The sequence below is a fragment of the Vipera berus genome (genome assembly GCF_964194415.1).
Source record: "Vipera berus genome assembly, chromosome: 3".
Classification (NCBI taxonomy): Eukaryota; Metazoa; Chordata; class Lepidosauria; order Squamata; family Viperidae; genus Vipera; species Vipera berus.
Window position 1 is genome coordinate 217599994 of NC_138204.1, and position 113548 is coordinate 217713541.

The 113548-nt window shown below is 58.6% G+C and overlaps 4 protein-coding genes across 15 annotated transcripts; 1 reads left to right on the forward strand and 3 right to left on the reverse strand.

Annotated features, from left to right (window-relative positions):
- Window positions 1–833: 833 nt before the first annotated feature.
- On the reverse strand, window positions 834–28970 carry HSF1 (heat shock transcription factor 1). Of its 2 annotated transcripts, XM_081323332.1 has the most exons (14): window positions 28615–28968; window positions 22141–22249; window positions 20080–20216; window positions 19652–19776; window positions 9508–9583; window positions 9206–9267; window positions 8988–9084; window positions 7846–7976; window positions 6383–6574; window positions 3626–3712; window positions 2556–2661; window positions 2393–2458; window positions 1905–1974; window positions 834–1559 (listed from the first exon to the last, which is right to left on the reverse strand). In XM_081323332.1, the coding sequence occupies exons 1-14, from the start codon at window positions 28732–28734 to the stop codon at window positions 1354–1356; spliced, it is 1584 nt and encodes a 527-aa protein (XP_081179458.1). In that variant the 5' UTR covers window positions 28735–28968; the 3' UTR covers window positions 834–1353. The 2 variants fall into 2 exon arrangements, with proteins under 2 accessions (XP_081179458.1, XP_081179459.1); XM_081323333.1 differs by lacking the exon at window positions 3626–3712 and having other exon boundaries at window positions 28615–28970.
- A 143-nt stretch (window positions 28971–29113) lies between these two features.
- Window positions 29114–78839, forward strand: BOP1 (BOP1 ribosomal biogenesis factor). Of its 5 annotated transcripts, none has more exons than XM_081323327.1 (16): window positions 29114–29795; window positions 31488–31667; window positions 40106–40213; window positions 73446–73600; window positions 73815–73932; window positions 74035–74136; window positions 74663–74875; window positions 75033–75194; window positions 75400–75480; window positions 75704–75773; window positions 76322–76454; window positions 76969–77149; window positions 77244–77532; window positions 77711–77795; window positions 78209–78316; window positions 78398–78839. In XM_081323327.1, the coding sequence occupies exons 2-16, from the start codon at window positions 31506–31508 to the stop codon at window positions 78549–78551; spliced, it is 2121 nt and encodes a 706-aa protein (XP_081179453.1). In that variant the 5' UTR covers window positions 29114–29795; window positions 31488–31505; the 3' UTR covers window positions 78552–78839. The 5 variants fall into 5 exon arrangements, with proteins under 5 accessions (XP_081179453.1, XP_081179455.1, XP_081179456.1 ...); XM_081323329.1 differs by having other exon boundaries at window positions 29153–29382; window positions 78398–78838; XM_081323330.1 differs by lacking the exon at window positions 29114–29795 and adding an exon at window positions 30192–30326.
- SCX (scleraxis bHLH transcription factor) lies at window positions 60498–67830 on the reverse strand (the record flags this gene model as incomplete). Its single annotated transcript, XM_081323339.1, has 2 exons — window positions 60498–60996; window positions 67276–67830. 2 exons carry the CDS (start codon window positions 67828–67830, stop codon window positions 60958–60960), a joined length of 594 nt encoding a protein of 197 aa, XP_081179465.1. The 3' UTR covers window positions 60498–60957.
- Window positions 71413–111653, reverse strand: MROH1 (maestro heat like repeat family member 1). Of its 7 annotated transcripts, none has more exons than XM_081323321.1 (42): window positions 111369–111653; window positions 104285–104430; window positions 103936–104067; window positions 103486–103648; window positions 102605–102703; window positions 101400–101551; window positions 101083–101223; window positions 100003–100095; window positions 99687–99765; window positions 99490–99603; window positions 99112–99185; window positions 98440–98559; window positions 97875–97985; window positions 97504–97648; window positions 97040–97080; window positions 96599–96740; window positions 96247–96299; window positions 95516–95623; window positions 95172–95291; window positions 94660–94782; window positions 94436–94582; window positions 94323–94337; window positions 92978–93100; window positions 92632–92711; window positions 92287–92422; window positions 92047–92142; window positions 91844–91948; window positions 91385–91520; window positions 90951–91063; window positions 90479–90631; window positions 89749–89903; window positions 89175–89340; window positions 88262–88458; window positions 86179–86316; window positions 85656–85770; window positions 84284–84430; window positions 83709–83897; window positions 83057–83212; window positions 82838–82972; window positions 81847–81949; window positions 81680–81745; window positions 71413–73344 (listed from the first exon to the last, which is right to left on the reverse strand). In XM_081323321.1, the coding sequence occupies exons 1-42, from the start codon at window positions 111388–111390 to the stop codon at window positions 73244–73246; spliced, it is 4950 nt and encodes a 1649-aa protein (XP_081179447.1). In that variant the 5' UTR covers window positions 111391–111653; the 3' UTR covers window positions 71413–73243. The 7 variants fall into 7 exon arrangements, with proteins under 7 accessions (XP_081179447.1, XP_081179451.1, XP_081179446.1 ...); XM_081323325.1 differs by having other exon boundaries at window positions 81851–81949; window positions 94311–94337; XM_081323320.1 differs by having other exon boundaries at window positions 94311–94337.
- Between the last annotated feature and the right edge of the window lie 1895 nt (window positions 111654–113548).

A 113548-nucleotide genomic window follows, 5' to 3' on the forward strand; every position in this document is an offset into this window, starting at 1 on the left:
AAGGCTCTTCCTGGGATGGGAGCCCTGGAGCGACCCCCCTTCTCTTCGCCTCCAGAGAGAGGGCTGAAGGCAGGCTGGGCCCCTTTGCTGAAGGGGCCGCCGAGGGGCTCCAGGGCTGTGTGAAGGAGGGTCACAAGGGAGCCCCCCCTTGCCGCAGTGTCCCAGCACCCTGCTTCCCTGGCAGCTGCAAGGCCAGGCCTCCTCTAGAGCAAGGCCGGGCCGGCTGGCTGCCTACGGTCTCAGGATGGCGCTGGGTGTCCAGGATTAGGCAGACCCGAGGGCGGGAAAGGCGGCTGGGAACCCGGAACGGCCGAGGCTCCCTTCGGACAGGCTGCCCGACGATGCGCCCGCCTGCCGCCCTTTCTGCCGGGTGGGGGCACCTGCCAGCCTGGCCCACGGAAGAGGCAAGGAAGCGCCCGGCAGCCAGAGGCAGCAGGTGGGCAGTTAGTTTGGGAAAGCTGGGATTGCGCCGAGGGGAGAAGGCTGGCTTCCACTTCCATGACCCTGAGTGCCGGGGGGGGGGTCACCCCCTCGCCAGACTCCTTGAAGGAGGGGGCGGCAGAGGATTCTGCAAGAACTTCTCAGAGACGCAAAGGGGCTGGATGGAAGAGGGCGGTGGGCTCGGGATGCAGACTCAACCAAGGCCACCGGGGGGGGGGGGGGGAAGGTTATTCCCGAGGAGGCTGCTGGACCGGGACCAGGCTGGCCACTGCCGGCCCCCCCTCCTGGGCCGGCCTTCTCAGACGTTCCCCCAAAGAACCGGCTGCTTCCAAACCCCAAGTGCAGCAGAAGGGCGGCGTCCGAGGCAACAAAGCTGATACCGGGACGGGCCGTTCCGTAGAGATATAGATATATTTGAGCACGTATATATAGATATTTATATTGTGAGAGAAGAGAGAGGAAGGGGCAGGTAGCGTCTTCTCTTATGTAAAAATTCAAAATACAATTTTTCTAGTAACAATCAAAATGTAAATGTACAAACCCTTCACTGCTAAGCCAAGGGAAATAAAATAAACCCCCGTTGGGGAACCGTCTCGCGGGGGTCCCCGGGAGGCTGCAGCCGGACCCTGGAGCTCCCCCCTGCCCTTCGGCCGATGCTCGGAGGAGCCGCAGAGTCTCTCGGACAGGCAAGGAGGCTGACCGTCACGCAGGCGAGGCCTGGGGGCCAACGTCCTGTGGCCCCACGGCCCCCCCACGCCCCTCCGAGCCCAGGGCTGCTTCCCGAGAGCCGGGCCCACAGCACCGCCGTGGGAAGCGGGCACACAGCGGCCCTCTCGTCTGTCCCGAAGGAGCTGGCCCCGGCCGGGCAGGGCAGAGGGAGGCTGCGGCAGGCCTTCCCCGCTGAGCTCGGCCTTAGGAGACCGCTGGGTCCTGGGGATTGGCGTGCTCCGTCCCAGAGAGCAGGGAGAGGCCGGGTTCCTCCAGGCCGTCCTCTCCCTCGGGGAAGCCGGCTCCTTCCCCCAGCTCGAAGAAAATGGGCACGTCCGCACTGCCCACGTCCACCGTGTTGGAGTCCACCAGGAAGAGAGGCTGGGCTGTGTAATGCACCAACTGCTTGCCTGGCAAGGCGGAGAAAGGGGGGGGGAGACACAGATCAGAGGGGGGGAAGGCAGCCTCCGATGGCCTCAGGAGCCCTCACAGCAGGGGAACGTCTCTGCCCGTGGACCCCAACGGAGCCACGCTGGCTGGGGAATTCTGGGAGTTGAAGTCCACGGGTGGTAAAGGGGCAGGAAAGGCTGCCCAGCCCTGCCTCAGAGGGTCCTCCACGGGGTCAGGGGTGACAGGGGCATGCAGACCTTTCAGCCTGCCTGCCTGGGGCCGCCTGGGGTCTTCCCACCCCCTGCCCCAGCTGGCCCCTCCATGCCGGGCTGCGCACACACCAGCATTCAGAGCCCGGTGCCCACCTGTGTCTGCCGTGGCGTCTTCCCCCTCGGCTGGCTTCTGCGGCTCCTGCGAGGAGAGGAGCTCCTGGATCTGCAAAAGGCCGCCACAGGGATGAGAAGCCAGTGTGTGTGTGTGGGGGGAGCCCAAGGGCACACCCCTCCCTCACAGATTCCCCCCAGCAAGAGACCACCTCCCCGCCCTGATCCGGGGGAAACACAGCCCCCTTCCCCCACATCCTTTCCTTCCACCGTGGTTCTTGCCTCCCTCCCGCTTAGAGGAGGGCTGCCACTTCCTGGCGGGGGGGGGGGGCGATGAGTGTGTCCCCAGGGACCCCCAGGGAGAGGGAAGCCTCTGGCGACTGGCCTATGAGCCCAAAGCCGCTCACGTCTATCCAGAGGTCAGCCTTCTCCGAAGAGAAGGAAGCCCCCCCCCCGTGAGCGAGGGAGGACTGAGGGGACAGCTCAGCCTCAGGGGGGGGCGAAGGGGGTCTCTGCAAAGGCAGACTCACGCTGGCCAAGCTGCTGTCCAGATCCGGCAGGTTCATGTCCGTCACCCCCACGGAAGGGCTGAAGAGCTGCGGGGGGAGGGGGAGAGGAAGGGGAGGGTTAGGGAGGAGGGTCCCCTCGCCCAGAAGCCCACCCCCTGCCCAAGGCTCCGAGGGGAGGCCTTACGTCCAGCAAGGCGCTGGTGTCCACGCTGAAGCTGTGGCTGCTCAGCATGTTCTGGAGGTGGTCCAGGCTGGAATCGATGGTCTCCAGGTGCTCGCTCAGCTCGTTCCTGGGGAGGCCAAAGGGCACCGCGTGAGGCGGGGAGGGGCAGGGGCGAGGGCAGAGCATGCCACAGCCTCTCTGGGCACTCCTGCCAACGCCACCTGCCTGTCATTCCCCCTCCGGGATCTATTGGGGGCGTGTGGAGGATGAAAGCACCAAGAAGGGCCCTGCCTGGGCTCACCCCCGCTCCAAAGGGACCCCTCCCCGCCTGCCACCAGCTGCCCCTGTGTTATTTGTGCCTGTGCCAGCCAAGGGCGCGTTTCACGAGGGCTGCCTGGGGGTCCCTGGTCCCACGTGCAAGAGGGCACTCAGCAGAACCACCCTGCAGTGGCAGCCCCTCCCAAGAACCAGCAGAGACCCAGGGAGGTAATTGGGGGGGTGTCTGGGAGGAGGGGTCAACAGACTATGCCCGGGGCCGGGGGGGGGGGAAGAAAAGAGCCAGGCCAGGCCCCCTAGGGTGTGAAGAGGCCAGCTGGACCCATAACAGCTGCTTGAGCCGCCCAGAGCCCCCTTCTCAGCTAGTCAGCGAGACCACCAAGCAGGGTGGGCCTGGACACTCCCTGCCATCCGTCTCCCCGACAGCCAGCGGGAACAGCCCCCTCCGGAGAGCCATCAGGAGAGCTCCAGGCTTGGAAGACGTAAGCCCCCCGGCCTTGGGTTCAAGTCCGCCCACGCCAGCCAGTTTGCAACTCCCCAAGCCCCAGGAAAGGCTGCCCTGCGGCCGGCCCAACTCTGCTCCCAGCAGCAGCGGTCCTGCAGGTGGGGGTGGGGGGAGGCTGGGCAGATGCCCTGGCTGCAAATTCAGGGGCTGCTCTGTCCTTAGTGGGGCGAACAAGGCTGAGTCTCTGGTGCTGGGGGGGCTCCTAAGGCTCTCAGAGCTGAAGCAGCCCCCCCTCCGCTCCGCTTCCCCCTCCCGGCTCCCTCCCCACGTCTGCCGAGGGGGCAGCCGTGGGTGCCTGAGGAATGCTAACCCTTGCTGCGGTCTGCAGTGCAGGGAGGAAGAGGAAGGGCTGGGGAAAAGGCAGGTGACCTCGGACATCTGCGCAGCGCGACCCACACTGAAAGATACAAGAAGAAGCGTCGATGGAGAAGGCCCACAGGCCTGTCGCCCGGGGGAGGGGAGGGGGGGCACTTGACCGGCCAGAGAAGGGCTTCTCGAGGGGCAGCGAGAAGGCGGCCCTGGCAGGGCGCGGGGGGGGGGGCGGAGCAGAGACCGTAGGCCAGAACAGAGAGCCCACCCCCCGAGATCAAGGGCAGGGCGCCTCGCAGTTTGTCCCAGGCGGGGCTTCCTTGCCAGCTCCGAGCCCCCCGTTGCTCAGAGGGGAGAATGCGATGGGCAGGACCCGAAGCGCCCTCAAAGGTGCCCAGCTCTGCCCCTTGCAGGGCCTGAGCGATGGTCTCCCCCACAGGCGAGGCCCAGCCCCCTTCCTGCCAGGGAAGAACGGAGGCCGCCCCAGACTGACTCTGCTGTGTGTGTGTGTGTGTGTGTGTGTGTGTGTGTGTGTGTGTGTGTGTGTGTGTGTCTGGGGGTCAGGGGGCTGCCTCTACTTCCTGGCCCTTCAGGGGGCTTTATTTTATTTATTTATTTATTTATTTATTTATTTAATGGGACTTATATGCTGCCCTATCTCCCGAAGGACTCAGGGCGGCTAACAAAAATAAAATACAATAATACAAAAGTTAAAAAGAAATTAGATTAATAGCCCCAGTAGAATAAATTAAAATTAAAATTAAAATTAAGTTAAAAATTAAAAACATAATTAAAATCCTTGTCAGTCTAGGCCAGCCTGATGGAAAAGAAGTGTTTTGAGGCCGTGGCGAAAGGACCGGAGATCCGGGGCCATCCGAAGCTCAAGGGGGAGTTGGTTCCATAGGGCTGGCGCTCCCACAGAGCTTTGAACCGCACAGCCCAGAGAGGGCGCATAAGTGACCCCCTCTGTGCCAAAGGCAGCCCCATCCATCTTGCCCAGGCCGGGAGGCCAGGCAACACTGGGGCTCTCGGCACGTCTGCCCCCCCACCCTAACCCCCCCTCCCCCCCAGTGCAGAAGGGCCTCTGGGGCAGAGAAGAGAATCCCAGTCCTTCCTGGCCTTCTGTGTCTGCCCCATAAGGCCCCACTAGGTCAGGGCTCTCCAAACTTGGCAACGTCCAGACTTGTGGACTTCAATTCCCAGAATTCCTCAGCCAGCATAGCAGGCGCTACAGGCCCTGGGACGGGACCACATGGTCGAGGAAGGAAGCATAGCTGGCTGGGGATTTCTGGGAGTTGAAGTCCACAAGTCTGCCAAGGCTGGGCACCCTGTGTCCCCTTAGCCAAATCACCCTGTCCCAGGGCCAGCCAGCCTGAGGGGGCTTCGAGGCTGGTCAGCGGCCGAGAGGGGGGCAGCCCACCCTCCTGGAGGTAGTCAGGCCAGGGGCTCTGCTCCCCCAGGGCCCTGTGGAGCTGAAGCCCTTTGGGGCCTGTCCCCCTAGACAGCGTCGACCCCCAGTTCCCTCCAGGAAGACTGTCTCAAGCTGCAGCCCCAGACGGGCAGAGCAGCCGAGCGGCCTGGGGAGGAGCGAGTGGTGGTGCCCGGCTGGCCCGACTGCCAAGCGAGGCCCAGGAGCCCCCGGGGGTCTGAGGGACGGTCTGCCTCTGGCTACGTGGCAGGGAGGGAAGCTGCCCCAGCACCAGGGGAAGCTCTGCCCCTCAGGAAAGGGCCAGGCCACTCCTGGTATGGGGAGTCCTCACCTTACGACCGCAGCGGAGCCCAACATTTCTGTGGTTAAACGAGACGTTTGTTAAGTGGGTTTTGCCCCATTTTATGACTGTTCTTGCCCCAGTTGTTCAGCGAATCACTACAGCTGATAATTTAGTAACCCAGCTGTTAAGAGAATCCAGCTCCCCCACTGACCCGGGAGATTGCAACCGTCGTAAAGATGAGTCGGCTGCCAAGCGTCTGAATCTTGATCACCTGACCCTGGGGGAGCTGGAAAGGTTGTGCGTGTGAAAAATGGCCACGGGTCACTTTTTACAGTGCCGTCCTAACTCTGAAAGGTCACTAAACAAGCTGTGGTGAGCCGAGGGCTCCCTGTGCAGACCAGCTGATGGAGGGACGGCCGTCTCCAGGGCAGAAGCGGCCACTGAGGACAGGGCGGGGCGGAGCGTGGCCACACCTGGACCACCTGAGGCTGCTGCTTTGCTCCAGCCTTTGTCTGCCAGCCCCACGTCTGGCTGAACCAGCGGAGGCCACCTGGGCAGCTCAGCCCCTGTTGGGCTGCAGCCTGGCAGGCAAGATCTGGGTCTCTGCGGCCCTGGGAGGGCCTGCTGCGCCCAAGGCCGGAGTGCTTTCCAGCCCTGGGATACTGCCCATCGGTCCGTGGGGCAGAGGGCAGCCTTAGCGTAAGGGGCTGTGTCTGCCCCTGGCGGGAGGGCCACTGAGCGGGGGCAGAGGGCACAGAAAGGGCCCCGAAGGACAAACGCAGCCCCTTCCGCTAAGGCCGAGAAAGGAGCGCGAGAAAGTCTCTCAGACGAGCCCCTCCCTCGTTCGCCAGAAGAAGGAGGCGGGGGGGGGAGCACCTTCAGACCCCAGCAAACTCCAGTCCCCGAAGCTGTTGGCCCCTCGCAGACCTGGCTGGCTGGGGCATGCTGGGAGTCGTAGGTTGCCAAGGCCGGAGAGCCCTGGGCGGGGTGGTGGGCAAGAGAGGGGATGGGACCCCCTCTCCCCGGGCCTGATGCCCCACGCTCACTTGTCAAGGCAGGCCACGCTGAGGCACTTTTCCTGGGCGGGAGGGGCCGCGGCCGACGTGCTGGTGGGCTGCTCCTCCCGGAAGATGGAGTCGATGAACGTGGAGGGAGAGAGCGGGGGGCCGACGTCCTCTGCGGAGGGGCTGCACGAGGGGCTGGGGGGCTCTTCTTTGATGCGGACCAAGGGGCTGCTCCTGAGGAAAAAGGAGGGGAGGAGGGGCAATGAAGGCGAGAAAGGCCAGGGGCTTTGGGGGCGAGGCTTCTGGCTGCAGGCAAGAATGGGGAGGGTCCCACCAGCACCACAGAGCTGCCCCACCCCCAACTCCTCTCCTCTTCTTAAGAGCTGGCAAAGGTGTTGGCCCCTGGGGGGGTCTGAAGGGGGAGGGCAAACCCTGGGGGCAGATAACAGGATAACACAAATGGCTGTCCAGTCTCTTCTTGAAAACCTTCCAGTGTTGGAGCATTCACCACTTCTGGAGGCAGGTGGTTCCACTCGTTAACTGTCCTCCCTGTTAGGAAGTTTCTCCTTAGTTCCAGGTTGCTTCTCTCCTTGACTAGTTTACATCTGTCGTTCCTGGTCCTGCCTTCGGGTGCTTTGGAGAAGAGCTTGACTCCCTCTTCTTTGGGGCAGCCCCTGAGATCCTGGAAGACTGCTATCCTGTGGCCCCTGGTCCTTCTCTTCATTAAACTAGACAGACCCATTCCCTGCAGTTGTTCTTCGTTACTTCCATCCCCCTAATCATCTTTGTTGCTCTTCTTTGCACTCTTTCCAGAGCCCCAACATCTTTTTATACCGTGGCGACCATGGAGATGGGGAGCATGTCCAGTGTTCGCAGTCCGGAGGTTCCGGAGACGGAAAAAGAGAGCAGAACTGACCCATTTTGGCAAGCAGCTGCCTCCCCCTTTAAAAGCAGGAGCTCCTCTGGCCACGACGTCCGTGCTGGGGCTCCATCCTCTGGCAGGGCGAGGGGTGGGGGAGAGGAAGCAATGGGGGGCTGGGGTCCTGAGGACCCAGCGAACATGGGCAGGGGGCCAAGCAAGCCGTTGCCCTGTCAAGGGCCCGAGAGTGCAGAGAGCAGGATTCCTGGCCCCAGAGTCCTCTTGAGGCTGAGCAGCATGGGTGCAGGGCTCCTGGAAACTAGCATCAGAGCCACCGGTGAGTGACGGGAGCAGAGCTCACCCATCCAGCTGAGATCCCTGTCGCCAACGGGATCAGGAAGAGAAAGCCACCAAGCGACCGTGAACCGGCAATCGAGCCGCGCCAAACTTTTGAACCAGTTTCCCTTTTCTTGCTGGGAAGCGGAGAATTGCTCAGCTCACCCCTTTGGGTGCAGATGCAAACCTGAGCAGCGGCAGGCCGAAACTCCAGACACCTCCCCCCCCAGGAGTGACGGCGCCCCCCCCCGGAACCTCCTGGGGAAAGGAGGGGGCAGCCTGGCCCTCCCCGCCCAGAGAAGCCGCCTACCTCTCCTCCTCAAAGCTGCCGCTGCTGGGGCAGGGGGACGGGCTGGACTGGGCCAGTTCGGTCACATCGGAGATGATGGGGCCGGAGTCAGGAGAGTAGAGCTTGGGGCCGCCGTACGCTGGGGAGGACGCCTGCAATGAGAAGGGGGGGAGATGGGTCTTTCCCCCTGCCAGCCGTGGGCCAAGAGGCAGCCCGCCCCTCCCTCCCCAAGAGGTGAGTGAAGCACGGGGCCCCATTCACAGGGGTCTTTTCAGGAGGGGCCCCTTCCTTCCCCCCACTCCTCCCTCCAGCAGGAACCCTGAGAAACTGCCTCCCTCCCCCCCTGCCCCCCCCGGGAAACCCCTTGGCAATTCAGCCCGGCCAGAAGGGAGAAGGTGGGCTGGCAGGGAGGCCAGGAGGGGCCTTGGGGGAAGAGAGGCGGAAAGGCCGGGCTGGATTAAGGGGCCACAACTCCTGGGCTGGCACAACCTGGGAAGAGAGCTGCATCTACGGGGGCAAAAGACAGCAGGATCCCGGCACGATTGAGTTCGTTAAAAGGCAGAAGCAGCCTTGGTGAGCTGCAGCTCAGGAAAGCTCAGGCCGGGACCTAGGATGCTTTTAATGACATTCGTTTGTTGGGAAAGCTACACTCAGATTTCCCCCCCCCCCGACCTAAGGCCGTGTGGGGCCCCCTGTCCGAGGATGTAGGTCCCAGGGCCGGCCGGAGTCCGGAGGGCTGCAGCGGCCTGTCAGAGGCAGCCAAGCAGAGCCGGGCCTGCTTAGCACTGGGGGGGGGGGAAGACCACCGGGGGACTCCAGGAAGCATCAATTAGCACCAGGTAAGAAAACTCCCACCGGAGGACACAACCTTTGCAGCTGCCCAGACACCAGATGTGGCCAGAGCCGTGCCGCAAGGCTGGGAATCATCAGCTGTGCAGCCCCTTGTGTGTGTGTGTGTGGGGGAAGGTGGGCAGGGTCAGAGGAGGAGGCACGGCAGGCAGGCTGGTTGCGTGTGGGAGTGGGAGCCGGAAGGGAAGTTAGGGGAGAGACACCCTCTTGCAGAGTCTGCCCAGGGACACCTGGAGGAGGTGTGTGTGTGTGTGTGTGAAAACACAACAAGGGAAGGCAACCACCCAGCCTAAGCAACACCCCTCCCTGCTCACCGAGTAGGGGGACGGGCTGTGGAGGTGCTCCAAGGAGTACTGCCGGCCGTACTTGGGCATGCTGTGGGGTGAACCGCCGTCGTTCAGCATCAGGGGGCTGCAAGGGAGAGCCAGGGGGCGGTGAGGCCACCCTGCAGCCGGGCCCCCGGCCCACCCTGCCAGACCCAGAGCTTCCCCCCGGCTGCCAATCAACCGTGCACCCCTGGGGGCTCACTTACATCTTCCTCTTCACCCCGAGGATACGGTTGGACTGCACCAAGGAAATCAGGAACTGGATGAGCTGCAGAGAAGGAAGGAGGCCGGTGAGGCTGCTGCCCGCTACGCATCGGGGGGGGGGGCAGGAGCTGGGAGGACCGAGGCAGCCCAGGGAGAGAAGGCAGAGGGGCTGCTGGATCTCTGGACTCAGGGATGGAGGATCTGGCCTTAATCTGCTGTGATCTCCCTCCGCTCTTTGGGCAGACTGTGGATTCACAGCAGGGCCCTCCTTGCTCTTGAGCTGGGCGGGGGGGGGCAAACTCACCTTACTGACGACCTTCTGCTGCTGCGTGTGCTTCTGGCGCAAACTGGCCACCTCTCGCCACAGGGCCTCGTTCTCGCTGCAAGGAGAGGGGCGACCGGGCCGTTACAAGAGTCGGCCTTGTTAGCTGTCCCTGAAGACGGAGGCTGCAAAGGGCCTCCTGCAGACGGGCATCCCTTCCAAGCAGAGGGCAGCCCATGGGGGCGCCAGAGATGAGGGGGGGGGAGAGCTGGCACGCACCCTGCAGGTACCCGACTGAAGGGAGCCGGCAAAGCTTTAGTCTGGGTCTGGGTCTCTCCTAGAAAACCCCCACCCCCAAGGGAGACCACCGGCGGTCTGTCAGAGCTGCCCCGCTCGGATCCCTGGGAAAGAAAGACCCTCGGCTCCAACTGGTTGAAGTGACGGGTTCTTTTACTAAGGACTGTTGGTTGCAGTGAAGGCAGGCTAGAACTAAAGTTACCACTCAAAAGGCTACAAACTTTTCCCCTCCTCCTGTCCTCCCCCCGACCACTTTGTCTTCGGCCAATGGAGCGCCGCAGAGGTGTTTTCAGAACCAGTGGATCGTTTGGGGCACTCCCCATCCCATGCCCAGGCTTCGTGGCCTTGAAGACTGGCACAGGCTGCTTCCGTGCATCTCTCTGGTCCCCATCAAGATGGCAGCCCGCCCTCCCCATTTCCCATCTCTGCCCCACACATGCTCATTGCCCACTTGCTCTTCCTCCCCTCCCCCCTAACCATTGATGGCAGGCTGCTAGCCAGCTGCCACGCCGAAGATGGCAGAGCTGGCACAGTCCTTGTTTAGTGACAACTGGGACCTGCAACTTGGTCATTAGGCAAAGTGGGTCATTAAGTGAAACCATGGCTGTGCTTGTGATCTTATTTCAGTTTTCCGTTGCTTTACAGACCTGCAAAGGTGATAAACATGAGGACTGGTTGCAAAATTACTTTTCCTTCACCCTCATAATTACAGAGAGTCACTAAATGAGGGCGACCTAAAATGCTACGCAGCCACAGGGTGCTTTGCTTTCAGAGAGAGAAGCGGAAGAATTGTGCCCCCCCCAATCTGTTTTGTCTGCCAATGCAGACTTGAGGGCAGCAATAGTTTGGTCTCTGTCTCCAGGATCTCAGAATGACAAGAGCTGGAAGGGACCTTGGAGGTCTTCTAGTCCAACCCCACTATGCCATCTGGAGGTCTTCGAGTCCAATCCTACGCTATTTCAGACAAGTGGTTATCCAATCGCTTAAGAGCCTCTAGTCACGGTGGACCCATCCCACCCTGCAGTGCATTTTTAGCATCTACAAATGTCACTTATTACTTTTTTATTATTTTATTTAAAAAAATAAGTAAACACAGCCAAAGCTCTCTTTAGCAGTTTAGAATAAAATGTACTTGTGCCCGGCACTTGGGATGTGTGAAGGCTCCGTTACTTGGCTCTACTATTAGTTGATCATCACGGTTGCTGTCACATTTCACATTTATTGTTTTGATATTTTTAAATTGTTTTATGGTTTTAGAATTGTAAGCTGAGCCACTTTGTTGAGCCGGGCAGCTATAGAAATGGAATAAATAAATAAAATATTTTGAATGCTTGCCAGGCAGAAGGAACAAATTGCTCTAGCGGCGTATCTTGGGTTAAGTAAAAACGGTCGTCAAGAACCGGAGCGTAAGAGAAACCTTCGCTACTCTTCCCGAATTAGGTTCGCTCCTAGATTGCCGGGACACACGGCAGCTTTGTGTTGACTTGCAAGGCGGCCTCCGGATCAGAGCTCCCCGTGCGAGAAGGCTGGAGCTAAGGCTGGGCTCTGGCTACACGCCCGGCATGCTGCCCCACAGGTAGCGAAACCGACACCCCACCCCACCCTGGAAAAAACCCCTCCTTACACGATATACCTCATCCTCAGTCTATGCAATATGAATAGAGGGAAAAAATGGAACAAAAAGAGGAATGAAAAGTTAATATTAAAACAACAGAGAAAATACAGAATGGTTTCAAAGAATATCATGTTCTAAAACAAAACTGAACAAAATTCAAAGTGATGAAGTGAGCCGGAATGGGATGGAAGTGAGAAAATGGGGGAAGGAGGAGCGTCTACTGAAAAGAGGAAATCAAAATTACAAATCTATAAATTCTGACTGAAAGGGTAGTAAGGATAACAACTAATAAACTTGACAGTGGCTGCTGTTGTGATACGCTGGCCCCACCAATATTGCTCTTTGGTTGATGAATGCACAGCCGCCATCACGACTGTCTTCTTGATGGCTTTTGTTGATCCTGGTGGCTGACTGAGCTTATATGCATGCGTTTGTCTATCTATAGATGTGCGTGTGTGTGTGCGTGTGTGTGTACATGTGTTTTGTTTAATATGGTTTTTAACTGCTGCTAGGCAGTTTTGAATTGGAGATGAGTGGCAAACTAAATTAAGCTAATAAATAAACAACTGCTGTGCTCTCAGCAACTCCCACTGTCCCTCCCGAGAATGTTTCAGACAAGCTACGCCCCCCTCCCTCGCATTTGGCCTGACCCTGACCCTCAACTGAAAATTTAGAGACACCCCCCCCCTTCCTTATCCTTCCAGGGGGAGATAAGTCATTCTGGCTCAATCCAATAGGTTCAGGTTTGCATTTATTTTTAAAGAAACGGCGCACCCTGCGGTCAGTCACTCAAGGTGCTGCAGTGGCTAAAACAGAAAACTTCTGCATGGTGAAATTAAGGATTATTATTATTATTATTATTTTGGATACTCAGAATTCTCAGGAGAACGACAAGAGAATCTAAGAAGGAGCTTTCTCCAACTTGCCCATTAGCGAAGGTGGGGGAGAGAAGGGCTCCGGTGGAAAGTGATGCAGGTAAACAGCCACCCTGGGAGGCCCTGCTGGGCCCCCTCCTCCCTCCCAAATGAAAAGATCAAACAGCACAGAGAGACAGGTGGGGGGGGGACCGCTTCAGGGCACCTGCGGGAGGAGGCCACTGATCAAAAGCACGGAGGGAGCCAGCCAGCAGCTTAATCAGGAGGCTGCTGGCAGATTGGCAGGGGAGGGGGGGGAACAATAAGGTGGGCTGTGCTGAGAGAGGCCAGGCTGAGTGACACCTGCCTGCAGTGGCCCAGCCAGGTGGATGCACCTGTGCCTTTGGCCCTGTCCCTTCCGCGGCCTTCCCCAAGCCTGCCCTCTTCCCCAGGCATCTCCCCCTGAAGAGGCCTAGCCTGGCTTTGCAGAGCTCTGGGCCTCCCGCCCTGACCGGGCCTCCCTCTCTCTGCTGGGCCAGCCAGCCGGGCGATGGGCCCAGCCGCCTTCTCCTCCCCAGTCAAGGTGGGCAGGAGGGAACGGAGGAAGACAGAAACAGCTTACAGCTCTCCAGGAAAAAAAACATCTGGATTTGATTCGTTAAAGATTTTCTTTTCGTTTAAAAAGCGTACAGAGTGCTCTTTAGCAGAACTTTTAGAATAGTTCCCCCAAACCTATTAAGAAAGGCAACTGTCTTCCTTATGCCTGATGTTAAAAGAAGAAGAAAAACGGAAGGAGGCCCCCTGCAACCTGAGCATCTCCAAGAGGCTCCTTCCCTGGGAAGCTGCCCTGACCTTGGACGACCCCAGAAAACCCGCCAAGCCCCCCCTGTGAGGCAGGGAGGGGAGCAGGTCTGCCTTATGGGGAAGTGGGCACCAAAAGGTGAGATGGGCACCCGTGCCCAGCCCTGGCCGTGCTTGAGCCCTTCTGCAGCTCTGTTCAGATCGGTCCTAAATTTTATCGGACCCCGGCCCGCCTCTCTTTGGGGGATTTGAGGCACTTCCCGGAGACAGACTTCAGACTCCACTTTCAATGGCTTCCTGTAGCTCTAACCATTCCCAACCCCAGCCAGCCACGGAGTCAGGAAACAGCCCCAGCCAAGGGAGGTCGGGCGCCTCCATGCTCAAGCGAGGCACGTTGTAGTTGAAGCCTATTCTCTTCCTCCTAAACCCGCAACATGCCACGCATCCCCTTCCTCGCGTTTTCCAGGAGCTGATCGAAAGCAAACGCCAGCCTGCCAGGTAGGTCAGTGCCCAAATGACACCACTGCCGCACTTCCCCAAATGTACCATCCTCTCCTGCCCTGTCGAACCGCAGCCTGAGTGGGCTGCACTCATTCCTTTCGCCTCTTTGCTCTTCCTTTCCGTGTCCAATTTTTTGCTCTAAACTTCATTTCAGACACTGCCAAAAATACTATTTCTCACACTTGGAAGCTTCACTACTTCTTTCACAGTAAATGGAGCCCCCATCCTTTCCTACAAATTCCTTTTCTCTCCGGCAAACAGGAGCCAGACTGACCAAGCTAACTTCCGGTAGGGTAGGAGGGAAGCCGTCCTCCAAACGCAGCTCGGGGGACCAAACGAGAGGAGGTGAATGAAAGCAGAGCCCTGGGAATGAATTCCGTGGTCCTGCCCAGAGACCCCTCTGGGCCTCCCCCTTTCCGCCAGGTCGGACCCACCGTGTGAAACCTTGCACTGCCTCCAGGCACCAGAAAGGGCACACTCTCTCTTCAAGAGGCGGGTCTTCCACCTTGCGCTCTGCTGAAAACACACACACACACACACACACACACACACACAGAGAGAGAGAGGTGGGGGAAACCTGCTGGTCCAGGTTCCCAAGCCCACGACGACAACGAGGCTTCTTTCTCCTCCCAAGCGGGGCTGCTGCCCTTTTAGCCAAGACGGGATTTAGGATTTACGGGCCAAGGGCGCTGCTGCCCTCCCCACGGCTGCCCCCAGCTGAGGAAGCGCTGCCCGTGCCCAGGGGGCCACGCTGTCCACCCCGGCCTCCTCACCCGCAGCCCAGAGCTGGGGGAAGGAGGCCGGTCTCCAGCAAGCCAGCCCAGCTTCAGCCCAGCGGGCCACGTTTTGTGGCCAAGGGGCCGACCGAAGCCTTTAGAGGGAGAGATCAGATTCAAAACCGCAGAGGAAGGAACAGCCTCTGGCTCACGGATTCCGTCCCGAGGAGGCCGTCGGGGATCCAAGACAAACGGAAAGGCAGGAAGGGGAAAGAGAGGCCCGAGGAAACGGGAGCTCTTTGGAGGCCAAGAGGGAGAGCTTCCTAAGCGGAGAACGACGCCAACTCTCACAGCGCTGCTCCAAACGGGGAAAGGCAGCCCTTCCCCGCCCAGCGCGAGAGAGAGAGGCCTGGGCAGGACTTGGCAACCTCAAGCGGAGCCCTCAGCTACTTGCGAGCCGAGTCTACGAAGCACCGAGCGGCCCACGAGGCACCACCGCACCACCGCCTGCTTCCTCGGTAGAGTCTCTTTGAGGGGGAAAAAGCTTCGATGGCCGTCGGGACGGCTTAGGATCGCGTCTTCCTGGGCTGCAGATGGCCGGCTGCTCCCTCGGCTTCAGTGGAAATCTTTCTTCCCCTCACCCTGAAGCTTCGGTCGAACCATTTCGTCAGCAACTGAAAAGCCCGCAAAGTCTCTCGCCTCTTTCCCGCTTCAGCCTGGCCGCCTCTTCTGCTGCCCCAGAGCCTCTTGGGGAAGGGAACCACCCGTAAAGCCACTCAATGTTGCCCCCAAATGTGGCCACTTCGAGACTTGTGGGTCTCAACCTGGCTGGCTGGGGACTTCTGGGAGTTGGAAGTCCACCAGTCTCAAAGCCGCCGGTTTTGGAGACTTCCGCAAAAGGGCAACGTTGCTGCTTTTGCACCTTGTTCTGGAGCAACGAGGCAGGCGGCAGGAATAAGCGCGCCCAACTGAGTGGGTGAGCAGGCCCCCGACCCCCCTGGCTGGAGACAGGAGGAGCCGCCTGCCAGACCCAACTTGCTCGGGCAGGGAAAGGCACTCTCCGCACCACCACCAGAGCGAACGGAGAGGCATCACAGGAGCTCCAGTCCCAGAGATCCGAGTTAGAGAAAACCTGGCTGAGCAACGGGTGTCTGTGTGTGTGTGTGTGTGTGTGTGCAGGACGGATGGCCCCGGAAGAAGTCAGCATCTCCCGAGGAGGGGGAGGAGGGGGAGGGGAGGAAGGAAAGGGCCACAAAGGCTCCCAGGGACGCTGAGCCCCTGGCAGCCTCCTGAGAGCCCTGCAGGGGAGCTGGGCGGGATGGAGGCAGCCCCGAGTCTGGGCCAAATCTGCTTCTGCCTCTGCAGCTTCTGCCTTGCGTCGGATGCCGGGCCAGGAGCTGAGCTGTGCCTCCAACCCAGGCAGCCCTTGACACACATAGGAGCCCTATGTTGCGACAGACGTAAAACGCATCAGTCGTGTGACCCACCCAATTTTACAGTGTTTTTTACAGCAGCCGTAGAGCAAATCACCCCGGCTGTTAAGGGAATCCATGGTTGTCGAGCGACCACCGCAGTCATTAAGCGAACCAGTCACTCGCTACCGGGTGGTTTTGCCAAAACCCAGAAGTGTTTTGGTCGCCGCAAACAGGCGCAAAAATGCGGCCGTGTTGCTGACAGCCTAAAATGCATCTGCAGGACTAAGGAGGAGGCCCAACTGCCAGATCTCTGAATCCAGGTCGTAAGTCCCCCTTTTTTGGGTTGGTTGTAACTTCGAACGGGTTGCTAAGTCACTGGTCATAATTCGAGGACTATACCCGGATCAGCACGGGGGGGCTCTGAGAGAAGCGGCCGCCAAGAGCCAACACAGCCGTGACGGTTCCGGACTCTAGTGGGCATGCTGTGGGGTGAACCGCTTCTGCAGCCAGGTGCCGGCCACGCACCTTGGTGGGATCTGCAAAGGCAGCTTTGTGCTCTAGGTGACCCATGCTTTCGGCTCTCTTCCGTGCCTGCTGAAGGACCTTGGAATTTACACCTGACCCTTCCAGCAGAACCAGGCAGCTTAGACGGGGCCCCTTCCGAGGAACAGCTGTCTGCAACTGGCGGAGAAACTGCACGAAGACGGAGGGAGCCTTCCTAAGGAAAAGCGCCTCGCCCACCACGTAGATCGACCACCTTTATGCTCCCTGACTGACATTCCAGCACCAGGGAAAATGAGATTTTAAAAAGGAAACTCTGGCTGATTTTGCTTTCTTTTTACCAGCAGAGAGGAAGCACAGTTGGGCGCCGCACGAGAGACCGGATCGCCTCCCTCCCACGGCTCCGAGGACTGGGGCGCTTTGCCCTGTTTTCCCTTTGCTTTCTAAACGCTGGCAAGGGGGGAGGAGGTTTGGGGAAATTTATGATCTCACGGGAAAAGCCAGACCTGGAATCCGGCTCCCAGCTTTTTTCAGCCAGGGGAAACCAGAGGCCGGGCCCAGGGCCGCCTGTCCGCTAAGGTAGCCTCAAGCAAGCCAGCAAAGGGGTTGGCAAAAATCCAACGATTCTTGAAGGTGGCCACAGGAACGGCGGCTCGAGGAACTCGGCGGTGGCCATCCTCAGAAACCAGGAAGGCCCTCCTTGGGAGAAGCCGAAAAGCCTCCCGGGTGAGAGAAGGGCTGCAGGGGGGGAACTGCCAGAGCTGCCAGACGGGAGGCGGAGGCAGACCAACCTGGCCGGAATCTGCAAAGCCACCAGGGCTGCCCTGGCAGGAGCCCCTCCACCTGCAACGCCCTGGCGATCCCGCCAGGCTGGAGCTTCATCCTCTGAGCCCCACGCTGTCCCCCACGAGCCTTAGATCTGTGGCGGAGGGCGACATTAAAGAGGACGGGCAAACTCTGGACAAGAGGGAGCGGCACGGGAGGGCGATTCAGCCACCATGTTCTAGATCAGGAACCTGGCAACTTTACGTGGCTGGCTGAGGAATTCTGGGAGTTGAAGTCCACAAGTCGTAAAGCGGCCAAGTTTGGGGAGCCCGGACGTAGGTGGAACTGCCCTTTGCCTTCTAAACCGGGAGGGTGGGTGTTGCATCCCTCCAAGGCTACCCCCGTCATCCCTCACGATGGGCCAAGCCGACTATTCAGCATGCTCTTTTTGAGCACCAGTACACAAAAGAAATGACGTCAGCCTGGGCTCCGAGCCCCTGACAGGGGAGCAGCCTGCGGTGAGTCTGGGTCACCCTCCAGAGAGGAGAAGCAGAAGCTCCCTCCTGGCATTCCTCAGGACCAGCTGGGCAGGGTTAGCCGAGAAGGCCACTCCTGTGCCTAGAGGGGGAGGCTCAGGGAAGGGGGGGGGACTCTGCTGGCCGGCTGAGATGGGAGGAAGCGTTTGGGAAATGGCTCCTCCCTCCCTCCCTCCCCAACCCCTTCCGAGACCAGCGGAGTCATTCAAGGACCCTCTTTTTGGAACAGAAGATTCCCTTCAGTTGAGCTCGACTTCTGAGGTCTATGACAGCGCTCTTCAAACGTGGCCCTTGGATGACTTGTGGACTTCAACTCCCAGAATTCCTCAGCCAGGCATGCAAGTCATCTAAGGGCCAAGACTGAAGACCCCTGTCTCAGGAAGGCTTGTCACTGGTTTTGCTCTTCAGAGGGAATTGATGGCAAAGGGCAGAAACCTTCTGAGAAAGAACAAATCCTTCCACCTTCAAGAGGGGAGCAGTAGTTATGCTAAGAGAGAGTTAAAGCGCAGTACGAATTTGGTTGATTGTATATTGTGTAAATTTTTATTTAGAATATGATTGTTGTAACTATAATCCTGTATTTAGCTCTGGGAAGTGGGGGGGTTGGGGTGGGAGGGATTTGGGGATATATTGTAAAATATTGTAAAACTCTTTAATAATAAAAAAAAGAGGGGAGCAGAATTGTGGCCGAGGGCAAATTGCATTGAAAGCTTATTTCGTTGTGGTGGAACAGACCTAATGAAGACTACCACGGAGGGGGGGAAAAACCCCTCCAAGAACTCAACTTCCTTCCTGGCTGAGGAAATGAGGAAAAGCGCCGTGGATCTGCCACGAGAGGCAGAGAAATAAGGTGGGTGCTAGGGTGTGGGTGTCAAGGACTGGTAATTCACCAAGACGGAAAGGCAAATACGGAGGTTGTAAGATAATCAGATCACAGCTCTGGCAAGAGAAATGTCTGCAAACATGGTAAATGTTGCAGGGGGAGGAGGAGAAACAAACTTGTGGACCTGGAGAAGGTAGAAAAGGCGTGGAGTTGGGAGGAGGGAGGGCAGTGCTCCACCCCTGAAGGAGACCAAGGCAGCTGGGGAGAGGACCCAGGCCCGGAGAGCGAGGGGCACCCAGCTGTGACTGCTGGGGAGAAGACATGTGCCTAGGAGATCCAATCCGAGTAGCCGATCTGGATTGGGGCCAGGGAGGAGGGCGGAAACGGTCCCTGGGACTTTTGCAAGGCAACTGAGGATGCTGAGTTGGGGGGTGGGGTGGGGGGGTTCACTTATGATTTTAAAGGTGCCAGACTTCAAAGAGTCTGCCCCTCTGAAGGGAAGCAGGGGGAGACCGCATTCCCCTTAGGAAAGGGTGTGTGTATGTGGGGGGGCATTCATTCCCACTGAACTGTGTGGTTATTACTATTCATTATTACTCACGGGTCATGTTCATCTGACTGTAGATCTGCATGGATGTTCAATGCAGGTGTAACACTGGATTCTGAATGCAGGTTCTGAATCCAGGTAACATGATAAAGCCGTGCTGTCTATGGACATCTTGGTTTCTCTCTCTTCTCTCTCCCTTTCTCTCCACAGCATGCTGCTGATAAGGTTTTATAGCAGGTTTAATGAGAATGAATTCTGTAATTCTATACTGGGGTGGGGAGGGGGAGGAGAGGGGGGCAGCGGCTGTGTGTACAAGTTTATGAATCAGGGCCAGCTCCAGAGTTACAGCTGGGTGAGTTTACACAAGTCCTATTTACAATAAAAGTTTGATTCCTGCTCCTTCCGGTACGCCAGAACAGGCCGGGACTCTCACGCTTCTGGGCAGGAGAAAGAGCAACACTCTTGGCCTGGGTCTGTCTCCTTCCAGCCTTGCCACAATTAGTTCATCCCGTTTTGTTCCAGTTAAAAGTTACAAGAATGCAAGTTTTAGGAACGTATGGATTCCCACACCCGAATTCTCCTCAAACGTCATCTTGTGTCACGGAAAGAAGGACGGCAAGAAGACTCGGTCAGAGAGAGAAAACAGAACAACACAAAGCCAGGATGCAGCTAAGAGACTTTTCAGGAGTATTTCAGCTCCTTGGGTGCTGAAGGCTCTGCTGGCACTTGCCAGGAGAGGGCGCTAGAACACAGAGGAAGGGAGACTTCCCCAATCCAGAGCATGTGCGCCCCCCCCCCCCCCCGCATCTACGTACTGCTTCATGGCGATCAGCTTGGAGTCCATGCTCTCTTGCTTGCCCTTCATCAGCTGGACATCGGTCAGCAACTGGCTCATGCTGTCCTGGCGAACCTTGATGTCCTCGTTCTTTATGCCGGACACCTGGAGGGAGGGGGGGAGGGGGGCATCACTCAGCAGGAGGAGGAGGAGAAGAGCTGGCGGGCCTCGGGGGCAAGAAGCCAGGACAGAGTTCAGAAGTACTACAGGGAGTCCTCGGCTTACGACCGTGACTGAGCCCCAAATGAGCCTTAGGGCCTCAGCACCCTCCTCCGGCCATCTGCTTCCCCAGTATCGGTGAAGCAGGCGGTGGTGGCCGGCCCCCTTTCCGTCAGCACCCCAGAAAACGCGGCAGATGGGGAGCCCCCTTCTGGGGAGGCTCCTTTGAAGCTCAGCCGGCAGACTTACGTTGGTGACTTTCCTCTTGATGTTCTCCAGGAGATGCTCCTGGCCGCGGAGGAAGTAGGGGTGCTGGAATTCAGTGTCATCCTTCTCGGGCTTGACCAGCCCACCCTGCTCGATGTGAATCACCTTTCGGAAGCCGTCTGAAACACAAGAGGCAAAGCTTGTTGGCAGCCAGACCAGAGGAGATTGGGGAAGATGACCCGCCGGCCACGTACCGCAGTGGTCTCCAACCTTGCCAAACTGCACAACTTGTGGACTTCGACTCCCAGAATTCCAAGGGCCGAAGCCCACAAGTCGTAAAGCTGCCAAGGCTGGAGACCCCCCCCCCCCCCCGATGCACAGCATGGTGGGATGCTTCTGCTTCCGAGACACGCAGGCAGGCATTAATACGCTGTGCTTTTTATCAGCCAACCTTCCAAAGGTCAAGGAACTAAAAGGAAATCCGCCCGGAGACAGAAGGGGGGGGGGTCTTTCGGAGAAGCATGAAAAGGGTCATCGCGGAAGCCTCCGGTGGGCCCGATTTGAAGCGGGACCTACAGGTGACCCAATTTCCTGTTGCTGCTCGGTGCTGCTCTTAAGTCTGTGGAGATTCTCCGCCATCCGGCTCGTGGCTGTTCCAAAGCTGCTTTTTCCCAAAAGGCAGCTGGACTCTGTCGGTTTCCCCCCCCCCCTTGAAAACGTTTCACTCCTCAGCCAAGAACCGAAGAAGCTTCTGGGATGAGAAGTGAAATGTTTTCAAACAAAAAAAAAGAAGAAGCCTGGATGCCTTTGGGAAAAAGCACCTCTGGGATGGCTCACAGCTGTAGCCTTCCCCTCTGGGATCAGTTCAGCTCCAGAAAGCCCCTCCTCCTTCGAAAAGCGGAGATGAAGAGGACCCCTGCCCTTGAGGGGGGGGAGTCTGTGGGGCCACCTGCACAGGCTTTCAGCCCTTTCTTCTGCCAAGGGCCCGCTGCCCGGCAAAAGCCAACGTCACTCTTTATGCACGCACACGCACGCACACACACGCACACACAGGCCCCGAGGCAGGTGCCCTGACAAAAGCTGCGTGCCGAGCAAGCAGCAAATCTGGGGGCTCGTATCCTAAAAATAGGCAGGCTTTCTCCTTCCCTCAGTAACACGGAAGAATGGGAGAGTGGTTAGAGCGCTGCAATTGCTAGGGGCAATCTGATTACTGCTTCTGTGCTGCGGGCGTTGTCTGGCAGTGAGGCCTATGGGGGGAACCCCACAGACATCCCAGATTCTCACTCTTTTTAATCTTAAATAGAAAAAAATAGTAAGTATTATTTTAGGAACCCAGGACATTTGGGGCCCATTGCCACAAAATGATGCTCGGTCCTGTGACGGAGAAACTGAGGGTAGGGATTTTTTTTAAAAAACGTACCCCCAAACTGAGGACAATGAAACGATAGCCACAGCAACAGCCCTTAAGCTCCTATCCTGCTCCACAGTGCTTGACGGCCCCCTCCAAGAGGTTCACAGAGTCAGCATACATTGCCCCCCAAATCAGTCTGGCGCCTCATTTTACCGGCCTTGGAAGGACGGAAGGCTGAGTCAACCTTGTGCTGGTCAGGACTGAACTGCTGGCAGCGGGCAGTCAGCCTGCAATGCTGCCTTCTGACCACTGGGCCACCAGGGCTCTTTAAAGCAGGGGTCTTCCAACGTGGCCCTTTGTGGACTACAACAGCAACGCTGGCTGAGGAATTCTGGGAGTTGAAGTCCACAAGTCATAAAAGGGCCAAGTTTGAAGAGCCCTGCTTTAAACGATAAACCCCTTAAGTGTTTATTTCCCATTTCATGCTTCAAGGGCATTTTGTGAAGAGCAGAAAGACCAACTTTCTCTCGCCTGATGCACCCCACATCAGAAGGTGCCGCTGCGGTGCACCATGGTCCCGGCCTTAACTAAACTCAAAGAAAAGCCCAAGAAGCCTCCCCAGGGCAGCGCAGGCTACCAGGGCAGAGCGCCGTCTCCTCTGGGCATGACCCGCCCGCTTTGCTCCTTCCACCGCCTGCAAGTGCCACAAGCAGCCCCGAAAGAGGCCTTCCCCAGGCGGTGAGCATACTCACACATGTTCAGCTGCCGCACAAAGCTGGCCATGTTGTTGTGTTTGAAATATTTGGGGAGGACCTCCTTCGCAAACTGGCCTTGATCAAACACATGGAAGCTGTTCCCACTCTGCAACGACAGAGAAAGGATGAGTCCGTTGGCTGGCCGGGGGGAGCCGTGAAAAAGTAAAGCTTAGACGCATAGCGGTAGTCCTCGGCTTATGACCACAACTCAGCCCAGGGTTTCTGTCATTAAGTGAGACAGCTGAGTTTTGTCCCGTACCACAACTTGTCTCGACCCGGTTGTTAAGTGAATCACGGCAGCTGATGGGTTAGTCACACGGCCGTTAAGCGAATCCTGCTTCCCCTATTGACTTTGCTGGTCAGAAGGTCGCAAAAGGGGATCACGCAACCCCTCCGGGACACTGCAACCGTCATAAATATGAGTCAGTTGCCAAGCATCCGAATTTCAATCACATGACCGTGGGGATGCTGCAACGGCCATAAGTGCCACTGTAACTTTGAACGGTTGCTAAATGCACGGTTGTAACTTGAGGACTCCCTTACAGAGCAGCCTATTCAGCTCAGGAAGATGCAGCCCTGGGCAGGAGGCAGGTCCAGGCAACCAGGTGCCGCATGTGAAGTGAGCTGCACCTGGTTTTATGATCTTTTTTATCTCCGTACTTGTAAACTTTAATAAAATTATTGCAAAAATATCAGCATGTTGTTGGCTAGAGCCTAATCCCGAACCTTATTAAGATTCTTTTGAATCTCAGGTCTGTCTTGAGTGGCTAGGCAGAACCTAAGGCAGAACCTGGAGGACCCCCGCCCCAGCTACATCCCTCCCTCCCTGCAGACATAAACCCATTAAGGAACTCCCATGAGATATATTGTCCAGCCAACTGCAAATCCATCTGGTAGTGAGACTATTCATTCCATATTGCTCCATTTTATTGATAAGGGAATCCATGATCAAGATTGCCAATATTATCAAATGCTGTACTGAAGTCTAAGTACACTACGTCCCTGGGTCTACTAATCTAATAATTTAAACACAGTAAGATTTGTCCTGCAAACTCATCCTGGCTCCTAGTGATCGTCTTGTTCCTTTTCTAAGTGCTTGCAAACCAACTGCTTGTTTTTTTTTAAGTACTAAGCCAAATTCTTCGTTCTGTAATTTCCCAGGTGTACTTCTCTCTCTCTCTCTCTCTCTCTCTCTCTCTCTCTCTCTCTCTCTCTCTTTATTTTTTAAAAATGGCCATTTACCCACTTTTGGCACTCCCCCCCTACACTGCGAATTTTGTGAGAGAGAGACAGTGGCACTGAGTTCCACAAGTTCCACAAGAAGAACTGACACATTTCAACCGTCACCGACTTTGGGGCCACGTCTGCTCCGGGGCCAAAGCTTTAGCAGCCAAGGGATCTCTACTCATAGCGCTGAGGCCGAGCAACCCAACACAGCGCTATGAGTAGACAACAAAGACACAGTTTCTGAATTTTTCCCTCTCTTTGATCCATCCCCACGAGAGAGAAAGGCAAGCAAGGACACAAGAACCACCGTGGTGCAGCTGGTGTACAGGGAATAAAGGAGAGGGTCTTGAAGCACAGAAGAAGATCCAATATCAAGGCAACAATCGAGATAAACAAAACCTGAACCCAGGTCAAGAAAGAAATTTGCAAAAACACCTGGCAAGGGAGAAAAGGTAGCAACTCAGACAAGCAAAATTCTGTAACTACAGATCTGGCGCTAGAATAGCATTAGGACGTCTGCCTGGTGTCCGTCTCTGATGCAGGCCTGACAGGGCCCACCCGGAAAAGGGCTGCAGCTTTATTCACTCAGCTGGTTCTACATGACAAACTAACCAGCTTTGCTTTAATCTTGGTTTGCTGAACTAGCCATAAATTATTGGATTGACTAATTAGGCTATGGTATACAAGGCAACATTTGAAGGCCACAATGAATTAGTGCATTCAATCCTACATAAATATGAAAAAATAAAATCAAAACAATTTAAGCTAAAAAAACTCATATGCAGGTAGTCCTCAACTTATGACTGTTTGCTTAGTTATGTCACTGAAAAAAGTGACCAATGTCCGTTTTTCACACTTGGGACCATCGCAGCAGCATCCCCTGGGTCACGTGATCAAAATCCCAAGGCTCGCCAGCTGAATTCACATTTACGACGGCTGCAGCGTCACGTGATCCCCTTTTGCGACCATCTGACAAGCAAAGTTAACGGAGAAGCCGGATTCACCTAATAACCGTGTGACTAAGTTAACAACTGCGGTGATTCACTTAATCACTGTGACAAGAAAGGTCGCAAAATGGGGCAAAACTCATTTAACAAATGTTTCGCATTAGCAACGGAAAATGTTGGGCTCAATTGGGGTCCTGAGTTGAAAGTCCAGCCTGGGTCTTCTCTGTAATTCCAGGGTCTCTCTTGGCCCAGGACTGGCAATCGGACAAAATCCAAAAGGACAGCCCTTCCCGCCCCCCTCCCCCTTGGACCCCCTGTGTTGGGGGGCCCCACGGCCACTCCCAGGCCACGCCTGGAGCAACAGCCTTGTGGCCATCCAGCCACCTTGGCCTGGCTCCCGGCAAGGAGCGGCTGGATAGCAGCGATCAATGAAGGGTTTGCTCTGGATTTTGGTTCCCCCCCCCTAAAAAAAGGCATATGTTTTGTGAAGCAAAATGACATTATTTCTATAGCTCATAGAGCAGGAATTTTATAGCCAAAATATAACGATGTCTACAGAAGACAAAGAAATATTTTTCAATCTGGCAGAAGAACACAGGAGGCCGTTGTACAACTAGATTTTCTTTCATGTTGGGAAGAAAAACCGCCGCCGAGTCATCTTCCCACAATTCCACAGGGTCGGAGAAGAAGCACACCTGGGAGGAAGACCTGGGCTGTGCCACCTAGGCACAAACTCCAGCCTGCCAGTTCAGAGAAAGGGAGGTGCACCTTGGACTCCCCAAAGTACCCACTGATCCTGGAATCCTGCCACCACCACCCCCGTGCTGCAAAACCCTGCTTTTGGCGCAACTGTTGATGGCTTGTGGGTAATCTCACCATCGCCTTCCCAGGCCTTTTCCAACTGACTGCAAAGTCAGAGTGCTCTTATACAATGTTGTTGTTAGTTGCGAAGTCGTGTCCGTGTTATACAATAGAGGTATCTAACTCACATGGGGGCGGGGGGGGGGGTGGATAATACTATTCTTATGCAAGACTGGAACTGATAAGGCTAACTGATAGGCCTAATCACCAGCTTGCCACACATCTCTATTTTGTGTAAGCAGGGTAAAAATAGGCCCATTGCATCATATTTCCCCACCACCACCACCACGTTTCAGGCTTCTCAGGTGCCACTGTCTCTACTCTGCTGGGTCTTTCCTTCTTTCTGAAGACAGAAAGGTCTCCTCCGCTCATCGGCACTTCCTTCGTTGTCTGGGTTATCTCAAAGACAACACACAAGGCTTCAACCAATCACCACCTGGTTCCTTAAGAATACTAGGATGCAATTCACTAGGTTTGGGGGAATTTAAATTCATTTAAAGGGCTATTTCCTGATAAAACACACAAATGCTTTTGGGTACCTGTTAGTATTTTCATAATCATAATAGTAAAGTTGGAAGGGACCTTGGAGGTCCTCTAGTCCAAGCCCCTGCTCAGGCAGGAAACCCTATACCATTTCAGACAAATGGCTGTCCAGTCTCTTCTTAAAAACTTCCAGGACCCTTTAGTTAATACGGTTTGCTAGCCTCAGCCCATTCTGAGTTGTTGCTTCATGTGCTTTCCCGTCCTCTACAACCCAACCCTGTTCACTCTCAAACCCAAAAAGGTTCAGATGAGTCAGTCAGAAGTCAGCTGCCCATGTTTAGGATACATCTGTTGCCGAGTTACAGGACTGAGTCAGGACAGGCCACTGAAGCCTCACTCGCAGGCCAGGCGTCCACAGAGAAGTTTTCAGCCATCTATCAGGAAGGCCATAAGAACATCATGGAAGGGTTTGCCTTGGAGGTTGTGGGTGCTCCATGGTGGAGGTTTTTAAGAAGAGATTGGACAGCCACCCCTCCAGTGGCCCACCTGGTCTGACACACAGACCACCGGAGAGCAACTTTCCTGGAAAGGCTGCTTTGCTATCACCTCTTTGCTGGGCCTTTTAGGGAGCGTGGCTGGCTGAGGAATTCTGGCAGTTGAAGTCCACAAGCCATAAAAGGGCCAAGTTCGAAGACCTCCAGCTTAAGCAGTTGAAGGAAAAATCTACATGATACTCCGTATATAAAAACATTGTTCTTCCAAGAATTGGAACACTACACAATTACCCGACATGAAACTTCAAAAAACATGGAGAGAGCACACAAGTATTTTGAGTTGTTAAGTGAGTCAGGTGATTGTTAAGCAAATCTGGCTTTCCCCCATTGACTTTGCTTGTCAGAAACCAGCTGGAAAGTTACAAATGTTGATCACATGACCCTGGACAGAGCAACGGTGATAAATACACACCAGTTGCAAAGAAGCCAAATTTTGATCACGTGACCATGGGGATGCTGCAACGGCTGGGCAAACTGGTTTTAAGTCACCTTTTTCAGTGCAACGTAACTTCAGCCACTAAACAAATGGTTGTAAGATGGGGACCACCTGTATACACAACAATCACTAGTAATAACAGAGCACCACAGTTAACTATAGTGTTTTATTAGAACATTTTGACAACTCTACTGTTGTCTCTTATGGGATGCAGTATAACCACAATCCTTGAATTACAACCTGGAACATACTTTCCTGATAATAAGTTCCATTATGCTCAAGAGGCGTATTCCCGATTCAGTCCTATCTCTCCCTCAATCCATCCCATCAATCCTGAGCAGCTGTTATTCTTCAAAGTTGTATTTTTTTCAAATGTTGATTTAGCAGCACTGATTGTATTACAAAGTAATAGTTTCCCATTGAGATATTTTATAGCAGAAGCTAAATACCCATCTGTTTAGAGATACATTTACAAAAATAAAAAGTCCTCTGAACATGTGGGACTTACTTAGGGAGCAATTACTATATAAACAGCTCAGTTTAAGACACTAATTTTTAGGCACATTCCTCCTTAGTTGTAGGTTGGTTCTCTCCTTAATTAGTTTTTATCCATTGTTTCTTGTCTTGCCTTTTAGTGTTTTGGAAAACAGTTTGACCCTCTCGTCTTTGTAGAAGCTGCTCAAATATTGGGATATTGGCCCTTTCCCTATGCTTACCTAACTGCTAAGTACAAATCTAGTTAAGCATCAGGAGTTCTCCCAGACTGAAAACTTGCTCCTTGAGATAAACTGCAACTTCACCCATCTCCGTTTTTTATTTTTCCAATCGCATTTCCATCTGGCCTTAATTTCAAATTGTTTTCTCTCACCCACTCACCCAAAGATTGTCACAGACAGGCAATCTTCCAGAAGTACAGATTGAGCTTGAGCTCCTGTTGGGCTATATGGATGAGAGATACTCCAGTGGTCCCTACTAACAGCTTCTTGTAGACGTTGTGCGATGGAACTCCCTGGGACACCATAGCTCAGTGACCAAAATGCTGAACCATTGTCCCATAACACCTTCATTCTGAACGTGGTTAGAACCTAAACCATAATCTCCAACTATACAGGAGGGCTGAATAGTAAAGTAACTTTTCAAAGGATGCCAGGTATCAGCAGCAAGTACTATTTTGAGGATAAAAACTTTAAAAAGCCCATAGGGTCAACATTTTAAGTCAGAACGGTTCTCCTATAAAACCTATAAATGTGGAGGCGAAATACAAAATAGAGGCAGATTGCTGATGCTGGAGTCTCCTTAGGATAAAAGTATAAAGGAAAAAATATACCAAATGGCCCTTTCCCTATGCTTGAAAACAGTCTAAAAACACTCTTTGGTGGGAACCGGAGTAAAGAAAGACACATAAACACGTATTAACAAAACTCAAGAGAATTAGTTAAAAAGAGGCTCATAAAACACACCATTTGCTGCTTCACCCAAGAGCAAGAGGGGAAACAGAGAGGCCCTTTCTGCTTTTGCTGAATCGGGCTCCCCAAACTCGGCAACATTAAGACTCGGGGACTTCAACTCCCAGAATCCCCCAGCCAGCTTTGGGCTTCCGGGAGCTGAAGTCCCCAAGTCTTAACGTTGCCCAGTTTGGGAGAGCCCTGCTCGAAAGCAGCAGAGCCGAGTCTCCCCCAGTCGGGCAGACTGCAACTCCCAGAATCCCCTAGACAGACTGCTTGCTGGGAGTTGGAGTCCCTCCACCTTAAACCCCCCCCCCACCCCCGCCCCGAAACCGAGAGGCCCGGCTCCAAAGCAGCGGCCTCTCCGGCTCCGTCCCGCTTTCCCGGCCGGCTCCCCTTCCCCGAGCCCAAGAGCCTCGGCCAGGCCGGAGGGGGCCCCGCGAAGTCCGTCCAGGCGGCAGAGGGACCCCCGCTCCTGCCCCGGCGCGGCCCGCTTCCCGCGGGGGAGCCTTCCTCACCGGGCTCCAGCAGATGAGCGCGTCCGTGTCCGGGTCCTCCACCAGCGTCCAGAGCTTGGTGAGGAAGGCAGGCACGTTGCTGCCCGCTCCGGCTCCTGCCACGGCGCTGGGGGTCTCCATGCGAGCGGCGGGCGGGCGAGCGGGCGGCCCTGCCCGGGCCCGCTTCCCTGGGGCGGGCAGGCCCTGCGACGGGCCCCGCTGCTGCCGCGGGAGCGGACGGCGCGGAAACAACTAGCGGCCGCGGCTGCTCCGGCCTGGCCAAAGCCCGACGCCGCGCTGCGCACTCGGTCCCTCAGAAGGAACGGGCATGGCCGCCGCCATCTTGCGACGCGCAGGCGCAACGCCGCACGCCAGCACGCACGCTCGCAGCGCGCCGTCTAGGCAGTGTTGTGCCTCGCGCCGCGGGGGGTGGGGGGGGGGTGTGGCCGTTGTAGCGCGCATGCGCCCCACCTGTTCTCGGGCACAGATGTGCGCATGCGCGGAGCTTGTAGCTGTTTGCGCTGTCCACGGAGCTGGCCGCAGGGAGGTCTGCGGAAGGGCCCTTCCCGGGACGCTGCCGGCAGGGCAGTTGCAACCCTCCCGATGCTCCCGCGTTGGAGGCGCTCCTTTTGCTTTCGGCTGCGCTAAGAGCGAGCGAGGCAGCGTCTCGTGTCCGCGCTGCGAGTGGCAGGAAAATTGGGCGAGATGTCAGCATTGGGGGGAACCTGATCCGATTTACGTGGACCGTCCTCGTCCCAAGCTTCCTTCCCCCGTCGGTCACGCAAGCCGGTAACGGGTCCCTGCGGTTGGTGTTAAGTCGCGTCCGAGTCTTTGCGCCCCCCCGGAGCCTCCTAGCACGTGAGCCCGCGGCCCTCCGCTGTTTCCCGGGGTTGGCCCAGATTCACGTTCGATACGTCTGCCGTCCCCTTTTCCTTTGGCCTCCCATCGCCGGGGTCTTCTCCGAGGAGGAGTTCTCTCTTCCCATTAGGTGGCCAAAGAATTTCAGCTTCGGCGTCTGTCCTTCAAAAGGGCAGCCAGGGTCGGTTTCCTTTAGGACTGACGGATCGGATCGCCTTGCAGCCCGAGGGACCCTCGGAACTCTCCTCCGGCGCCACAGTTCGAAAGCATCACTTCTTCGGCACTCCGTCGTCCTTGCGGGAGGCCGTTGCAAAGTTTCACAAGCTTTAGCGGTCATTTCCGAAGTAATTACTTTTTGCCATCCCGATCTTCGCTCCTCCAACGGCTGTATTCACCGTCCCACGTTGCACAAATGACTTTATCAACTCCCAGAATTCCCCAGCCAGCAGTCCAAATCAAGGACTCAGCCGCTGCGTCGGGGGGAGTTCCCCCTTGTGCCCACTGCCTAAAGCGGTCTGTCTCGACGCGAGTCAAAGGCGGCCTCCTTGGTTTCCCCCTCCCCCACCCAGGCACTCGCATTCGTTTGGGATCGCGCGGCTCTTCCGGGCTTCAGCCCCGCCCGCCGGTTGCTTGACTCGGACGAGCGGCCGAGGGGCGGGGCTCGGGAGAGCCAGGCGCTTCCCGGTTGCATGGCGCATGCGCCGCGGCGGCCAGCTCGCCAACGAGAAGCGGCTCGGGGCGGAGCTGAGGGCTTTGCGGACCTAGCGCGCAGGCGCCGTGCGGCAAGGGCGCGCGAAGGGCTTTCGGCGCATGCGTCGTGGCCGCTGTCTGCTGAGGGGAGCGCACGCGGTGCCGGCGGCGGCGGAGGCGGCCGGGTGAGCGCGGGAAGCGGGGGAGGGGCGGCCCGGCGGGGCCTCAGGCGCTCGGCACGGCCGGCCCAGGCGGGGAAGAGTCCGGGTGAAGCGCGGCGCCGTTTCTCCTCGAGGAGGCTGGCGGGGCCTTAAGTCAGCGGCAGCTCCGAGGGACGGAGGGTTTCGGCCAGGCGTGGACGGAGGGATCCCAGAGGAGGGCGAATGGGGTCACCTCAGGGGTTGGGGGGGGCTCCAAGCCCGGAGGGAAGGCAGCGGGCCCGGCTTACGACACGACACCCGAGCTGGGAGGGACCTCGGAGGTCGTCTAGTCCAGCCCCCTGCTCAGGCAGGAGAGCCGAACATGGCAGACAGGACAGGCTCTGCAGTGATGGAGGCAACTTCCCTTCCTCTGGTTGGTTGATCTGGGATTATAGAGCTACAGAGCTGGGAGGGACCTCGGAGGTCGTCTAGTCCGGCCCCCTGCTCAGGCAGGAGACCCTCTAGGGCCAAGACCAGCCCAGTAAATGGCTGTCCGGTCTCTTCTTAAAAACGCCAGTGATGGAGCACCCACAACCTCTGGAGGCAAGCAGTTCCACTGGTTAATTGTTTCTCACTGTCAGGAAATTCCTCCTCAGTTCCAGCTTGCTTCTCTCCTTGCTTCTTCCTAGGAACCAGGAGGATCAACGGCCTGGCCTTAGAAGCTATCGGGGATTGCATATAGAAAATTGCAACACTGAATGTGATTTTATACATCGAAAGATACAAATTTGGGGTGAAAGAATAAAAGACAAAACAATTGGGGGAATGGGTTGCCTCCACAAATTTTGGGTGCTCCATCATTGGAGGTTTTCAAAAATAGACTGGACAACCATTTGTTATATGGTGTAGGGAAGGTGTCCAACATTGGAAACTTTAAGACTGACAGACTTCAATTCTCAGAATTCCTCAACTAGCATAGCTATGGGAATTCTAGGAATTAAAGTCCACAAGTCATAAAACCCTGGTATAGGGTCGCCTGCCTGAACAGGGGGTTGGACTAGAAGACCCTCAAGGTCCCTTCCAACTCTGTTCTGTAAGTCTGATACCTGGCAAGTGCTGACATGATGACGATCCCGACCTGATCTTTGGAGAGAGATTTATTATTGATGTCACAGTGCTTTGAATCTTGTGTTTTCCCTGCTACAGCCCATTCTCAGGACCAGGATGTTTGAAGAAGAAGAAGAAGGCGATCTTCTGACAGATAGCGAGGAAAGTATCTATTCTGGACTGGAAGATTCTGGAAGCGACAGCCTTACAGAAGAGGAAGAAGACCAGGATCATGGAGCTGAGAAGTCAAAAGAGGGGTTGTGCTCCAGAAATACTCAAGTAAGTTGATCATCTCAGGCTGGTAAAGATAAGGCTGTGTTTCTGTCTGAGAAAACCAGCCAGAAAGTTGGTTGGCACAGCCATGAAGAGATTTTGGGGGTGTCTGTGGGTGGTGTTAACCAGCTTTGACTGCTTGCCCCTCAGGATCACTCTGAGATCTCTGGTTTTTGTTTCCACTGTAAGCTAGAACTCACAAAACAATATGTGTTTTGTTATCGTCAAACCACAGTTGAGCCAAAATATTTGGGCAGAATGCAATGGCTTGGTTAGGGTCAGCATTTCTCATTTCATGCACATTCATAATAGAACCTAAAATATCTTTGTTCAGTGTGTTCTTTCTATGTTTGACAGTCTGTAAGCCTTAAAGTTAGGCTTACCTGCAAAGGGTGAGGTAGAAAATGGCTATTTTAGTGAAAGATGTACCGTATATACTTGAGTATAAGCCGAATTTTTCAGCCCACTTTTTGGGCTGAAAAACTCCACTTCGGCTTATACTCCAGTCAACAAAAAAAAAGAACTGTCCCTTCGTTCGGAACAGGCTGCTGAGAGAAGGGAGCGGCAGAGCCTTGCAGAGCTGGCGGCAGTCCAGCGTTGTTTCTCCCCCTCGTGCGTGCGTGTGTGTGTCAGACCCACGGGAATGGCTGGTAGGGAAGCGGCATTCCGGCATTCCCCCCCTTCCTGTGTGTCGAGCCCACGGGGCTTGACACACAGAGAAACGCAAATGCCGGACTGCCGCCACCTTTACTAGCCATTCCTGCGGGTCTGACACACACACACACACACACACACATGCCGCCGGGCTCGGCTCCTCGGCAGGAGGGGCAGCCCCCGCTGCGCCCCCTCCCCTCCCGGCCCGCAGCGCCGCGCCGCCGCCGCTTCCTCCGGGCAAGTCGGGGGGGCTTGCGGGGCGAAGGCCAGGGGGCAGGCAGGGCGGGAGGGCGGCCGCGCAGCTCAGCGCCGCCCCGAAGCCACAGCCAGCCGCCGCTTCCCCCCCATCGCTCGCTCGCCCGCGCAGCCCCGAACTCGCCCCAACTCACCGCCAGCCGCCGCTCGCCCCCATTGCTCGCTCGCCCGCGCAGCCCCGAACTCGCCCCAACTCACCGCCAGCCGCCGCTCGCCCCCATCGCTCGCTCGCCCGCGCAGCCCCGAACCCGCCCCAACTCACCGCCAGCCACCGCTCGCCCCCCATTGCTCGCTCGCCTGCGCAGCCCCGAACTCGCCCCAACTCACCGCCAGGCGCTGCTTCCCCCCCATCGCTCGCTCGCCCGCGCAGCCCCGAACTCGCCCCAACTCACCGCCAGGCGCCGCTTCCCCCCCATCGCTCGCTCGCCCGCGCAGCCCCGAACTCGCCCCAACTCACCGCCAGCCGCCGCTCGCCCCCCATTGCTCGCTCACCCGCGCAGCCCCGAACTCGCCCCAACTCACCGCCAGCCGCCGCTTGCCCCCCGCTCGCCCGCTGCCTCGCCCGCGCCGCCCCAACACCACAGCCAGCCGCCGCTCGCAGGCCTTTCCGCCTCCCTCCCCTTTGGGCAGCGCTCCGCCCGGCGCCTTCCCTCCCCCGCTCTCCGCCGCCTGGCGACGCGCACACTGGCGCAGCGGGGCTGAAAGGAAGCCGGTCCCTTCCCTTCGCTCCCCGCTTAGTGCCCGAGTCATGGCTGCTGACGGGGTGGATGAACGCTGCTGTCAGCGCCCAGTTCGGGCAATGTGACTCCGATGGCCCCGCCGTATTTCTCGGACAGCAGCCCGAGAGGTAAAAAAAACCCTCATCTCTCTCCCCAGCCTCGTCTCCCGGCACGTTGGCCCCAAACTCCCCATCGGCTTTCCCGGCGTCGCTGCCAAGTTCGAGGGGAGAAGAAGAAGAAGAGCGGGGCGCAGGGGTGGGGGCTGACGGAGCGGACGAGCTTGGGCGGCGGGGCAGAATTCCGCGGGTCGCTTTCGAGGCCGCGGGAGCGAACCGTCTCCAGTTCTTCCATTTACTCCCGGCTTTAGGCAGCTCCAGGCGCGCTGGGGAGTGAATTTGGGGGCGGAAGGGGTGCATCTCTTTGCGCCCCCCAGGCCTCCCTAGCTGCTTTGTTGATGGCAAGGGAGAATTGGGGATCGGAGTGGGGGGCATCGGCTTGGAAGGGGGCGGGGACGCGGCTGCTGCGGAGAGGACTCCGCTGTCCTTGAGGCAAGGCTGAAGCTCCTGAGCCTTCTTCCCATTTGCCTGGCTCTCTGCGCTTCCCTCCTTTCCCTCCCCCCCCCACAATTTTGCTGAATCAGGGGGCTTCTCTTGAGAAACGGGCACGAGGAGGGAAACAACGCTTGACTGCCCCCCCCACACACACACACAAAAGCGGCAAAAGCGGGGGGGGAGAGAAATGCCTTGTTCTCTCGTCTCAGCGGAGACTTGTTTCGGGGGATCCAGCCTCTGTCACACACACACACACACACACAAGCGGCAAAAGCGGGGGGGGGGAGAGAGAGAAACGCCTTGTTCTCTCGTCTCAGCGGAGACTTGTTTCGGGGGATCCAGCCTCTGTCACACACACACACACACACACAAGCGGCAAAAGCGGGGGGGGGGAGAGAGAGAAACGCCTTGTTCTCTCGTCTCAGCGGAGACTTGTTTCGGGGGATCCAGCCTCTGTCACACACACACACACACACACAAGCGGCAAAAGCGGGGGGGGGGAGAGAGAGAAACGCCTTGTTCTCTCGTCTCAGCGGAGACTTGTTTCGGGGGATCCAGCCTCTGTCACACACACACACACACACACAAGCGGCAAAAGCGGGGGGGGGGGAGAGAGAGAAACGCCTTGTTCTCTCGTCTCAGCGGAGACTTGTTTCGGGGGATCCAGCCTCTGTCACACACACACACACACACACACACACACACAAGCGGCAAAAGCGGGGGGGGGGGAAGAGAGAAACGCCTTGTTCTCTCGTCTCAGCGGAGACTTGTTTCGAGGGATCCAGCCTCTGTCACTGGGCAGCTGACAGAAAGGGGCGGCAGAAGCTGCATCCCCCGAAAGAAGTCTTCGCCGAGAAAATGGGCGCTGAGATTTTCTCGGCGAAGACTCACCTTCTCCCATTCACCTTCAGCAGCTCCGCCAGGCCCGTCCAGTGCCCTGCTAGCAGAGCTTGACAAATGCAAAAGCTGCTTTGGTTAAACACTGGAAGGTTTAGTGATTAACCCACCCCACCCCACCCGGTCTTCTTGCTGTTTCTCCCCATCCTCACTCCTACCCACAGGGGCTCTCTGCCTCTTCTACTACTTTTTCTTTCTTTCTTTTTTGCTGAGGTGTGCCTCTCTCTCTCTCTCTCTCTCTCTCTCTCTCTCTCTCTCTCTCTCTCTCTGTCTCCCTCCCTCCCTCCCTCCCTCCCTCTCTCTCTCTCTCTCTCTCTCTCTCTCTCTCTCTCTCTCTCACCACGATGTAAAAAAGACATTGAGACTCTGGAAAGAGTGCAGAGAAGAGCAACAAAGATGATTAGATGACTGGAGGCTAAAACATATAAGGAACGGTTGCTGGAATTGGGTCTGTCTAGTTTAATGAAGAGAAGGACAAGGTGGGACATGATAGCAGTGTTCCAATATCTCAGGGGCTGCCCCAAAGAAGAGGCAGTCAAGCTCTTCTCCAAAGCGCCCGAAGGCAGGACAAGAAGCAAAGGATGGAAACTCATCAAGGACAGAAGCAACCTAGAACTAAGGAGAAACTTCCTGACAGAACAATTAACCAGTGGAACAACCTGCCTCCAGAAGTGGTGAATGCTCCAACACTGGAAGTTTTTAAGAAGAGACTGGACAGCCCTTTGTCTGAAATGGTATAGGGTTTCCTGCCTGAGCAGGGGGTTGGACTAGATGACCTCCAAGATCCCTTCCAACTTTACTATTATGATTATAAGAAGCCCAACAAAAGCGATGGGAGGGAATTTTTCATATTGATAGAACTGTTTGAATAGCAGATACTTGAAAAATATTTCTGAAAATGGCTATCCAGATTGGACATCCTGATTGTAGGACTGAAGGCATTGCAGAGCTTCAGCCAGCCCTAACGTTTGCTTCAGACCAGTCTGGTTTCCGCCTTTCCCAGCATCGGGATGCGCCCTGGTGAATATCAGTGCTGGGGGAACTTCCAAGTGGGACACACACACACACACGCATCCCGCTGATTCTCAAGGCTGCTGCTCTGATGAAAGACAGGTCCTTCTTTTGTGAGGAAATTGGTGGACTGTGTCAAGTCAAGCACAGGATCGTTCAGCAGCTGAGCCACCTCGGGGCTGCTGGCCCCCTGCAGCCATTTGTGGTGGTGAAGGTAGATTTCAGCACCAGCCATTGTTCTGCTCTTTCCACCCCATGCCTGCAGCTCTGCTGAATCAGCAGTGTTGTGACCTGACGACCTCACCTCAGCGCCCCCCTGCCCGCCCCCCCAAATGACTACTTCCGATTGCTTTCCTGGCCGGGAGTTGCGTGCTGCCCTCTGGTGGTTTCCTGCCTGAATGTCTTAAGCGGTTGCTTGGTGCAAGCGCCGATCCTGCCTGGTGACTAGGAAGCAGCCCTTAACCAGAAAATCAACGCAGAGTGAAATTCAGGAGCCAGAAAAATGCATGATGCTCCAAGAGAAATATTACATAACTCTTGATTAAAAACTGCAAAGAAAAACCTATTTTTCTTCAGCTGGTACGCGAAGGCAGCCTTTGAGACCAGAAGACCAGCAGGCGTGGAGACATCATTGGCCAAGCCTGGAGGGAGACTTTGGGGAGACATTAGTAGAGAGACGGTTGCTGGTATGTGGAGCAGCCAGCAGCCTGGCACCGGGCGCCCTGATTCTCTTCCAAATAACTTAGGCCGGGCATCAGGGAAGCTTTTTGCTTCGAGGGCAGGGCTGGCACGTGCCTGCCTTCAGAGCTGCGTGTCCTCAGATGTACTGAGAAGCATTTCAAGTGGCGAAGAGCTAGAAAGATCTAGAGCCCTCGGAAGTGGCCAGAGGCGGAGGAGGCCTTGGGCCTCTGTCGCAAAGGCTTTGCTGGCTGAATGGCTTGCAGACCCCTTTCTGCCTCCTGGACCTCTACTCCAAGCCCACGGATGGGCTTGGAAGGGAGGAAGAGAAAGGGAGAGACAGACGAAACCTCTTTGATGCCAAAAGCCTGGGAAAAAAATTACTTCTGATCCGCCTTTTTCAAAGACTTTTCTCAAGCCTTTGTTTTTGCTGTAACCCCATCTTCTGGTTGGCCCTGTACTTTCCAGGCCCCCTGCCCCACTTTCTCCCCTCGGCCAGGCGGGTGGAAGTCGGAGGGGGCACCCGGGACTGCATTATAGGCTGCTTCTAGCAGAAGGTGATCACAGACTGTACGGATTTTACTGCTCCCAGGAGGAGCGTTCTGTATGGCTGCCTTCCTGATTGTTCCACCAAATCCTCTGGCAAAACTCTCTCCAGGCTGGGTCCCCTCTGAGCGGGGGAGGAGGGCAAATCTCTTTTCCAGCAAAGGATGTGCAGTTTTTCCTGCACCCGCCCGCCAGGCCAAAGAGTGGGTGCGGGTTGGGCTGCCAGGCCGTGGGCTGGAGTTTGGCAGGTTGGCCGTGGCTGGATCCCGTCCTGTCCCAAAATCTCAGCGTGGAGTACTTCACACGCTAAGCTCTGGGTGATTCTGGAGGAGGCCTTTCTTGGGTCTGGGGGGCTGCCTAGGGCTGGGAGCGGGCGGGAAGGTCCTCGTAGCTTTCCTGTTTTCCTTGTAGCAGAACCCATGAGGTTTCTTTGTCCAGTCGCAAGGAATGGCTGTTGATGGAGCAGGCCATCTCCAGCGAAAGCATCTGCAGCAGCTCAGTGCTATTTGCCACTTGATCTCCCGTCTCATGTTTTTTGGCTTCGGCACGGCGGCAGTATTTTATCCCTACTTCCAAATAATCAAGTGTCCGTCATCCGATCTTGTGGAAATCAGTTGCAGAATGAAGTATATTGTTGTCAGCGCCTCCTGTCAGTCGGTTTCCTTGCAAAACCTGGTAGCACTTTTTCAGACCAACAAATTTTAGTACAAGGCAAAAATTTTGGAAATTTGCAGCTCACTTACACCGGCTGTGGCTAGACGGATGGAAGACTTAAATTCGGATTGCAGGGAGGCGATTTTGCAGATTGCACGGGAGACATTTTGCCAGTGTTTTATTGATCAACCATTGTGATGTGGTGCTAAAAACCATTTGTGTTTGTTGAAGTCCTGAAAGCTTTTGATGTGTGTAAGTTCAGCATTCCCTCCCTCAGCGGTGGCGCTTTTCCGGTCCTGGAAACTCGTGGGAGGCTGAAACGTTCTGATATTAATTTCCCTTTGTTTAGAGCAAGGTGTCCGGCCTTGGCAACATTAAGACCTGGGGACTGCCAGAATTCTGGGCGTTGAAGTCCACAGGTCTGAAGTTGCCACACTTGGACGCTGCCGGTTTAGAGCCTTGATATCAAATGCGTGTGCGTCCGTTCTTGCATTTCCTTCTGATTCTCTTGCCCCCCACCACATATTAGACTAGCATTGCCTCTCCTTTTAAATTTACATTGTCTACAACGAGGAACATTCATATGCACCTGGGTGGCCGAGGTTTTAATATTGTGGGGAAAGGTCAGGGTCTGAGGGAGTGACCTTGAGGGAGGAGGGGAAGAGTCTGCCTGGGGGAAGATCAGATAAAAGGCAGAGGAGCCCACAGCTGCTCAAGGGACAAAGGAAGAAACTTGAAAAGGATCCACTCTCATGCATCAGACTCTTGACAGCGGGAGATCTGCGCTTTCAGACTTGCAAGGTTCTGTTAATGTAGCCTTAGAGTAAAGCAGAATTAGCTCATCTGGTTCTGTTTCCTGTCTGGCTTACCTGGGAGGGCTGACAGGAAAAGGGGAGCTGGACACTCTCTCTCTCTCTCTCTCTCTCTCTCTCTCTCTCTCTCTCTCTCTCTCTCTCTCTCTCTCTCTCTCTCTCTCTCTCTCTCCCTCTCTCTCCCCCCACGATGATGGAGAGAGAAGAGCCTCAGTCGGGGCTGCCGGCAGCGGGAAGCGGCTCTCCTCTGCTGCAGGGAACGCGGCACCCTTGTCTGCCTGCACACATTCGCCCGAGACACACACACGTGTGGCAGCGGCTTGTTTGTGGTGGAGGGACCCCTCGTCCGTTTTCATGAGCGACACTGTACTGTAAGCGATTAAAGGTAGTCCTTGACTTACGATGATTCATTTAGTGGCCGTTTAAAATTACAGCAGCACTGAAATAAGTGACTTATGACCGCTTTTCATACTTAGCGATCACTACAGCATGCCCCGTGGTCACGTGGTCAAAGTTCAGGTGCTTGGCAGCTGACTCACATTTATGACGGTCACAGCGTCCCGGAGTCACGTGATTCCCCTTTTGTGTCCTCCTGACAAGCAACGTCAATGGAGGAAGCCAGATTCACTGAACAGCCGTGTCAGTAGTTTAACAACTGGAAGGTTTCATTTAACAAATGTGCCAAGAAAAGTCGTAAAATGGGGCAAAATTCACTTAACAAATTTCTCACTTAGCAACAGAAATTTTGACCTCAATTGTGGTCGTAAATTGAGGACTATCTGTACTCGTCTCTGGGGATAAGAGTAGCAAAGAAGTTGTAAACGGCTAAAATTTTCTGGACAAAATGGGGGGGGACCCTTTGTCAACTACTCTTCCACAATATCACAGAAGTCAGATTGTCTGGTTGCTGCTTTTACCGCTTCTGGTTTATTGAGCTCGTCTGCCGCTTCGCTCCAGGTCTGGTCACTTCTGCATGCAGGTAGTTTGGTCCTCCCAAGTAGCCGCATGCATCTGATGGTTGGTGGAAGAAGGAAGCCCGGAGGCTATTCTTTCTTCAAGCGTGCGTCGTCCTGGTCCTCGTCCTGGTCCGCTCTGAAGAGCAGAAGGCAACTGTACGTGTGCCCGGATAACGTTGCAGTGTCCAGTCTCGGCTCAGTCACCAGGACCAGAGGTTTAGTCCAGAGCCCAGCCTTCAAAGAGCGGTTATGTCTTTTGGTCGATCTGTGGGTCAACCTTCAGAGTTTTCAGAGGCTGAGGGAAATCCAAGAACAAACTCTTGGGAAAAGAAATCTTAATAAGAAATCACCCCGGAATACTTTCAGCCTCGGAAAGATGCAACCCCAAATATCTGGCTGAATCCAAATAGTGGGGAAGGTTATCTTCCAGAGCGAAGAGACCGGGCAAAGGAGCAGATCCTGCGGCCCTTTTTCTTACTCCCGCTCTTCGGAACCCTCGCCTCTGTTCTGGGCCTCGGGGCCTCGTGAGGCGGTTAGGAGGTGTGCCGTGATGGGGGCTGAAGCCGCATTTGAGGTGTGTCATCCCTCGGGGATTCCTCCCTTGCGTGGCTTCTGGCTCTCCCGCAGACCCTGTGTGGGTCTCCAGGCTCGTCTGATGCAGCCCTCCCTGCCTTCGCAGGAGGTAACTGTTCCTCTTCTCCTCTTTTGCAGGCTGGAGAAGCGACAGAGTTGGGTCCTAAAATCGGGAGCACAATGGCAACACATCCACAAGAACCTCCCGCGCAGAATGAGTACGAGCAAGACAGCTCTGACGAGGAGGTAAGTTCGTCTAAGCTCCTGGTCGTTGTCGGGCAGCGGTGGCGTCTCTGGCTGCGTGGGCTGGAGGGAGCGCAGGCCCCTCGGCCAGCCAGGGCCGTCTGCGGCCTTCGGGTGAAAGGAGCAGTGGAGGGCATCGCCCGTCACGGGGCCCGGTGATGCTGGACGGCTGGCGCTGAGGCTGTAACCGTTACTGTTTGGGGAAGGTGGTTGGGAAGAGAGTCTCCGGGGGAGGCAGTGGGTTCCGTGGACCCATTTCAGGCTGTGACACGGGAGGGGCCGTCTTGGTGGTCCTGATGGATGACCTCTGCGGAGTCAGAAGGGCAGCTTGGGTCCTCCCTGATCTCCCAAGGGCTTTCAAACTGCCCGTTACGGTCTCCCGGATGAGTGGCGGTGGTTGAGAATGAAGGGCGCCGTGTTACGGTGGCTGGAGTGAGACCCCATACAGGTAGTCCTCGAGTTACAACAGTTCATTTAAGCGACCGTTCAAAGTTACAACGGCACTGGAAAAAGTGGCTTGTGACTGTTTTCGTGCTTACAACCGTTGCAGCCATCCCCGTGGTCACGTGATCAAAATTTGGACGTTAGACAGCTGACTCGTATTTATGACCGTCGCAGTGTCCCGGGGGGAGGTCACGTGATCCCCTTTTGCGACCTCCTGACAAGCAAAGTCGATGGGGAAGCCAGGCTCATTTAACAACCGCAGTGAGTTCCTTAACAGTTGTAGCCAGGGCCCTCTTAGACGGGCCACAGGGTCGTCGCTGGGAGAGCTGAAGGGCCAGGTGGGGGGCAGATGGTTGCTGAGAGTTAACCCTGGCTGGCTGGTCCAGAGTCAAATAAACGTTTCTCGCCCTTTTGACCCAGCAGAAACCGCACTGAACTGCACTGGCCTGAAAGATGTGGAAGTGATTAGTCTGGAATAGAGGTTGAGTGCGTAATGAAACATATGGGCCTACCAAAAGTGCACGCGTGCAAATGTCTCGAGCATGGCCCAAGTTTAAGCGCTTTCAAGTCGGGATCCAAGGTCTCTCCTTCGCAGCCGGTCCTCTTTCAGGGCCCCAGCGGTGGGGAGGAAGGGGACGGTTCAAAACCCGTTGACATCCGAGCGGCTTCCAGTGGCTCCGTTCCTGCTCGTTGGCCTGCCCGCTTTTCTGGAATTGCGCTTATCTGTCTCGGATGCTCCTGCTCCCGGGGTCCTGGGCGTGCTCTCAGTGTGTGCTTCTGGCTGCAGGTGTCCAGGTCCCCGCCGCTTGTCAAGGGGCCGCCCTGGCAATGCCTGCCTCACAAGGGGATGAACGTTGATCTCGGGGGGGGGGGGGCTGTCAGGTCGCAAGAGACCCTCCCGTGGTGCGCTGTCATCGCCAGAAGGGGCAGGACGGAGCTTTCTAATTGATTGAGAGGGGTGACTAGAAATGGGGCACGGAGAAAAGAGTTGGGGGTGTAGCGGAGAAGGCCGGAGCATTTTGCGATTTGGCGAGAAACGGTTCCGTGAAGCGAGGCCTTGCGGCCAAAGGAACAAACGGAGGGGGAGGGTCTCTAAGTGGAAAAGATGGCCGAGGGGTGAAGAGGTTTAAGTTAGGGGTTTTTTGTTTTTTTAATCCCATTTATATCCCGCCCTTCTCCGAAGACTCAGGACGGCTTACAATCTAAGAAGCACAACTCAATGTGCTTAGCAATAGCCTTCATTCTATGTATATGCCTGCTTATTAGGGCTTTCGGGGGGCCCCCAAGCGGCATTATTACAAAGTCAGCTTATTGCCCCCAACAATCTGGGTCCTCATTTTACCTACCTGGGAAGGATGGAAGGCTGAGTCAACCTTGAGCCTGGTGGGACTTGAACCTGCACTAATGGCAGGCAGCTGGTGTTACCTGAGGAGGCGTCAGCCCACTGCTCCACCAAGGGTTCACGCTGTGGCTGATAGGCAGCAGCAACCAGGGGCAAAAGGGGCTGAGCCTTTGCACTGGCCCTCTGCTACCTGTGGGGCACTTGGCACCGGCTGCTGCCGGGATGCTGGACGCTGGACGAGTGGCCGAATGGGCGAGGTGACCCAGCCCTCCGTGAGGGTCCCGGGGCCCTTTCTTCGCCAGCTGCAGGCTGGCCGGAGTTCGCTTTGGAGGGCAGGCCTGGAGTTCAAGTGTGCCGAGAGGTCGCCACCTTGGCCCTTTCCCAGCGTTCCTTCTGCTTTGGCCCCTCTGCTCCCCCCTCCCCCCACCACCAGCGCCCAGGCTTGCTGTGCCCGGCCAGCGTCCTCTGCCAGTGTCCAGAGGCAACGTCGGGCGGCAGCGCTTTGGGGCCAAGTCCTGGGTTTAGGAAGAGAAGCCCTTGCAGCCGGGCCTCCCTCCCAGGCGAGCCTCTCCAGCTGGGAGCAGCAAGGGGGCCTGGCAGGGGTCCCTGTGGCTGGCTGCTGCTGCTGTGGGGAGTGGGAGGGGGCAGGGCCCCCAGTGCCAGGCAACCGCCCCTGGGGACGTTGGGGCTGCCTGCCCAGGGGCATAAGCTGGGAGGTGATGCAAAAGCAGGTTTCGGTCTCGGGGTTCTGTGGACACCCGAGCGTGGAGAGGAGGGGGCCTCCAGTGTGGTTACAGGGTCTTCCTTTCCTCCAGGAAGCCAGCCGTATTCCTGTTTGGCGCACGAGGGATCTCCCCGATCCTTTGCTCTCCTGCCCTCTGGCAACACCTTAAAAAAGGGAGGCAGGTGGAGACAGGTGAAGAAGGGGCCTGCGTGGTAGCACAGCGGACTTTCTGAGCCTGGCTCGGGTGCGAGGTCGCCCGTCCCACTTCCTCCTTGCTGGGGCTCTCTTGCTCGGTTCCTTCCGCCCTCCCCTCCTCTCCCCTCCTCACCTGGGGGGCTTTGGAAGCGCTTGACAACACTCGGCCCTGCAGACTAAACTTCCTGCTCTGTGGGCAGCCCTGGCCCTCTGCCTGGCACCTGCCCACCTCGGCTCCTGCCGCTGGTTCTGGGGGGGGGGGAAGAGAGCAAGATGAAGGGGCTCCCTGGCTTGGCCCTTCTCCCTGCACCCCTGTCCCAGCTGGGCAAAGCCAAGGCCCCACCTGGGCAGACACATCAGGTGGAGGAGGGGGCGGGATCTTGGGGCCCAGCCTTTTCTTCCCCCCACCCTGAGTGGGCCGAGCAAGGCCTCCCTCCCCCGCCCCCCCCTCACTTTCGGCTGCTGGAGATGAATGGCCAGGAGCTGGAGAGGCTGTCAAGGCCACGCGGGGAGGAAGCAGTTTGGGGCTCTTGTTTGCTTCTGCTTCCTCCCACAATGACTATTCCATATGTCAGCGGATAAGAACCCCCCCCTCTCCCGTTGAGGGCTCCTCTGTGAGCCCCCGGCGGCTGTTCCAAGCCCCCTCCCTGCCCTTGCCTGGGATGCAGCTGAGGGGGGGGGGCTCTCCTTCCAGTAGCAGATAGCAGGCGCAGGGCTGGGGGGGATGGCCTTCTTGGCCGGCCAGCCAGCGCTGGCCAGTGTCCCCAAATGCATCACTCAGCCTGTGTGGCTCCAGCGCTCTGCCCTGCCAGCTTTTTCCCCTACGGGATTCTAGTGTGGGGCACAGAATTTTTTTCACTTAAGCGTAAATTACAACCAAAACCTTTAGAAGGGTTTAACTAGCAAACTGAACAAATAACCTAGAATCCTATAGGCCAGGGGTCCGCAACCTTGGCCACTTTAAGACTTGTGGACTTCGGCTCCCAGAATTCCTCAGCCAGCAAGGGAATTGAGGTCCACAAGTCTTAAAGTGGCCACGCTCGAGGACCCCTGGCCTGTAGGTGCTCTGCAGGTCCCCCTTCCTGTTCTCTGTGTGTCCTTGTGCCGGCTGTGTTTTTTATTGGCCTCGGCTTCAGGCACGTAGAGCTGTAGGAGTTCATCTTAGCTGCCAGCCTGTGGGAGGCTCCACGCGACCTGCTGGGTGTTATTGGGACTCTTCGGGCCTCGGCGGGACCAGAGGCTGCATCTGTGCCCGGAGGGCGAAACTGGCGGCGTGGGGCCTGCTACGGGTCAGTAGCTAATTCTGGGATCCATTTGAACTGCACCTAAAAATGCTGCGTGCAAAGATATTTTGGATCTCAGAAAAAGCGCAGGCCTGGGAGGCTCCTGCAGCACAGGCTGCCACCACCGAGAAGGCCCCCCTCGGAGAGCGCCTGCCCCTCTGCCCACCGAGGGGGGGGGGGATTGGTGAAAGGTTTGCCCGGAAGGCCTTTGTGCTGAGGAGCTGCACGTCCTCCCCTTGAACTGCGCCCAGCAGCGAGTGGATGAGCCCCAGCTGAGGGAGGGGCAGCCTGGACTGTACCAGGAATGCTTGGCTAAAAGCAGAGGCAGGGAGGGAGCCAGCTTCCCGATTAGGGAAACAAACCCCCCCCACTCCCACCCCCGGCACGATGCCTCAAATCTCTGGAGGAAAGAGGCGGCATCTGGGAACGGCTGGGAGGAAAGTCTTTGGTCCAAAGTGCCAGAGCAGGGCAGAGGCAGAACGCAAGGGGGGGGGGCTGCCTTTTTTTCCTTTCCTTTTGGTGTGTTTTATTTTTGCTCTTCCTCCCGCTTCGTGATTCCTGAACGTTGGCAGGGAAGTGCTGCTTCCTCTGTGGCTGGCTGCTGAGTTCCAGCTGGGTGACTTCAACGGGATGGAGAAGAGGGGCTGAAGATTGCAGGTCACCCTGTCAGCTGTGGGTTTCCTTACTCTTGTGAATGGGGAACCCGTCCAGGCCAAACACCCACACCACCCTTTTTAAAAAGGGGCTCCAGAAAGCCCGTCACCTGAATCCCTGCTTCAGGCCAAGGAAAAAGCTCGTCGTGGCTCCTCCGGAGGAACCGCAGCGGGAGTCCCACCAAGGGGGGAGCCTGGCTCACCTGCCCGTCAGAGCCCTGGGAGAATGTCCGCAGGCCCCGCTCAGGGCTCTCCAGCAATCTTTGGGGCCGTTCCTCCTTACCAAAGGTGGTTCTTTCTTGGATTGTTGCCTGGTTAAAAAACAGAATGAATAGGTGGTTTCTCAATGGTAGTTTTTGTTTTTTTGCCTAAAAAAGCAGATCTCCAGAAGGCTCTGTTTTGCCCTCCAGCTGTTGGAACTGCTGCAGTTAAGATTTTGAGCTGCTTTTCTGGCTAATGGCAAAGAAATTGTCCTGAAACATTTGATATATTCTTTGTTAGATTTGCTCAAGGCAGTTGCTTCCTTCGCCCGGTTCTTCCGACAGCGACCCTGCGGGGTTAGGATTGGGGTCGAGAACCGAAGGGCAGTTGGAAACTTTTGCTCAGCATCTCCAGCCCCGGCAGGTCCCCCGGAACAGTGCTGGGAATAATGAAAGCCTGTGCATCTGAGAGCAGCGTTTACAGGCCTTCCTGCAGCGGAATTCTTGCTCTCTCCCAAAGAGTAAATCCTTTCGGAACCTCCCTGGTTGCCGAGGGGAGACGCTGGCATCCTGGCACTCAAAGTAACCTGCAGGCTATCCCTCCCTCCCCGGTTGTGGAGCACTTGCGGCATCCAAGCTGCATCCGAACATAGAATCCTAGGCTGGGAGGGACCTTGGAGGTCTTCTAGTCCAACCCCCTGCCTAAGGCAGGAGACCTTGTACCATCCTGGACAAATGGTTGTTCAGTCTCTTCTGGAAAGTCTCCCGTGATGGAGCACCCGGTGGAGGCTAGCCATTCCACGGACTGATGGTTTTCACCGTGAGGAAATGTCTCCCTAGTTCTTGGATCTTTGGTGATCTCCTAGCCGTGACTTCTCGTCCTGTTGACAGGAGCCCCTCTTCTCTGGGGCAGCCCCACAAGGGCTGGAAGACAGCTGTCCCGGCGGCCCTAATGCTTCTGTTGGATAGGCCAGACATATCGAGTTCCCTCGACCGTTTGTCACCCTCTGAGGCTCTTGTTATCTCCTTGCCAGGCTTCCGTTGGGCCAGGCTGGACAGATGCCTTGGCGTGTTGCTGCCTTCCGATGGGACGGGGCACAGGCACCGCAGTTGGCAGCACTTTTTACCAGGCAAAACACATCCTGTGCCTGCTGCTGGAGGGAGAGGCTGGGTGGGTGGGGATGCTGCCCACCCTAGCAAGGTAGGCTGAGGACTGTTTGGGACTAGCCAAGCAGACGGCTGCCCTTTTCGTTTGCGACGGGCGCGGCGGGGGCACTGGGCAGTGCGAGAGATGCCCTCAAGAAAGAGGGGAGGGATCCCTCGGCCCCCCTCCCGTCCCAAGGCTGAACCTTGAAATCCTTGCGTAGAAGCCTGTTAATGTGGAAGAAAAAGGAGGGGGCTGGCAGGGAGGATTTCTTTTATCCTGGAAAAAATGACATCAGTGAATAGCTTAAAACGATCATCTTTCTCTGACCCAGAAAGGGAGAGAAACCCACAGCAGCTTTTGAGGTGAAGAGTGGAAAATTTTTTCCCATTTATTTTCCCCCCTCTGCGCGTTGGATCTGTCTCAGCTCATGGGCTGCCCTTTTGGAAAGACGGCTGCCTCCGTTTCAGAGGGGTCTGCAGGGACCCTCGCCTCATTGCTGCTGGAAGCACAGAGAGAGAGGAAGGAAGGAAGGAAGGAAGGAAGGAAGGAAGGAAGGAAGGAAGGAAGGAAGGAAGGAAGGAAGGAAGGAAATGAAACGCAATCACACCAGCTGCATCTGGCACTCTCGGCATCTCTTACCTAGCGGGGGTGTCCAGCCTTTAGCTACCATTTTGGGCTTGCCCTGCTTGAAATCCGTGACCCTGGGTCCTGGCGTCTGAGTGGCATAGGTTTCTGTGCCAAGTGCATTTCTTTTAACTCTGAGCAAGCCCTGGTGGCACGTAGCAGAGATGGCGGACGTTACGGAGAGAAGTGAGGTCACCGCCTGGCTAAGAGCAGAAACCTCCTCCTCCTCCGTGGTGTCCCCAACTGACAGGCCTTCCCTTTCCCCAGCCCCTCTGCTTCTCCGAGATCGGTGGGGAGTTTTCCCTTTCCCAGCTAGCCAGAGACGGAGGAAGGGACAGCAAGGCCGAGATGCTCTTGTTCTGAAAATAGCTGCGAGGGTTCACGATCCTAAAAATGCTTTTCCGGAGATGAACCAGCGGTCCAGATAAAGGCCACAAATGTAGCTGCTGTTCAAGTCGTGTCAGTAGCTAGTTTTCCTTCTGCTCTGGGCTTTAAGCATCTTGCAAATTAGGTGAATGGTTTTGATTTAACAGCGGGAAATTATTTTTCCAAAATAAGCCAGAAGATGTGTGTGCTTATTTGTTATTTTTTAAAAAGGTTTAGGCGTGCTAGTGCCACTTCTGTACCTGATAAGACCCAATTGGTTCACTAAAAATTGGATTAGATCTGGCTCAAATATCAGGCAAATTTCTCCTTCCTTGCTTGGCAAAATACCAAAACCCTGCGAGTGTTTTGTAGACTTTGTGGGCGTGAATAAAGACATTGCCTCAGTATAGATTGTAGACTTTTTACGAGCAATACGGTGTGCTGAGGCTGTTAGGTGACTTCATTTTTATGAAATGAAGCTACCTCCTCTCTGTTACCAACTGCTTTGTACGTGATGGATTAAAGACGGCTGGTGGAAACCCCACAGAAGTGGCATTTTTACCCTGACAATCCAGGAACATCCTGCTTCTTATGAAATAACTCCATGGACCCGGTGGAAAAGAATCTATCTATAATATATAAGGTCTCCAACCTTGGCAACTCTAAGACTGCCCGAATTCCCCGGCCGTTCTGTTCTTCACGGATGCGTTGCTTTTTCTACGGGGTTTATTTTTACGCTTTAATGCCTTGAGTGGCACCCTGCCCACGCTTGAGAGGGAGATGGGCGGTCTCTAAATTAGACAGACAGACGTGTCAGGTTTTGCTCCTTTACTCACTGAGCGTCAGGCTTCCTGGGGACGGCATTTTGGTATGGAAGGCTTCTCGGTCTAGGGCACTAGTCCTTAGGACAGGCTCACTTGGGGGGCCGGGATTAGTTTTAAAGGGGAGAAAAGGTAACCAGCATGCGCTGATGGAAGTACGGGTAGTTCTCGACTTACCACAGTTCATTTACTGACGGTTCAAAGTCATAATGGCACTGGAAAACGTGACTTGTAACCGTTTTTCACAGTTGCAGCCTTTGCAGCCTCCCTTTGATCATGTGATCGACATTCAGATGCTCGGCAACCGGTTCGTATACTTACGGCCATTGCTGGGTCACGTGGTCACCTTTTGCGACCTTCTGAGCAGCAAAGTCAATGGGGGAAGCCAGATTCACTTAACAACCAGGTCACTATCTTATCAGCTGGAGTGATTCACTTAACAACTGCGGCAAGAAACTTTGTAAAATCGGGCCAAACTGGCTTAACGAATGTTTCGCTTAACAGTAGAAATTTTGGGCTCCATTATGGTCATCAGTGGAGCACTGCCTGCAAGCGGGGCTCTCCTCGGGCCGAGACTGCAGAGAGACCGTCAGCCTGATTGGCGGCCAGAGCATCCTGAGCAACATTTGTACGTTAGAAAGGGAGAAATCTTTTATTTTTTTAAAAAAAATATTTTATGAAAAAAAGGCTGAGCGGAAGAGAGTTTTCTAAGACAGCCTAAGACTCAGCCGTGGTCTCTGCGGAGCCTGGGAGGAAGGGGGACTCGCCGGCCGTGAGGCTGGGCAGAATCGTTTCCATGCCAGTTGAAGTACACGGGGAACGTCTGGATGGGACTTTGCTGGAAGTCCTCGAGTTTGGCGAAGACGTTACAGGGAGAGGAAAAGGCAAGTGGTGTGGATAGCAGAACCCAGGGCAGAAAGCGGGAATAAGAGACAGACAAGTGGCCGCTGTCTTTCTGCCTTGGTCTCCGTTGGATAGGAGAGCAGATCTTCATCGAGGTCAGGCGGGGCCCTCTGAGCCCCAGTTGAGCATCACCGGCCCTTGGCACAGGGTAGCCGTGTGCCAAATGCCCAAGATTTTATCCACCGTCGGGAAGGTGAAACTCCAGCTCCACCACTCTTGGAATTCAGGGGTTCCTTGCCGCATGCATCACTGAGTAGCCTTTTTTGGTCAGGGGTCTTCTTGTGGTGTGCTGGGAGCGCCATGAATGGAGGAAGTGGCCTGGAGCCCCTCCTCTGCCAGCCAGTGAGGCGCCGCGATGCTTTCGGTCATTTGCTGTGTTTGGTGGTGGTGGTGGTGGTGATGATGATGTTACCCCTTCAGTGGAGAGTCCGTCCGACTTGTGGCGATTCTCTGGGCCAGGCGGTCTCTCCACCTCTTCCGATCTCAATCTGTGCTCTGTCTGGGGTCAGCTTTAACGACGGCGTCCAGCCACGCCCGTCTTCTTTGGCCGCCTGATGTCCTTTCGCTTCTGACTCTTCCAAGCATCGTCGCTTTCTCCAGGGAATTCCATCCCCACGACGGGGCCGGAGGAGGAGAGGCCGCAGTTTCAGGATTTTGCCTTCCAGTGAAGGGCCTGGTGTTACGTGCTCTAGGACAGACGACCGGTGCCCTAGAGAAAGGTTTTCCGTGGACCAGAGGGGCTGTGGTTTTGAATAGTGCCTGAATGGAGCTTTGCTTGTTTGTGCGGCCCGTCTGCTGGCACGTTGCAGGGGCCGGGGGTCGAGGACCCCTGCTCTGGTACTTGCTTTGCTGCCCAAGGAATATGCAGGAGCCTTTTCTCTAGCAGCTTTGGTAGAATCGGCTGCCAGACTGATAAACCCTGAAGGTCTGCTGCCCTAACCTCCCCCCCCCCCCCCCGGTGTGTGACTCTGCTTCTGGGCGATCTTTCTGGCAAGGAGGCTTCTTGCCCTGTTCCTACCTCTCTTTCGGGGTTCCCCCCGCCCTAAGCACCCCTGCTCTGGCCGGCTGTCTCCCTTCCCTCTTGCTCTCTGCCCTGGCCACCTTCCTCTCAAGCCTCCTGAAGCAAAGAAGCTCTTGGGTCACCATTTGAATTGGGTTTCCTAGTTTGCGGACAGTCGGGTCAGTTCTGCAGGTGAAAGCACCCTCTCTTTTATAGCTGTTTGGTTTTATACGTATAATTTGTAAATGTCTTCTTGAGTCGGACGTTAGTAGAGGCTTCCTGTTACTTTTTAACTTCCAGGCAGGGCAAGCGGAACGGGGTTGCCCACTAAAGGGGGTCGTCTAAACACCCCTCTGCAGGAGACCCCCTTGAGATGTACCTTCCCCGGAAGAGGCACTTCCAGTTTTGAAAACAATTGGGAGAGAGCTCGCTCTGGCTGCTACGAGGTGAGGAAAAGACTAAGAGGAAAACTTTGGCTTCAGCATGAATCTCATTGTGTATGTTTGCATGAAAGAAATTGTCTTGGGGAAAAAATGGAGAATTGAATTGAAAAGAGGAAGAACTTGGCAAACTTGTCAAACGCTCTGGGTCTAAAGAAGGAGAAGTCAAATCGTGGACTGGGAAGGGGCAACCGTTGTCTCGTCCGCTTCCACCCACCCGCTCAGAAGGAAGGCTTCTGGCAAAGGCCTCCTCCGTGCAGAGAGCAGAGGGTGTGTTCAGCTGCTCCGGTGCTTCGCTGCTCCACAGTTGCTCAAGCAAAGAAGCAACCTGCAGTGGTGGGAGGGGATCAGATCCTCCTAGCCCGGGGAGGGTCGCAAACGGTGCCCTTCTTGAATTCGACATTACCAAAATGTTTTCCTTAAGGCGGTTGTCCTCGTGAAGAGCCGGCCGCTTCTGAGGGAGCCTCCTGCGTTTGGGGTGCAGGTCGCTGCTGCCCCTCGGCTGTGAATCTGTCGGGTCTCTCTGGCTCTTCCTGGCACTCTTAACAAGAGGCAGGTGGCGGTAGGAATGTAAAATTCCGGAAACTGGAAATGGCCTGCCTGGGAAGTGGTTCAAAACAGTTGAACAAATAGTAGCAGAGGTGATTCTTTCTGACACAGCAGTTGCTGATCTGGGAATCTCTTGAAGATGCAGCATCTCAAGAGGCAGGGTGTTTGATTGTTAAAATAAGACGTGTCATAATCCTCCGCTTCTGTAAATCTAGGGATTAAGAAGTATTCAAGGGAATGTTTCTAAGGATAATGAGTTCCTGTTACCTGCTGAAAACCACAGAGACCAAGTGGGTTTTTTTGCTGCCTCTGCACATCTGCGTGCTCCGTCTTTTGGGCTGCGGGCCTCTTTCCAGCCTCCTCCGGCTGCAGAGCCGACGTACCTTGTTAGGCAGAACGTGGGGAGTCCCCCCCCCACCCCAGTTTGTACTGCTGCCTTTTCTTAGAGCAAACGCAGCGAAGTAAGGAACATCTGGCAACAGCAGGTGGGGGTCCTCCGCCCTGCGAAGGGTTGAAATTGGTTCCCCAAAGCGAGGGCAGGACAGCGCGCTGGGCAAACGCCTTTTCCTCTGCCTGCCTTTCTGCTTTGATGGGGATTTCCATGATGGCTGAAGTTCTGCTGTGGTGGAGTCTTGGCAGGAGCACCGTCTCTCCCCCATGCACACACACCTCCCCCCCCCAATGGGTTTGCTTGGCCTCCTGCAGGAAATCTGTCTTTAATGGTCTTTCGGAGGAGGAGGAGGAGAGCCTGTATTTGCCTAAGCAGGAGGAATATTGACACGGCAGGCTTGGCAGTTCCCTGGCTTCCCTTGCTGCGCTTCTGGAGAGGGTTGGGGTGGTGAGCCCCGGAGCAAATCGCCTTTTGTTCTTTGGCAATCCATTATCCTCCCGCCTGTTCAGGAGCAGCAGAACGTACAGAAGAAGGAGGCTGCTTGGCAGGGAGAAGGTGCAGAGCCTAATTGCTGAGGAATAGCCCGAGGAGCCATTGAGCCCAGGAGCGGAGGGGAAGGCAGGGGAAACGCTGGCGGTGAAGCGGAACCCGGGACGGAGGGAATCTTAGCTTAACTCTGCTTAGCCGTGGGTGATTTGGAAATTAGCATTTACTAATTATCGTTTACTAATAATTATCTCTCGACCTTGCCCCAAGACTCCTCCAGCTCAATGGACTGTGAAGCAGCAGGGTGGAAAAGTTGAAATTGGCCTACTGCTGCTTGAGAGAAGTTGTGGGGGTGCATCTCTGACCCCCTTGGCTGATCTGCAGCTGCCCGGTTTCCGCTGGCATAATTCCAACCCGAAACACGGTGGCGGCTGCTTCTTGCCCCGTTCCCACTCAGACCCGGCTCTTTGCCCCTCTGGGAGGGTGATGGGGATTGGCGGGGAAGCCCATCCGCCAGCTGCCCTTGAGGCAGGAGTGCCGGCCTCCCTCACGGCTCTCTCCGGCGGCCTTTTACCCGGCAGAATCCGGTGAGACTGAGGCAGAACTGAATTCAGCTTGGAAACCATTTTTGGATTATCCTCCGGGCTTGTTCTGCTCTGAAATGTGGGTTTCTCTTAACACAAAGCCTCCGAGTATCCAGACAGAAAGGACCGTAATTCTATTTATGCTCTGCAGACTTTGCCTGTTGATGGTCATGTGTTACTTGGATTTGAACACTGGCTGGTAGTGTTTAAAATGGTGTTGTGGGGGGCTTGTAAACTCGCTGCTTTTCTACGTAGTGCTTTCTTTTCCCCTTTCCCCTTTCCTTCCTTGTCTTTCTCTTAGCTTAAGAACACTTCTCCTCTGGCTCCCCTGGCAAGAAAGGCAGGGTGGCTCCTTTATGGGGGGGGGGGGCGGTCAGAGCAGATCCTGCCATTCCTCCAGAGCTCCAGGGAGGGCAAAGCACTGTGTCTTCTCTGCTTCCAAAACCTTCCCCTCCCTCCCAGCTCTCTCCGGTCCTCAGCAAGGGAGCAGCGATTGAAATGCAACCATCCCTGCAGCCCAGTAGTTGACGGGTTGGGGGTGTCCTGTGGCAGCCCCCCCCTCCCCCCCCGCTCAAGCAGGGTGTCCCGTCTGTCCAGCGCCGCGCAAAGGGCGGCACCCCCTTAGCTGTGGGCCCAGAGTTGGAGGTTTCCATCTTGCATCGGAGAAGTCCCAGAATGCGAGGGAGTAGCCAAGGCAGTGCCCCGGCTCCGTTGGGAGCGGCCGTTGGGATGCTTGGCATGGAGAAGCCCAGCTTGGAGCAGGCCGTGCCAGCATCCACAGCCAATGGCGACAGGGGCAGCTGAGGCCGGAACGCCAGGAATCTTGGAGGAGGAAGGGAAACGTAAGCCGGCCTGCGGAGGAGGGGAATTTGCAAGGCTTGGCACCGTGAAGAGCTCTGGCGGGAGGGGGGCTGGGTGCTCAGGCCGCGCAGATTGTCTCGGTGCCGAGCCCGGTCTGGGGGAGGCTGAAAACGCCCACGGGGAGCCTCTTCCTGGTGGCCCCCGGGGGTCTCGGGCCCCGGCCCTGGCGGCCTGGGCGCGATGCTGCAGCCAGATGACCTCGCAGGGTGACCAGAGCCCCTTCTCCAGCTCATCCTGGGCCTTTCATTCCTGTCTGCTCATTTTCCAGTGAAAATGGCCCCTTCCCCCCCCCCCCGCCCAATTCTGCCCTAACAGTACCAGTCCCTCCCCCCCACCCCCCCAAAAAAGACCGGTTTTAAATTTGCCTGCCTGATTTGCCCACGACTGTGGCCGGGTACAGCAGGAGTCACCACTGACAGCATCTCTGCAGTGGCCAAATTAGCTAAATTTGTTGGCTTTTTACACAGTGTGAGGAGATGTGTTTATTGCTTTATTTTCCTTAATTAAATACAGTGTTGCTCTTTAAAAGGAAACAGACCCAAGGGTCCTGTAAAAACGAATACTTTCATCTGGTGTAAGCTTTCGTGGCCTGCGGCCCCTTCTTCCCATGCATAGAATTTTATCCTGAAAGAGGAGTAGGACACACACACACACACACACACACACACACACACACACACACACGGGCTGGGGGCGAGGTCAAGGGGAAATTATCACCGTCTGCACCTCCTCATCGCGTTTCCTTCTGGCCTCTCCACTTTCTGTGGCCCCCTCTTCCGCCCCTTCCTTGCAAAGCTTTGGGGGGGGGGTGTCTGTGTGTCGCACACGTGTGTCCTGTGCTCTGAGCAATCCGTCCTGCCTCAAAGTTAAGTTCCCCACAGACTCTCGGGTAACGAATGTGCTCACCACACTCCTTTGTATATTGTTGGGAATGTCCCTGGCTGGTTCTCTTCTAGGCCGCTAAACTGTTTTGGATTTCGGCCTAGGGTTGTGAAGAAGGGGCACAGCCGGCCTGGACGGCCAAGGCCGGGGGGTACGTCCGCACGAGTAGAAAATGGGGCTCGGCAGTTTTCTTGGATTCCAGGCTCCCATCATCCCCAGCCACCGAGGAGGGCGGTTTGGTAACATCAGGAATGCTGATGGAGTCACGGCTGGCGTGACTCGCCTGCCTTTCAGAGGCTGCCATCCCGGTGCCTCCTGGCTGGAGAAGCCCTTGAAGCTGCAGCCGCTGCTCCTCCTAGCTGGGGGGCTCTGGGGCTCCCGGTGCCAAGGGGCCTCTGGGTCTGCAGAGGGTGGGGGTGCCCTTCTGCACACTCCCCTCGCCTGCGACAGGAGCTGCCGGCCGCTTTTGCTGGAGATAAAAAATAGCGGAGGAGGCGGAGGGGCAGAAGGCACAGGAAGGCGGCTGGGTCGTTAGAGACAGAAGAGCAGAATTAACGTGCGGAGGGGGATTTGGAGGGAACACTGCCTGCATTGTAATCGGAGAGGGGCGAGGGGAAAAGAGAGAGACCGAGCGAGCGAGACTGACCCCCAATCCCCGGGGGGACCCCGAGAGTAGCAATGAGGAGAGAGTGAAGGATTCCAGAGGTGGAATGGCTTCCTCTTTCACCAGACAGACACAAGGGAGGCGGGCAGCGCGCCAGCCCCGGTACCTGCACTTCCAATCTGGGCCGTTGACAGCTGGAGCTACTTTGTTGGGGGCGGGGGAGGGGGGGCAGGCGGGTATGCAGCAACGTACAACATTGCAAGGCAGCCGTGCTTGCCGCTGCCGCCGACCGGTGTTCCAGCATCGGTCCTGGAAGGCTTCGGGGGTCCCGTCTCCCTCTGGCCTCTCCCCGCCAGAGACCCCCCTTCAGGCAGCTGCAGACGTTGCACGGGCAGCCAGCCTCCCTGGGAGGGGGCAGCTCCCCTCCGGGCAATCCAGTGGAAGAAGGAAGGGCTGCCAAGGCCGGGCCGGCGCAGGGCCCCGGGTGTCTCTTAGCAGCCTCCCAGGTGCCCAGTGGGGACGCCAGCAGTCCCCTTGCTCTCCTGCCCTTCGTCTTGGAGCCATCTGGGTGGGTGGGTGGCTCAGGCCTTTTGCCCCATTTAGCTCCTCTCCCCCCAGCCATATGGGCCTCCCCGTCTCCCCTTTGCACCCCCTGAGCCTGCTCTGGGCCTGGGCCCGATCCCCCGGTAAGGGGGCTTGGCCAGTGGCCTGCAAGAAGGGAGCCAGCGAGAGGAGCCGGATGGGGTCTGCCCAGTCTCTCTCTCTCCTCTTTTGGGGGCCTGGCCTGCTTGAGCGGGCCAAGCGAGACGCTGGGTTTTGCAACACGCCAGCTCCCCTTTTATTCATATGTCTGTTTTGACAAACAACCTGCCAAAAGAAGGAGGGTGACAGAGTGGAGAGAGAGCTCATTCATTGCCCTAGAAGTGCTTTTTCCAAAAGGCAGTTGGACTTTCTTGGTTTTTTTTCCCCCTTGAAGACATTTCACTTCTCATCCCAGAAGCTTCTTCAGTTCTTGGGTGAGAAGCAAAAAAACAACAACAACCCCCCAGTAAAGTCCAGTTGCCTTTTGGAAAAGCCCCTTTGGGGCCACCGTGACCCGGAGGGTGGAGAATCTCCATAGTCACCTTTGGGTTGTTTCCCTCCAGTTTGGGCACCGGACGGTCTCCTCCCCCGGGGGGGTTCCCTGCCCTGTTCCCTCTGGCCTCTCGCACCAAGCCCCTTGCCGGCAGAGGGGCGTGAAGACCCCTTGCCTGGAGACCTGCACCCTTCGGTCTCACCTGGTCAGCTCTGCAAAGGGGTTAGGTAGCCACTACTACTACTACTCCCCCCCCAACCTTATCCGGAGGATGTCCAGACGGGGAATGCTGTGATATTTAATAGCGATCTGGTGGGATTCATTGTTCCAGCTAGTAGCAAGGAAGTACATTTCATCCAGAAACCGTCTGAATTACAAAATGGGAAAGTTGATCTGACTCCAGGCTGTATCCTTGCTGCTTTCGGTTACAGACGTTAGTAGTCCTGTCTTCAATTAGTCTGTCTGAAGGGGGGAAAACCCGAGGACCGGCCTCCTCCTCCGCCCATACTTGGTCTTCGCATCCGGCATTAGCCAGGGCTTATGTGGTGCTCGTAATACCCGGCAGTCCTCCCAGCGCTTTTGACTGCCAGAGATGGCTTTTGTTGGCCGGCCCCCCACCCCACCCAAGACCTTGCCCACAAGACCACCGAGCAGGGCTCTGGGTCTTCCCCACAGGCAGGCTGCCTTTCCCCGGAGGAGGCTCTTTCCTCCCTTTGCCTGCGGGTGGAGGGGGGCTGCCGATTCAAGAAAGCAGCGGTGGGGAGGAGGGAGGGGGAGGGTCCCGGGCGGTGGGCGGCTGCTGCTGCTGCTGGATGCCCTGGAGCTGAGAGGGGAAAGCCGGCAGCAGCATGGCCCAACTCCCTGCCTGCAGCCTCCGGCCCTGGAAAGGTGTGCAGAGAGAGGTTGGGTCCAAGGCAGCTGGAGGGCTGTCCTGCAACTTCCCCTCTTCCTCCTTTGGTCCTTGGCCAGGAGGGTCTCCTGCAGGGGGGACACCTGGCCAGACTCGCAGTGGGGAAGGGGCGCGCATGAAGGTCACCTGCTCTGAGTGGGCTCGGAGTTTTCCCCTGAGCGGGGGTGGGGTGGGGGCCTCAAGCTGAGCCATATTGTTTGGGGGGTTGTGCCTTCCAAATTGCATTCCAGGCACAGGAGCTCCACAGATGTGTAAAGCTTAGGTAATAATATTTTTTTAAAAAAAAACATCGATAACAACATAAATAAGATAGGATTTATATCGCTGTGTACGTAGTTATGTGTGAGCCCTCTACTCCACTGCCACAATTTTGTTTTTCCTATTGCTTTTTCACTTAATCAGTATAAATGAAAATTATTAGAAGCCTTCCGATGTTGGCAGGCAGTTGTATTTTTCTTGGAGGTCCTGAGACGTTTTTACAGCAACGGAGGAGGATGCATCCATTAACGGCCTCTTCAGGTGCCCCCCCCTCAGCCTTCATCGGCCTGGGGGGGGGGAGTTAATGGCTCTGCAACCCCCCACCCCCACCCCATGAGTGACGTTTGAGGGTCTGCTTCCTGAAGTCCTCCGAGTGGGGAGCTCCTTTGCACCTCCGGTGGAAATCCGTGTTTGTTTCTCCTGCTTGCATAATTTGCGTCCTCTCCCTGCTCAACCCTTCTCCCCGTTTGCTTGTGGCCCAGCAAACAAACTTGGTCAGCCCCAGGCAGTGGAGGCTGCCCTTTTTAATGCCTGCCTGGCGTCCACTGCCTGTGTCCACTCTTCCTGAACGGGGGGGGGGGGGGGAGGGGAAGAGGTCCCCGGAGGAATCCTTCCAGGGAACCAGTGTGGTCCGAATGCAACCCGTGAAGCGGAAGGAACATTTTGCTCACCTGTTCTGTTCTTCCGCTTTCACTTTTTGGGGTAGGAGGCCCTCTCACTTTCTCTTCCCAGATCTCTCACCTTTCTTTTCTGCCTAGGAAATATTCAGAAGTGCATCGCCTAGGCCTTCCGCCGTACCCTTCCCACGCACCACGTGGCAATGCTAACCCTTTGGCCCGGCTGCGGTGCAGAGACGGCGTTTTCAGCCTGATTACGGGAAGGATTTGCAGAGTGGCAAACGGTTGCAAATAATTTAAAATCAGAAATGGGTTGCTCAAGTTGACGGTCGTTGTTAACTGAACAAGGATTTCAACCACGGTTCTGTCTACGTGGGCCTGACTGGGATAGTCTTGTCATTTTCTAAAAGGATCTTCATCCGAGTGTCACCCTCCAGATGTTCTGAATACACAGCTTCTGGAATAGTGACCTAGAGCCCAAATTACCAAGCAGCATGGTCCTTGAGGAAAACTGCTCAGAAAGACCGTGGAGTCTCCTGTTTTTCTTTTTATATAATGTGAATTATTGCTTCCAGACCAAAACCTTTCCCCAGCTCTCTTCCCCAATATTGGCCTAGGAATGCTCAGACCCCACAGAGTTTCTGTCCCCCAAGCTTAACCGAATAACAGAGTTGGAAGGGACCTTGCTCAGGCAGGAGCCCTATGCCATTTCAGGCAAGTGGCTGTCCGGTCTCTTCTTAAAAGCCTCCAGTGTTGGAGCACCCATGACTTCTGGAGGCAAGGCGTTCCACTGGTTAATTGTCCTAACTGTCAGGAAGTTTCTCCTTAGTTCCCGGTTGCTTCTCTCTTTGATTAGTTTCCATCTCTTGCTTCTTGTTCTGCCCTCGGGGGGGCTTTGGAGAATAGCTTGACAACCCAACCCCCCCCCCACACACACACTTCTTTGTGGCAGCCCCTCAGATGTTGGAACACTGCTGTCAACCTCTGCTAGCCTTAGGGACAGAGGGCCACTGGCCACGAACAGAGGACAAGTGCTTCTGAGGAAATGAGGCTTATATTTCTGTTTGACCTTGAAAGCCAAAGCTTGTCATGCGTGCCAGATTTGGCCCTTCTGGTTGTTGTACATTCCTGCAAAGTAGTGTTCTAGGTTTTGATAGAACTACCTCAATTGACTTAAGAAATCTTTATCGGAAGTGGAACTATTTCAGAGTTTACAAGCGTAGGATTTGTTATCTGAGAAATAGCCGCAATTGTTCGGGTGCCACAACTCTCTCAGTGAGCGCATAGACGGATATAGTCGAATCCCTCCACCTCACTGCTGGAAGAACCATTTTTTCCCCTTTTGTACAGCATAGTGTGCCTCCCAAATGACAACGGTAGATAAAAAGATGCTGGTTTGGCAGGGTGGGGTGGGGGTGGGGGTTGCCCTAGAAAGGAATGTTCACTTTTTTGCAGAATAAACTCTTTTTCCTTAAAATGTCTCTAAGAACCACTTTGGGATCTGTTTCAAGGGACCAGGTTGGAAACCCCGAGTTCTAATCCCACTTTGGCTTAGGCAATCAGGCTGGAAAGTTGCCTGGGTTGCACCCAGCCACACAACTCTGCTCATGCGGAACCCGGGGCCCCTTGCCACTTCAGCGCCACTTCAGGCCATGCCATTGCAGGTTAAAGTCCTTGTGGGGCAAGAAAAGGAGAAGAAGAACAGAGCATTTAAATCAGGGGTGGGCAACTGTGGCCCCTTTGCCACCCCCACGGCTGGCTCAGGAGTTCTGGGAACTGAAGTCCACAGGTGGTCAAGGGCCCATAGTTACCCATCCCTGATTCATACGGTGCTGGGGTTGTTGCAGGTTAAATGAGCTATCCTGGGCTGAGGCGGCAGCTATACTGAGTGTTTTTGTTTTTAAAAAAGGGTATTTTTCCTCCCAAGCTGACGTTTCTGTGGCAGTGGTCTGAGAGCAAGAAGTAGGCAGGCTGGACTTGACCAGTTGGGGGATCAGGGCCTCCCCCTCCCCCCCCCCCCCCCGCTGTCTGGCCTTTGCTTGCTTCGCAACTGCAGTGATTCACTTTTAACAGCTGCGGCAGGAAAGGTTGTAAAACGGGGCAAAATTCAGTTTACTGTCTCACTTAGCAACAGAAATTTTGGGCTTAGTGGTGGTTATAAGTCAAGGACTTCCTGTAATTGTCTCTGGGCTTCCTGTAATAAGAAGCGTCAGTCCATTCTGATCTCTGATCCCACATCAGCACAAACACAAATGTACTTTGTCTAAATTGAATGAATAAATAAATAAACACACAGTACAAAGTGTCTGTGGAGATCCTCAGTCCCTCGGGTCACAGTTATCCCAAAGATGCTATTTTCACAAGGCAACTGGATTGTTTTGTTTTTCTTTGTAGAATATTTCGCTTCTCATCCCAGAAGCTTCTTCAGCTCTGGTGTGGAATGGAAGGGTTTATATTCCTTGGCAGTCATCTGGTCATTTGCATCCTTTTGGAGAGCTGCTGAGGCCACCTGGAGGCTTACCTGTGTCCTCAGGGTCACCCGAGTGGTGCCAATGGGTGTGGAGCCTTCTTGGAACCGCTGAAGGGACGGTGTCGTATCCCTCCCCCTCTAAACACAGACCTTTCAGCAGTTGCAAGAAGGCTCCACGCCCATTGGCACCACTCGGGTGACCCTGAGGACACAGGTAACCCTCCAGGTGGCATCCCAAAGATGCTTTTTCAGGAGGCAACTGGGCTGAAGAAGCTTCCGGGATGAGAAGCGAAACGTCTTCAAGGAAAAACAAGAAAGTCCCGTTGCCTTCTGAAAAAAAGGCACCTTTGGGTCACAGCTCAAAGGGAGAACGCACACGAGGCCGGGCATTTTAAATTCGACTGAAAGTAGCAGAACCACAATCAGAATCCATCAGCCAAAGTCTGAAAGGAGGTTTATGTTGCATATTTACAAAATATCACCATATAAACAACTTGGGTTTTATATTATTATCAAGGCAGGAAAGTCCAGCCAGTCCTGACGGGGGCCCCACCCAGAGTTCTGGCAACAGGGCGACCCATCACCGCCGAAGGAGCGCCTTTGGCCCTGGCGCCCTTTTCTTCTCGCCTCCTAGGATGCGGGTCAGTTAGGATGCCTCCGCCCGATGCTGGTCCCTTTGCCCTAAGGCTCTGCCTCCAGCACCTGCCACGGCCCCCCGCCACCTTTGCAGGCCTGAGCCTCCTTGCCTTGCCCGCAAATCCAGCCTCGGGGCTTTCAGTCTCTGGGGGGGGGGGGATAAGTCCGTCCTGCTCCAGAAGGCGGCCAAGGGCGGGCCAGGGGCCCCGGCTCTTCCTTTTCCCCTGACCGTTTCTGCCGCTGCCGCCAGCCTCGCCACCGCCGTCCTGCTTCCTGGAGGGGCTAACTCCGAATGGCTGTCCTTCTTTCTCGGTCTTTACTCTGCAAAGGGACAACGGGGGAGAAGGAAATTAAGCAAACTCATCCAGAACCGGCTCCAGGTCTACAAACACACAAGCAGACCCTGGTCCTCCGCAGTGCTGCCTCACCGCGTGGCCTCTTTCCTCTTGCGGGTGCCGGATTCCTAGCCTTGCCCCCCCCCCTGCGCCCGCCCCGTGCCCAGGTGCCAACAGCCGGAGGAGCCCTTCTGAGTGGGGCTTCCAGGGCCGCCAATTGCCCCTCCCCCCACCCGCTTCTTTATTAGGATCCCTCCCCATCCTTTGCTTTCCTGCAGTTAGGAAGCAACTGGGGGGTGGGGGGTGGGGGGTGGGTGGGTAGTGTTTAACTGGAAGTCTTTGGGCCGGGCAATGGCCAGAGTCTCCCTGGCTGGTCGTCATTTGGGGGGCTTCAGAGGTAGAAATGGGAACCTCCTGCGGCCGCTTCTTCAGGGCCTTTGGGGGGGCGGGGGCTTGGGGTCAGGAGGCCCCACGGTTCTTGATGGGCAAGCCCAGGAACGGCCACACTGAATTTCCCAGATGTTCAGCCCCCCCCCCCCCCCCGAGAGCGGAAATGCGGATTCGGAAAACGTCGCCCCGTGTTTTCCCCCTGACCCCTTTGCTTTCCTCCTGCCCCTGAAAGCAGGAACAGTAAATTAAGGGGGCTACACAGCTGGCTTCCAGGTGCCTCGCCCTGCTTGCTGAAGGGCCTGGGGACCCCCGGGACCTCTCGGTTCAGCTTGCGGCTTCCGAGTTGGTGCCTGAGAGGGAGGGGAAGGACTCCCCCCCCCTTGGGGGAACTTTGCCCAGGAAAAGGGTGCCCGGGTCAAGGGCGCCCATCAAAGCTCGCATGGCAACCTCAGGAGAGGGCTCCTGCTGGCTTCTGCCCGCGTTTCTGAACCAGGCAGAGGCTCTCCACTTCAGCCCCCTGCATGCCGGGGGACACGGCTCCTTTGGCACCCCAAAACACTGCAGTTGAAGAGGTGGAGGGCCTCCCGGGGCCCCTTGGTGGCTCCCAGCCGGCCCTGGCAGCTTACAGCTCGAAGGATCCAGATATCCCATCTGGCCTTGCTGTGTGTGGAGGTCTCTCCCCACCCCCCACCCCCGGTCCCCAACAGTGCTGTGGGTGCCTGACCCCTCTAGACCTGGGGGGGGCAGCTGCCTTGCTGGAGACAGAGCCCACTTGACTTCAAAGAGGGGGCAGAGTCCTACTGTTGAAGATTAACTGCTACTTCACGAGGGGTGTTAGGAGAAAGCAGGGAAGCTCCTTTCAGTTCTGGGGCCCATCGCGTTCCCTTCTTTTTATTTGGGTTTATGAGAGTGAAAGTGGGGGGGGGGCTGGGACCCTGGAGACGGAGTCCCAGCTGTGCTCCCAGTTTCCAGTCAACCACGCGGACGACTCCCCCACCTCCAGAGACATCTAGACCTTCCGTGAGGAGAGCGAAAGGCGGGAGCCTGCTCCAGGGGGGCCCCAGAGGCCTTTGCGTTCCCCCCCCCCCGAGTCCTGGTCCCCACTTCCGAGTCTTTCCAGCCCGGCGGGATGTGGAGACGGAAAGCCGCAAAAGTGCCTGGGTCCCTCTGTGAGTGGGAGGACAGAAGGGGCCCCCGCTTGGCAGAAGTGTGAGAAAGGAAGGCCAAGCGGGGGGGGGGGGAGAAGCCCTCCTTCCCAGTCCTGGGATCGAGAGCGGTGGGACAGAATTGTGTTACCTAGGCTTTTCCTGGCTTGTTGTGAATAAGGATTTGTACTCCTTGTAGGAGGGAGCGTTGTGGATGAAATAGTTGAAGGGCAGGTGATGCGGCCAATGGGAGAGAAGCTGGTTTGCTTATTTTCAGTGTGTTTTTGCTTCTGAAATGTAGCATCGCAACCTTGGCTTCGCACCTGTGTTGCAGTCTCCCCTCCAGGCACCCAAGGCCGCCTGAGCAGCCTGTTGGAAAGCCCTGGGAATATACTTGGCACCGATTGGAACAGCATTTGCTTAGTTAGAAAAAAATCAATAAATTGCTAGTTAATTTGGCTAGCTATGACGGGAAGTAGGGCATTGGATTAAAAGTATAATCCGGGTATTCTTGAAGTGCTGTCGGGACAGGAAGCAAGGTAGGAAATGGCGACGTAGAACCAAGTCCTCAACTCAGCCCCAGAAGTTGGCTGGTCGGCTTTGACCCACTCGCCCTCTCTCACCCCAAAGGAGAGGCTGGGGCAGCAGTGCTGTGTGTAGAGGCTTAAGCTGCTGCATGAAGGATGGAATACAGATCTAATAATAATAATAAAAAAAACCGAAATCCAAAGAAAAATTAACAAAACCGCTTTCATTTTTGGCCAGTGCTCTGAGCAGATAATGCAGCAAAAGTGTTGGTGGCTATTGCTACTGACTCTCCATCGGGGGGGTGTGGGGGGGGGGCAAGAGGGAATTCCACACCTGAAAAGATAGAATTGCCTGAATGTGGAGGGATTACGGGGGGGGGGGCCTTCAGGGCGGGAAGCGGCTCCCTGCCCTCGGCTCCATGGAAGGGAGCCCCCCCCCCCTTCTGAAGACCGTCTGGGCAGAGGTCTGACTCGGGAGCGCCTCTCCTGACAGCGGCCAGCCTCCCCTCCCGGGGGCAGAATGACCCGGGTTCAAGCCCAGCGTTGCTCCTGGAGTGTCCTGAAACGACCTGTGGCTGTCAGGGAGCCCCTGTCCGCGGAGGGCATCCGAGGGGTCCAGGGGAACCGCTGGCCTGCCCTGCCCTGGGGCGGCTTCCTGGCAGTCGCCTTTGGGCCTGCAGCTGTGGCCCCCTTGCCGACTTCGGCAGCAGCAGCAGGGGAACTCTGGACCCTGCCTGGCCCGGGTTTTTTTCCCCATAAGCACCTTTTCTTTCCTGTTAAAAAATGGTTGGGGGGGTGCTATTTTGGTGAGGTGAGCGGCTACATACATCTGATAAATAAAATAAAATAAATGCTCCCTTCGGGTCCAAAGATGCCCCCCCCCACCTTTGAAGGCAGCCAATAAACTCCAGCTAGGCTTTCGGGTCTGAGTGCGACTCCCCCACATTCTGCCGTGATGAGGCGGCAGCTGCTGATGGGGGGCCATTTTTAGTGAAACAAGGCTGCCCAGATGTGAATGGTTGGAGGGCCAGTACTCAACCTCTGTCTGAGTCACACTGACTGTGCACTGGGCGGGGGAGGGGGGAGCCTTCCTTATTCCTTTATATGGACCACAAACAAATCCCGCTAAGAAGGGCCGGAGAGTGGTTCCTTCCTGCAACTCTCCTGGACGTTTCATAGGAGATCATTTCAAAACCCTCATTTGCATCCTCTGGGTAAACCAGCCGGGAGGGGACTGACGTTGGCAAAGCTAAGGAGTGCCGCTGCAGAGAAGCAGAGAGAGGGCTACTTCACACTCAGCATCTCACAATTCATTCATTTTCCCAGTCGTAGACGTGGTTTGTGAAGCTGATTTACTTCTAAGCGGGTCAGGTGGCTGCAAAAGCAGACTTGCTTTCCACACGGGGATGTTTCATAAAACAGCACTGGGTTCCTGGGGGTGGTCGTCTCTCCCCAGCGTATAGTTTCTCCTCCCGGGTGAGGGATGTCGCCTTCCGTGCCGTGACCTTCAGAAGGTCTCCCGCTGGCAGAGAGGCTTGCAGGGGTGCCTGCCCAGCAGCAGAATCTCCCTTTTCATGCTGAAACTCGAGAAGGCGCGTTTCCCCGTGGCTGTCCCTGCAGCAGCCTCTGTTCCTGGACGCCACGAGGCGTATTTCCAAGGTGCCACTGTTGCTGCGCGGACGCTTCCCCCTCTGCGGTTCCCCTTGTGTGCCACCCCTTTGATGGGCAGAGGGGGCTCTGGCTGGCCGGGGCGGTTTTCCTCTCCCAACCAGACTGGAAGTGGCCAAGAGCTTTTCTGTCTTCCGGGGCTTTCGGAACGGGGGCCGCTCTGCTCTCGCCCTGAATTCTTGCTCAAACTCCTCAGGAGAGCAGCTGGCGGAGAAAAACGCGCATCCTCCCAGATGCAGGATCCCAACACTCACCAAACAGAGAGACAGAAATAATGCAAGTTTTGGGTCTGTGAGAAATGAGGCCTGAAACCGCAGCCTCCTCTAAACAATCGCGGCAGCTCACAAGGGTTTGGAATTTGCATTGCGAATACACACGCACGCTGTGCCATTTTTAAGAAGCAGCTTACTTTTTCTGCCGGTGCCAAGAGGGACTCACTTTGCAGAGGGGTCCTCCTGCTTTAGGGAAGATTGGAGGCATCTGCGTGCTGTTGAGGGCTGAAGGTGCCGCGGTTGAGGAGACGGGGTGTTTCTAGAGGACCAGGAAGCTTGTCCCTCCCACCCAGACACGTTTCCCCTTGGGTCTGTGGGATCCGGCATGCGGGCTGTGCCTCTTTCCTTGCTCTTTCCGCCTTTCAAAGGCTCAGCCTGGAAGGAAAGGCCGCCTGATTCGGCTTCCCCTGATGTTCAGGTGAAGCTGCTGGTGGAGGTGGTGGTGCACTCGCGTGGCCGGGCACGAGAGAGAGAAGGAAGCCCCATCAGACAAGGCCACGTGCTTTTCTTCCCCCAAGAAGCTTGCGTGTTTTGTTCGTGTGAAGTGTCTCATCCAGGATGAGTAAATGGAGAATTGAGGTCACCCACTCAAACCGGCCAAGATTGAATTCTGATCATTTTTCTTTTTTCCTCAGACGCCTCTCTGCGTCCTTTTATCTTGTCTGGTTCCACAGACTCTTTCGTCATATGTTAGCCAAAATGTGCCAATAATTAAGATTGATTTGAGGAAACGAGTTGGTTGCCCTGTAGACACAATTACATCCACAGATAGTAATCTGGGGACCCCTGGGAGTTGTGGTCCGAGAAACCTGGAGGCACCCCCATTTTTTGCTCCCGGACCACATCCGCTCCTCCTCTCTCTCTGCGAAGGGGGAACACACGGCGCCCTTTGGGTGGCCAGACGTTCCCCTTCTGCCTTCCGCTGCGATTGGACCAAGAGAGGCTTCTGGGAACTTCCCAGGGAAGCCAGATGTTCCCCTGCTCCTGGAGGCTTTGTCCTCAGCATGGCTGGCTTCTCCCAGAGGTTGCAGGCCTTTTGATCAGCCACCCCGCTTTCTGCCCTTGGGCACCCCAGCCTCCGTAGCTTCTTGCCGGGAGGACCCCCGCGAGGAAGGGGGCTGTCATTCTGCGGGTCCGGGACCTGCTGAGAGCTGGTTGCCTTAAGAGGGTGTCTGCACCTAGACTAAAACACAGCCCTTTCTTAAGCCCTTCCACGCGGAAGGGAAAACGTGGACACTGTGTTGCGTGGCACTTTCCATTAGGCTACAAGTGCTTGTGGCACATTGTTCATGAACTTAAAAAGAGTTTCCTCGTCAGTATCGCTGGCTACTATGGAACTAAAACATCCGAAACAGTCCACGGAAAAATGCATTTTTTCTTACTTTAAATATCTTTAAGTAGGCTTTTTTAAAATCGCAGCTAAAATCTTCAAGAAGGATAGTTACTACCGAAAGAGTGCCAGATGCGTCTGTTGCCGCTCCATGTTTTTTGCTTTAACCGTGATTAGCATTCCTTGCTAAAGTCTCTCAATGGGGGGGGGGGCTTGCCGTCAGATACTTGGAGCCGTGCGGAGGGTGGGCAGCAGCCCCCTCCTATGCCAGGCCGAAGACCCGGAGCCGGTGGACAGCTGTCTTAAGTAAGAGGGGACCTTTTCCTTGGCAGTCACGGTGCTCATAGGGCCCTGGTGGACACTCGCCACAGTGTGTGTCTGTGAAGTGAGGGGTCTGCAGATCCAAAATGTGCTCTTTGGGACCCTCCCGGCTGGCAGCGGATACGGCAGGGGTTCACCAGGCCTTGGCGTGCTGGTCTGCAGCGTTGGTCTTTCTTTGCCCGCCAGACTAGAGAGAGGGGGGCTCTGCTGGCGGGAGGCATCCTCCCCAAAGCCGCCCCAGTGGATCCTGGAGTCCCCCAGTGGAGCTCCTTGAGCACCTCTCTCTCTGTCCCCCTTCCTCCGCAGAGGCGCCTTCGCCTCTTTCCACTATTGGGGGTGGGGCGGGGGCTGCTGTGGGCAGGCAGGCTTATCAGACCCGTGGGGCGCTGAGGGCAGCTGCCCGGAAGGGCTTCCTTAGGGGGGTAACCGCTGTGTTTGGAACTGACTCCAGCCCCCCAGGGGAAGCCCTCTGCTCCCCGGAATTACTGGGGCTCCTCGGGTAATAAAGAGGGTGGCTCGGCGCGGGGAGCCCCGGGGGGAGCCAGCCCTGCCTCGCGCCGGCGACGGTCCCCGCTCGGCCCCCCTCCCGCCCCCCCCCCCCGCGGCACTCACCAGCTTCCTCTGGTTGCTGAGGCAGAAGGTGCAGATCTGCTTGGGCTGGGAGCCTTCGCTGTCCGGGGCGGCCGGGCTGCCCTTGCCCGCGGCGCGGTGGAAGAGGGCCGGGCCGGCGTGGCAGGGCTGCCCGTCCCCGCAGGCCTCCCCCGCCAGCAGCACGTTGCCCAGGTGCGCGATGTAGCTGGAGGCCAGGCGCAGCGTCTCGATCTTGGAGAGCTTGCGGTCGGCCGGCTCGGTGGGGATGAGCGTCCGCAGGGCGCCGAAGGCCGTGTTGACGCTGTTGGTGCGGTCCCGCTCGCGCGCGTTGGCCGTGTGCCGCTGCCGGGGCTCCCGCGCCCCGCCGCGCCCGCCGCCCTTCCTGCCCGGCCCGCGCCGGCCGCCCGGCAGCCCGTAGGCGCCCGCCTCCAGCGCGTAGGGCTTCTCGTCCGAGCCCGAGCTCTCGCCGCTGCCGTGCTCCTCCTCCTCCTCCTCCTCCTCCTCCGACGGCAGGCCGCCCACCTCCGGGTACAGGAAGCGGCTGGGCGCCGAGCGCAGCAGGGCGAAGGAGGACATGGCCGGGCGGGCGGCGGCGGAGGCGGCGGCGGCTCTCAGCTCCGGCCTGGCATCTTGCGGCGGGCGGGGGCGGCCCGGCGAGGGCTCCGCGTGGCTCCGGCCGCTCGCCCGCCTCCTCCGCCGGCACTGAGAGCGGGGCAGGCAGAGCCCACGGGCGGCTCCTGGGCGACGGCAGCGGCCGGAGCGGCGCGCGCGAGTTTTATATTGTCCGCGAGTGGCCGGCCCGAGAGCGCCTCCCTCCCTCGCTCCCTCCGGCGGCGGCGGCGGCGGCAGCTTCCCGCCTACCTGAGCGTCCTCCCGTTGGGGGGAGGGCCTGCCCGCCCCCGTCCCCCCCCCCCGGGCTGCAGTCGGGAGTGCTGGGAGGGGAGGCGGCGCGCTGACTTCACCTGTTGGACGCAGAGCTCGGGCTGGCTCGGAGCTTCCTGGGCGGGGGGGGGCGAAGAGGGAGGCGGCCGGAGGAACCCAACCCCTCTCGCTCGCGGTTAGGAGCGCCCAGCTGAGGTCAGCCCGGTCCAGGCCGGAGGTGGCTGGGGAAGGACAGAGGAGGGCCTGATCTTGGCCAGTGGGGAAGAATAGAACGGAACGGAACGGAACCGAATTATAGAATGGGATAAAAGAATAGAATAGAATTTGGAAAGAATAGAATAGAATTATAGAATAGGATAATAGAATAATAGAACGGAATGGAATGGAAGGGACCTTGGAGGTCTTCTAGTCCAGCCCCACTGCTCAAGCAGGAGAACCTGTACCATTTCAGACATGTGGCTGTCTAGCCTCTTCTTAAAAGCCTCCAGTGATGGAGCACCCACAACTTCTGGTGGCAACTTCCGTTCCACCGGTTAATTGTCCTCACTGTTAGGAAATTTCTCCTGTTACGTTGCTTCTCTCTTTGGTCAGTTTCCAACCGTTGTTTCTCGTCCTGCCCTCTGGTGCTTTGGAGAATAACGTGACCCCCTCCTCTTCTCTGTGGCAGCCCCTCAGATACTGGAAGGCTGCTATCGTGTCTCCCGTTTCTCCTTTTCTTTAGACTAGCCAAACCCAAGTCCCGCAGCCGTTCTTTTTGTGTTTTAGTCTCCAGGACTTTGATCATCTTAGTTGCTCTTCTCTGCATTTTTAACAAGGTCTCAACATCTTTTTTGTAGAATGGTGACTAAAATTGGTTGCAGTATTCCAGTTGTGGGCTCACTGGGGTTTTATAAAGTTTAACCCTTGCCAGGCTGCTGCTCTGGAGAAGCTGCCCGGCTCCTGAAGGCCTTAGCAGCACCAGGCCCTCCTGGTCTTTGCGTATGGATGCCATCTACAGCCCGTCGGACCCGCTGTGGACTCCGGTCGGGTGGCAGGAGCAGAAAACTTCCTCTGTCATCCAGATGCCTCCCCCCCTCACATTTTGGTTCCAGTTCCTCTTCACCCTCCTCCCCAGGGTCTTCAGAGGGGGCTAAGCCAGGGCACGCAGCAGCCTCGTGGAGCTCTTGGAGCTGTCGATCTTGAGGCAAGGCTGATTCCTCTCTTGATGCGGCAGGCAGGCTGCGCTTAGCACTGCAGGCTTCACCAAGTTGCTGGTTTAAACTCTTTCCTGGTTTCACAAAACAGAGTGAAGCATCAGCAGCAGAACTTGGACCGCTTCCCCGGCTGTAAAGAAGCAGCCAGCTCGGCTCCCCTGGCTGGGTTTTATCTCATTGGGTGCCAGGCAATGGGACTGATGGATGACTAAATAAATCTCTGTCTGGCCAGGTCCCACAGATTGCTGGTTAGAAGATGGGTGGTGATGTAAATGCTTTAAATCAGGGGTCTGCAACGGAATTCTGGGAGCTGAAGTCCACAAGTCTGAAAGTTGTCAAGGTTGCAGACCCCTGATTTAAAGCAATAAACAGAACCTTGGGGGAAACGCATTGCGTCCCAGACTTTGATTGTGACCTGTTGCGTGCTGGGAAGGCTTCCTTTAGGGACGGCCAGTCAGGCATACGATGGGACCGAGCGATTTCAGTTGAGTTTGGGCTCGGAGCCCTGAGACTGGGCTAGCACCCTGGGCAACCGTGCCCTTCCTTGGAGCTTGGGCCAGGAGTTTTCCTTCTTCGGCAAGGGCAGCTGCTGCTCCTCCCTGCCCCACTTCGGGCGCATTTGGGTCCTGAGGAGCCCTGGCCGGGGGCTGCCGGTGTCCGCTCCAGAAGGAAGGAAGGACCTCCCCCGAGGGCGCCTGCCTACGCTTGGAATCTCCTTGGGGGGCCGGGGATCTGCTGGCTTTGCCCCTGGTGCTCTGGAGGGAGAGGCCAGCCAGGAAAGGGAGGGGGCGGGGCAGAGACACCTGCACTGCCCGGCCTCACCTGGCCAGCGCAGGGCAGAAGGAGAGGTCAGGCGAGGGCCTCTGGGCAGGGGAAGGGAGCGCGGAGGAGGAGGAGGAGGAGGAGGAGGAGGAGGAGGAGGGGGGAAGCCGGTGGAAATAAGTGCCCCACCTGGCAGGACCCCTGCCCAAGTGGAGCTGCAGGGAGACCTTCCTCGGGCATAGGAAGCCCCCCCCCTCTCTCTCTCTCTCTCTCTCTCCCTCCCTCCCTCTCTCTCCCTCCCTCCCTCCCTCCCTCTCTCTCTCTCTCTCTCTCTCTCTCTCCCTCCCTCCCTCCCTCCCTCTCCCTCCCTCCCTCCCTCCCTCCCCCTCTCTCTCTCTCTCTCCCTCCCTCCCTCCCTCCCTCTCTCTCTCTCTCTCCCTCCCTCCCTCTCTCTCTCTCTCTCTCTCTCTCTCCCTCCCTCCCTCCCTCTCCCTCCCTCCCTCCCTCCCCCTCTCTCTCTCTCTCTCTCTCCCTCCCTCCCTCTCTCTCCCTCCCTCCCTCCCTCCCTCCCTCTCTCTCTCTCTCTCTCTCTCTCTCCCTCCCTCCCTCCCTCTCTCTCCCTCCCTCCCTCCCTCCCTCCCTCTCTCTCTCTCTCTCTCCCTCCCTCCCTCCCTCCCTCTCCCTCCCTCCCTCCCTCCCCCTCTCTCTCTCTCTCTCTCTCCCTCCCTCCCTCCCTCCCTCTCTCTCTCTCTCTCCCTCCCTCCCTCCCTCTCTCCCTCCCTCCCTCCCTCCCTCCCTCCCTCCCTCCCTCTCTCTCTCCCTCTCTCTCTCTCTCTCTCTCTCTCTCTCTCTCCCGCCTCAGCCTTTCTCCAGTGGGGGGTTGCCTTGCGAAGCTCTGGAGCAGAGCCAGCAGAGTCTGTCCAAGGAGGGGGGGTTTCTCTTCCCTTCCCCCACCCCAAAATCCGTCTGACCTGCCCCCCCCTTTCCCTCCGGCTGCTCCCCCTTCTCTTCTTTCTCCACGTGGACCAGCAATTTTCAAGGCAGGGCCGTGCCAGGAATGCACACCCAGGAATGCCTCTGCTCTTCCAAGAGCAACTTCCAGACGTGTGGCTGAGTGACGGCAGTGCCTTGGGGGGGGTGTTGGGGGGGGCTGATGTGTTAATTGTGGGAGGCAGCTGGGGGGGCGGGAAAGCTGCTACTGGCATCGGCTCCGCCTAGGAAAGGCTCTTGGCTGCTCTGCGCTCCTCTCCTCTTGGGTCCCCCTCCTTCCTCCTCCTCCTCCTCCGCCCCTCATTCAAAGCACACCTGGGGGGGGGGAGGAAGCAATGCTAGGTGGATGTCCCACCCCGGCTCTGGCAGCAGATTCAGGGCTTCCTGTTTGCGATATCCCTTTCCACCCTCCCAGCAGCTCCCCTTTACGCTCTGCTGCTGCTCCTGCCGCCGCCCTGTGAAGCTCCGCTGAGATGGCGGGGGGGGGGCATTTGCCCTGACCCAGAAGCTTGCGAAGGGCCCTTTCTGGATCTCTCCGATCTGCAGGAGGTGGAGGGACAGTCGGGCGTAAAGGCAGAGGATGCCGGGCGTGGCCGTCTCTCAGCCCTGGGGGGCACAGGAGCAGCGTGGCTGCACCCTCAGAATCCCCCGAATGGCTCCCGGGACCCCCGTCCCTCCCTCCCGCTTGGCTTCCTGCGGGGGAGGAGGGAGCCTTTGGCGATGAGTCACCTGGACGTGGCCAACCTCCTGGGTTAGGAAATGAATTCCCGGCCCCGGGAGGGTCCTTTCCTTCTGGAGAGGGCATTAAGCAGCCCGCCTCCCATTGGGACCCGGAGGGTGAGCCAGGTGAGAAAGGGGGGGGGGGTCCCAGGAGGCCTCCCAGACAGGGGAGCAGATTTCCCCTCAGTCCGCTGGCAGGGAACAGGTGGGGTGGCCAGCCAAAGGCAGCCAAGGCGCCCGGCTCCCTCCGGGAGGCCAGAAATGTGCTTTCCAGCAAAGAGGCTCAGTTTTCCAGTTGGTGGGAGAGCCACGGAGCCCGCAAGGGTGGAGGGTTAAGCGTGTCCGTGATGCTGAGCGCCTTCCGCCTCTTGGAGGAAAGGGGGTGCCTGGCTGGGTGGCTCTCTGGGGCCCCTGCAAAGAGGTGGCTCCTAGGCCCCGAAGCCTCCTGGCAGGGGAGCCTCCGGGAGCCCCCTGGCCGAGTCCGGCCTGTCGCTGGGGCTGTGGGTGGCCTCTGCGGCGGAGGTAAAGCTGGCCAGGTGCCCTCTTCCGCCCGGAGCGGCTGCCCCAGCCGGTGCCCCCCTTCTGAGACAGTGGGGCACAGAGACTTGCCAAGGAGGGCAGCTGGGCTGGGAGCGAGTCCTGGAAGAGAAGCAGCAGCTCCAGGCGGGAGTCCCTGTGGGCAGGGGAGCCCCCCCTCCAGGAGGGAGGGAATTATGGCCTGGCCGGCCTCTGGGGGTCACTGCTGTCTGCGGGAGCTGCCTTGAGTCCCGCCCCGCACTGCTGGGTCTGATGGCGTATTCCGGGAGGGGAGGGCTCACCCACGGAGGACCCTCTTCTGCTGAGCTCTGGCCTTTCCCCTGGCCCAGGTTGCCAGGGAGTGCCCCCCCCGGGCGATTCTGGAGTCCAGGAGACGCCAGCCAACCCTCCTTGGGGGTGTCGCCCTCGTTGCTCCCCAGTGTCTCTCTCGCTCCTCCTGTTGCTGGGAATCGGCAGCTGGAGTTGTGGGCTGCTGACTGAAGGGTTGCGGGCAAATGCAAGGATGGCCTGACGCCCTCTGCCCCGCCTGTCCCGTCCGACCCGGTGATGCCGAGGCGGGGTTTGGCCCCAGCGGTCATTGGGGCTGCTCAGCAGCGCCTCTCCCTCCGGGCCGCCTGGCGACCCCCGTTCGGAGCAGCGTCTCCTGAAGGCTGCGGAAGGGGAGCCTTAATGTTAAAAATCCAGGCACCCAAATGAACGTAAGCGATCGACACAATCTGGGAAAGGTGGATTTAATATGGCAATGCGCCGGAAAGGTTCTTCTTTCCCTCTCCCCCCCGGCCTTTGCCTGCAGCCCCCCAAAGGGTGTCCCAGTTTTGGGGGCCTCTCAGCCGCACTCCTGGGCTCTTGAACGCCTCGGCAGCGTTCGGGGGGGTTTGTGGCTCCTCCTGACGTTGGCCCTTTTGTCAGTCACGGATGGCTGCAGGTGAAAGCTGCACATTTCCTGCTGGATGCTGCTGGTGCTGGTCTCCACCTGTGGGCCCCCCAGCGGCCGCCACCGATTGCCCTGCAAGCAAAGGAAGAGGGGAAATCGGGATGCAGTGACCCTCCTCTTCCAAGCTGCTCCCCCCTCCCCTGAAGCCCCGCCGGCCTCTCTCCTTCCTCCAGGACATCCGCAACACGGTGGGCAACATCCCCATGGAGTGGTACCAGGACTTCCCCCACATCGGCTACAACCTGGAGGGCAGGCCCATTTACAAGCCCATCCGCTCCAAGGACGAGCTGGACAAGTTCCTGGAGAAGATGGAGAGCCCCGACTACTGGTGAGGCCGCCCCAGCCCCGACCAGGGGGGGCCGTCTCTGGAGGCCTCCTGGCTCTCTGTGGGCAGCCCCTCCCCCCACCCCGGTCCGGCTCAGGCAGAGACCCTCTCTGCAGGTGGGCCCTAGGGAGAGACAGGGAAGCAGGGAAGCACAGCTGCTCATGGCCCTCTCTGCCCCCCCCCCTTCGTGTTCCCTCTCTCCCCCCCCCCCCCCCAGGCGAACTGTCCAGGACAAGATGACGGGGGCGGATGTGAAGCTGACAGACGAGCAAGTGGAGCTGGTGAACCGTCTCCAGAGCGGCCAGTTTGGTGACGTGAATTTCAATCCTTACGAGGTAAGCAAAGGGTTGTTGCCCCCCCTGCTCCCGGGGAGCCACACTTGGGGGGAACAGCGGCTTTCCTGCAGCTGCATCCCCCCCCTCCTGACTCCTTTGCAGCCATCCGTGGATTTCTTCAGCAGCCAGCTCAGGATCCACCCAGTGACAAACCGGCCTGCGGACAAGCGGAGCTTCATACCTTCCTTGGTCGAGAAGGAGAAGGTGAGCTGCTGAGAAAGAGAGGAGCTCACCCAGGCAGGGGCCTGGCCCCCCTCTTACATTCGGGCCTCACCCCGAATATGCCCCATTTCCCAGGAGTTGCTGTCCCCACACAGAAGCCGGCAATCTGTCCTTGTAAACCCAAAGGTTCAGCAGGGCTGTGTGTGTGTGTGTGTGTGTGTGTGAGAGAGAGAGAGAGAGAGACTTGCTCAGGTGTGAGGGCGCTGGCGCTGGGAGGCAGCCGCCTTGTGTGATCCTCGGGTCTAGGCAGGAGCAGCCTGGGGACGGAGAGCCTGGAGCCCAGGGTCCCTTCCACTTTACGGTCCAGGTGGGCACCTCAGGGCTGCCGAGAGGGCCCTTTTCCCAACCACAGCCAGGCTGCTCAGAGACGGCTGCTCTGGCTGCCCCAGTCGGGAGGCTGTCCAGCTACTGGCTCTCTGCAAACAGAGGGAGGCAGAGAAAGGCTGCAGTGCTGCTCGGAGAAGGCCGGGTCTGGGGTGGGTTCACGGCGGCTCTTCCGCCCTTGCAGGTCTCCAGACTGGTCCACGCCATCAAGATGGGCTGGATCAAGCCGAGGCGGCCCCGGGAGGACACCGGGCTCTTCTACGACCTCTGGGCCCAGGAGGACCACAACTCCATCCTGGGACGGCACAAGATGCACGTGCCCGCCCCCAAACTTCCCCTGCCCGGGCACGAGGAGTCCTACAACCCTCCTCCGGAGTATCTCCCAACCGAGGAAGAGGTGAGAGGAGGCTCTTGGGCCAGGGGGAGTCAGCGCCTGCTCTAACCCTGACCCTGCAGCCGGGCTGGGGGGTGGCAGAGGAGCTGCCCTGCCTAACGTCTCTTGCCAGGGACGGGGTTTTGCCCCTTCCTCATCTCTTCCCTGCCACCGCCCGCAGAAACTCGCCTGGGAGCAGCAGGAGCCCGCCGAGCGCAAGCTGAGCTTCCTGCCCCAGCGCCACGACTGCCTGCGCCGAGTGCCGGCCTTCCCTCGCTTCATCCACCAGCGCTTTGAGCGCTGCCTCGACCTCTACTTGTGCCCTCGCCAGAGGAAGATGCGGGTAGGCTGGGCCCCTTCGGGTGGGGGTGGGGAGAGCGCACAGACCTGCGTGGCCACTGGCCACTCCTCCACGGGCCAGGCGGGGCCGTGCCCCCTTGATCCCGAGGGAGGGCGTGCCTGGGGGTCTCCCTGCATCAGCCTGGGCGGTTGCTCCCCGCTGGGGCTGAGGCCGGGCAGGACGGACGGCTTCTCTCCTCCCCTTCCAGGTCAGCGTGGACCCCGAGGACTTGATCCCCAGGCTGCCCAAGCCGCAGGACCTGAAGCCCTTCCCAACCGTGCAGGCCCTGGTGAGGCTTCGGAGGGTGGCCTTCCTCGCTCTGGGTCTTTGCCGGGCCACAGAACACTTTGGGCTGCCGAGCAGCTTCTGTGGCGGGGCTGTTTTTAGGGTTTTGGGAGGGTTTTGATAGGGTGGTGGTGGGGCCCCAGGGAGCAGGCTGTGGGGGGCTGGTCCAGGATGCCCCTTTTGCGCTTTCCGCATTGCTTCACTCACCTGCCCGCTCCTCTCTCCAGGTGTACCGTGGCCACAGCAGCCTCGTGCGCTGCATCAGCCTCTCTCCCTCCGGGCAGTGGCTGGCATCAGGTACGTGGCCCTCCATGCGCGGCCCCTGCTTCCCCTGCCTTGAATAAGTGCGGCTGCTTTGTTCCTGGCCACATCTGACTCTCCAAGGCGGCCGAGAGGAGGCAGCTGGACTCCTGGGCAAGGTCGGCCACGATAGGGGAGGGCAGGCTCGGGGGGTGTGTGTGTGGCTGTGAAGTGGGGATTCCCAGCCCTGCCAGCCACCCCCCTGCCTGGCCACCTTGCCCTGCTAAAGCAGCCGCCCTTTCCAGAGTCTCAGGTGCAGCTCAAAGACCACCCACCTTGCTGCAGGCGGGGTCTCTGGACTTCCTCCTCATGCAAATGAGGAGAGGCTCTGCCTTCCAGCCAGAGATCGGGACCCTTGCCGCGGGCGAGCCCCTCTCTCGGGGCTGAAGTGTGCAAGGCCGTGCAACAGTGGGGGTCCCCCCGGGGCTCAGAGGGAGAGGAGTTAGTCCTTCCGGAGAGCCACCAAAGGTCTCCGTTCTTGGAGGATGCCTGTTTGTTTCGGAGGGAGCAGGGAAGGTGGCACAGCTCCCGTGTCTCTCGCCCAGGTTCAGATGATGGCACGGTGAAGTTCTGGGAGGTGTGCACGGCCCGATGTGTGAAAACGCTCCCGGTGCCAGCGGCGGTGAAGAGCATCGCCTGGAACCCCAACCCCACCGTCTGTCTGGTGGCCGTGGCTGTGTGAGTACGGCTTCCAGCTGCCACCGGAGGGCCCCGGCCTCAGGGCCAGCAACCACCGGGCAGGCTGAAGGGGGTGGGCGGGGGGACCGATGAGAAAGGAAACGGGGGCCGTTTAAAATCATTGGGAAAGGAGGAGCAGGAGGAAAAACAAGCCCCTCCCTCCAAAGCCCACAAATGGATCCCCAGCCATCCAGGAAGTGATCGACCCCCGTTTGCTGTTCGGGTCCAGCAGAGAAAAAAAAATCTCTGGGTGCCCGTTTGGCACAGGGGGACAGTCTTGTTTTGGGGGGGCTTCTTTCCTGATGGGGAGAAAGGTGGCTGTGTCTCAGGTGCAGCATATAGGGGAGCCTGGGGGGGGGAGGCAGGGAGGACTGTGGCTTTTGTTTCTGTAAAAGCTTTTGAAGTAGACGCCCCTGGGGTGAATCTTGGCCTGGCTCGATGGTTGGGAGGCTGCCTTCTGTCCCGGAAGAGTGGGGTCCCCCTGACACCTCCTCTGCCCCCCCGTCCCTTCCAGGGAGCAGACGGTGCTGCTGGTGAACCCCAACATCGGGGACAAGCTGCTCTGTGGGGCCACCGACCAACTTCTGGAAGGCTACGTGGCCCCTGAGGAGGGCCGTCTGCAGCCCGTCACGTGGGAGGAAGCCACGGAGGAGCAGCACCGCCTGGGTGTGCGGCTCAGGCTGAGCTTTGGGAAGGTGCGGCCTGGGCACAGCAAGCAAGAAGTGGGGGGCAGGCGGGGGGGCTCTTTCTGCACCTGTGCCCGTTCCCCAACCTGGTCTCCTTCCTCAGCCCTTGAAACAGGTCACCTGGCACGGAAAGGGCGACTACTTTGCCACGGTGGTGTCGGACAACAGCCACCTGCAGGTGCTGATCCACCAGGCGAGCAAGCGCTGGAGCCAGGCGCCCTTCCGCCGGAGCAAGGGCCAGGTGCAGCGCGTCCTCTTCCACCCGCTGCGGCCCTTCTTCTTCGTGGCCACCCAGCGTTTCGTCCGCATCTACCACCTCCTCAAGCAGGAGCTGACCAAGAAGCTGCTCACCAACTGCAAGTGGGTCTCCAGCATGGCCGCCCACCCCGGAGGTGAGCCCAGGGCTGCCCGGGCCCACAGCCAGTCGCCCTCCCGGGCACGGGCAGGAAGACTTCGCTCTGGCCCCGTCAGCCCTGCCTGGGAGAGGGTGCCCTCCCGTCCCTGCCTTGGCACGGAGGGTGGCAGGCGCGGCCTTTCAGCACATGCCCCAACGGGTCCTTCTCTTCTCAGGCGACAACTTGATCTGCGGCAGCTACGACAGCAAGCTCGTCTGGTTTGACCTGGACCTCTCCACCAAGCCTTACCGGGTGCTCAGGTAGGGGGGAGCAGCCAGCCCGCCCTTTCCCCCCTCCCTGTCTTCTGGAATGGCTCTCCAAACTCCACCTCATCCAGCCTGTGAATGCAGGGGGGGGGGCTTCTTCCCCCTTGGATGCAGGACATGATGATCCTAAGCTGCAAGGTCTTCCCAGGGCAGGCCGGTCCCTCCAGTGTCCATGCCCAGCGTAATTTTGCCTTCAGCAGCCCCCCCCACCCCCCCACCCCCGTTAATCAGCCAGAACCGATGGCTCCCCCTTGGCTGTGAGCCAGTCCTAGAGCAAGAGCCCCCCTTCCCGGCAGCCATTGCTGCTTTTCCTTCCTTTTGCTATCGGACCAGAGCAGGCCTCCGTCTTGCCGGGAAGGGCGGAGGGCACCGCCAGTTGCCGGGTCAGCTTTTCCCTTCTCTGACAGGCACCACAAGGCGGCCCTGAGGTCGGTGGCTTTCCACCCTTCCTACCCGCTTTTTGCCTCCGGCTCAGACGACGGCAGCGTCATTGTGTGCCACGGCATGGTCTACAAGTGAGTGTCTGCACCGGGGGGGGGGCTCATGGTGGCGGGGGGGCAGAACTGGCACCGCTGACTGTTCTCCTCCCCCTCCAGCGACCTTCTTCAGAACCCGCTGCTTGTGCCGGTGAAGGTACTGAGGGGCCACGCGCCGGCCCACGACCTGGGCATCCTTGACGTCCTCTTCCACCCCACGCAGCCATGGCTTTTCTCTGCGGGCGCAGACGCCACCGTCCGGCTCTTCACGTAGCCCTGCGCCCGGCTCCAGACAGACTTGGCAGGAGAGCGGAAGCCACCCGTGCCGGACCCTCTGTGGGCTCCTTTGCCTGAGAGGCCGGAGCTTTCGGTCCCGGCAAGGAGGCGGAGGCGGCCGCTGGAGCAACGCCACACCTTGCAGGCCTCCAGCTGGGGGGGGGGGAGTGTCCTGGAGGACCGAACAGGCAGGGCACAGGGCGTTCTTTCGCGTTGCTTGTGGGTCCCACCTGCTCGCTTGGAAAATAATAAAAATGCCTGATTTGCAAGGAAGCCCCCCGACCAGAAACAGAACGGGGTAAACTGGATAGAACGAGGTGGTGGGGGGGGGAGGTGAGTGTTCTGGTATAGCTGCCTTTGATCCTGACCGCTCCCGAAACCTCTTGCATCCTCTTCCTCATTCTGAATGTGCCCAGGATTTGTCGTCCCCCCCCCCCGCATAAGGCCTCATGCTCAAACAGCACCTCATTCACTCCCTCGCCCCCCCCCCAGTCCTGGCAGTGGAAAAGAGGTGCTGAGTGCCACAACCGGGGCCACCTGAGCAGGGGACGCAGAGAGACCTCCACGGCCAGGAGGACGGCACTGAGGGTGGTTACTGCAGGGGACTCACCTGCCCTGCTTGAGGTATAGCCCTCCCTGCTTCCCACGCCCCCAAACCTGGCTGATTTCCACGGGGTGCAGCTTGGCACTTCCCTTCGAAGCTGCCAGAGTCGCCCTTCAGGAACGGTTCTGTCCGTTCCTCCAGAGAGGAGTTGGGTGAAAAGAGGCCGGATGGAGCTGTCCAACATCCGGGCAGCCAAGCAAGCGGGAGCTCAGACGGACTGGGGGGGGGTGGGGGGGCTTTGCAAGCAAGTCTGCCTGGATCTCTTGAGCCTGCTGCTCTCTCCTCTGCAGAAGGAACCCCTCAGCCCGCCTCCCCCCCCCCTACTTCTCGGCTGCAGGCCTGCCAGGCTCCCATTCAAAGAGCAAGGTGGTTCTGGGGGGGCAGGAGGGGGAGCTGGGATTTCCAAGGCTCGGGGGGGGGGGGCTGCCCCTGCAGTTGGCAGTACGGAGGAGGAGAGCTCCTCAATCCTGGGGCTGCAGCCGGGCTGGGCTGGGCCCCACCGTGACTTCAGAGGCTCCCCGCAAGAGCTCCACTGGTCAGAAGCCGAGGAGAGGATCCGGTCCCTCCTGTCCCTGGGGCCGTTTAGGCAGCTTCCTCCAGGCACAAGGGGTCCCTCCGTGGTGGGGCTGTGCTAGCAGCCGCTGAGGCCTCGCCTGGGAGTTGGGAGTTTTCCAGAAGCAGCTGGCCGCTCAGTTGGCACACTGACTTGGCAGGGCCGGCCGGACACCAGAAGCCGAGGGAGAAGCCACTCTGGGACCGAGCAATTGGGGGGGGCCGCTCCTCTCCGGGCCGAGGAGCTAAGAAAGAGCCCTCGTGGTTCTGAGAAGCAAATAGTTTATTAAAAATAAGTTGTCTGAGTCTATATACAAACTCTTGCTGAGAGGAATGCGCATAAACTTTGGCAGGTGCAGCAGAGCGCTCTTGCCCCCCCCCCGCCACCACCCCGTGCTGGGCCTGGAGGGACGGGTGCCAGCGTGGCACAGCCGTCTGGCCAAAAGCAGAGTCGGGAGGCACCCGGTCCTCCGTGGGGCAGGGAGGGAAGGGGCCAGGCTGGTCCTCGGCCCCCGTGCTACAGCCCCGAGACTACTCTGTGCCCCGCGTCTGGTCCAGCCTAGCCGAGGGGGGGTGGGGGGTCCCCTGCAGAAATTCGGAAAGATGGAAACACAAAAAGGCGCCGAGTTCAGGTTTCCTCTTTAAGGTGTCGGGGGAGGGGCAGGGAAGGGTCCAGGATGCGAAGGTCGCCTTGCTCTGGAAGACGCGCGACTGGCCTCTCGGGAGGGGGGGGCAACCCGGAGCCCCCCCGGCGGCGCCCGCGGCCGGCAGTCCTCAGAGGGCCCCGCCCAGGCGGCCCAGGGTCTCCGCCGCCTTCGCCCGCACCGCCGCCGCCGGGTCCTTCAGCAGCGCAGTCAGAGCTGGCGGAGAGAAGCGTTCGGCCGGCCGTCAGGCAGGAGAGCCCGGGCAGCCCTCCGCCGGCCCGCCCGAACGGCCCCGGCCAAGCGCCGACGGAAGCCCCGCTCTCCGGGAGCCGCGGACAGTCCCGGCCCGCGCGGCGGCGGCGGCGGCAGCAGCAGCTCCACCACCGGCCTGGCCCCGGCCCAGCTGCAGGGCGGGCGAGGGGCCAGCAGTCCCTCCCAAGCAGCGGAGATAGACTAATGTTTTTCCAGTAGCTGTTTACACTGCAAAGGCCAGACGCTCCGCTCCCGCCAGAGCAGCCAGCCAGGAGGAGACGGGCTGATTTATGCGCCGAGCCGCTTCCCCTCCGTCAGCCCCGAGCAGCTGCGGGAGCTCCGGGGAGGGAGGGGGGGCTGGCAGGCCGAGCCCTCGCACTCAAGACGGGAAGCTGCGGCGACCCCATCCGGAGCCCTGGCCGCCCCCCCCCCCGCACACAGACGGGCCTCTCCTCGGGACGGCTCCCTCAGCCAACGGAAAGATACTTTCCCCTTTTTTAGTGGTTTCTAAGCTCCCTTGGAAAGCTCAGAGATTTTCCAAGCCTTGCTCTGAGCGATGAGGTCACTGCTGACAAGGAAAACAGGAGCAAAGTCCAGGAAAGTTTATTACCTAACTGGATTTTCTGGATGGTCTCGGAGGGGCAACCCGGAGGGCGGGGGAGGGGGCTGGGCCGCAGGCAGGAACGTGGCCCCGATCCTCTCCCCCCAGCAGGCAGCCCCTTGTCCCTGGCTAGCCTGGGGCCAGGCTGCGGTGCAGAGAGGATCGGGGCCACCTTCCTGCCTGCAGCCCAGCCTCCTCCCCCCCTCAGGGCTGCCCCACCCCCTTCGCCCAGGAAGGTGTCCCCCGCAGGGGGGCTGCTGGGCAGGCACTTTCCCCCTTGGTCCTCCTCAGCTGCACTCTCTCTTCATGGGAGGGGCCCGGCCCTCTGATGCAGCCCAGAGAGAGGAGCACTTTGCTACCTAGTTTGGACAGAGGCCTTTCCCAGCACCGCCATCTGGATCCCTCCACGGTTCCCGCAGGGTGCCCAAGGCCGCAGCAGCAGAGCCTGGGGGGACGCCTCCCTGGTCACTCACCCGCCATCAGTTCGTCCAGGTCCAGCTGCTGGCTCTGCTCTCGCTCCGCGTGCAGGATGAGGAAGCCTTCCGGGAAGGGAGAGAGAGAGACGCGGCCCTTTCAGCCCCACGCAACCAGGGGGGTCCCGTCCGGCAAAGACCGGCCCTCCCGTGGGGGCCCTTCTCACCTACAAACATGGGGGCGGCAGCTCGGATGTCGGCCCAGTTGCTCTTGAAGTAGAAGAGGTTGATGCTGACCAACCGACTCAGCATTTCTGGGATGCTCTGCATCTGAAGCGGAGGGAAGGGAGAGCTGCAGAACCCGCTGCCACCAGGTGGAAGAGGAGAAATCGCTTCCCACGCGCAGCCGGGCCGTTGAAAACAAATCAAGGGGTCAACTCAACGGGCAACACAGCAGCTGTATCCTCCTAAACCAGGGGAAGGCAACCTTGGCTCTTTTATGACTGGTGGACTTCAACTTCCAGAATTCCTCAGCCAGCACGGCTCAGCTTGGAAACCTCTCCCTGTCCCCTCAGTGTGGCTGGCTCAGGAATTCTGGGAGTTGAAGTCCACCAGTCATAAAAGAGCCAAGGTTGAAGACCCTGAGTTAGAAGAACATATGAAAGCACAATTAATGCTAATTAAGGTAGACTATTAGTTTAGAGCAGGGGTCGGCAACCTTGGCTCTTTTATGACTTGTGGACTTCAACTCCCAGAATTCCTGAGCCAGCACGGCTCAGCTTGGAAACCTCTCCCTTTTCCGTCAGTGTGGCTGGCTCAGGAATTCTGGGAGTTGAAGTCCACCAGTCATAAAAGAGCCGAGGTTGACAATGTAGTGCTGTGTGGCCCACGGTCAGAGCAGCTGAGCCAGTGGGACTGAGGGCTCTGATAGCATCCAAATGTTGACCCTGAAAACTGCAGGGGGGCCAGGAGGGCTCGGCCACAGAGCAGGACATCTCCGCTCAGGAAGGCTCTCCCTCCCAGCCGAGCAGAAGGGGAGGCCTGTGGTGCTTCTGGACCTTCTCCTCATCCTTGCGACTGTACAGTGGACCTGCTTGTTTTGAAAACGGTTGCGCAGTGCTGCTCCGGCACCTTCCCTGGAGCGGAGACTGAGTGACGGGAAGCTTAGCGAGGTCTTCACCCGTGGAAGGACGGGGGAGCCAAAGGCCAGGCGCTCACCAGGTGTTTGCAGGCGTCATTCATGAACTCGCCGTAGTGGAGGCTCCACTCCTCGTGCAGGTGCTTCTGGAACATCTCGCAAAGCCCAGGGCAGCTCATGATGGGTCCGCACATGCGCAAGGCAAACTTGCAGGCCTGCGAGGAAGGACAGAGCGGGAGTTGTGGAACCTTCCCTGCAGGGGGGAAGAGAGCAGAGTCCGTCCCAGCCGCGGCACCGACCTTGATGACCTCTGGCTTTGGGTCTTGGAGATGCAGCAGAAGGGTCACCAGGCCGTGGAGGATCTGCTCAAAAAAGGCGTCTTCCCCGCTGCCTGAGATGAACCTGGCCAGGTTCCCAAAGAGGAAGATGGAGGTCTTGCGGAGGTCGGGCTCCTCCTGCAAGGAAAGCAGTTCTGTGGGGGCGGCTAGAGGGGGCCCCCGTTCCTCCCTCTCCCCACCACGTCCATCTTCTCCTTCCCAGGCTTCATCCTCCCTGTAAAACAGGGGTCCCCAACCTTTCCAGTTTTGCAAACCAGTGTGTGTGTGTGGGGATGGTTCCACGCAAGCGGAGGGTGAGGGCACACACGCTCCTCCCCAAGCACATCTCCACACATCCTCTGTTGCTGCAGCGCAACACCCGAAGACCCAGGTGGGAATGTGGTTCAGCCCTCAGGCCAATCTCCTTGTGGACAAGGCAGCTGCTCCTTTCACGCTCCGCTCTAATGCTTCACAACTTCAACTCTGGGAGCTGAAGTCCAGACATCTTAAAGTTCCCACGTTTGGAGATCCCTGCGCTAGACAAATTCACCTGAGGGCCTAGGGACCACCCTGCAGACCCTCCCAAAGTGCTGCCAGCTCCCCTTTCCCTCCCCTACCGGACTGCCCTGCTTACGCTGTCAAAGAAGGGCCGGATTCGGATGGTGACATGCAGCAGCACGGAGTGGACGTCGCTCTCTTCAGTGAAGGCCAGGATCTTGGAGAGGCTGGACATGGCTTCCAGGGCAACCAGGTTGTTGGGGTCATCCTTGTCGTCCAAGCTGTTGATCATGGAAGCCAGCAGCTGGGCCCCGTACTTCCTCGCCTGCCAGAGGAGGGGGAACAGAGGGATGGGTCAGCAGCCGGACGCTCCGGAGCATGTGCTTTGCAGAGGGGAGGCGGTCTGCCCGGGAACTGGGGTGCTCTGCCTGTTCTGCTTGGCCAACCCCCTCCTATCATGAGGAGATTGTGGTGATGGACAGTTAGATTCTTGGAGGAGCAGAGACACAGTTGCGGGGGGGGGGGGGAGTGGCTGCTGCCGCCACCACTTTTCCGCCCAGGAAAGAGTTGGTGAACTTCTACCATGGATCCCATTTCCAGACATGCAGCTGAAGCAGCTGCCCGCAAAGATGGAGACCAGCTCAGGAGCCTGGCAAAAGGCAGCCGAGCTCGACTGATCCCACGTGGCCCCACAAACCCAGGAGCCCTCACCTTCTCTGGGGAGCCCAAAGCAATATTGCCCAATGCACGAAGGGCTAGCATTCGCACCACCGTCAAGGAGTCCCTTTGCCGGGCTGTCATGCTGTCCATCAGGGTCTCCAGAAGAACCAGATCGTTCACCACGTTGTTGCTGAGGAGCTGAAAGACACACAGCCCCACGTCCTTTGTGGCAAGGGAGCGTCCACCACCAAGACGGCTGCCAGCCAGAACGGTGGCAACAGCCTTCTTCACCTGCCAGCCCTTCAGGGGCCAAAAACTGGCAGAATTCCTGCACGGTTAGCCAGGCCCCACTCTGGGCTCACTTGGCCAGTTCCCAGAAGGGGCCGAAGAACTCAATCTACCCAACGGGCAACCCCCTCCAGGAGAAGGAAGTCTCGACCCGGATGGGGTTAGTGAGTCCTTCTCAGTTTGCAGTGGAAATGTCTCCCACACGGTGCGTGTGTGTGTGTGTGTGTTTCCTCCCTGAGGGCCCTGATCCACTCCTCCCAGCAGCGCTGGATCTGCCCCTTGCCTCGCCCCCCAGCGACTGCGTTTGGGCAGGTTAAGGACCTGTGCAATTTGCAGCTTCTCACTGTGTGTGTGTGTGTGTGTGTGTGTGTGCGTGCAGTGCCTGTGCAGGCATCAGCATGATTCAAATGCTCTGTGTGCTTTATGGCCAAGCGTCTCCCCCCGCCCCACCCCCCATCTGGCTGTGGGCTTCCCCACCGCCGAGCCTCTTAATCCCCGGCTGCTTTGTCAGCTGAGCTTCTAAGAGGCAGCCTCCCGGCACAGCAGCCGCCCAGGCCAGCCCCAGCGGGAGCAGCTGCCTTGTAATGGAGACCATTTGGGGGCCCCCAGCCGGGGCTGGCAACTCAGCCGAGGGAGGGTCACAGTTGCCCTGGGCGGCCGGACCTCCTCCGTTCCACAGGGTGGACATTAAGGGGCGAGGTGAGGGTTGGTGCCGGGTCCCCAGCAAAACTGAAAGCACAGAGGGGGGGGCTTGTAGCCCCCACGGTGAGGTAGGCAGCAAAAAAAAACCCTAGCAAATAAACAACAAATTGAATGAATAATCACTGTGGCCCAGTGGCAGGTTCAGAGCTATCAGACAGGCTGAAACCAGAAGCCACACGGGCCCTTCGCTGGCTCACCCCGCTTAGCTTGCTCACTCCACCCAGGGCTGGAGGCAGCCGGTAGCAGCTGGATCCCGCTAAAGAATCCAGTGATCCCCACCTGCTGCCTGAGCCGGGTGCTAAAAGCGGACTTCCGTTCGCCTTCTCGCCATCCTTTGCAGCTCCCGGATCTGGGGTTATGAGCCTCAAAGATGGGGAGGTGGAACTGCCCGAGACTGGGCTAAAACGGCAGCCGGGGCCCCGGGCGGACTCACCTCGGCAAAGAAGGCGGTGGTGGTGATCCGCTGGCTGTCGTAGATGCTGTTCAGCATCGGTAAAAGCAGCTTCACGATCGGAGGGAGTTTGGGCCCCGCCTGAATCGCCATAGCCCTGAAACAGCCCGAGAGCCCCCCGGGTGAGCCAGCCCGGTCGCGTCATCAGGGCAGTTCCAGAGGGGAGGGGGAGGAGACTGAGGTGCTCTCTGAGCTTGGCTGTTTTTTGGCAGGCGTTTCATTACCCAACTAGGCAACGTCATCAACGCACTGATAAAGTTACCTGGTTGGGTGATGAAACGGCTTCAAAGCCAAGCAGAAGCTTGGAGGGCACCAACCCCCCAGCAGCCTCTATTCTCTCCAGGTGAAGCTCTTGCATCCCTGTCCCGGGTGGCCGTGACAGCAGCAGCAGCCAAGTCCTGGCGCCAACCCTCCAGAGCAGGCAGGGCCACCTGGGGCCGTCCGGGCTCTTGCCGGGACAATCCCAGGCCAGCAAAGGGCCCGGTCCAGAGTGTCCCCCGCTCACCTCGCCAGAAAGGCCACGCCGTCATAGTGCGTGTCCGGACTCCGCAGCAATTCCCAGCCGCCGGCCTCTGTCACAGCACCGCTCACCGACTCGCTGCCGCCCTGGCTCAACATGACCTTGAGGGTCTCGATCGCGGAGCTGGGGGGGAGGAGGAGGAGAGGGGTGCTGAGGCCCAGAGCCCAGATGCTGGAGGACGGCCAGCGCTTATCCTGGTGCCAATGTGGATGCCCGTCTGTTCCCAGGAGCCCCTCAGGACGCCAAGAGCTCCACAGCAGCTGGTCCACTCAAATTTACTGGGGGCAGGGGGGAAGGCGGGGGGGGGCAATTTATTTATTTTATTTATTTATTTAATAATATTTCTATACCGCCCTTCTCCCGCAGGACTCAGGGCGGTGAACAGGGCAAGAATAAAAATACAAATTACAAAAGTTAAAACTAAATTAAATAAATGCCCACATACTAAAATAGATATTTAAAACCTAATAAATAGCAATAGCAACCCCCCCCCCCCGATCCCCTCATCAGGCCAGGCCAGCTTGTTCAAAAAAGTATGTTTTTAGCTCGCGGCGAAAGGAGCGAAGGTCGGGCGCCGTCCGGAGCTCAACCGGGAGCTGATTCCATAGCTCCGGGGCGCCCACAGAGAAGGATCTCCCCCTGGGGGCCACCAGTCGACATTCTCTGACCGGAGGCACCCTGAGGAGGCCCTCTCTGTGGGAACGCACAGGGCGGAGGGAAGTCGATGCCGGCAATGACTCCCTGGCACAGTGAGTGAGGCTCCACGTGGGAACCTCTCCTGATCCTCTCACACTGGAGCCAAAGGATTACAAGGAAACGCACTGGGAGACCTGCTGGGGGAGGGAGCTGCACGTCCTCTGGCTGGAGTAGCTCCTAAGAAGCCCCCCACCCAAAAAAACTCTCGCCTGGATGGCCCCGATCCTGCAAATGCGTGCCTTCCAGAGCAGGAGGTGGACCCCCTCCTGACTAAGAGACGACAGAGATGGCTGGCCATCAATGACCCCGGAGGGCTGTCCAGACATCTGGAGATGTTCAGATCCTGTTGGGCATCCCGTTCCTCTCAGCTTCTGCCCCTCACCTCCGGGCCCTTTTGGGGGGGGCACAGCTGGCAGCCCAGGTTTTGTCTATGAAGGTCAAGGTTATCCCAAAGGCGCTTTTATTTTAAAGGTAATTGGACTTTCTGATTTTTCTTCAAGATGTTTCACTTCTCATCACCAAAGATGAGAAAGTCAGGAAGTCCACTTGCCTTTAAAGCAAAATCACCTTTGGTGCAAGATATGATGCGGGATCTGTACACCCCAACCAGCCATTTTCTCCAAGGAAACGGGCTCAAGATTGGGGGGCTGCAAAGGGACCCCCACGCTGCTACAGGACTAACTGCTCCTACAGTAAGTGATCACAGCACCGTGCTAGCAGCGTGGCACCTGGCAACGTGGCCCACTGGAGCACGGCTGTCCCGCACAATCCCCCCTGCTCCCCCACCAGGTCGAACTACCGAAACAAGGTGCGTGTAGCTGGACATACAGGTGCCTCAGAAGAGGTGCAAGCGGCTCAGGTCCCCAGGTGCTCAGATGGGAGAGCCCAGGTGCCCCTCCGCAGATGTGGACCCCGGCTGGGAGACCTCCCTCCCCCCCAGGCCGCTCTGCTCTCCTGCTGGCCCAGCCCTCCCCGGCCAAGAGGCCCAGGGCAGCCCCAGCAGCCCAGCCCGGTGGCTGGAACGGCAGCCGTGATCCCTTCCGGCCTCGGGGAGGACGGGCATCCCAGCCCCGCTGGAGGAATGCAGATGCAAACCGCAGGGCTGACTGCAACAGGAAGCACAATTTAATATTTCCTGATTTCGGAGAGAGGAGCGTGTGGGAAGCAGGCCCGAGTCCCCCGGGGGGAGGTCAGGCCCGGCTCCATACCTCCTCTGCGATGGGCCGTGGCGCATTAGCCAGCCCCCATGTTACACCAGGGGCGCCTGCCGGGCTGTTTACTCAGGAGCCAAATCAGTTCCACCTGGCGGGGAAGGAGGGGTGGGGGGAGCAGGGGGAGGCGCCAAGCCCTCCCCTGCAGCCCCATCCATTACCTGCAAGGGTCGAGTGGGCGCAGGGCCTGCCCCCGGCCGAGGCCCTTCCGCTCCTTGGACTGCAGGTGCTTCGGCAGCTGGACCCCCACCATGCAGCTGACCCGGAGCAGGAGGGAGACGAAGAGCTCCGCGTAGAGCCCCCCCACGGCCGGTCCAGACTCCCGGACAGACATGATCTCATGCAGCGCACACGTGGCCTGGTGGGGGGGGAGCCGCATCCATTTCTGTCCCCCAGCAGGAGGCACTGGCCTCCCTCCCTCCTCGCACACGTCATCGGGGCGCCAGGTGAGCAGCCTCCCCACAGGACGGGGGCCTCAGCAGACCCCCCCTCCTGCCGCCCCGGCTAGGATGTCAAGATGTGCAGCTGCTCCTCCCCCCCGGCCCCTCCACTGACACTTGGGCTCCCCCCAGCAAGGCAAGCGAAGGAGGTGAAGGCAGCCAAGGGTCCAAAGGGGGTCTGGGGACGCCGGCCAGGGCCCTTGAGCAGCCTCCTCCGAAGACGCCCGGGGCGCTCCTGCCCGCCCAGACCAGGGCAGAGGGCAGAGGAAGGAGGGCACAAGCCGGTGCAGGAACCAGTGGCCTTGAGGGCACCCCAGAGGGCAGGGTGAGGTACGCTGCATCTGGAAGGAGGGGGCTCAAGGAAGCCTCCCCAGGCACGGGGCGGGGTGTGTGTGCCAGGCTCCGTGCCAGGAACAATTAGGGAGGTGAACCTGATTGACCCCCTCCTTGCCAGACAGACCTACAGCAGCCCCACCGCAAGACAGGTCAGCGCCACAGGGGCCTCGGGAGCCCTTCATAGGGCCAGGGCAGCCCCCTGCCTTCTCACAGGCTAAGCCGAAGGTGGGCGCAGGGCGACGGCGCCGCCCCCATGCAACTGGAGGGGGGAGGGACCGGACAGGCCCCGGACACTCACCGAGAGGGGGCAGAAGGTGGCCACGCGCTCCGAGCGGCTCCCTCGCAGGAAGGACTTGTTCTCTTTGTACGGGACGTCCCGGTTGACCTTGTCCAGCAGCAGCTCCAGGACCTGGGCGGTCAGGGCGGGCTCCAGCGCCAGCGCCCTCCACATGGTGCAGCTGCAGCTGCAGGGAGGCAGGGGAGAAGCCCCTTCAGCCCCTCCCGGCCTCCTTGGCCAATGAAATCGTCCAGAGGAGAGCAGCTGCTTTGGGGCACACCCCACGGGGGACCGAGTCCCGGAGCCCCCCAAGGGAATGGGGACGGGGAAGCTGCCCCAAGTGCCTTCCCTTGAGAGAACTGAGCCCTACCCGTTGTAGGCCACCCCAGAGACCCTGGCTGGCCTGGGCCCACTCAGGAGCAAGAGAAGACCCTCCCCAGGAAGGCCTCGTGTCTGTGTGTGTGTAAAAGACCCCCCCGACCTCCTGGCCAGCCTGTCCCACCTGTCCTGGGGCAGAAAAGGCCCAGGGACACCCCGAGGGCTCCGGCACCCCCCCAAAGGCGCTCTGAGCGGCAGGGGCTCCCAGCCCCCCTACCTGTCCAGGGGGAGGGGGTGACCGAGGAGGCTGGACACCACCGCGGCCTTGTGCTGGGCGGCCAGAATGCAGACCGTCTGCTGGGCGGCCTTTCGGACCGTCTCCTCCGGCACCTCCCGCAACTTGAGGTGCACCATTTCCAGCAGCTCCGGGACCTGCGGGGGGGAGGCAAAGGGCCAGGCTAAGAGACCCCAGAAGGGGCAAAGCCCCTCCAATTCCCAAAATGGCCCTCTGCCAGTTGCCCCCCCAGGCGACACCCCCACCCCATCTCTGCCACGGGAGGAAAATGCCCCCCCCTTTCCTGAAGCTAAGAGCCGCCCTGAGCCTCTTCGGGCTGAAATGAAAAGATGGGGGGCCAACACAAGAAGGGCTGCACATGGCCCCCCTTGCCTCTTGAGGCCCCCCCCTGGTCTCCCAAAAGGAAGCCCCCACCCTCTGCCTGCCTCTCCACGGCCTTCCAGGCTCCGCCCTGAGCAGGAACAAAGGGCCCCAAAGGATCCCAGGAAGCAGGGCTGCAAAGGGGCCCCTCCAGCGGGGCCTTGACAAGCCCCCCCAGGACCCTTCCCCTTCACTGGGGCTTCCAGGCTGCCTTGAGAAAACCCACTGCCTGTCCGGGGGGGGGGCAGAGCAGGCAGGGATGCAGGCCAAGAGGGCCGGGCCCCTGGGCTCCCGCCAGAACCGCCACGCTGGACGAGCCCCCCGAGCAGGCCGTCCCCACGGGGCCCCTCACCTTCTCCAGCAGGACCACCCCTCGCTCCTTCAGGACGGAGTTGATCATGACTGCAGCGGCTCGGGAGCAGTTCCGGTCGGGGTCTGCCAAGCCCTCCAGCAGGGAGAGGAGGAGGCTGAGCAGCTGGTCGGGGGGCAAGTGCTTCGCGATGACCTGGGGGGAGGGGGCAGCAGAGAGGAGAACGGAGGTCATCCTCAGCATGCAGGGGGAAACCCCACCACAGTCCGGTCGGCTTTTGGAAAGCACTTTGGGACGACCCCGACCCGGAGGACGGAGGGTCTCCACAATCGTTTTGTCACCAGCATCCGCCCCGGCCCCTCTGGGGGGCTGAGAGCTGGGAAGGGACCCATTGCCCCACCTTAAACCCGGCCAGCCCCCCCCCATTGGAGTGTAATGGAATGAAAGACACCCCCCCAGGCCCAGAGGCAGCTCAGAGGCCGACCCTCCCTCCACGAAAGCCGTCCCACCCTACCCTGGCGACGTTGCAGCACGTCTGGAAGAGGACGGTCACATCTGGATCCTTCAGGCCGGCCTTCAGGGCTTTCAGCTGCTCCACAGATTCGTCCCTGTGATCCTGGGAAAAGCCTGGAAAGAGATCCACTGGGTCACGCAGCCCCCTTGCCACGCTTAGTCTAGCCCTTCAGCCTGGGCAGCTTCCCTGGAGCAGACACGGCCCCCCCAGCCCCCCCTCCCTTCGGTGCTGCTGACCACTGGACTACAGCAAAGGAAACACCGCCCTCTGCTGGCTGCAGAGAGGCACTGCTGGATGTCCTGAGCCCCTCCAGAAAAAAACATCTTCTTAGCCCCACTGGCGGAACAGCCGAGGGTGGGGAGCCCACCCAGCAGCCCCCACCCAGCAGCCCCTACCCAGCAGCCCCCACCCCCAAAGGCCTCAGCAATGGTTACCTTCGTAGCACAGCTGTATGTAGAGTAGAGAATGGACACAATCCACCGCATGCTGGCGGATGCGGGGAAGGGAGTCCGTGCAGCGGGGGGAGAAGAGCGCCGTCAGCAGCCCCAGGTTGTAGAAGGGGACCACCTTCTGAGTAAGGAAAGGGGCACTTGAGCCCCGTGGCCAAAGCCCCGGCCACGGAGTCAAGCAGTCACAAGCCAGTCCCAGGCAGCTACGGCTGGGGACCTCTGCCCCGTGCGAGGCCAGGGCGATCAGCCCACTCCCCTTCCCAGATTGTGGGGGGGGTCTCAAGGCCGCATCACACATTCCTCTCCCCAGGCACACGAACCCATCACCCCCCCCCCAACCTGGCTTAAGCCTTGGGGGGGCATGCTGGGATTAGCTGGCCCAGCACAGCCTGCAGAGAGACAGTCCATGGGGGGGCGGGGGGGGACCCCGCAAGAGGGACTCACAGTGACGTTTAGCTTCTCCCGGTAGAAGAGCAGGAGGGCAGCGCTCACTTCCACGGCTCGCTCCCGTTCGTGCTCCTTGGCGGACTTGACCCAGGGCCCCAGGTGCTGGGGGGGGGAGAACAGGCAGATGCAGTCCCAGAGCCCCCTGTGGCCGGCCCCTCCCCACGAGAAGGGTTGCCGCCCTCCAACCAGTGGTCCTCTACCTCGAACATGGTCTGGAGGCCGTGCGGCGTCATGTGGCGGTGCAGGAGGCTCTTGAGCAGGTCCTGGAGGGCGGCCAGGGTGGCGCTCCAGAGGGGCTGGCAGGGAGGAAGCGGAGCCGTTCAGCCTGGGGGTGGGGCTCCGGGAGGAATGGGTGCCAGAAAGGTGGGGGAGGGGCTGGGGGGGGCAGGCAATTCCCTGCCCGCCTGCCAGGGCCCTCCAGTCAGGATCTGGGCTGGTACCTCTCTCGGCCCGGCCTCCCCCTCGGCCCCGTCTCCTTCCTTGGGCGCGTCCGACGGGGGAAGAGGGAAGACGCTGTGAAGACAAGTCTCCACCAGCTCCACCTTCTCGGCCTCGCTCAGGGGGGGCTCCAGAATGCTGCCCGGCAAGTTAAGGCTGGAGCGGGAGGGCTGCAACAGGGAGGCCCCTCCGCTGCAGGGCTCTTTGGCCGTGAGGGAGACCCGAGGAGGCCCTGCGTAGCCTGAGTGGAGAGGACCAGAATGGGAGGGGGGAGGTCATTCCCTCCCCCTCCCCCAGCCCTCCTAGCCCCCTTTTGGGCTTCCCCAGGAGGAGCCGAGCAAGGATACACCAGGTACATGCAGGCGCTCATGGCTCTCTGGCGGAGGGGCGTCCGCAGGCTGTCGGGGGGCTCTGCTTTGATGAAGTCCTGAGGAAGAGAAGAAGGTGTGAGGACGACCCCCAGCAGCCCCCCCCCCACCCCAAAGGAAGACTCTCCTCTGCCTTGGTTGGGAGGCTGGGGGCCTGAACCGCCCAGGGGTCTCCGGCGCAGGTGGGCAGCCCCAGGGCATCTCCCGCTCCTCCCTCTGCTGGGCTGGCATTTGGGGGCATCCCTGCCTGGCACCCTGGCAGGAGAGCGGAGAGGGGGCCGCTGCTTCTGCTGGAGCTGGGGAAACGCTTCCAGCTGCCCCTCACCAGCATCTGGGCAACCACCTCGGCCTTGCGGGAGAAGATGAAGTCCCCAGACTGGGCACTGTGGCAGATGGCCTGGCTGATCAGGCAGACGCTGCGGATGAGGCAGAGCTTCAGGGTCGTATCCTGGGGACGGAGGAGGAGGAGAAGGAGGCCTTGAGGGGCTGGAAGGGGCACCAAGCAGGGATCTCCCCCCCCACAATGTGCCCAGGGCCAGTGGGGAGAGGAATTGGCAGCACAGAAGTCACCCACAGGTTTTGCTGGCCCTTCACCCGTGCTGGGAGGTGAACTCACTTCCAACACTAATTGAAGCGTACTGGACATTGGCAGCCTATGCCCAGAAGACTCAGGGAGGGCACTAAAAGGGGGACGGTGAACCCCAAGAACAGCTCTTCTGGAGGGCAGCCCACCACTTGGGCCTCCATCCCTCCAGGCAGGATTGTCAAGGACCAGAAGAAGACCCCTCCCCAGCTGCCCCTGACTGCGAGCCGGACCCGGCTCCACCTGCCCACCCAGCTCCATGGGCCCCTGAACCCCAGAGGGGGGAGAGAGACCCTCCCCACAGAGTTAGTGAAAAGACACTGGGAGGAAGGCGTTAGTAAGAGCAGAGCCCCTCCCAAGAAACACACCTGCCCTTCAGCTCTTCCTGGGGGGGCTGCTGAGGTAGGGCGATCCCAGCCTGGCAGCCAAAACCCCACACAGACCTCACCCCGGGGAGGGGGCTGCTTGCTTGGACCACCAGAGGCTCCCCCCTCCTGCTTGCCATCTCCAGATTGAACCTATTTGGGGGGAGCACCTGGCACGCCCCTCCCCCTCCTCTCTCTTCCGCTGAGCCCCCCAGGACCCCTTGTGCCAACCGCCTCAGAAGAAGGGCCAGGAGCCCCCGGCTCTGGGGCTAGCAGGGGCCTCTCCGTGCCAGCACTCAGTGCGTTCCTGAGATGGCATCTCCTGCGAGCAGGGGGTTGGACTAGAAGACCTCCAAGGTCCCTGCTCAAACCTTCTGCCAGCAGAGAGAGCCCCTTTCCTTCTCACACAGAGCAGGCTCTCCTGACCTTCATGCGGGTCGCAAAGGAAGCCCCCTTTCCGCCCTGGGGCCAGGGGAGACCCCTCATCCTCTCCGCCCTGGCAACCCCAAGACCCGCCTGGCTGGCAAGCTGCCCCCCCCCGCCGCCTGACCCCACCTGGCTCAGCGGGCTGTGCGGGCAGAGGAGCCACGGTGAGCCAAGGGGCGTCAGGGTGACCTGGCGCTCAGCCGTCCCACCCCCCAGGCCCCTCCCCCCCGGGCTCTCAAGAGAAGCGGAAGAGACAGGTGGACAGAGAGGGGGGCGAGCTGTACCTTGGTCTCTACCTTTATCCCCAGAACCTGACAAAATAAAGGAGACGGGCATTAGCCATCCTGGGGGCCCAAGCAGGCCCAGCGGCTGCCAGCCGTCCCTCCTGGCAGGATGCGGCCGGCCTCACCTTGGTGTTGAAGTAGAGGAAGACGTTGCGCAGAATGTCGGCATCAATGCGGGACAGGACCAGCTCCCGGGGCGCGTGCTTGGCCACGTGGCCGTAACACAGGATGAGGGCGCTCTTCACCTTCTCCACCTCGTGGTCACTGCGGTCCTGGGGGGGGGGAGGAGGCAGGAAAGGTCAGAGGCGAAGACCCCAGTGGACGTTCCCAGGGCAGGGAGGGCACCCACCTTGAAGAGGCTGAAGAGGCCAGCGGACTTCTTGAAGACATCCGACTTGACGAAATCCTCCAGCTTGGCCAGAACCTCGTCCAGGTGAGTGACGGCACAAAGGCCCAGGCAGGTGGCCAGGCTCTGACCGGGAGAAAGGAGAGCCCGGTAGGACAACGTAGGACCCTGGGGAGGGGGGGGGGGCAGCAGTCCTTGCTTGGCCTCGTTGAGTTGGCAAAGGTCTGGCCTTCTCCAGGCCTCTGGAGCGGGGCTCTGCTACCGTGGCAACTTTAAGACTTGTGGACTTGGACAACCGGCATTCCTCAGCTAGTATGGTTGGCTGAGGAATTCTGGGAGTTGTAGTCCACCAGCCTTAAAATTGTCAAGATTGGAGACCCCGTCAAGATGCAGCTACCCATTGCTCCCTCGGCTGCCCCTCTCTCTGCCCCCTCTGGGTGGGGACGAGCTGAGCGATGGCCAGGTGAGATGCGGCAGCCCCCCTTCTCCCCCCCAGCCTCCCCCCAGGCGCCCACCTCTCGCTCTGCCTCCTCTTGGTATCGTGCCGTCTCCAGCAGCTCCTGAAGCTGCTTCCGCACCAGGTCCTTGTCGGCACAAGCAGCCAGGCCCACCCCGAGGGCCTTGTGGAGGAAGGCCTGGAGGAGGAAGAGGAGGAGGAGAGGAGGGGGGGAATGCACCCCAGGAGGAACCCTGCCAGAGGCCCCGTCCAGGCACGAGAAGCTGCTTCCCTGGAGGCCTGGCCCACCGCGGGCCGGGGGTCACCCTCCCTGCCCGACCCAGCCTGCCCAGTCAGGAGTCAGCAAGAGACCACCGGCAGGAGGAGGGGCCCCTCCGCTCCCCAGCCAACCCCCCAGCAGACCTTCTCGGCAGCCAGTCCGTTGTAGCCACTCAGCTGCCTGCACATTTCCAAGACCAGCTGGGAGGTCCAAGGCACGTCTGAAATGGCATCCAGGGTCTCCTGGAGGAGCTGTGGGGAGAGGTTGGCATTTCAAGCTGGCCTGTGCCCGAGGTGCCAGGCAGCCCTGGCCCAGCGTAAGGCTCCTGGCTGGAGGGAGGGGGGCCTCTGGAGTGGCCATGCAGCGGCCAGAGGCCTCAGCCCAAAGGCCGTCCCGTCCCAGGTGTGAGAAGCGAGACCCTCTGCCAGAGGCCCCCAGCAACAGCAGCAGCTTCCGCCCACGTCCTTGGCACACACACACACACACACACACACACCCCCGGTGCTTCTGCCTCTGGTGCTGCATGTCGGACACTCGGCTCTCGGCTCGTCCAGGTCACCAAGCAGCTTCTTCAAATCAGCCACAGGAGGCAGCAATTCCCCCAAGCCCTGCCTTTCCCTCCAAGGGAGCCCCCCAGGACTCAGGGACACCCCCCCATTGCTCTTTCTAGGGCTTTTATAGCGCTGGCGTTTCATGCCGTATGGAAGCCACCATGCGGCAGCTGGACGGCCATACAAATCAAGGTATAAATAGGAGAGCAGCCGTAGGGCAGCCCTTTGCGAAGACACCCAGTCAGAGGTAGGGCTGGGGGGGTAATGTTGTGCCCCCCCTTTGGCTCTCCCCTGCAGCCTTGTGGGAAGGGGGGGAGGCTCACCTGGAGCAGCTGGGCCTGCCAGTCCTTCAGGGACAGGGAAGCCTCCGTGTTTGCTGGAAAGACAAAGCAGTGGTGGGGGACGAGGGGGCGGGCCAAAGCCCTGCCCCCCCACACCTGCCCCCTGACCCAAGCCCAGGGGCCCCCACTCCACGCCACCCTTCTCAGGAGGAGAAGATACCTGGGGGGCGGGCTTAATCAGCAGCGCAGCCGTCAATCAAGGCCATTCGGTCCATCCTATTTACAGGCCGGCCCGCAAAGCGGAGAGGGTGGCATCCCCCCCCCGGTTACAAGGAGAGGGAACCCCGGCTTGATCCACACTGGGGGGGGCATGCAGGGCCCCCTCCAGCCTTACCTTCCAGGTGCTGCAGCAGAGCAGGGATCTTGGTGCTCCAGAGGGGCTCAGCCGCAGGGTGGACGCTCAGTCGCAGGACCAGCAGCAGCCGCAGGGCCCCCGGCCCCCGGCCCCCCCCCAGGTACGGCTGAGAAGCCACGATCTGGGGGGGGAGCAAAGGCAGGGTGGAGAGGGGGCCCCAAAGCCTCTCGGCTGAGGGAATTCAGAGGGAGGGAGAGGGGAGGGAAGGCCCAGCCCATCCTAACCGCCCCCCCAGGATGAGGGTGGAGAACGGCCCAAGATCAGCCCTGAAAGCACCAAGGTGGGGATAGGGTTGTTTTTCTTGCACACACACACACACACCAAGCGGACGGCAAGGGGACCCCTTCCAGGGCAAGAAATACCTCCTCCCCCCCCCAAGCAGAGGGATGGTGCCCCCCCCCAAGAATCCCTTCTGCTCACCAGCAGCCGGGACATCAAAGCATGAGGAGACGGGAGGTTTCCTGCAAGCGAGGCACAATTCTTCAGCATCAGTTTTGAGGGGGGGCCTTTCCCCTCCCACCCCTGGGTTGCCGCTAGCAACAGATGCAGTCAATCCTACCAAGCCCCCCCCCCCTCTGGGAAACACAGGAACCCTCCCTTGGCCATGCCTGGCCGGACAAGCGGTTTTGGGCTGCCCCAGCCAGTGTGGACCTGACCAGGAGCAACGGGAAGCCCCCCCCCAGGCTCTGCGTCTCAGAAGGAGAAGAAAGCTAGAAAGGCATTGGGGGGGGGCAGCCCCGTGTCCCCATCCGGCTCCACCTGACGCCAGAGACCCACTGCAGCCGGGCCTCCCACTGGAAGAGCTGAGCCAACCTGCTGCCAGGAACTCTTCCGTGCCCCCCCCCGGTGCTGTCCCCGAGCCCCCCCCAGAGGCCAATACGAACCCCCGGGGTCGTAGAGGAGCTGCAGGTCCGAGTCCCCCTGCTCCTGCTTCTGGGCGGCCAGGGCCAGGAGGCTCTTGCAGAGCGGGGCCAAAGCGTTGCTCAAGGGCACGGGGGTCACAAAGCCCAGAAGGGACGGCCAGAGCACCTGCAGGGGGGACGCAGCCAGACCCCTCCTCTCCCGTCAGCTGCCACCTTCAGCCCCCGAGGAGCAGCCTGGCCAGACCAGGAAGCTGCAGGGCCGAGTGGGCTTCATTTCAGCCCCCCCCCCGCAAGAAGACTTCGCCCAGTCGGTGCCGCTCCACTACAAATCCCAGCAGCCTCAGCCACGTATACCACGAGCCCCGAGTCCCGCCCTCCCTTCGGGGACTCACGTCAACCATCCTGTCCACGGTGCTGCTGAGCAGGAAGAGGGTGCTGGTGCTGATGCTCCGGACCTGGCCGTCCGTCACCTCCTCCGGGTCCTGGGGGGACTGCGGGGTGACCTGGGGGGGAGAGTGGGGGGACATCTCCCAAAAGCCCCCAGGAAGGAGGGGAGAAGCACTGCCACCCGGGCCGGACCCAGCCTGGCTTCTCCTGCAGCTGCCCGAGCCCATCCTGGGGGGGGGGCTCCCCCTTCCATTCACCACGCCCCCAGACACAGGAACTCCTGGGGGTGGGAATGCCAGGCCCAGGGGGGAGGGTGGGCTTCTGCCTCCACCCAATCCCGGCCCACACATGTGGGCAGTCCAGCTGGCCCGCGCCTCACCCTGTGGCTGGTGGGCAGGGGGGGTGCCTTTCCCGGCCCAGCCACGCAGGGGGGCTCAGGCCCAGCCTCCCCCCCACCCCGACTCTTTGAAGGAGAGGAAGGTGTGCCAGCCTGGTACTCAGCCTCCCTTTGGGAGCATTAAACTTCCGCCGGTCAAGCGGTCACTCACTCCAGCCATTCCAGGCCCTCACCTGGTCGGCAGGAAGGGCGCACTGGCGGACCAGGAACTCAATCAGGGCTTCTCCGCCCGGCTGCTCCAGGTAGCCATGCTGGGCCATGGCGCTGACCATCTGCACCACGGCCCACTTGACCTGCATGGAGGCAAGGAGGGAGGTCGCCGAGGGCCCCCTCGCCACCTGCTGCGTGGCTTCGGGCGCCCGAGGGGGGCTGGAGGCCCACCGGGCAGCACCCGGGAGCAGGGAGCACTTGGCTAAGCGCAAGCAAGTGTGGCACAGAATTCAGCCCCCAGCTGGGCTTCTCCTGCCGGTGCCACTTTCCGGCTGGCATCGGGGGGGGCCTTCTGGAGGGGCAAAGCTCTTGGGCCAGGCGAGGCAGTCGGCCATCCTTCATGAAGGCTGCACAGGCAGCAGTCCAACAGGGAGTGGGCAGGGAAGCCACCAGACTGCAAGGCCTGGCAAGGAGGAGAGTGCCAGACTGGCGCTCTCCGTCTTCCCTCCCCTCCCCTTCGCCCCATAAAAGCTGGCAAAGGTGAGCCCCTCCCCCCTTCACCTGCAACAGAGCATCGGCCACCTGCAGAGGTGCAAATGCCGCTCGGAAGGGCCAGGCGGCCTTCGCAGGGCAGGGACGCGGCCTGCCAAGGGCCAGAAATGAGGCGGGGGGCGGGGGGGCCTCGCCCCTCTCACCTTGTTGCTGTGGTCCTGCAGGGGGAGCTTCAGGGAGGACAGGAGGACGGGCTTCTTGATCTCCATCTGAGCGGCTGGGCAGAAGCAGAGCAGAAGCTCAAGCCACCCGGAGGTCCTTGGGCCCCCACACCCCCTCCGAGGGCCCATCGCGGGTCCCGAGGCCACCCAAGATCAGAGAGACCTTCCTCCTCCGCCGCCAATGCGCCAGGCGCCCTCATCTGCCAGCTTGACACACCCAGGAGCCAGAGGAGCAGCCCCTCCCTTGTCCAGCCTTTCCTTCCCCCACCCTCCAAGGCGGAGACGCGCCCCTCCCCCTCCGCAGTGCCTCTGCTGCCCCCCCCCAACGATCCCCAGCCAGCTACCCCTCCCCCGCCTTACGGGCGCTGTTGATGATTTGCCGCAGGACGGTCAGCGTCCCCACCCGGGTCTTCTCGTTGCTGGACTCCAGCTTGGGGAGCAGGAATCCGAGCAAGCGGTCAGGGAATGAAACAGCTGCAACAGATGGAAGGCCCCCCCAGAGGTCACGTGGGCCACCAGCGTGAGGGACCCCCCCCCGCCCCAGGAGGGTCTCTCACCTAAGACGGTGAAGCAGCGAAGGAGCTCGTTGTGGTTCTTCAGGGAGATGGGCAGAGAAGAGTCCAGAGGGGCACAGAGCTGCGGGGGGGGGGGGGGGGAGGGGGCGTCAGAGGAGGAGAGAGGGAGGGGGGAGGGGAGAAGCGCACCAGCACCACCAGGTGAAGGAAGCCCACCCAGGCAGTCCCCAGTGAGAAGTTTCCGGGCCACAAGGAACCAACCTGGGGGGGGGAGTTTGTACCCAGGCCTGGGGCCACCTCGGCCAGGTAGCTGGGAGGCACAAGGAAGGCCGGCTCCTCTGGCCGCCCCCCCCCTTACCTGGAGGTGGAGGGTCCCAAGGAGGACATCCAGCTGCGTGTCCAGAGTCCGGCTCCCAATATTGACCGAGGCTTCCAGGATCTGGCACAGGCTCTGTTCAAGGGATCGAGTGAGGATGGCTCCCCCCCACCTTCCAGCAGCAGCCCAGCCCCCTCGTCAGCTGCCCTGGGGGAGGGGGGGAGAGCCCACCAGCCTCACACACACACACACACACACACACACACACACACGCCTCAAGCGGTTCCTCTTCCTGGATTAACACCCTCCGGAACTCGATAGGTTTCAAGGTTTTAGTTTCTCTGGCAGAACGTTCTCCAGATTAGGTAAACCATGCTCGGATGCAGCCTTATGGGCTTGGCAGGGCAGCTGGTCCTCGACTTACAGCAATGGAGCCCAACATTTCTGTTGCTAAGCGAGACGCTTGTTGAGTGAGCCTTGACCCGTTTTGTGACCTTTCCTGCCAGTGTTTAAGCCAAGCAGCTGTTGAGTTAGTCACACGGCCGTTAAGTGGATCCGGCTTCCCCCACTGGCTTTGCTTGTCAGGAGGTCGCGAAAGGGGATCGTGTGACACACACACACCCGGGATGCTGCAACCGTCACAAGCACACGCCAGTTGCCGAGCATCTGAATTTTGATTACGTGACCACGGGGACGCCACAAGGGTCGTGTGTAAAACAATCGTGTTTTTCAGTTGCAACTGTGAAGGGTCACTAAGCGAACAGTCGTAAGTCGAGGACTACCTGTACAGGCTTCCAGATAGGGGTGGGGGAGCCCCTCTGCCAAAGCAATGAAGCTGCCGTCTTCGTGCCCGTGAAGGGTGCCTCCCCCCCGGGTGAAGGGAGGGAGCCCCCGATCAGCCGCTTCCTTCCAACTTGGGGTCCCGAAAAGGGGCCTCTGCCCGCTTCACACTGCAGCCCCCCAAATTCCCGCCTGGGACCGAAGCCCCCGCCGTCCACCCGCCAGGGCCGTGCAGCACAGGGAGCGAAGCAGCTCAGGGAAGGGGGAGGGGCCGCTTGGTGCCTGGGGACCCCCATCCCGGACCCTCCGCTCAGGCCGAGGCAGCCCTGCCCGCCGGCCTACCTTGGAGACGTAGTAGGCCTCCGCCGGCTTCCTGTACAGGGCCAGAATGCCGGGGATCAGGCGAGGGAGCAGCTCCTCCAGCTTCTCGCTGGGCATCAGGTGGCTCATGGGCCCCAGGGCCTCCACCACCGCCAGCCGCACCTGCGGGGACAGGCGGGGAGGTCACCGACGGGGCCCCCTCCGGGATTTGCCCCTCTTGTACCCTGGCCAGGATCCCGGGAAATCTGTAGCCCTCCCCCCCCAGGCGCTGAACTTCAGCCCGAGACCCCCATCATCAGACAGCCCTCCTCCTCCTCCTCCTCCTCCTCCGGCCGCACCTTGGTCTCCCGGCTGGGCAGCCAACAGCTGAAGAGGACCTCGTAGGCGCTGAAGACGTCGCTGGAAAAGGTGTCTCGCCTCACAGTTGGGTCCGGCGCCTTGTCCAGGTTGGCCAGGTACTCCAGGATGCTCTCGCTGAAGTACTGCAAGGCTGTGGGAGGGAGGATGCGCCAGAGACCTAGAATCCTAGGGCTGGAGGGACCTTTGGAGGTCTTCTAGTCCAGCCCCCTGCTCAAGCAGGACAGCCTCTACCGTTTCTGTCCAATCTCTTCTTGAAAACCTCCAGTCTTGGAGCACCCTCAACTTCTGGAGGCAGGTTGTTCCACTGAGTAACCGTCCTCACTGTTAGGAAGCTTCTCCTGAGTTCCTGCTTACATCTCCCTCCGAGGAGTTTCCACCAGTCGCTTCCTGTCCTGCCTTCAGGTGCTCTGAGGAAGAGGTCGACGCCCCACCCCCCCACCCCCCACCCCACCTCTTCTCCCCAGGCCTCATTCCCTCATCCGAGGGCTTATCTCCAGACCTTCATCACCTTGGTGGCTCTTTTCTCCACTCTTGCTAGCTTCTCCTCCCAGAACCCAGATCGGAGGGGAGGGGAGAAGGGGTAAGGAAGGGGGGGTGGGATTCTTCTTCCTGCTCCTCCTCCCGACAACCCACCCTGCAAAATTCACCAAGCCACGCAGGGGTCCCACAAAAGCCCCCAAGGAGCCCCAAGGAGCCCAAAGGGCAGAGCCAGAATCACCCTGTCCAGCCCCAAAGCCCTGGGATGCTCTGACCCCCCCCCCCCGCCAACAGGGACCTCTGCGGATGACCTGGGGTGTAGCCGTTGGGCTAAAGGCCTCTTCCACACCCCTCCAGAGCCCAGGAAGTCCAAAACGGGAGTTCTCAGCCCCTTACCCCCCCCGGAAGGGCTCTATCCGGTGGGCAGCCGTTTTTACCAGTTTGGGACAGAGACAAGTGAAAGACGCAGAAAATAGGGAGATGGGTGAAAATCAAACCGGTAAAATGGGATTACTCCACTATTTGAGAAATAAGCACGAAGGCAGGCAAGTACTCAATGGCAGGTGACACCTGCACAGGTGGAGCAATGTGCAGGCAGCCGTCTCCTGCTCTGCCCAGGCAGCCCCACAAACCGTAGGTCCCAGAACTGAACCTCCAAGTCCAGTGAGGAGGACACACACACACACACACACACACACTGTCTTACCGTAGCAGAAGACGGACTTGGTGTTGTCCTGCTTGGCCAGGGGCAGCAGAGGCAGCATCGTCCCCAGGATGGAGTTGAGGAAGGGGACCATCCCAAATACTTAGAGAGGAAGGAGAGGAAGAGGAGGCTTGAAACGGAAGCCCCCCCCCCCCGAGGAACTGGCCCTCCTCCAGAGAACAAGCAAAGCCTCAGCCCCACCATCGCTTGCTTGGCTAATCTAGCTGAAATGTTTATAAGGGCATCCGGCGTACGATAGACAGGCCATAAGCCAAATAAATAAATAAACCACACATCCCCCCTCCCCCGCTTAGCTTCTTCTCTGCCCCCCCCCCCAGTGGCCCTTCAGATGCTCTGCGGACTGAGCATCCTCTGGACTGACAAGGTCAGTTTGAAGGGACACCACAGCATGCGCAATTCCTTGTGTCCCTATAAAGTATCGTGTTGGTTCACATGACACCCTCAGGAAGCTCATAACGTGAGATTTCTCCAAAATGTACTATTTATTTTTTTCCAACATTTCACATCACTCCCTCCTCCAAACTCGAGGAAGCTCCCTGACAAAATAAATTTTAGAAGACTCGGATGCCCCCAAATCAATGAGTCAAGGTTCACTGAAAACAGAGAAATTGAGGCTCAGGTCTCAAACTGCCCACCGGGCAACCTGTCCCTTAATGGGCCAGAGCCTGGACGAGCTGCACCATGATGCCCAGGAAGTTTTGGACCCTCTGCCGAGGGACACCAGGCACTGAACACGGCAGCGAGTAGGCAGAAGAGGGTCAGGCTGCCAACCTTGCTTGCCTTCCCAAGCACCCCTCCCCCCAAAACCCCCACGGCCTCCCTGCCCATCAGGCTGTAGGCCCTCCTCCTGAGGGCGCACCCACCATTGGTCACCGAGAGGTTGGCGAAGGTCAGTAGGACGAAGCAGTGAGGCAGGACCCCCGGCTGGAACTTGGTCAGCACCTCCTCCATCACCTGGTTGATGAAGCGCCTGCCCACCGCGACCAGGAGGTTGCTGGCAGCCTGCTGCCACTCTGGAAGAGCCTCCTAGGGGAGCCCAAGACGGACAGCTGGACCCCACGCTCCATCCCCACATTCCCTCTCCCCGGGAAGTGGGCACGGCAACACAAGGGGGCAGCCAGGTGGGCAGAGCTGATGGGAGCAGCAACCCAGGCCAGGATGCCCAGAAGTGGCCCAGCGGCCCCCAGCCCCTCCTCAGGTCGTGGACGTGGCTTCCTCGGGGCCTCCGGGTGAGAAGGCCAAAGGAGCCAAAGGGTCAGGCAACCCTTCAGGTACATGCCCCACCCCATCCCCTGGGCAGCTCCCAGGCTCACTTTAGACTTGGTCATCTCACTGGACGCCAGGAAGATGACGATCTTGGCCGTGCTTTTGTCCAGCTCAGCCAGGCTGCTCTTCACCACGGCTTCCATGGCCCTCAGGAGGATGACCCGGTGTGGGTGGGCCAGCTGGGGAAGGAGGCAGAGATGAGGGGCAGTGCCCGAGGCAGCCCCAACCTGCACCTGGCACCGACTCTCCGGAGCTGCAAGAGCATCGCCCGCCAGCTGCGAAGGAGGCCGCCTTCCAGGACAGCCCTCCGGAGTCTACCCTTCTGCCCATCCAGGCAGAAACACCTTTCCCCACCCCCACCCTTTTTACTGCAACAGCCACGCTGGGACGCCCCACCTTCTCGTGCTGGCGCAGGTACTCCTCGCAGGCGTTCAAGACCTCCTCGGGCTCAGCCCTGCCCAAAGAGCAGAGGGCACTGAAGATCTGCTCCTGGACGAGGGGATCCTTGTCAGCCGTGGCGTCCATCAGAGTCATGGCCAGCCCTGAAAAAGAGCCAGAGGGACTGCCAACAGCCCTGCATCTCTTGCCGGCTGGCACCAGCTACTCTGCTCGAGCCCCCCTGGGCCGAATATCACAAGGACGTCCACAGGTTAATCTGAGCGTGCAAAGATCTGAATTAATGTGGAATGGCATCAGATGCCTTTTTATGCCATCAGCACAAACCTCTGGGCCCTTCAGAGGCGCTTCCCAAGAGAAACACCCCAAGGATTGCTAAGATAAACGTAATAAATAAAAAGAGGTTGAGACGCTGGAAGGATTGCAGAGAAGAGCAACAAAGATGATCAGGGGGCTTGAAGGCTAAAACAGACAGGAATTGGGTCTGTCCAGTTTAATGAGTGCCGTGTAGCAGAGTGAGCGCCTGTTACTCGTCCCAGCTTCTGCCAACCTAGCAGTTCGAAAGCACGTAAAAATGCAAGTAGAAAAATAGGGACCGCTACGGTGGGAAGGTAACGGCGTTCTGTGCGCCTTTGGCGTCTAGTCATGCCGGCCACGTGACCACGGAGACGTCCTCGGACAAGCGCTGGCTCTTCGGCTTTGAAACGGAGATGAGCACCAGCCCCTAGAGTCGGAAACGACTAGCACGCATGTGCGGGGGAAACTTTACCTTTACCTTTTTTAGTTTAATGAAGAAAAGGACTAAGGGGTGACACGATAGCAGCCTTCCAGTACATGAGGGGCTGTCACAAAGAAGGGGGGGGGGGTGTGTGTCAAAGCAGCTGAAGGCAGGACAAGAAGGAACGGATGGAAACCAAGCAAGGAGAGAAGCAATCTGGAACTAAGGAGGAATTTCCTGATTGAAAGAACAATCAATCAGTGGAACTCCTTGCCTCCAGAAGTTGTGGGTGCTCCATCATGGAGGTTGGACAGCCATCTGTCTGGAATGGTAGAGGGTCTCCTACTTAAGCAGGGGGCTGGACTAGAACAGGGGTCCCCAACCCCCGGTCCGTGGACCAGCACCAGGCCACAGCATGCCAGCAACCGGGGCCGCACAAGCAAGCAAAGCCCCATCCGTGGAAGGCAGGCCCCCTCCGGTCCACGGGAAAACCTCTCCCCACATAACCAGGCCCTGGTACCCAAAAGGTTGGGGAGCTCTGGACTAGAAGACCTCCAAGGTCTCTGCCAACTCTGTCAATATATTTCCATGGTACAGAAGTCAGTTTAAGCTATTCACTGAAAAATGCTGTTCAAATCAAAATGCCCAGGATAGCCTAGCCGGGAGGAGGAGGAGCTGGGAAGAGAGGCCAGGTATTCTGAGCCCACAATGCTCGGCCTCTCTGCTTCGAGGCGGGGATGTGGAAGAGGCTGTTGCAATCCGCAGATCGAGGGCCCTCAGGGCAGCCAAAGGCATCCAGCTGGATCTTTTCACCAGCCCTGCTGCCTCGGCTGCAGGAACACATCTTTGCAGAACAGGCACAAGGAGAACCAGCCAAAACCAACAGGGGGAACGATTAGCCAATGGGCAGCTTGCCTCCAGGGACTGTGGTGCTGCATCACTGGAGATTGGATGGCCATTTGTCCGGGGTGGTATGAGGACTCGTGCCTTGGGAAGGGGGTTGGACAAGAAGACCTCCAAGATCACTTCCAACCCAATGATTCTAAATTGTGGGATTTGCTCCCCACCAAAACATCTTAAGCAATGCAAAACGCCAAGTAGTCCAGGAAGAATAAAACTGGAGTCCTGTACAATCTACAATGGAAGGGCTCTAGAAGCCATTATGTAGGACAGACAGGCAGAAGACTAGCAGATGATCCTGAACACCAGCCTGCTGCCAGAAGACACAATGAAAACTCCCTGATTTCACAAAACGTGGACAACTGGGAAACTATGAGCATCCTAGACCAAGTTAATCGAAAAGCACTAGGAAATTCCTGGAAGCTTGACTCTCAGTCACCAACAGACACATAGAGATAAATCTCATTTACACACCATTCAAAAAAGAAAATTTAAAAAAAGCGAAGGAGGAAATAAAGAGACCAAAATACATTTTCTCCAGCAGCTGCCTGTGGAGATTCCCAACCATCCAGGTCATGGTTGTCCCAGTTCTGAAGCTTCTTGGATGAGAAGCGAAATGTTTTCAAAGGAAAAAAACCAAGATAGTCAGTCCAGTTGCCTTCTGGAAAAAGCACCTCTCGGATTTCCCCAGCAGCGAACACCAGATAAGCAGGGATTAACACTAGACAAACAATCAAGCAGAAAACAATGCCCTAATCCAGGAACTACCAAGGAGAAAACCACAACTCTACCAACACTGGCAGGACAAGGCATTATATAAACAGGGAGCAAATCCCAGTTTAGCACTGATTATTTGCACAATAGTCTCAAAATGAAGATAAATCATTCTTCATGGTTTGGAATTGGTCATACGCAGAATATTACATCCAGTCCTAGACACTTCTTGGGAAAGATGCTGATAAAATAGAGCAGCGGTAGGCAACCTTGGCTCTTTTATGACTCCTGGACTTCAAGTCCCAGAACTCCTGAGCCAGGCTGGCTCAGGAATTCTGGGAGTTGAAGTCCAGGAGTCATAAAAGAGCCAAGGTTGCCTACCCCTGAACTAAAGTGAAGAAAAACAAACCAGGAGCCGGGACAAGAAAAGATTGCTAGGAGACAAAGACAGCTGTGTTTAAGCATCAGAAGTGTTATCACAGGGGTCTTCAAACTTGGCCCTTTTATGACTTGTGGACTTCAACTCCCAGAATTCCTTATCCAGGCACGCATGCCTGGCTGAGGAATTCTGGGAGTTGAAGTCCACAAGTCATAAAAGGGCCATGTTTGAAGACCCCTGTGTTATCATGTAGAAAAGGTGGGGGAAATGCCCTTCCAGGAGTCCAGGGAAGAAGCAAAGGTTTAGGTTTCAGCTGGACATCAGTCTTAGAAGATGGACAGGCAACTGAACCAGATGTTCTCCAACAGGCAACCAACCAGATGTTCTTACCTTCTATAGCAGGAGTCCCCAATCTTGGCAACTTTAGGACTTGTGGACTTCAACTCCCAAAATTCCTCAGCCACCCATGCTGGCTGAGGAATTCTGGGAGTTGAAGTCCACAGGTCTTAAGGCGGTAGAGGTTGGAGACCCGGAGACCCTTTTAGTTGCACAAAGGCTGTTATCACTTTTCCCCTCTCTGTCCCTTCTCCAGCCTAAACCTTCCTGGCCCCTTCAGTCTCCCTTCCGTGGACTTCGTCTCTTAATTCCCGATCAGCTCGGCTGCCTTCCTCCGACTTCTTTCACCTTCTCTGAAGCCTTCTTAATTAGCGCTTCCCCGTAATTCCTGAGGAGGGGATCTGACCCATGCAGAACAGACTTCCTGGTGGGGATGCAGCGGGGCAGGAGGAGGCAGGGAACTGTGCCAAGCCGGCACTTGAAGAGGCAAAGGCTTCACAGTTCTAAGCGCAGGAAAAGAGCTGAACAAGTGAAGCCGGCCAGACGGACAATATTCAAGAAATGTGAGATAAAAAGGAAGCGTCCAGGGAACATTCTCCGGAGCCCCGGGATGCCCCCTTCGGACAGAGACTTCAGACCTGAGCTGCTCTGGAAAAGGCTGACTGCAGCACAATGAGATCAGCGACACTCGTGTGCTGTTACAAGAGTGTTTGTGGCACGAAGGAGCAAAAAGCCGCCCGCAGGCCCTGTGTGGAGTTCAAAGCCCAAAGCAGTGCAGAAACCCTGAATCTTCACCCTTCACAACTCCATTCCAATCTGCAGGTGCCACAGCGGCCCAGACAGAAGAATCGGCGTTCTGCAACCTTGACGGTGTCCGAGGCAAGACAGGCCCGCAACAGGGGAGCAGGTAGCGCTCCCCAAAGCTCCAAAGGGCCCCCTCCTCATGCCGCAGGGTCCACAATGGGCAGGAGGCAGCAAAGCCATCCTAGGTGCCCCAGGTGTGCCCTCCACAGCCAGGGCGACGGTGGTGGCCGGCCTGAGGCTTCCTGGGTCATCTGAAAAAGGCCTCCATCTAAACTCCAGGGTGGTCAAGGAGGCCACAAAGGAAGCCTTGCAAGGACGGAGACACGCGGTCCGGCCTGTACACTTTCTAAGGGCACTTTCTAAGCAGGGTCACCAACACTGGACCCCGCAAGGGACAGCAGCCTGGCCAGGGGGCCCGCTCAGCGGTCAAGGGTGTCCTGGATCCACCTGGCAGGCTTCCTCTCTTCCTAGATTTAAAAAGGCAACGCCAAACGAGTTTTCCAAACCCCAACTCTAACCCTTCCTGCTCAGCACAGGCTGTGGAACAGCCCTGGCAAGTAACCTCTTCGGGCTTTTCTGCATCTCCGAAGAAGGTCAGCCTGGCTAGGCAGCACTGGACTCGAGTATCATCTCTCCAGCCTGTCTGGTTTATGTCATTCTGTGACCTGTCAAAAGTTGGGAGGTTCCAGATAGCAGAAGCCAAGAAGGCCCAAGAGGTGCTCACTGGAGGAAGAAAGGGGGGGGGGGAACCCAGAAATAATAATAATAAAAAAAGCAGGCTGTGTTATTTGAGGGACCCCTGTGCCTGCGGTGTCTGCTCGACTACCTGGCAAAGTGGCACACGCCACATAGCTCCAGTCCACCCGTGGCGGAAGGTGCCTTCTCCGCCTGGCATGAGCCGCGCTGGAGACCCCGGGTGGTGCTCTAGAAGGTCCCAAATACCTTCTCCTGACAGCTGCACCAGGCGCTGGAGACAGGCCGGAGTGCCTCGTTTCTGAAACCGAACCTTGCAGATCCGATTGTGCTTCTCTCCTTCCCTCTGATCTTTTCAAATTCATCACAGCCACCCGATTCCTCCAGCTCCAGCGGACTCTGTGCAGCGCACAAAACCACTTCTGTCCCAGCAAGTCAGGAAGGAGCCACTCCAGCTTAGAGGGCTGCTCCAGCAACTGTTTTCCAAGGGGAAAAAGAGCCCCCTTGCCTGAAAAAAGCGCTTTTGAGACGAGGACGGCTTGGATGACTGAGAATCTCCACTGACGCTTGTCCGTGGTTTACTCAAAGGGCTGCAAACGAGATAATTTCATATTAACCAGCCATTAAATCAGAGGCCTTAGCTAAGCGCTTCATACAGAGAGCTGCTTTTTGCCAAAAGCCGGTTATCTGCAATTTCATAGCAAAGTTGATTTATTTTCACATCCATTCCATACAATACAGAAAGACACGGCTCAAGGTTTTTACAATACATGGGGATTTCCTGTAACGGCAACAGAAAAAGGAGGAAGAGGAGGAGAACAGGAACCTGGTTTGAAAACCACAGGAAGATGCTCAGTAAGGCTTTTCAGTCAGTAGAAGCGGTCAGAGCTGGGAAATATTACAGCTCGTTCAGCGAAGGCCTCACTGGGTCCCTTAATTGGCTGAAACATGAATTAATTGTTCAGGCTGTCCTTGACATCTTAGCTTGCACTCCAGTTTTAGAGAAATCTGCCAGAGAACCAGTTGGTGGGATTCAAATAGGTGAACAACCGGTTCTCTGTGTGGATGCCGCTTCCGGAAGCACATTCTGGGCCTGGGCAACAAAAAATTAGCTACCGGTTCTGCCGAAGTGATGCGAACCGGCTGAATCCCACCACTGCGGGGAACTGAACCTTGCTTTGGCTTATCCACCTATCGCTGTAAGCAAAGAGAGTGCCTGTTTTGATTGTTATTAAACTGCTCTGCAGCCCACCTTCCCCCCCCCCAAGGTGACTCCGAGCGGCTTTTCCCGGCCTCTGTTCAGGTTTGAAATGTTCCTCTGTTCTGCTGGGGGCACCAAATTTGCTGTCCACTTGGCAGCAGCTGGGTGGAGCCTGTTAGGGAAGGGGGCTCCAGGGGCCTTTTCAGGTCCCCAATGCCCCACCGCCAAAGCCCCATGGGAAGCCGTGGGCCCTGCTCGACTCCCAGGGAAATGGAGCCAAAGCAGCTTGCATTGGGTGGCTCTGTGTGATAGTTAAGCACACCGGAAGGCGAGTGACCACATTGCTGAAGCAAACACGAGGCGATTCCCTTTTCCTCCCACAACAGATGGAGTTGAAAGCTGGGTGAGATCTGTTCAGCAGCCAGTCCGGGAGTGTGTGAATTAACCTCCTCCGGCTGCTCTCCCACTCGGCCAGGGTGTGAAGGGCGGCACCCCAGCCCTGGCACCACTTTTTCGGTGAAGATAGCGAGTTGACAGAGGACCCAGCGGGATCCCCATCTGCTCACAGGAGCTGAGGGGACCCCCTTCGGAGAGCCCACTGGGCGCTGCCACCCTTCAGGGGAAGGAAGGTTTTTGCTGGCGATACTCGTTTAAAAGACTGGAAACCTCGTATACAGAAAAAAAGCGAAAAGTCGATTTCTGGAATTGCCAATTTTTTAAAAAAGGCTGAATATGAGATAGAAGGAATCTCTGTGGGGTAAATAGGGAGGAAAGGTGGTGCTCGTTTGCAAATGCTGCAAAGAAGATTGGAAGTCACTTCTTCAGCCATCTTTCTCTTTAACTGCTTTTTGCACTTTTCCCACCTAAGTTCTCTTTATGTTTATCTTTTGTTTGGGTTTCCAAACTTGGCAACCTTAAGACTTGTGGACTTCAATTCTCAAAATTCCCCAACAATGCTCTGCAAGTCCACAAGTCTTAAAGCTGCCAAGGCTGCCCCCCCCCATGGGGTCCACATAGAAAATTCCAGTAAAAGAGGGGGGGCTGGTACGAGGCAAAGGCGCAAAGCTGCCCCTCATCGTCTCCGGTCAGGAGAGCGAAGCCGGGGGGGGGGGGCAGGTCGGGGGGGGGGAAAGCAGCGGAGAGGAAGGGGAGGGGGGGCTCCGCACATTCCCGCAAAGATCTGGCCAAGTGGGTTTCAAGCTCTTGAAGATGGGGGGGGCTTCCACATCCAGCATGCCGCTGGGGGAATTCTGGGAACTGAAGTCCACCCACCGCCTGGACCATCCCCTCTTGCAGGCCAGACCCCTCCCGGCCTCTCGGGCGACCCCGCCCCACTTACTTTTCACCCGGGACTCGGCCATGCTCCGGGCTCCGCAGGGGCGGCGGCCGCTTCGGGTCCTCCTGGGCAAAGCGGGCGCTCCGGGCGAGGCGCTCCGGGCGAGGCGCTCCGGGCGCGGAGCGGAGGAGGCGGGCGGGCCCCGCTAGAGGCCGCGAGGGCGTCCTTCGCCGCTGACCGAGCGCCCGGGGAGTGCGGCGGGGCGGCCCGGCTCATGCCCCGAGCGCAGCTTCTCGGGCGCCCGCCGGGAGAGACGGGCTCGGCGCGGCTCCTCTCCTGCAGCGCGTCCTGCGGGCGGGGAGAGAAGCGCCGCTCAGCCGGCAGGCGGACAGCCGCGGCCGCAGAGGGAGCGCCGGGACGGCGAAGCACACGGAACCGCAGCCCGCCCGCGCCCCTGGCCCCGGGGAAGCCTCCGCAGCGGGCGACGCGCGACCCTCCCGGCGGGGCCGGAGGTGGGGGGGAGCCGCCCGGACCGCCGCCACTCACTCGCCCCTCGCCGCGCCCCGACGGCTCCGCACCTGGCTAGCGGGCAGCAGCGCTTCCGGGTATTTAAGGCCCCGCCCTCACCTGGGGAGGCCCCGCCCCGCCCCGCCCCGCAGGAAGAGCAGCCCTCCGCCCGCGGGCGCCCCCGGTGAGGCAGACGGGCGTCCGAGCGGCGAAGGGGCGCCCCGTTGGAGAAGCAGACGGCTTCGGGCGCCGCCCCCGTTGGCTGACAGCGGCAGTCCGTCGCTAACGCGCGTGCGCCGACTCGCCCCCGCCCCTCGGAGGCAGAAGGGTATCTCGTGACGAGGCCGGCCCTGGGCGCGCGAAGGGCGGCCCCGCCCCCTCCCCGGCCGCGGTCTTTGGGGGCGGGGCTCGGCCGCCGCGCTGCAGGGTCGGCGCGGGATTCCCGCGTGGTCTCCCATCCGGGCCGGGCTCAAACGGGGCAAGGGGGCGCCGGGTCCAGCCGCGTCCTTGCCTGGCGGGGCCGGGCAATCGGGGCTCCCGACCGGCTCCCCTCTCAGCTCCTCCGCGGGCGCCCCGTCCAGACGGGCGAGGGAGGGAGGGAGGGAGGGAGGGGCGGGGAGAAGGGCCGCGGGGGCTTCGGCCTCCCCGGGCGGCGGCGCTGCTCAGCAGACGGAGAGCTCCGGGCCGGCTCCGCCAGCCGAGACGCGCCGCCCGCGCCCCGCCTGGGAAGAAGGGCCCCGGCAGGCTGCGCTTCTCCGGCCACGGGGCTCTCTCGGCCCCAGAGCCGCCGGCCTCGTCGCCGCGGAGAGGGGAAGCGGCAGAGCGGACGCTGCGGCAGCCCATGTCTCCGCCGCCTTTTCCGTGGGGTTCCCGCAGGCGCCGCCGGGCCTCCTCTCGCCCCCTTCAGCGGCTCGGCTCGGCGCCCCGGTCCGCCCCCTTTCTCGGCCCGGGATCCGCTGCTCCGGTGAACGGGAAAGGAGCAGCGGCTGGGGCGCTACCCCCCCACCCCCCCGTGTCAATTGAAACTGCGCCCCGCCGCCTCGGGTTCTGACGGCTGGTGGGCGAGGGGCCTCCGGCCGTGGCCACCGGAAGCTTCGCTGGAGTCCCCCAGTCTTACAGTGGCCGAGGCCGGAGAGCGCTGCGCTAGAGTAGACCGAGCTTGGCGGGAAGCGGGCCGGAGCGGGGCTCCCCGGGGTCCGCAGACCTTCAGCTGTTTGGTTAACGTAACGGGGGGGTGTGTGTCGTGGACTGCCTTGAACTGCCCAAAATAGCCGAAGGAGAATTTACACTCGCCCGGGGCACCGGCCTTGTCCCGGTTCCGGTATGTTGTCCCCGTCCCGTCCCGTGTGGCGAGTTTGCTCTGCAAAACTCTGGACGGTCTTCTTTCCCGAGTGGGACTTTCGGGAGGGGCTTTGGCTCTGCAGTCCCGTCCCCAGAAACTTCAGAGTTGTGGGGGTGCAAGGGAGCAGGTGTCCAAACCCCAGCAAACTCGCTCTCTTTTGCTCGCTGGCATTCAAGCACATAAAGGCAGAGGACCCCTGCCTGCCTTAAGACTGGGCTTGCCGTCCTTGTCCTGTCTCTGTAGCTCCCACCCTCCAGATAATGAATAACAAAGTAAGAGTTGGAAGGGACCTCGTCGGTCATCTAGTCCAGCCCCCTGCTCAAGCAGGAGACCCTATATCACTTCTGACAAGGGGCTGTCCAGTCTCTTCTTGAAAGCCTCCAGTGATGAAGCC

Coding starts and splice junctions, on each gene's coding strand:
- MROH1 (XM_081323320.1), bottom strand. CDS start 111,390: ATGGCCGAGTCCCGGGTGAAAA. Junction 89,904..90,478: donor GGGTGGTCCTGCTGGAGAAG/GTGAGGGGCCCC, acceptor TCCCCCCCGCAG/GTCCCGGAGCTGCTGGAAAT. Junction 81,950..82,837: donor ATGACGCCTGCAAACACCTG/GTGAGCGCCTGG, acceptor CCTCCGCTTCAG/ATGCAGAGCATCCCAGAAAT.
- BOP1 (XM_081323328.1), top strand. CDS start 30,664: ATGGCAGACAGGACAGGCTCTGCAGTGATGGAGGCAACTTCCCTTCCT. Junction 76,455..76,968: donor TGTCTGGTGGCCGTGGCTGT/GTGAGTACGGCT, acceptor CGTCCCTTCCAG/GGAGCAGACGGTGCTGCTGG. Junction 78,317..78,397: donor TGCCACGGCATGGTCTACAA/GTGAGTGTCTGC, acceptor CTCCCCCTCCAG/CGACCTTCTTCAGAACCCGC.
- HSF1 (XM_081323332.1), bottom strand. CDS start 28,734: ATGGAGACCCCCAGCGCCGTGGCAGGAGCCGGAGCGGGCAGCAACGTG. Junction 6,575..7,845: donor GGCAGCTTTGAGGAGGAGAG/GTAGGCGGCTTC, acceptor CTTTTTCCTCAG/GAGCAGCCCCTTGGTCCGCA. Junction 3,713..6,382: donor AGCGTGGCCTGCCTTGACAA/GTGAGCGTGGGG, acceptor TGTATCTTTCAG/TGTGGGTCGCGCTGCGCAGA.